Source organism: Ochotona princeps, chromosome 31 (genome assembly GCF_030435755.1).
Source record: "Ochotona princeps isolate mOchPri1 chromosome 31, mOchPri1.hap1, whole genome shotgun sequence".
In the NCBI taxonomy this organism is placed as follows: domain Eukaryota; kingdom Metazoa; phylum Chordata; class Mammalia; order Lagomorpha; family Ochotonidae; genus Ochotona; species Ochotona princeps.
In genome coordinates, this window is record NC_080862.1 from 9,791,035 (window position 1) to 9,934,788 (window position 143,754).

Genomic DNA, 143,754 nt, shown 5'->3' on the forward strand with positions numbered 1-143,754 from the left:
GTCCAGCCTGAAATCTGAGTAATTCCTTTGTTTAAGAAACAGAAAGGAGGCCTTTTCTCTCAGAAGTTAGCTTAGTGCTGAAGAAAAAGAAAGCTTTTTTACTGTGGCTGCTATGAAAGCACTGCTCGTTATGATCAAGCCATGGCCTTTAGATGCACGAATCAATGGCCGCCAAAACAAATCCAATCACACGCATTCAAAACACAGAAAATGTTAAAAGTTAAAGCAAAAAAAAAAAAGGTTAAAAAAATATATTATACGATCAAATTTCAAAGAATGGCTCTTCATTCATCCCTGTTGCAGAGAATGAACCTTTCAGGACTAGTTTACTGCGTGTGAGCCACTCTACCGACAGAGACGGCAGTACCTTGAAAGAAGGCAAATGGGATGTGGATGCTTATGGGCAAGGCCTGCGGAGCAGTGCAGCAGCAGGAGGCAAAGCAATGGCTCCAGGCCCGTCGCAGTACAGCTGGGGAGGTGGTAGGAGGAATGGGCTTGTTCCAGATAGGTAAAGGGGACTGGGGATTGGGAGTAGCAGGAAAGAGAACTTTCTATGATCAAGTAATAAGCAAAAATTGCAGGCTGAAGAACATTACTATATAAATTAGCCAAACATTTTATTACAGAGTATGTGTTTATATCAAAGCACAAAAAGATTTTTATGCTAAAAAACCAGGAAGACTGTGATGTTACAGAAGTATAATTCGATAATTCCAGTCCATTTGTATGGGTACCAAGTGCCCAATGGCTTCAGTTGGAACAACGTACAAATGAGGCCAAGGGCCCAGGTCTGATCATCGTCTGGGTCCTTCAGCATATTTGGTTTCTCAGATTGAGACACGTATTACCAATCCCAGCTGGCCATCCTTCAAATATTTACCATGACTCTGAACAGGTACCGAGCCAAAGATTACAATCAAAGCTCACATTTTTCTGAGTTGGAAGATAAATCCTCAAATGATAGGGACAGCACAATTAGCACTGTAATCTATTTTCTAAATAAAAGAAATCATCAGATATCCTGGCATATTTAAAGTCAATCGCGTAGGAAGTATTAAAGCTCAGAAGCATTCTATGGGAACTGAGCTAAAGAGAGGAATAACGAGTAGACTAAGAGCCACCATCACCAGTCATGATTACCAGAGTCTTAGCAACAAGCAGTTGGCAGCTCAAAGCAGTCAGCTCCACAAGACTTCCCTTGCCTTTGAGAAGAAGTCCTTTAGAAAAGGCTATAACAGAGTGAAACAAACAATAGCCATGATTTTAAAAATCAGGTATTTTTGTTGCTTGTTCTTACAGCCCCTTTTAAAACTTGTTCCCTGAGAGATCCCAGACCATGTTAAGCAAGGAAACTGAAGAGTGAGCTTAAAGCTGCTCTTACTAAAGACAAAACAAAATAACGCAGAACAAGAAGCCTATCATTAGTTTGTAATGTTTATATCCCTATAATCTTTAACACTGAAAAGTCAACAACGTAAAAATACAGTTCTGAGAATACTTTGAGGGTAAATGTAACGTAACATTATTCCAAATTATGTTATAGACAAGGATTCTATTGACGGTGCCGAAAACACGGATGTAGTATTATTTTTAAAGGACCCCATCTTCTTTAGTAGATTACCAACTACTGATTTATTGCTTTTAATGTGACGACACCCCAGATCTTTGACAGCTAAATTAGCAGAATACAAGTACGTTTTTCTCTTTAATCATTTTTATAGAGTAGGACATATACACATCCATATAAAAGAGACGGTAGCAGACGCCTCCTAGAATCAACCAGTTCTTGTAAACATTGCATCTGTGCACATTTTCATACTTTGATTCCAAAATAGAGAACAATTCAGATTAAAGGCAAATTTAGTAGCCAAAAGAAAAAAGTCCAGTTTGACTTCCTGCAACATATGGTATCACTCCTCTCTTCAGAAAACAAAACAAAAAAACCTAGCAGCACATTAAAAAAAGTTACAAAACGTTTCAGTACTTTTTTTTTTTCCGCTCCCATCAAAAACCAAACAAAAATAAAGTGCAGCACCCATAAAAGTGTCAAGAAAATAGCCAAGTTCTTCCTTTCTTGTAACAAAATAGCACTTGGCCTCAGCAGTCTTAACCAAATTATACAGTGTCCATCATTTTGGGTTCATCATCTTCTTTATGTACCACTGAGTTTAAACTGCAGAGAGCTGTACTGGGAGAATACTGAAGATAATCTGGATTCTGGGGAAAAACAGAGAAGGAGCATTAAGAAACCCAGCGGCGGGACAGCACCGGCAACCACAGCAAGCTTCCCTTTGCGCCCTTGCAGGGCATTGAAACCCAAGAACGAAGAGACAGCTGACGACGTTGTTAGTTAAGCCAAAGAGAAGTGATTAAAGACAACGATGGATGTGAAATACAACTTTAATCTTTTTCCTCTTGACAAAACTGTAACTCTAACTAATCAAATTAGGCTGTATCTTATGTCTTTATATGCACCCAGCTACTGACAATTTAAATGATAAAAACATGATTTTAAGGCAGCAATGTATTTTGAAGGTTACTATTTAATTACACAGCAAATACTAAAAATGCTAAAGGTTTAGAAAAAAGGGAACCATTTACTAAACCTGAGTGAGAAATTCTCAAACTCAAATTTCTGAAGTTGAGAATAAAAGACTAGGCTGCACTGATTTCTAAAACAGAAGTAGAACTTATAAATGCTCTGTGTGCTCACTTGCAGAACAAAGAACAGAAAATCCTAATAAATAAATGCAAAATTAAAACCATTATCTCTTTAAGCACCATGGGTAATGACACAGATCTGAAGATCAAGGAATTTAGGAAATTCTTTCCTAAGAATTCAATTTCATTGATTCAGTTGTTGTGACCATCTGCCAGTTACTTGAACTTCTACTGCTGGACCATCTAGGGTCATTTTTGTTGACTTAATGAAGGAAAACAGCCCAAATGGTTTTTTTTTTTAAGTTTTATTTTATTTTTATTGGAAAGTCAGATATACAGAGAGGAGGAGAAACAGAGAGGAAGATCTTCCATCCACTGATTCACTCCCCCAGTGGCCGCAACCGCTGGAGCTGCGCCTATCTGAAGCCAGGAGCCCAAAGCCTCTTCGGGATCTCCCACATGGTGCAGGATCCCAAGGCTTTGGGCTGTCCTCCAGGCCACAAGCAGGCAGCTGGATGGGAAGTGGGGCCACCGGGATTAGAACCTGCGCCCATATGGGATCCCGGCATGTGCAAGGCAAGGACTTAAGCCGCTAGGCCACTGCGCTGGGCCCAACAGCCCAAATGAGACAGACATCTTAAAACCCGTGAATCTGCAGGGGCTTAAGAGCCTGCTAATAAAGTGCAGCACATTGCAGCTGGAGTATTGCAAGAGCCAAAAAGCTAGCTAGAACTGCATTATTCCCAAACAGGTCTTCATGAACAAAGTGGCACAAATACCTGGTGCAAGTATGGGACAGGCACAAATTCCTGCCTCTAAAGCTACAATGCTCAAAGGGGAAAACATCATCCCAAGTTAATGAAACAGTTACATAAACAGGCTAAACCGTAAGTAACTATGACTCCTGCCTATATGCAACAGGCCCTGGGTTAGTCCTCTCAAAATTAAGGTTTATTTCACAAGACTACTGTCAATTACAAAAAGAGACTAAGTGCTAACTGCTACCCAGACGAAAGACTTTACATTGATAACTCTCCTTACATCATGCTATGTTCCATTGTAGTGTTAAGACCTTTTCTGACAATCTAGAGCTTACATGACTTGTTCAGGACTGGGCTGTTTGCAGAGACAGAATATTAAGTAGTACAGTTGGCTGAGCAGATTTTCCAGAATTCATGTACCCACCTCCTGTGAACGGAAGACATTATCAAGGAGAGATTTAGACAAACAAGTTGGGCCAGCCTAGTGATGGAGCAGGTAAACCACCACCTGTAACGCCAGCATCCTGTTCAAGCACCTGTTTGTGTCCTGACTGCTCTACTTCTGATCCAGCTTTCTGCCAATGAGCTGGAAAAGCAGTGGGAGATGGCCTAAGAGTCTGAGTCTGATACCCATATGGGAGACCCGGAAGAAGCTCTCCACCCTTGGCTTCAGCCTGGTCCAGCCCTGACCACTGCAGCCATCTGAGGATTGAACCAGCGCATGGAAGATCTCTGTCTGTTTTGCCCCTTTCAAGTAAACAAATAAATCTCCATTAAAAAGAAAAACAAACAAGTCAACATACCTAATCTAACTTCAATTCTACTGATTGCTTCAAATATATAATCATATATAACTATTATACATAATTATGTGGCTATATAAATATATTCCATTGTGATAATATTACAATAGATAGTAATATTTCCGACACATTTCTTATGCCACTGACACATCTTTCCCCCAGACAGAACAGTCGGAATTCTTCCAGAAAACGTAGCACAAGAGATCCTCAAAGAGTCCATGGAAAATGCATGTCACAGAAAAGGGATATAGGAATTTCAATTTTTTTCATGCATCTTAAAAACAACGAAACTTAAAAAAAAAGTTCAGGGACTATGTAACAATAAAACTGTAATTCTTGGATATAGTACAATGGCTCAATTGGCTAATCCTTCCCCTTCAAGCGCTGGGATTCCATTTGGGCACTGCTTCTTGTCTCGGCTGCTTCACTTCCCCTCCAGCTCCCTGCCTGTGGCCTGGGAAAGCAGACCAGGGCGGCCCAAGGCCTTGGGACCCTGCACCCACATGAATGACCCGGAAAAAGCTCCAGGCTTCAGACAGGCTCAGCTCCAACCGTTTCAGCCACTTGGGGAGTGAACCAGCAGATGGAAGATCTTCGTTCCCTTTCTCTCTGTAAATCTACCTCTCTAATACAAATAAATATTCTTAAAAAACACTGTAATTCTAAGTAGTATGAGGCAGACCCTGGATATGTACTCTTTTTGATGTGAATTCTTTCACATAGGTGACAGAGTGATTTTTAAAATTTTGGTCTAACAGCAGATAGCAAATTTACTCAGTTGATTAATCTTACAAATATTGTTTTCTGAATTACATTAACAGATTCAATTTCTTGGTAATATGTGCCACTTAGGATGTTTAACGTATGTGCAACATTGAATGAAATAGTAACAAATAAATTACCCAACAGAGCATGCTGGCTACCACTTTCATGTATGCTTCGAAGCTGCTTCACTTCATCCTGAAAAACTCCCAACGGTGCACGAGCCATCTTGAGGGGTTGCAGTAACTACCGATAGGTCGCCACTGCCTTTAAGAGTGTGTAGATGGGGTCAGTGCCACCAGACAGCAGGCGAAGCTAAGTCTGCAAAGCCGGGATGCCGTAAGGGTGCTGGTTTGAGTCTCTGCTGTTCCACTTCCAATCTGGCTCCCTGCTAACGGCCTAGCAAAGCGGCAGAGCTGGCTCTGCTACCACTGCAGGAGACCCGGAAGCAGCTCTCAGTGTTGGCCTGGTTTATTCCTGACTATGTGGGGAGAGAACCAAAGAGCGGAAGATCTCTGTCCTAAATACACAAATGTATCTTTAAAAAGAAGGTTTAGATGGAAGTCATTAAAAGGAGATGGTGTATCTTTACATACTTAAAAGGCCCAAGTGTTTCAATGCCAAAATATGGAACGTGTTTAGAACATGCATATGGCTTATACCCCAAAGCAAGAATATTTTCAATGGTCACACACATATTATATTTAAGAAGAAAGAGTAGTCCATAAGAATGAAAGTTAGTGAGCTGATTGGCTTGTAAAGGTAATTTTCCAACTTACCTGTGGTAAGGGTTCTAATAAACCAGAATGGGGAACACAATCCTGAACTGTCGCAGGTTGAACATTTGGGGATTGAGAATAAAGTCTGACTCTTGACTTGAAAGCTTCAAGTTCATTTTTGAATGCTTCAAAATATCCTTCTTCTTCTGCCTAGAAAACACACACACACACAAAATGTACCTTTCAGGATTTATAGACCACAGAGAAAATTCTACAAAGCACATGCCAATATGAAGGACACGAAGATAAAATGAACAGGTCAAATGTAGAAACCACCGTAAAACTACTTGTGTATAAAAACACTAATGGCTTGTTCAGACTCTTTTTACTTCAATAAAACAAATAACTCCTTCCCACAAATACACATACAACTGTAAACACAGGGGAAGTAGGCTTTATTTTATTCCCCTCAGCTCCTTCCTTAACAGGACCTAAAAAAAAAAAACCCCTCACTTATCCTCTATCCTTTGCCCACTGCCAAAGGAACGCTGCTAAAGCCTATCAACCCCTCATCAGTTAATGATGAGGCACTATTACCTGGATCTAGAAAAAAAGAAAACCTGTGTCCTCTATCTGTCAAAGTTAGGAGAAAACAAACAAAACTCAGCACTCGGCTTCTTGCTGGGAATATCCAAAGTGTTCAAGTTGTGCGGGTTCCTTCTTTTTGACACACAAAGCAAACAGTACAGTTACTAAGTTGAGGAAGGAGAATTCTCAGGCATCCAATGATGTAACGAACAGGCAACATTCTTGATACAAAATTCCCTACAGGCAGTGACATGTTTAGAAAGGCGTCAGCTCCACACCGAGAAATCAGAGCATATCCTAAGGCAACAGAACACGGCTTCCACTGTAAGTAGCAGCAGTCTTGTCACATGGAGCTCAAGTTGAGTAATCACACTAAAACCTACAGATCAGTTATTAACATCAACATCTATACAACTAAGGCAGGCAATGAGTAACTTCCTTAACTGCATTTTAACATCCCACTCCAGTCAATACACGGTACCTAGAATGAACACCGGGAATTTCAGCCTTTTGCCTCAACTCGTCTGTCTGAAAACCAAGCAGCACATCTGCTCATCCTGCTAAAAGCCTCAAGCATACAGATTTAGGTCTAGAGTGACTCAACCGACTTCATTTTAGAGAGGTCCTTCATCCACTGGTTCATGCCCCAGATGGTCAGCGCTGAGCTGATCCAAAGCTAGGAGCCAGGAGTCACCCATGTGGATGTGGACCCAAAGCCTTGGCCCTTCCTCCACTGCTTTCCCAGGCCACAAGCAGCTATTTGGGGAGTGAACCACCAAAAGTAAGATACTGTGTTCTTGTGTGTGTGTGTGTGTCTCTCTCTCCGTGTTTGTAAGTGTGTATTAGGTCTAAATAAATTAAACCAAGAGCTTCTGTTCGTTTGTTTACTCCAGGCTGAAACCAGGAGCTTTATCTACGTCTCCCACTAGGGTGGCAGAAGGCCCTATTCTTAGGCCACCCTCTGCTGCTTTTTCTAGTACATTAGCAGGGAGCTGGATTGGAATTGGAGCAGCCAGGACATGAACAGAAGGAGAAACAGAAAAAAAGAGAGATCTTCTAACTGCTGATGCACTCCCCAAATGCCTGCCACGGCAGGGCTGGGCCAGGTCATAACAGAGCCAGAAGCTCCACGCTGGACTCCTACATGGCCACCACCCACGCGCCTGGGGCACAGGAGCAGGCAGCCTGACCGGAAGCCGAGGCACAACTAATCTCAGGCACTCTAATGTGGCAGCCGTTGGATTTTTAAAAAAAACACTCCCCGATGGACTGTTTAGATTGTTTCCTCTTTCTCTCACTGCCAAGCTTTGATTTCTCATTAACTGTGTCTGTTATCAGTCTTGTTCAACACTGTATCCTCAGTATCAGAAAGAACTGTGCTTTGCATCAGCAGGCACTTGATGCAGACTGACTCAAACACGGAACCATCCCAAGGCTCACGCGCTCACTCCAGTTTTACACACATGCTCCACCATGAACTCTTATATTGCTCCTTGAAGTCTCAACTGGTACAAAACAAGCTTTATTACAAATAGACTCCTGAGCAGAAAAGCTATACAACTGGACCCATGGGCATCCTGGTGGTCATCTTTTCTAGATGTTTATTACAAAGGAGGTTTCAGCTAAGACCTGACTTTCCCATCTAGTATTATTAAATAACTACTTACTTTGGCTTTCTGGAAAAATAAACGAAAACACCCTCTTGGATCCACATTACAGTTTTTGGCCATTTCCATAATAAACTGCATTACAACAGCTTGATGTGCTATTTGTTCCATTAAAGCCCCTTTCTGAAAATAAACAGTTCACAGTTATATAAGAAATGTATCTAATTGCTAAACCGACTCAAACTTTAGATTTTTAGAGTAATTTGATTTTAATTTCTAATTCTAAGTCAAATTCTATGCAGACAAAGTCAAATTCTATGCAGACACATTAAGAGTCTTTCTTAGTTTAGATGTATTTTGATTATTTGTGAACCAGAGAAATTAAAGGAGAATCACACTTCTAGTTTAACATTGTAGTTACAGTTTGGATTTGTAAAGCACACCATTAACTAGTTAAAAAATAAAAGGTTACAGTATATGGGAATAAGGACACTGAGAAGTGGCAGAAAAATACACTGGAAAGTTTTCCATAAGCTAACTGAAGAACTAAAACTTGTCCTATCAAAATTAAAACTTACAATTTCATTCCCCGATCTTCCTACACTCACTTAGATAATAACAAAAAATAAACCCCCAAAACCAGTAACGTTAAGATCAGAATTCCACTCAAGTTCCCAGAACCTCAAGGTTCATACAATACCTGCTCAGCTTCCAGGTGAAAACACCATAAAATAAGATATTGAGCGGTTTCTTCACATACAAGGTATGGGTGGTCAGACAAAAATCTCTGACTATCATCCCAACGACTCAACATACCTGTAAAAAAAGAATTAAACTGTGGATACAAAGTACTATCTTTCTTCCTATAAGGAAAGAAATGTTATTTTAAAATGATTCTCTTTAAAAAAATAATTGGGTATTTCAAGGGCCATACATTATGGTAAAAGAGCAAATGAAGAGAAATAATATCCTAACAAGGAAAGCTTTGAAAATTCACAGGAAGTGTGATTTCACCCAGTAAGACCAGGTAAGAGTCTCACCAAAAGCCTGCCTGGGGAATGCCTGCAGTCAGGTCACCCTAGTTCTAAGCACACCAATCTCAAGAGACTCACTACACTAAGCAACATGTCTAAGGTAGTACAGTAAAATGCTGACAATGTGGAGAAGCAATTCAGTACTAGTTTTCCTATAACGTTAAATACACTTTCACATTTTAGTCATTCACTCAAGATGTCTCTTGAGATACACGAACAAGCCCTTTCAAAAATTAGCTCAGGAGGGTTGGGCATTTGGCTTTGTAGCTAAAACACCACACAGTGTGTCCACATGTCATACGGGAGTGCCGAGGTTCAAGGCCCAGCTCTGCTTTCCAATCCAGCTTCCTGTTCATGCGTACACTGGGAGGTAGCAGATGATGGCTCGAAACCTCGGGTCTTTGCCACCCACACGGAAGACTTGAACGCCTGTCCCTGGCTGCGGTCTGTCCCAGCTCCAGCTGTAGTGGGCATTTCAGACTGGGGAATAAGGAGCGTATGTTGAACTAGCACACAGAAGATTCCTCTCTGTTCCTCTTTCTCTTGAATAAATGAATGCTTCACTTCAGATTTACCCGCTTCTTCACCTAAATGTTCTCACGCATTTTTTTCTTTCTATAGCATTACACTTACATAATAACACATTTAACACTTAAAATGGCGCCGTTCACTTTCTATTTTTAAATTTTTAAAAAATTTTAATTGGACAGTCAGATATACAGAGAACAGCAAAGACAGAGAGAAGATCTTCCATCTACTGTACTGATTCACTCCCCAAGTGACCACAACAGCTGGAGCTGAGCCAATCCAAAGCCAGGAGCCAGGAGCCTTCTCCAGGTCTCTCACGCGGGTGCAGGGTCCCAAGGCTTTGGGCCGTCCTTAACTGCTTTCCCAGGCCACAAGCAGGGAGCTGGATGGGAAGCAGGGCCGCTGGGATACAAACCAGCACCCATATGGGATCTCGGGACGTGCAAGGCGAAGACTTTAGCCACTGACCCTTTAAAAATTTTTTTAAAATTATTTTTCTACTGGAAAGGCAGATTTACAGAGAGAAACAGACACCAGAGAGAAAGATGTTCCACCTGCTGGTTCACTTCCCAAGTGGCCACAATAGCCAGAGCTGAGTCGATCCAAAGCCAGGAGCCAGGAGCTTCTTCCAGGTCTCCCAAGCAGGTGCAAGTTCCTAAAGCTTTTAGCCATCCTCTGTTGCTTTTCCAGGCCAGAAGCAGGGAGCTGGATGGGAAGTGGAGCAGCCGGGACATGAACCAGTGCCCACATGGGATCCTGACACTTGCAAGGGGAAGATTAGTGCCAACTGAGCCACCACACTGGGTCCTATCCATTTTGACTCTTTATGCGGTAGGTTTTAAGTTCCTTGAGAAAAGACCTTTGGCCATCTTTCCTGTGTTTCCTGAGCAGCAGCTCTCCTGCACTCTTAACCATCTACCGCCAGGCAGCTATTCCTGCCGACATGTCTACACATCCTCTCTTCATTCTTCTTGCTCCTCTTCCCACAATACTTGGAAGACTCCCTGCTATTCTAGCAAGCACTCCAGAAATTCCCTTGACATTTTCATTTCTGTTGCATCAAACTAGTCATTAAGTCCTATGGTTACACTGCTACACAGTTATTACAGTGAAAATAATAAATTTTCTAACATGAAACAAACACTTTTGAATTCCTCGCGAATCCTTTAAAAATATTATCTCAGATTATAAACATACTGACTGCAAAGAATCTGAAAAGTCCAGAAAAAAATCATTTGTAAATCTAAGAGACACTTATTTTTACTACACCAATCTATTTCCTTCCATGTTTATTTTTAAATAATTTTTAAGGGAACAAAATTAAAAGTTTTATTGTACATATATAATTTTCTCCTCATTTCACTTCATATCCTATTCAAAAGTATTTTATATGAAATGTTTTTCAACAATATGATATTGATATGGCTTCAAAAAGCAATATAAGTAACTATGGAATGCAATTTCCTCCCCTTGTATTAGTAAAAAAGCAATATACTTGGTTACAAGGAACAGGTTGACACGGTCACCTTCAACATAAATGTAGAAAGTTTTATCACAATATTTGTACAGATGTTTGTAACTTTTGATGAAATTTTCAGTGATAATATCCGGCATAAATTAAAAATACTGAATCACAGCTAAAAAAAATTAGTTGAGAAGTAGCAAGAGACCAGGGAACAGAGGCTATCTGAGGTCAGTACCACACAACACATTCTGCTTCTCCTCCCAATTTGGCTGGCTCTCTTCATCCATTTTAACTAGTCCTCCCACCACCATCTCCCCCCACAAAAAGTCTAAAACAAGATCAGTATAACTTTACCAGACACAACTACACCAGTGGAGTTGACCGTGTATCTTCTTCCTTTCTGTACACATCTACAAGACACCAAACCATGATAAGGAAGGAAATTCAAGGAGCTCACTTACCAAAATGTCTGATTTTTTGCTCATATTTCTGCATAAATGATTTTGATTTATCTTCATCTTCTGTTTCTTTTCTTTTATCTTGATTAATAAAACTCTAAGAAAAAATTTACAATTAAAATCAGGTTTTATATTACAATTAAAACACTTTTCCCAGATACTGAATGCCTCTCCGTTCTTCCTGCAGACAATATAAAAACCTAGGGTACTATGACTCTAACCCTGTATTAAACGTGCTGAACTCTTCATTCAAAGAAATTGGTATTTTCTTGTTTGGAAGTTCCATTAGGTTTGCAAAATGATATTTGAATCTATGTGGAAAATCAGACATTTATCTTAGGAATTACACAAAAAACAAATGAATCTTTTTTTAAAATGAATTTTACTATTAAAGATCTTTTCATGTTTAATGACTTCTTTTATTAATATACAGGTTTCATGAATCTCAGATACAATTCTCCAAATGTAGCTAAACTTTGCGCTCTTTTTACCTCCTTTTCAATTCTTCTTTTATTATTTTTGCCATAGCATCCTCTCCATTCACTTTATAATCACAGACTCAATGCTCCTCTAAAGGGAACTCCACAAGTGAAAAACTGACCACTGTTCCACAGGAATACTAGAAACAGTAAAGAAATCACAAAAAACAAAGAAACTGACATGTCACTCATATACACTGTGAGTGATGTGTACTCTGTGTTAGCTACCACAAATCAGAGAAAACATGATATTTGTCTTTTTGGGTCTCATTAAGATTCCTTAAACACCTAATTTGTGGTTGTATTATTCATTTCCTACAAACATGTACAACTCTGACCTAATCATGGCATTCTAAAGCATACTTACTACAAAATTATTTAATAAAATGCAAATTAGAAATAGATTTTGACTTCATTTCTAATAAATTTGTCTCAGGGGAGGCCCTTTGATTCCTGAGACCAAGTACAAATTTCTATTGAAGAAATGCTTCTTTTCAATTAATCATAAAACAGATCAAAAATTAAGTTTTAATCTAGCCATGGAAATGAGAACAGCCCTCAGAATGTTCTGTGATTGCATCTGTATCCTGATATCATCACTGCCTACTGCCAAAATCACAAACTACCTCTGCGCCAACTTACAACCACGAGGCACACAAAAGCTCACATTTTCTGAGACAAAAGCATTTTTATCCCTTATATTCTGCCATCTAGACCAGCACTGTCCAACAGAAACATTCCAAATCACAGAGGTAATTTAAATTTTTTGTGAGCCACATTAATACAGAATCAAAGACTAATAACCTATGTTATTTAACACATGTAACGTATTATCACTTCAACATGTGAACAGCATGCCTGACTTCTTTTTGGCACCTGATTGGAACCTGACGTGCATTTTGTACTCACGGCACGTCTCAATCGGACTAGGCGCATGCCAAGCACCCAGAAGCACCTGCGGCTGTGGCTATGGAGATGGACAGCGCAGGTCTAGAGCAGTCCTCTCAAGTCTCAAGCCCCCAGGAAAAAGCAACGTACGATTTGAGCAAATTTCTGGAACATCAAAACAGTCCTGATTAATACGGGACAGAAGCAGGCTATGTTAGAAGCTAGGTTTAAAGAAACAACTGAAAACAAAGGCAAAATGAAAACTTTTTTTCCATGACTATGGAAGACAAAAGGAGACATTGATTTTAAAAAAACAAAGAAACACCACTTGGATCATTTCCTCTGAAAGAAAAAAAAATTACTTTTTCAGCGGAAAAAAATGAGCACCAAAATATCCATACTGTACATCATGTTCATGGATTTAATTGCTAATGTTTTTCCAAAGTCAGGCTTAATTCAATATAAAGAACTTTCTGCTTTCTCATGCATTTTTAAAATCCAATCTCCAATGGAGAAGAGCAGTACAAAACACTGAGCAGTTTGAGAAACATGGGATTGTAGAAACCCAACCAGACCAATGATTTCCATTAATGCAGACAATGGGGGAAAACTCATTTTGATCAGTATTGGACATCATTTTCATTCTTAAAACCATCTTTTTAATTAATTAATTTGAAAGAGACTACAATTTAGCTTATGAAAGATTTTAGGGCCCAGCGCTGTAGCCTAGTGGCTGATGTCCTCACCTTGCACGCCAGGGATCCCATATGGGCCCAGCTCGTATCCTGGTTGCTCCACTTTCCATCCAGCTCCCTGCTTGTGGCCTGGGAAGGCAGTAGAGGATGGCCCAAAGCCTTGGGACCCTGCACCCACAGGGTGGACCCAAAAGAAAATCCTGGCTCCTGGCTTCAGATCAGCTCAGCTCCAGCCATTGCAGCCACTTGGGGAGTGAACCAAAAGATGGAAGATCTTCCTCTCTGTCTCTCCTTTTCTCTGTAAATCTGACTTTCCAATAAAAGTAAATAAATCTTCAAAAAATAGCTTTTGTAATGTGTCCTAACAACTACATGTAGAGCCAAAACACGAGTTTTATGATACAATATTGATCCCAAGCAGGATGCATTCTGTTCTGTTCTACTCTACACAGTTGAATTTGCTTACTATCTAAGAAATGACTGATTCCATCTGAGAGCGACAGAAGATGACTGACTGATGTATCTGCTGGTTCACTCCCTACATGTTTGCAAAGGGGCAGATGTTGGAGCAGGAACTCCACCCAGGTCTGCTGCCGCGTGGGTAAGTAACTGAGCCAGCTGCCCTGCCTCCCAAGGATCATGTACAGGAAGCTGTAGCCAGGAGCCAAAGCCAGGACAAACCCAGGTAGAATGACATGCATTGTGGGCATCTTAATCACCGGGCTAGAAGCCTACCTCTCCTCTTGCTCTTTTTACAATTTTTTATTTCAAAGAGTTACAGACAGAATCTTTCATCTGCTGGTTCACTCCCCAGGGGCATAACAGCCAGCGAGGGGCCAGGCAGAGGCCAGGAGCTTCTGCCTGGTCTCCCCCTGGGTGCAGCAGCCCTAGTCCTTGAACCACCCCTCTCCGCTTTCCTGTGTGCGTTAGCAGGGAGCTGGCTGGAAGCAGAGCAGCTGGGACGTGGGTCTGTGCTCTAATTTGGCATCACAGTGCTGCAAGTGGAAACTTGACCCACTGTGCCACAATGCCACTCCCCGTCCTCCTCTTTTCATAATACTTGGAATATACCAGGTTATTTCACAACCTGCTTGCGTCGGTCATGGCCTCATAGTTTGAAGAACAGCACTCCTCGGTACTCTTCCAGCAACTCTCTTATGAGTTTACTCTAATTTAAATCCATTTCCTTCTTCAGATACATGAGTCAGAGAATAAGCTTATACTGGAATATTCTAACACAAAGTAGAATACTTCACTTAGGAAACCACTATCTTGGCAAGAGTGCTGTACTATTTAAGTGACAGACAAATCCGAATTACTTTGCTTTGTATTATAAAACAGAGAAGCTAACGGTAGAGCATCACAAACGTGCCCGTCGCTTCTGCTTTGCCATGCACCAGGCTCTAGGCTGCAATGTTTTTAAGATAGTACCTTTATTTAATCTCCACACCCACCTCACATAATTGAAGACACAACTGCTCAAGAGACTTAAACGACTTGCCCAAGACTGCAAAGCCAGCACGCGACAAGGCTGATGGTAGCCGTCTGATTCCAGAGCCGACCCTTGAGTCAGTAGACCACGCGGTGGTCACGTGGTTCAGTTAAGGCCTACCCAAATCAGACACTACCGGGGACTTTGCATGAGCTGTCCAAGGAGAACATTTCTGCTGTTGCTGCCTAACTACCAAATATGCACACCTGGTTAGTGCGAATACTTCAGGTCTCTTTTCACTCTTGCTTCCTTCCTTTCTTTACGGTCCCTTAAAGGGTCATACCTTATTAAAAACATCCTTGCTAATGGCATCCACGTTCCACAAACACATCCTTTCTCTCTGCACCAGGGCCTCCTCCTTCTGCCGCCACTCTTCCTCCCGCTGCCGCAGCTCGGAGGCGGCTGTCTGCGCCGTGGCCTGCTCCTGATCCAGGGACTCGGAGTTGTGAAGCGCGAGGCTGCCCAGTTTCTGCTGGGCTTCGGCGAGGTCCCATCTGCACGCCACAGAGCTCTTCACGCGCTCCGTCTGCCTCCGGCAAGCCAGCTCAATCCCATGGCCGTACAGCTGCACGCAAACACAACTGTGAGAAACGAGGGCGACGCTCACAGCTGTCCAACAACAGCTCAACTTGCATGTCTTTTCCTCAGTAGACTTATGTACAAGGTTTCTGACGTACCAAGTACTTTGTGTTCTGTACCTGCAGTTACTTTTTTGTATCACAGGCCTTGTTTCATCAACTAGACTCAGTTTCTTGCTTAATCTATGTCTCTCTCCAACCAAATAACAGCAACAACAACAAAATGGCAACTATGGCAATGTCCTGAATACATCTGCTGCTCAACAAACATCTCATTTCGTCTTCATAATCTTGAACCAGCAGAAAAATGGGAACAAGTTGAAACCTACTTCAAGACTTCAATATTCCACATGAGGAAAACTACACCTGTAGAGCCCTAGTCTTCAGGTTCTCCTTGAAATTAAAGGTAATCAGGGCTTGCTGTTTTTCTTTCTGTATTATTCCAACCCTCACTGATGTAAGAAACTGCTATCAGAAACAGTTTCTGGAGGCCAGTGCAGTGGCACAGTAGGCTAAGCCTTCATCCACATCATTAGTTTGTGTCCCGGCTGGCCCACTCTCGATCCAGCTCCCCTCTCTCCGCCTATGGCCTGGGAGGACAGTGGGGGACAGCCTGAGGCCTCAGGACCCTGCAACCCTGCACCAAGTGGGAGACCCAGACGAGCTCCTGGCTCCCGCATGACCTCAGCTCCGGCCACCCAGTGCAGCCACCTGGGGAGCGGACCAGCTGATGCAAAATCTTTCTCTCACTTCCCTCAGTCCATCTCTGTAACTCTGCCTTTCAAATAGAAATAAAAATTTTTTAAAAAAGTTTCTATCAGGTACCTCTAATTCCAAACAGAATAGGCAAAGTTGCTATTCGGTAAAATGGTAGCTGGTTCACGCTGGTGACTATTCTTCTCAGTTATTGGTGGAAACACTTAATCATTCTACATAAACCACTGTGACATTTAATTGCTCACATTCCTTAGCTCTATAAAACAAAAGCTGAAGGCACATTATGACATACTGGTCAAACAGTGACCAGTCTCAAATTACTTAGTTCGAGTTATTTCTGGGACTAGCGTGTTGGCACGTCAGGCTACTCTTCTACTTCCAACCACCTGTATCCCACAAAGGCACCAGCTTGCGTTCTAGTTGCTCCACTGTTGGTGCAGCTCCCTGCCTGTGGCCTGGGAGAGCAGTGTAGTATGGCCCAAATTCTTGGGACCCTGCACCCATGTGGGAGATCCGGAAGAAGCTCCTGGCTCCTGCCTTCGAATCAGCTCAGCTCTGACCATAGGAGCCATCTGGGGAGTGGTCCAGCAGATGGAAGACCTTTCTGTCTCTCCTTCTCTCTGTAAATCTGCCTTTCCAATACAATTGAAAATAAATGTTAAAAAAAGAGAGTTATTCCACTCTGATCTGTTTCCATATTTGCATATCTATTCAAGTCCTTATCACTTCACATCTGAACTACTCAGGTAGAAACACAGCCTGTCTTTATGCCAAGTCATTCTCCATCCTTCTAGGCTGCAGTGTGCTTCCTGAAAACCAAATCTCATTTTACTCATTCACTAAGTCTTTTGATAAAGTGAAACCTGAGGCAAGGCATGGTCCCTCCCAATGGCATTTCCCAGTCTCTCCTCACAGTTCCTGACACTCTTCTGTTTGTCCAGTCACCGCATTCCCTCCCCGCCCCAACAGCTGCAATGCAGCTCTCCTCCCCCAAGGTAACTCCCATCTCCACCCCAGACCCTGGCATCCCCAAAGCCTGTTCTAACCCAGTGTCTCCCACCCAGATGTGGAGCATGTATATTTCTACTGTGGTGTTTTTCTACACAACACTGTGCTTATCTGTCTATACAACTCTCAGTTTGCAGGGGGGAGCCAGAATCCAACAACTGTGAGATGAGTAGATGACTCAGGCTGGCAGTGGTAGAGTTTGGAGGTGAGGAACCAGCAAGGCCCCTCCTTCCCAGCCAGGTCTTCAGACAAACTCAGGTTTCGGCTGGAGCAAGCGTGCGCACAGTTAGCTATTCAGACGCTGTTTACTCTTGCAGTCAAGGTTCCACACATCATGTCCCTAACTAACTAGCTAAAACATTTATTTTACTTTTAGCCATCTTACAATAGGATCAGGTGTCACTGTGAATCAGCTATGCTTAAAACAGGGCTGGGAAAAAGAAAACCCAAGCCATAAAACTTATTTTGCAAGGAATATCAAGATGTATCAAGGAAGGCAGCATGAATAAGTGGAAGTATTCTGCATTTTCAAACTACATGGGGGGCAAATGTTTATTACTCAAGTTGAATGAATTCTAAAAGATTTATGCTTAAGTTCTCCCCCTCCAGACAACACATGGCCCTCTAAATTACCTAACATGTGCTCGGATTATTAAAAAGTTCAGGCACATTTTAATCTGCAAACACAGAAAACTCTAAGAGGAAAACTAAAATAGTTGTATTTTCATGAACATTAATTTTGCAAAAGTAACTGTTGGCACTAAGATCTGCTAATGTAACTTTGTGTCAAAAATCTCCAACAATATTTACATTCCGAATCCGTCTTTAGATCTAGTACATGATGATGCTGAAATTCTCTGTAATGGGCAAATGTCAAACCAGACCTTTGAAAGCTTTTAAAAAGTGTTTTCAAATGCCTGTACACTAGGCTAAATATTTTATTCTTTCCAAAAGTGTAAGTCTTAAAGTCAGAAAGTTGAGTAGCTGGGTAAGTAAAAAAGGCATACACATTTACAATTAGCAACTACCTCGAACAGTTTAACAACACTGAAAGGTAGTTTAGGTCAACAACGTTTTATGGTACTTCACAAGTTAAGATGTGCAGTTACATAGGAGAAAAAAAAATACAGAACTAGGAATCCTAAACTTTAGACTTAACTTTGCACTAACTAGCTGGAAGAGTCCCAGAGCAATCACTTTTTAAGGGAAGAGACAAGCTGACTCTCGTGTAAAAACCCCTTTCAGCTAAATAAGCTTGTAAGCACCCAAGCAAAAACAGTAACACTTTGAAAATCCACTTTTCCTTGGGTTACTTTTGTGATTCAGCCACTGAAATGACTAAGACCTTGTTACTTCCTCTTCAGCTTCTTCCCCCCAAAGTGACAACAGCAGGTGCCAGTCGCTCTGTGAACACTCTGAGCTTATCACACACTTGTCTATAAGGATGACATCCGTGATCCATAATTAGTGAGCGGCTGCTGATCCAGCAACCCCCTTTCCCAGCCACCAGCAGACCGAGGCACAGTGTACACTTCTCCCTGTGGGAAGCTGCGGAGCCCGGGGAAGCAGAGATTGGATGACCCTGCACTGACTGGCAACACGATTTCAATCCCTCCTCTTCACTAACTCTCAGCAAAGTGTGTTTGGAAGGCACACGTCTAGACTCCATTTCCTTGACCACGGTAATGCGTGTGTGTGTGTGTGTGTAGGGGGGGCGGGGGGGGAGCTGTGATCCCAAAACAGACTTTCACAAACACACTCGGGGCAGACTTTCACAAACAGCCAGGACTCAGAACGTGGAATTATTTGAATAAGTTTCAGGGGCAAGAAAACTGTGGGCTAAGGACAAAGTGCACCAGGGAACCTGAGGAATTAGACGGAAATAAAGGGCAAGTGCACCTTGCTATTTTGTTGTTGTTGACTGGTAGTATTTTTGTTCTGTTTTTTTTAACCGGAAAAAAGGACGTGGCGCCAGACAACAGAAACAGGCGAGCGCGAAGAGGTGTGTCGGGCATGAATAGGGAAATGTATAGGATCTGCTCTGCTGTGGGCCCACGTGGGGTGGAATCTGAGTGGGAAATCCTCCAGGACGCAGGAACTTCACAACCGGTGCCTCGTACCCAACTCAACCCGAGTGCGTGCAAGGGGAACCGCTCCAAGGGGTTTGTATGAAAGCGACGGGGCGAGAGGACAAAGGGTCATCCAGGTCCCCGACAAGAGTGGGGCGCCCCAAATCTAGGTGCCTTCAGGCAAGGCAAGGGGTGGGACGAGGAGGAAAAAAATAAATCTGCCACGGGGTTTGAAAGAAAAAAAAAAGGGGGGGTGGGTGCGCGTGGAGGCAGAGGTGGCCAATGAACCCCAGGGCCACCTCCTCTTGCCCGAGGATGCTACCATTAGCAGTGGGATGGCACCCCCCAAAAACCTCTCCAAACCCCCCGGAGGGCGCGCAGCAAGGCACCAACCACCAAGGCCGGGGGTGGGGGGCTCTCCAAAGGGCAGGACCACAGCACCTTCCCATCCCTCCAACCCCACAGCAGAACGCGAACCGCCTCTTCTCACCTGGGCGCCACCGCCCGGCAGCTGCGGGCAGCGAGGGGAAACGGGGGACACGTCCAAGTCACTCTCTTCCTCCGCCTCCCCCTCGACCCGAGGGAGGCTCCAGGGTCCCGGCGGTGGCCACGGTTGCTCCATGGCCCCCGCACGGCCACTGTAGGAGGTTTGTTGGGGAGTGAGGGGGGACGGGGACTGAAGGTGGTGCTGGCCCACAACCGCAACCCGCCAACGGACTCGAGCCACAGAGACCAGACCCTGCTGCGCGGAGCCAGCCGCCCCAGCCGGCCGGGGCCGTTACCCACAATCCCCGTGTGCTGGGCCGCCGGGTCGACGCACGCCCAGCGCCAGCCGGGGCCGAGCCGGGCGGCGGGGGGCGGAAGCTGCACGGTCCCGAGCGTCACTTCCGGCGGCGAGCTGCTGAGGAGGGAGCTGCGGGCCCTGGGGTGGGTCTGAAGGCGGGTCACCACTGGGGTTGGGGGAGAATTCCTTAGGTCGTGTGAGAAAACGCCTTCCTGGGCTCCAGGAAGTGTCCGTTGGCGCCTCTCTGCCGTGGACGTGGACACGGGAAGTCGTGGGGGTGTCGCGGTGCAGTTGGTGAGGGGTGGAGGGGGCATAGTCTCGAAGGTAGAGCCCGTTTTCCTCTAATTTTAGGATTTTCGGATTCTAGATGCCAGAAGGGTTCCGCAGGCACTTGGTTAGGAGAAGAGGACCCTGACTGGCTTGAAGAAGCCGTAGTCGTAGGGCTCTCAGTGATTTTAAAAAAATTTTGTTTTTGAAAGCTGATTTCTTTCTCTCTTCACCCACCACCAAGCCTTGCTGTCCTCAAAATTTAAAAGATCCACATCAAAAACCCACGGGACGCCATTTTTTTTCAGTCTGTTAGATTGGCAAAACTTTCGTAATTGCTTCATATCAAATGTCAGCCAAGATGTGCGGAAAAGAGGAGGTGGGGGGGAAAGACACTATGACAGGCTGACCTGCTCTCATTCAGCACTTTTAGTAACGGGAAATTATCCAGCTGTGATTTTTGCACCAATTTTCAAAAGGTTGATCTACAAAGGCGCTTCTGCAACTTTCCCCACCCCCCATGAGAAGAAAAAAAAAAAGAAACAATGTAATTAATTGAAAAAAAAGCCAAGTGTATCTGCAGGTGCTAATAACAGAAATGTCTCTAAATGTCTCTAAAATGTGTTGAGTTAAAAATAGACTGTAAAGATATATATTTATGGAGAGTGGTGGGGGGAATCCTAACTGTGTAAAAGGAAACATGTGGAAATTTTCTGGAGAAACAAACTAGGAATACAAGAAACTAGGAATGATTGGCTTTGGTGGATGAGATAAGGAAGGGGCGTTCCTGAGTAGCTTTCCACATTCTCCTTTCCTATATTGTGCTATTTTAATATTTCCCGGTAACTCTAGAACTTATTCATTGCAGATAAAAGTTGAGGAGCAGTGCATCTAAACCACTGAGGGCCTGGAGCACTCTAAGAAGGTGGAAGATTTCTCCCGACCTGTTATGGAATAACATAGGTTTTTTTTTTTTTTTTTTTTTTTTTTTTACGATTTATTCATTTTATTATAGCCAGATATACAGAGAGGAGGAGAGACAGAGAGGAAGATCTTCTGTCCGATGATTCACTCCCCAAGTGAGCCGCAACGGGCCAGTACGCACTGATCCGAAGCCGGGAACCTGGAACCTCCTCCGGGTCTCCCATGCGGGTGCAGTGTCCCAATGCATTGGGCCGTCTTCGACTGCTTTCCCAGGCCACAAGCAGGGAGCTGGATGGGAAGTGGAGCTGCCGGGATTAGAACCGGCGCCCATATGGGATCCCGGGGCTTTCAAGGCGAGGACTTTAGCTGCTAGGCCATGCCGCCGGGCCCATAACATAGGGTTTTAAAAGCATATCAGGCTTTTCAGTTCTTTGATAATTTCAGCTACTTGCATTGAAACAATGTAACATGGGAGGTCCAGAAGAAGCTCCTGGCTCCTAGCTTTGGATTAGCTCAGCTCTGGCCATTGTGGCCACTTGGGTAGTGAATTAGTGGATGGAAGATCTTCCTCTCTGTATCTCCTCCTTTCTGTATATCTGACTTTACAACAAAAATAAATTTTTTTAAAAAACATGATAGACCTGCTACTTTTTACATCAGATAATAAAATTCTTTGGAAATTTCTTTAAGTCATCATTTGTCATTGACACAGAGCTAGCCAGCTGGACCTTAAAGGATCATTACTATTTTTTTTTTTTTTATGACTAGAAATCACTTCTAGATGGAAGAATTTCATAGTCCAGATGTTCAGGGACACTCATCATGGCATTATTACAGAAGTACTGAGCCTGCAAAAGGCAGTGAACCAACGCACAACGAGCAACACAGGTACCTGACTCATGAATTTTTTTTTTTTAAGATTATTTATTTGAAAGGCGGAGTTAGGAGAAGACAGAGGAAGGGAAGGGAGGAAGATCTTTCATTCTGCCTCATGAATTCTTATTTTGAAAAGATTGATTTATTTTCATTGGAAAGGCAGAATTAAAGAGTTATGGAAACAGAGAAAGATCTTCCATCTACTGGAGTAGCCGCAATGGCCGGAACCGAGCTGATCCAAAGACACCAGCCAGGAATTTTTTTCCTGGTCTCCCACACAGGTGCAGATTCCCAAGGACTTCGGCCATCCTCTGCAGCTTTTTTAGGTTAAAAGCAGGGAGCTGGATGGGAAGTGGAGCAGCTGGGACATGAACCGGCACCCATATGGAATGCCAGTACTTGGAGGTGGAGAATTAGCCATTTGAGCCAATGCTCTGGCCCTTGACTCACGAAATTTAATGAAACTTTGTGAAATGGATCTCATGTGTGGGTCCAGATTCCAAATAATATCAAAATTGCTTGAAGATGTTCGATTGTCATTTGATTTGTTCCTTGAGAGTCTTCCTGGTTCTTGAGGAAAATTCCCAAGAAGGCTATGGACTTTAAAAGGTGTGCAAATTGCCTGCTGCTGATTTGCATACAAAACCCACAGTGCCTTCAGATGGGTTTTCCTCTGGATTACTTGTAAGATGTCAACAAATTATAGTAGCTTGCTATCTCCATTTGGGGTGCATAAAGTCACCTTATTTTCCCTCTAAATGCATGTAATACTTCTATTAAAGATAATTTCATAGTGATGACGCCAAAAAATCTTCTTGATGGGTTATTTTAAGACAGGAGATTCACAAAATGGATTTGATCTCTTTTTTAAAAAGTGTAATAAAACAAATAGTTTCCACAACACAGATTTAGAAGCATGAGTGTTCCAACCTCCATTCTCCACTCTCCCCTTCCTCCTTCCCAATCTCCTCTCCTTATTATTAAAGTTATTACAACAGCATATAACAGCATATTCATTCACTTCACAAGCCTAACTTTCCAATATTTACAGGTATCATGGCATAGCAAGTGGAGGAAGGAGAAAGAAGAAGATAGGAAGAGAGAGATTTTCCATCTGCTGGTTCACTCGCCAAATGGTTGCCACAGCCCAAGCTGGTCTGGACTAGGAGCTACAAGCTTTATCAAAATCTTCTACATGGGTGCAGGGTCCCAAGGCTTTGAACCATCCATTCTCCACTGCTTTCTTTGGTTACAAACAGGGAGCTGGAGAGGAAGTGGAGCAGCCAGGACAGAAATCAGTGCCCATATAGGATGCCGGTGCTTGCAAGGTGAGGATTTAGCCCTTGAGCCATTGTGCTGATGAGCCATTGAGCCATTGCTATGAAAATCTGGGTGCTTTTTCATAGTGAGGAGTGAGATACTGCCAGTAGTGATGCATGAATATAGTGATGCTGGGATGGATCAGTGAGCTCATCAGGTGATGGATAGCCTAATCCCACTAATGCATGTTCTCCAAAGAACATGAATTGTAACATTAACTCTTCGTAAATATATGTATGCGTCATCTTTATACAGTTGGCTAGAATGAAGGAGAATTCCACCTATTTCATTGAGCTGTGTCACACCTTCAGAGGCAAAATTTTCCTTGTATTTCAGACTAAAAAAAATAATGCTGTTAAAGAACATTCTGGAAAGATTTTGGAGAAGGTCCACTATGAAAGATAGTTATTTTGGAGTCTTGAGGTTGGGTCTATGCTTTAAAAAGGAAGCAGTTATCTGGAAATGCATGTCCTGCTGAAATAATCTAGATTGTTTCATGTAGTTAGGGTTTTTTCTTTATTTTCTTCCTTGCCTTTCACACAGATGCTAAAGAATAAGTCACTTTGGAAATTCAGTTTGCTGATATTATTCACAGTTGTTAATGAATAATTCACTGACTCAAAAGATCTTAAGGCCTAACAAATTTATGCTGTGTCCAGACATTAATGAACAACTTGGAACAGGCTTTTGAAGGTCATTAAAAAAAATCATTTTGATGCGTTATAGCTGCTCTTGGAGACACAGCTGGCTCTGTGCAGGAAGATGAACGTGCTGCAGAAATGATGACTTCCTTCCTTACCTGTCACTTTGTCAGAAAGTCCAGGTGACCTTTTTTTGGCTACAGAGAGAGAGGATTCTATCTACATGACATGACTGGCCTCACTGTTTTTAGGTTCTGCTGAAAGCGACAGGCTCACTTCCCAGGACGATGCACGCAGGCACGGGCTGGCATTCAAAGGTTTTAGGAACACTGAAACAGCATTGGTGAAGGGACCAGAAGCAGGCGTGGCAGACCCACCTGCTTGGATGTTTTCCTGGCATGCAGTTTATGCGAGATAGCCCAAAGAGCTCAAGAAGCCAGTCCCTATTCCTTCACTTGTTCCCAGAGGTTCCCTTTTCCTCAACTGGCAACAGCCTAACGCTCGAGCGACTTGGCCTCCTGCGAGGTGGCAGCCTCCATGCTGAATACTCTTCAAGGTGGGCCAGAGGCACCTCCGTGGCAACCAGTAACTTCTGGTGATCATGGGGGAAGAAATGAACAGAGCACATTGGCTACCAGCATGTTTAGGACAGAAGAAGGCAGAGAGGGAGAAGAGAGGCGTTGAGAAGGGTGAGTTCGAGCACATGTGTCCATGAGTCCCTATACAGGATGACACCCTAGGTACAGGGTATAGAGTAAGCAAAGGGTGTGATGCTTAACTGATAGCGCTGACGGCGTGGAAACAGAGGTTCCATGCCCAGTCCTTCCTGCCTCTCTCTCCATGCAAGTTAATTGTATGTGTGAAGCCTGCTTAGAGACTCCTTGCCTGTGCCCTGCCCCTCCTGCTCCTATGGTGCTACTCTGTGTTAATTAACTACAGGAAAACCTTGGGCTCTGGTAACTCCCTTCCTAACTCCTGCCACTTAGTTAATTGGAGATATGGAAACTTTGTCCTGTATGGCTCTCAATCTGTTTGGAGGATGAGAGCTTAAAAATTCCTGACCTCAGCCGCCCTGCAGAGTGTTGCTAGTGGCTTCTGTTGCCAAGCTTGGCCAATGAAGACGACTCCTAACATCCTACCTTAGGGTCCCGTATATTTCTCTTGGCACTCCGCAACAAGGGAAGGACCTAGAAACATTGTCTAGCCAGCACAGGAGGGTCAGTCAACAGACATGGGAGTAGAGTGACCCGAGTTGGAGGGAAAGCAACCAGGCTGAGCATCCAAGCTAGGAGAGGCCAGTTCTGTGGAGAGGAAAGGACCAGGAAGAGCATGGCTAGCCTGGCTGTGCAGCAGGGCACGTCTGTGTCCGCCTGTACCTTCCCTGGCCCCCTTGGTCCAAAGGCTGTCTGCATTGGAAAATAGGGATAATAGTGGAGATGAAATGAATTTGCCTGAACACTCTCCCTGGCACTGTATCACAGGCCCTCAATCCTGATTTCTATCTTCCACTTTACTTCTGGCTACTTCTTTATCAGTCTGTTGACTCTTGGTACCTTAGCTTCATCCTTCCCCCATTACTGCCTTTCCAGGAGAGCAACTCCAAGCACAGAAATAAGCACCTGACGTTGGCTTGGGACATCTTTCTGCGCTATTTCCAGCCGCCTAAATCTCTAATGCAAAATATTAGCAATAAATGACTCCACACCATTGTGTGAGTGTGGTTTTGTTTTGTTTCTTTAGGTTAACTAGAAGAAGCCACTCCTACTCGTTTATTTTTGTGGCAAGTCGAGTGAACAACAAAAATATGATTCTCTCTATTGTTAAGAATTGCAGCCCAACCTACTGTTTCTTTCCCTCTCTTTTTTAGTAACTGTGGTTTTGGGCAAATAAGGTTACCACCCATTGGGATATGAGCTAATTCAATGCTTCCCTTAGGTAAACAACCCCAGAAAAGGCTGAACAACGTGGCCAAGAGAAACTGACAAATATTTCTATTGTCACCAGCACAGGATTGTGGAATTTATAAACTTTTTGAAGAATTAGCCTTGCGTCTCTAATTAGCACACATTTTACTTTGTTTTCTCCACAATGACTGCACTTGCAGCGCCAAACAGGAGGCCATCACATTTGATGATGAAGAGAATACCTTCAAAGGCAGGAAAATCATATTCAGTTTCCAGGCAGAAATTGCAGGGCTTGGGGTGGGAGGGCGCGCACGTTAAGTTGTACTTAAATAATGACGGAGCTGTGTTCTCGTTCTGAATGGACATTTTAGCACAGGGACAGAGGCCCTAACAAAGGTAGAAAGAAAAGAAACTTAGGGCCCCTAGCGTGTCGCAGCGCCTGTAGCTAACACACATCCGGCAGAGGCTGTGCGGACTTCTGGAGCGCCTTCCCAGAGGAGCACCGGGTGCGTGTGCGCGTTCCAGATGGAAGGTGGCGCATTGGGGTGTCCATGGCAACGCGACGCTTTGGCCTTTTGGAATCTTGCACTTCCAGCTCCAGTTGTGAGACCTGTCCCGGTGGGAGGGACCCGGGCTGGCGGGGACAGATGGGGGTCTAGGGGAAGGGGGCTGGGGAAATTCCTGAGAACACATGCCCTAGGGGTTGAGCTAAGACAAGTTGAACCAGCACTGCACAGAAGGCTCTGTTCATCGGGTCGTTTCGCCCACGCAGGGAAGGATGCCTCTGGAGGTGGTGGTGGAACTGCAGATCCGGGCGGTAAGAGATCTCTGACCCTACACTCCTTCGCTCCAGGTCAGATTCCTAAATGATCCTGTGATGTTCACCGCTCCTCTCCCGTTTCCTTCACACCCATTCTTTGTCTTCCGCTGTCCCTAACACTCCCTACTACTTCGGCCTTCCTGAACTTCCTAATTCAGCTCAAGTGTCCTAACATTTGTTTTGTTCTAAAACAAACATTTCTTGGCTTTATCCTGAAAGCTTTAACATAATTCTGTGTTAAGTCTAAGGTGGATTTTCTTTGCCAGGATAAAGATTTCGTAAAAAGATTAAAAAAAGATTTTTTTTTTTAGTAACCAGAGACAGTTTTTTTTTTTTTTTCCTTTTTAAAGTTTATTTGAAACACGGAACAAGGAAAAGGAGATAACTTTCGTCTGCTGATTCAATCCCCAAGCGCCAGGAACACCCAGGACTGGGCCAGGCTGGAGCCAGGAGCCTGGAATGCTGGCTGTCCCTATGCACTTAAGGCATCCTCTGGGCTTCCAGGGTTAACAGGACACTGGATCAAGAACTGTAGTAGCTGCAAGTTGAACTCAGCCACTGTGAGGCTGGAGATGCTAGCCATGGCACACAGTAGCTCAACTCATCTCACCCAAGGTCCTCAGGCAGTGTTACAACATTATTCCTGTTTGGGAAGGCAGCAGTCTTGCCTTAATTTGAACTTGCATTCTCTAGCCCTTGATGTGTAGTTAGGACTGCCATATAGCTTTGCCTCCAAGCTACTAGGAGCTTCTCTACCATGGCCATCCATGATCACAGACACATTGCTAGCCGGACACTGGAAAGCGTCCAGATGATTGGGCAGCGTTGTGGTGTCGTCATGTATGCAACGATGAAATAAAAGTCACCAAAATCGCCTCGATTTGGCCCACTTTGCTGACAGCAAATACAGCCTGATTCTATCAAGCGTTCTGGTTCAGTTGAAGGTCTCAAGACCATACGGTAAGACGAAGGAGCCATTGAAAAGCTGCGTGACAAGTGAGACTCACTCCTCCCGAAGACGAAAAAAAAAAAAAAAAAACACAAGTTTTCGGGTCATTTCATTCAACAGTGTGGGTTAATTTTATTGTGAAAAGACATTCCTCAGTGGACAGTTATTTAACAATGAAATCCGTTTTCTGCACTACAATACTTAAGATGCCCCCAGAAAGTCAGTTTAATTCACCTGTGCTTTAAAAGGGATGCAAACGCAGGCCCTGGCAGCTAAAGCAGGGAATTCCGGAAGTAAACCACAGAAGGCAGTTACCCCAACAGTCAAGAGTTGTGAACACCGTAAGAAGAAATATCACTGCTTCCCCCCACGCGGTCTGCACATCCGGGCGGTAAGAGACCTCTGGCCCTACACCCCTTAACTCCAGCTCAGATTCCTGGAAGATAGCAGGAAAACCACTTAGAACTTTCACAGTTTGGCTGATTTTACAAGTGAAGAGGTAGTTGTGTGTTCAGGGGATGTTGGGAATGCAAACAATATCACTGTATTTGCGGGAGTGGCAGCTCCTATTCCAGGGTGGCTGTCACTCTGGGCAGCGTGTGTTTTCTTGCTTTCCTCCAATCAGGGCCCATCCGCATGCCTTGTCAGATCAAAGGTTTATGGGAATCCTATGTATACATGCTAAAATAATTGGTAATGCAGACTATTGAAGATTTCTTTCATATATAGATATACAGACAAGTTTTCCTTCTCTGCTCTAACAGAACAGCATTGGTATTTATTTAGACTGGCCATCAGCACGCTGGGTGTGGAGTCTACCCCCGGACTCCCAGTTCCTCCAACCTTCCCCACCCTGTGATTAGTGGTCACGAGAACTAATCATAGAGACATACTCTCCCATCCCTGCTGTTCCTGGGAGCGCCTTAGATAATGCACCCCTCTTCCATGTTTCTAAGAACCTCCTCCAGCTTGTTCTCTGACATGAATGGCGGGGAGCAAATATCCCAAGATCTTATGAGGTGTGGGGGACAAGACAAAAGTCAAGTCCTGTCATTGTTTCTCCCCCCACCCAGTCCACAAACATGCGAGAGATAAACAAAGGAATAAAAGCTTTCCAAGGAAACCAGAACCCAAGAAGTACTCTGCCCAGCCATGGCAACAGATCCTCAGGGAGTCACCTGGAAAAATCTATGCCTCCGATCTTTGAAATACTGTTTTAGACCTACCACACAGAAAGAACTGGGAGTAGGATGTGGCTTATCCACGAAGTCCAGAAACAAAAGGATTGCCAAAAACCAACCAACCAAACTTCCTGCTGTTCCTTTCAGAAAAACAACAGCCGCAGCAACAACAAGACAGTAATAGTATAACCATCCCAGCCTGGTTTCTTTGCAGTTGTCCTGGAGGCATAAACAGTTATTAAATGAATATACAGTGCAGGTTTTTCTTTTTCTTTTCTTTGTGTTTTCCCTAGCATGGTTGTGTTCAGAAACGGCTGGCACTTGCTATTGGCCTAGCAACACCTCAGGACCACAGGACACCTGCCTGGAATTCCAAGCCTGGAATGTTATCAGGGGCCAGTGGTATGCTGCTGCGTTGAATGGGGACAAGGAAACCTTCAGAGCGCCTGGTGCCACACGGTCCATGATGTCACTGCTGATTCCACAGTGCAAAGAGGAACGGAGCATTGTGGGGCGACAGCCAGCAGTAGTCCACAATGCTGTACTGCATGTAGCCCAGCGCAAAGCCAAAAGCCACGTCGGTGACATTGTGCCGCCCCAGCATGACCCTGGAGAGGCCCAGGATGAAGGCCCACGCGATCACCAGCACCCTCAGCGGAATGGCCAGCACCAGGTGCTTCAGGATGAAGCGTGACACCATGGCGGCCCTCGTGGCGTGGCCCGAAGGGAAGGAGTACCTGTCCACCGAGAGGGTCACAAACATGTCCATCTGGTTGTGGGCCGGGCGCCGCCTGCGGACCAGCCCTTTGATGAGGCCCACCAGCAGCAGGTCCAACAGCAGCGCGAACAGCAGGTTCATCAGCACCTCGCGCCCGGCCTGGCTGTCGCTCCTGGTCAGGCAATAGAGGGTGCCCAGCAGCCAGGGGATGCCGTGCCCGGAGATTTCCAGCAGTTTCATAAGAGGCCGCACACTGCCCCAGGTCGAGCTTTCTCCGGCGCACACCCCCAGCTTCTTGGACAGCCACAGATCGATGGCCAGCAGCGAGCGCAGGGCGATGCCCAGGAAGGAGGGGTTCAGGTCCATTCGGTCATCCTCGGGCAGCGCGTTCGGGGCCGCCTGCGAGGAGCCCGCCGCAGCCACGGGGAAGGAGCCACGGCGGTGCACGGGGCTCTCTGTGGAGGCGCGCAGCCTTGTAGAGGTGGGGTCCGCGGCCGCGGCGCGGCTGCTCAGCAGGGACTGGAACTCGAACCTGCCACCGCCTCCGAGCGCAGGGCTGCCGGGGCTGCTGTGGTTGCTGGGAGAGGAGGCGCCCAACGGCCGTCCCTCGACGCTCCTCCGGGGGCTCGACATGGCTCGATGGCTGGCGTGGGGAGTGGAAGACTGAGGGGGCGAGGGGGTGAAGGGGTGAAGGGGTGAGGGGATGGGGGCAGCAGGGCCCCAAGACCCGGCGGGCCCTTCGCCGGAGGCTTCCCGGCCCGTGCGCCTCTTCCGCTTCCGCACAGCCATCCTGGAGGGGCGGGGAGAGGAGGCGGCCAGAGCGCGCGATTGTGACACCTGCCGGAGACGTGGGGTTGTGGGGCCGGGACTGGGCTGTGGTCCTTTAACTGGGACGGTTAGGGGACTGACGAAGGAAGGATGCCAGCGGGATGGGGATGCAGTGTTTGTGGGAGACAAAGAACACAACTGAAAAAAGCGAAAAGGAAACCCTGCTCTCTCTTTTCTCCTGAAGGTTTCTTGCCCCGGAGTGTTCCTGCCGGAGAAGCATGCTGTATTCCTGGGGGTCTACCTCCTGAATCAGTACCTGGAGACGGACTGCTTCCCATCCGTGTTCCCGATCGTGATTCAGCGTTGCGTGAGATTCGAAAAGGTGCTGCTGTCAGTTCTCCCTGGCTGCTGGTCTCTGAAGATAATCCAGTGGCGCTTCCAGGGGTCACAGTTCTTACAATGTTATTTATCCATTTCCTTAAAAACAACAACAACAACAACAACAAACAAACAAACAAACCAAACCCAAGCTCCAAAGGCACTTGAATCTTGCCTAAAAGCCAAGCCGCAGCTGAAAGCATTGGCTTTTGCATGGCAGGGCTGAGCCAAGTGCACAGAGTCGGGGGTTTTCTAGTCTTGGAACCCGCATGTGCTAAGGGGAGCAGAGAGAATGTTGCTGAGAGTGTTAGAGGCAACCGGGTTAGACCGGTGAAGAGCTTACAGACCCACTGGGAACCTTCGGAGGTGGGGACTCATGACCATCAGGAAAAACTACTCTTAAGTAAATGAGATCATTCCTGTAAGGGAAATGCTTCCATCACACAAAACCTCTTCAGATCTACTGCCTTTCCTTAGGTCATCGGCCCCTGAGTTCTTTAGCCACCAGGGTAAAAACTGGCTCCCATTCCAATGAATTACAGCTGCTGGGGTAGATGGTTAAAACCGATTTACCAAGCCTCTTCCTATTTCAGGATTTAATACGATATCATTGTGTTACTGTGCAAGAAGTAACAAGGCCTTCAACTTTTGTTGTTTTGGAATTTGAGATAGAATAGATTATTTTTAACCTTTGTGGTTTAATGATTTTACCCCAGACAGGTTCACTGATGTGAATTGTGTGGGGACATCATAGAACAAGATGTGTGACCTGTGTGTTCTGACCCAAGGATGGACCAGGAGATGAAGAGTGACTTTCTTTTCTTTCTTTTTTAGATTTATTTATTTTTATTACAAAGTCAGATATACAGAGAGGTGGAGAGATAGAGAGGAAGATCTTCCGTCCGATGATTCACTCCCCAAGTGACCGCAACGGCTTGTGCTGTGCCGATCCAGAGCCAGGAGCCAGGAACTTCCTCCAGGTCTCCCACATGGGTGCAGGGTCCCAAAGCATTGGGCCGTCTTCGACTGCTTTCCCAGGCCACAAGCAGGGAGCTGGATGGGAAGAGGAGCTGCCGGGATTAGAACTGACACCCATATGGGGTCCTGGCACGTGCAAAGCGAGGACTTTAGCCACTAGGCTATGACGCCAGACCCAGTGTCTTAAGTTTCTACGTTAATAAACAGGAGCTCAATGTAAAGAGTAAGTTGGAAACTAGAGTTTATCAACTTGATTCATTATCTAACCTTCAATTCGAGACCTATCAGAAACTGCTTATTAAACTCTAACTAGAGTCTCTTCACTCTACTGATCAAATATATTTTTTTCTAATTTCCACATCCACTTACACAAACTGGCAGAAACAGTGCTTTTCTTTGAACCTCTTGAGTGCTGCCTGGCTCATGAGCTGTCTTTGTGTAGACTGAGTTTATTCTGTCTAGTTTTTCTTTTAATATATCCTACTTAAAATTTCCTGTTTGAAATCAGGGGCCCAGTTGGCTCCAGTATGACCTCATTCTAGCTTAAATACATCTGCAAATAAAGTTGTTTTCTCAGACACTGTGGTTAGAGCTCCCAGTTTTTGGAGTGGGCACATATGAACCTGTAACAGCAAGCGAAGCAAAAGGGTGCATTTATTGAAATAGTTTAGGCAGAGAAAAAGCTGTGCAGATTTGCTTAATAATTCTAGTCAGTAAAATAAAAAAAAATGGATCAAAGGGTACAGCCACTAGTTCTGACCTTAAAGCCAACTTGGTTGTGGACGCAAGCACAGTGTTAACATTTAAGTTTAAAGATCATTTAAATCAGAACTTTAAAAGCCTGCAGTCAAACACTGCTGAAAACCTATTTTTCACAGCGTTCTATAGTTCAGGGGAAAGGCAATAGCATGCCTTTCGGTTCACTCCTATCCCCAAACATTTTATCTTGGGAACAAAATATACAGATTTGGCAATCATAAAAATCGCTTCTCGGCCTTTTGGCTAAGATCAAGTTCAGATTTGGCAATCATATTGCAGCGTTTTTTCCCTGTGGGTCTGTGATACATACAAAGCTTGTTAAGACTGTTCTTTGGAATGTGTGAGAATGTAACTACTAGTATCTACTTTTGTGTTACCCGTAGGTTAGAATTTCTGTTTCTGTTACTTTTCAGCATAAGCTATTTCTTGGAAGACGACTCTTCATTCGGCTAATACTTATCTGCTGTATGCAGAATATTTTTTTCTAGGTAGTCAAGCCTCTTTGAGATTGATGCAAGATGTATTTTTTTTTTTAAATCTCAGCCCGATTTAAAAACCAGGAAGATTTTCCAACTGTTCATTTGCTTTCCATTTGCCTCACCTGTTAGCTAGTACAAGAAATTACCATTCTGAAAGATGTGCTTTTTTTGATTTAAAGATTTTTTTTTATTGGAAAGGGCAGATTTACAGAGAGAGGGGAAGGACAGAAGGAGAGAAAGATCTTCTGTGCACTGGTTCACTCCCAAGTGGCCACAGTGTCAAGAGCTGAGCTGATCGCCAGAAGTCAGGAGCTGCTTTTAGGTCTTCCACGTGGATATGGGGTCCAAGGCTTTGGGGCGTCATCCTCTGCTTCCCCAGGCCACAAACAGGGAGCTAGATGAGAATGAAGTAGCTGGGACACGAACAAGCTCCCATTTGGGATCCTGAGCTTGCAAGGTGAGGATTTGGGCACTGAGCCATCACCCCGGGCCCCAAAAGATGTGCTTTTAGCAACAAAGAGTTGTTCTAGGTGACATTGATGACATTTGAGACACATAGTAGATTTAGCAGGCTCAGTCATCCTTGTACTTGTTCCTGTTAGGTTAATTTTCATTCATGTAGTATGTACTTATGGTTGAATAAACAGGTGTGTGAAAACAGGTGTGTTGAATCCTAAACTATTCTGTGGGTGGATTTCTTTAACATACTAATTGTCCAGAAGAATGTAATCTACAATTTCTGTAAGTACTTAATAAAAAAAAGTATTGAAACTTTGTTTTGTTCGTTTTTTTTTTCTCTGCAGGTCTTTGAAAATGCAGTAGACCCTGGAGCTGTGGCCGACCTTTTAGAAAGTGAGTACATTCAGAGATCATTTGTGTCCTACATAGAAATAAAATTCTAATGTGTTAAAACTGCGAGGCTTCCTTATCTGAGCCCTATTTATATTCAAGAGAGTCTTTGTTTTTGTTTCTCTTTGATTTTATCACGAGTGCTTTTCTAAATATAGCTGTGAATCTCTGCGTGGTCCAATGATTTGACTATAAAAATAAAGCAGTGTTTTTATGTTCATGGAGTTCAGCACAGTTTGTGAGAAACGTATCCATTAGCAGTCACTCCCCATTCTTCATTACTCATTAACAATAATTCTCCCAATCATAGACATCCATTCATCTTTCTGCTTCTGTAGATTTGCTTGTTCTGGGGATTTCACATAAATGAGATTATACAAATATGTTTTCTTCATCATCATTATGTTTTCAAGGTTTCTCCATGTTTTTAAAGAGTCACCTGTTTACCCTGTGTGACAGCCTTTTTAGTACCTTCATCCTTAGAGAGCACTGGTAAATCTGTTTTTCTTTAATTTTTTAAAAATTGGAAATAAATGCAGTTTTTTTTTTCATTGTGAAGGCAGATTTACAGAATGTTCTTCTGTTTGCTGGTTCACTCCCCAAATGGTCACAACTGCCGGAGCTGAACTGATCTGAGGCCAGGAGCCAGGAGCTTCTTCTGGGTCCACCCATGTGGGTGCAGGATTCAAAGGCGTTGGCCCATCCTCGACTGCTTTCCCAGGCACAAGCAGGGAGCTGGATGGGAAGCAGGGCTGCTGGGATTAGAACCAGTGTCCATATTGGATCCCGGTGCATGTAAGGCAATGATTTTAGCCGCTAGGCTACCACACTGGGAGCCCCCAAGAATTTACTTTTTCTAAACTGTTTTCTAAATCTCAAAGAGAAATCTAACATTTCCAGGGATTGTACAAGAATTGGGATTTTTTCATGTCGGTTCTCAAACGGTAATCCTGGGTGGTGGCCTTAGCATTAAAAAACCTTGAGAAATGGCTTTGTCAGTCATTTCATAGTGATTTACTCTGTCCTTAATATTTAAAGTAAGTTTAAAGTAGGTTTTAATATTCTAGCAGGCAATTAAGAGCCCTAGGCATTTTATATAGCATTCTAATTTACTTATTTTTCAGGATTTTTCGAAGAAATAACTTCTACGAGCCCAGGCTCTGGGATCAGAATCCTTGAGTTCAAAGACACTGCTGTCACTGCTCCCATGTGACCTTACCCACAATTCTGTACTTTTTTTTCTTTAAGATATAATTCCCTTGTTCTTAAAAATCAGGGTCGCTGTTATCCTGGACTCATAGAGTTGTCATGACAGTTGGCACACTGGCTAGCAACCCTTGGGATACTTGAATCCCATGTGTATTGGAGTCCCAACTCTGCTTCCAATTCTAAATTTCTGCTGATACCCACAGGTAAAGACCTAGATGGAATCCCTGGCTCCTGGCTTTTGCTTGAACAGATCCTGGCTGGATATTGCGGATTCTGCGGGAAAGTGAACCAACAGATGGAAATCTCTGGCTGTCTTGCCGCCATTCAAACAAATAAAAAGATACAGGGGCCGGGGCAGTGGCTTACAAGCTAATCGCTCCTCTTGTGGTACCAACATCCCATAGGGATGCTGGTTCATGTCCTGGCTAGTCTGTTTCCCACCCAGATCCCTGCCAGGGGCCTGGAAAAGCAGCGGAGAATGGCCCACGTCTTTGGGCCCCTGTACGCATGTGGGAGACCTGGAAGAAGCTCCTGATTCTGCCTTTGGATCATTAAAGAATGTGGTGGCCATTTGGGGAGAAAATCAGTGGATGGGAGGTCTCTCTTATTTCTCTCTCTCTGATTCTTTCAAGTAAAAGTAAACAAAATTTTTAAAAAAGGTACAAATGGTCAAATTAAACAAAAAATGCTTGCCCCAGGTGATATTCTTGGCATTTAGAGTGTTATCTTCATGAATTCGTATATTTGTCAGAATACTAAAAAGTGAGAATTTAAGTATCTAAAGTGTTTTTATTTCCAGTAATTTTTTGGAGTTACATTTATTGACTTCTATTGTTATTTCATTTAAGTTAACCTTGGGACTTAGGTTTTATTTTTATCATTATAATCTGTTTCTAGTGTATTTTAAACTAAAAAAAAATTTTAAAAGTTACGTTCCAAATCTAATTTGTGATCACAAAGCACATTTTTAAAGTAAGATTGTTAATGGCTAAAAATTAGATTGTGAATTTTGAAGTTGAAAGGTTCCAGGTTACTTCAGTGTTCTGCAAAGGTACTTTTTTTGGTGAAAGTACTTGTAAGAGAAAATATTGCATTACTTACGTCAATACTTTTTCAGGTGGCAAATGTTACTTTTATTGTTTAGTTACTTCATTTCTATTTATTAAGTCTTATGTTACTGATCTCATTTAGGATTATTGTTATTGATGCAAATGGAGTGTTATGGCAATTTTAGACTCATTCATGTGAAATGGCAGTTTTCTGAAGTATTAAAATACAATTTTTTTTTCGCTTTTAGGCTTCCTAACCAGGTTTGAATTAATTCAACTAGTGCCTCCAGGTAAGGTGGCATTCAACGTACAAGGCACGAGTAGAATTTGTGGGTCTTATGGTTAACTGTTCTTACCTCTCTGAGGAACTGAAAAGATGATTTTAGTTTTTACCTTTTGAACAGGTTGTGAAGGTTTTTGAAAGAATTACGCACGGTGGGATACTTTATATATTTAACCATACTTTATAGCCTCTCCTTTTTAGGTATGCTTTATGATGACCTTGAGTTTAAAATTCACTTCTTCAAAACTTGGATTTTTCCCATATTGCGCTGTTTTCTTTTTTCTGTACCAGGTGACTGCCAGTGTCCTTTGATTACTTGTGGGATGGTGTTTGGGTGTAAATATTGCATGTTGTTATACATTCCTGATATTTTTACTGACGTGTTTATTCAGTCTCTCTCTCTCTCTCCACACATATGTGTGCGTGCATGCATGTGCGTGCGTGTGTGTGTGTTTTATTGCATTGTTCTGGTATTTTGTTGTATGAGCTTGTTCTCAGGAGAGCATGGTTAAGCAGTGTGACAGGTGAGGCCTTGGAAAGAGTTCCAGCCCTGCAGATGTGGGTCCCACTGGAACAGGTGCAGGGCTCCAACAACGTACAGTGTGTCTGGGCATCTGCCATTGTTTTTGTTGTTGGCTCTTCGGCACATCAACCCGTGGAGACAGACACAAATCCTGCTCCCTGTGAGTCTGCGGAGAGAAGCTCTTGGCGGATGCATTGCTTTCTTTGTAGATAGAACAGAGAAGGCGCCTTGTAAATGCTTTTCAGAAAGTCCCATAAGGTTTTGCAAACTAGCAGGCCATTGAGGCTTTTTTAAAATAATTTTTTTTGCTTTTGATTTGACCCAATTTTGTACTCTCCCCATTTTTCCCTCTTGCCATTTTTTGCCCATATTATCAAATAATATAGATCCCATATGGGCACCGGTTCTAATCCTGACAGCCCTGCTTCCCATCCAGCTGCTCGCTTGTGGCCTGGGAAAGCAGTTGAGGATGGCGAAAGTCTTGAGACCTTGCACCCGTGTGGGAGACCCAGAAGAGACTCCTGGCTCCTGGCTTTGGTTCGGCTGAGCTCAGGCTGTTGTGGCTGCTTGGGGAGTGAATCATCAGACAGAAGATTTTCCTCTCTGTCTTCCTTCTTTCTGTGTATCTAAGTTAAAGAAAAAGTGCAGTCCCTTAGCACAAGTTACAAGATGAACTTTCTGATATTTAAATGTATTATAACATGACAAGTACAGGCAAAGGTGGAAAATCTAATCTAATATATTAGAAATATATTTAAACATTTTATTGGGAGTCTTACTTTATTTGGAAGTAGTTGCACATACTGTATAGTATCTTTACTTTCCAGTGTGCTAGTCTCCCTTGTGTAGTTCATGTATATATGTATACATATATAGCTGTTATGTGTACATATATATTTTATACTTTGCTTATTGATTGCCTTGTATTAGAGATAACCTATGATATTTGGCACTGGCTTATTTCACTAAGCATAACGTTTTCCAGCTGGGACCATTTTATTACAAACAACACAATTCATTTCCCTTTATGGCTGAGTAGTGTTCCTTCTAGAAGATGTACTATTTCTTATCCATTTCTCTGTTGATGGGCATCTGGGTTGATTGCATGTGAATTGTACTGCTCTGAATGTAGGGTGGCAGGTTTCTCTTCGAGCACAGATTTCATTTCCTTTGGATATATTCTCAGGAGTGGTAGATGAATTCTCAGTTGTCTAAGCACTCCCCATTCTGACTTCCCAAGTTGTGGTAGTAGTTTACATTTCCACCAGCAGTAGATCAGTGTACCTTTTCCCCCCATCCTGGCCAACAACAGTTTGCTGCTTTCTGTATGTAGGCCATTCCCACTGGAGTTAGGTGACCCTTCATAATGGTCTTATTGCATCTCCCTAATAGCTGGAGAACCTGAGGATTTTTTCATGTGTCTATTAGCTTTTTGAATTTCATCTTTTGAGAGGTATCTGTTCATCTCCTTTGCCCATTTGCATCACTTTTAAATACACCAATTTCACGCAAAAGATTTGATGGCTATAAAGTTAATAGCACAGGTGACTTAATGCAAGCAAGAATATTCAAAGGTTTGCATGGCCTTTTACTTCTTTTTTCCTTTTCTTTTCTACTTCTACTTTTGCTTTCTTTTCCTCTTCTTCCTCTTCCTCTCCTCCATCTTCCTCTCCCTCTTCTTCTTTTCTCCTTCCTTCCTTCCTTCCTTCCTCCCTCCCTCCCTCCCTTTCCTCTCTCCCTTTCCTACAAAATCTAAGAATCTAAGGATTTTGCTTCCAAGAAATAAGGATCCCTTTGACTCTTCAGTTTATAGGGGTGGGGAAAAGCAGTGGACACAGGAGGGCAGTGTAGACCTGCTTTTAATGGTGCCCATTCACTTAAGCCACATGTACCAGGCATCTGCGTGAGAATTTCTGCCTTAGGTAACTTGGGTTTGAATGTCTGCTTTGCCATGTGGCATCATGACAGGTGTCTTAAATTTTCACATCCTTGGTCTCCTTATCTGCAGAGAGGGAATCAATTGAAATCCCATAGCTGGCAGCATGTTGGCAGTTTAGCTATGTTCTATAAATGTTAGCTATTTCTCTAGCCAGTGTGATTAAAATTAGTTCTGTTGAAATCTCATTTCTTTTTTTTAGGGAAAAACTGTTCATGGATGGCATTGATGATGTCACCACCTATGCCATTAGACCGTTCAGAATGCTGAGTTCTTTCACACTTCATTTACTGTTCAGATGGGAAGTGTAACTGGAAGGGTTTAAACAGGCAAAAACACAACTGGATTTTTTTTTTCATTTTACTTGAGAGGGTGAGAGCGAGCACGCATGTAAGTGAGAGAGCGCACCATCTTCTGGTTCATTTCCTAAAGGCCAGGAAGCTGGGCCTTCATCCCAGGTCTCCCGCCTGAGCAGCAGGCATCCCAGCAGGCATCCCAGTGCCTGAGCCCTCACCTGCCACCTCTGAAAGTCTGCATCAGCAGAAAGCTGGGGTTGAGAGCAGACCCAGGCCTCGGCCAGGATGTGGGTGTCCCTAACAGCATTTTCATTACTGCCCCCAAACACCTGCAAGAATGAAAGCAGAGAGATCATGACAGGACAGCAGTGGCTGCCCTGTGAAGGTGTGTGGAAAGTAGTGAGGATTGGATTGGGGCTATAGCCCTAAAGGTGCAGGGGAGAGGACAGATTTTAGATGCATTTGGGGAAGCAGAACTAACTGGATCTCCTCCTAGGTGACTCTCAGAGTGAGCCAGGAAAGACTGCAGTGTGTCAGAAGAAAGGAAAGGCTGGCATGAGCTGTGCACAGAATTTGCAAACGAGGGCGGTGCCAACCTCAGTCCATTGTGACTGGAGGATGCCTGGAAGGGGCTGGGGTTTGGCACAGCACCTAAGACCTGTTTTGGACATCTGTATCCTGAATTAGAGTTCCTGGGTTCAAGGCCCAGGACTGCTTCCACTCTAGCTTGCTCCTCATATGCATTTAGGAGGCAGCAGCTAACCGCTTCGTAGCAGGCTCCTAGCCACCCATGGGGGAGGTCTGGATTGAGCTGCTGGCTCCAGCCTTGGCTATTAGGGACTTTTGGGGAGTGAACTAGCAGAAGGGAGAGCTCCGTCTGTCTGCCATTCAGATCAGATGAAAATAGTTTTGGCAAAAAAATATTCTTGAACACAGAGAAAAATATAGAATCCCTTTTTAAAATTTTATATTTGAATATTTATTTTTATTGGAAAGTCAGATATACAAAGAGGAGGAGAGGCAGAGAGGAAGATCTTCTGTCCATGGGTTCACTCCCCAAGTGGCTACAATGGCCGGAGCTGGGACAATCTGGAGCCAGGAGCTTCTTCTGGGTATCCCATGTGGGTACAGGGTCCCAAGGCTTTGGGCTGTCCTCTACTGCTTTCCCAGGCCACAAACAGGGAGCTGAATGGGAAGCAGGGCTTCCGGGATTAGAACTGGTGCTCATATGGGATCCCAGCTTGTGCAACGTGAGGACTTCAGCCCCTGGACTACTTCATATTAAATGGAATAAATAGGAAGAAAAAATGAATCCATGATATTCTATGCTTTCAGTTGTTTTCTACAGCTGATAAAAAGCAAAGAATTTATCAGAATTCTCACAAACCATTTTTATTACAAGCCACTGTCTTTTGTCTTTTGTCTTTTCTTTTTTTCCTTTTTTTTTTTTTTTTTTACAGGTGGAGTATTATATTGATTCCTAGTACTGTTTGGTTCTATTCAACATGGAAAAGGAGGGAGCTCAGAAACACCCACCAGCAGAGGAGCTGGGATGGGACAGGGCTCACAGCTCTGAGTTCAGGACAGAGAAGCTGCCAGCGGACCCACCTCTACAGGGCCAGTACATGCTGCACCAGTGATCTGCTCTGACCATGTGCCCAGACACAGCCCCTCCAACCCCCAGCAAAGGAAATATTTCTCCCAAGAACTGCTTTTTTTTTATGAAGGATTTATTTTTATTGGAAAGCCAGATATACAGAGAGGAGAGACAGAGAGGAAAATCTTCTGTCCAATGGTTCACTCCCCAAGCGGCCACCATGGCTGGAGCTGAGCCCATCTGAGGCCAGGAGCCAGGAGCGTCTTCCGGGTCTCCCACATGGGTGCAGGGTCCCAAGGCTTTGGGACATCCTCTGCTGCTTTCCCAGACCAGAAACAGGGAGCTGGATGGGAAGTGGAGGTGCCAGGATATGAACTGGTGCCCATATGGGATCCCATGTTCACAAGGGGAGGATTTCTCCTTTGAGCCATTGCATAGGGGCCATGTAATATTCTCCATGAGGTAAAAAGTAGAAATTATTCTCTTCTGGAATGACATTTTGTTGGGATCAAAGCATCTGTTTTGTATCAAAGCATCTCTTACATTTATTCTCTTCCACTATCCCATCTCTTTTCATTGTGGTGGGAATTGTTGTATTAAATACACTTCAACTCTGTTCAAACTTGTGTTAGGACTAGGGATGTACAAATGTGCACTTACGCCTTTGCTGTTGCTTGCTTTCTAGCATGGGAAGAGTTGGCTTACTATGAAAAAAATACACGGGATTTTCTTTTCCCGGAGCCCACGCTGACAATGCCACACCCTGGGATGTATCGGGAGGTGCTCATGAAGACAGCCATCGGTTTTCCAGTAAGTCAAGCCTTGGCCATCCAGGCTTCCAGTGTGGGGGAAAGCTTCTCGGGACTTGAACGCGTTATTCCTTCTAGCATTCTCATGGACCAACGGCTGGAACCTGTGCGAGTTCTGCTTGGTGATCCTGCTGGGGTGTCCAACTCTAGATTGTGAATGAATCATGCTGATCTCACTGTTGAGCTGAGAGATGGAAGTCTCATTATCTTATCAGGTTAAATCATTGCCCGGCTTGTATTGTCATGCAGTTATAGAAGGCTTGTTCTTTCAACCTCTGATTGCAGCTTAACAGAAAGATTTGTCTAGTCATTGCCGTTGTGACTAAATAAAGTAGCCATAGTAGTGATGTTACTGTTCCTTTATTTTCTGCTTCCCATTTTTCCTTTTTTTTTACACATTTTATTTACTTTCCTATTAGCCAAGGCAGGTGTTCTAATGTCCACTAGAAAGAGGAAATTGACAGAGGCTTATTGTTAATTGCTGAAGGATGTTACAAGATTCAGCACTTGAATGAGGTTTTATAAGACTTAGGTTTAAATAGAAGGATAGTCATTATAAAATCCATATTTGTGTATATTATAAAGTGCATATTGACTATTCAACTTTTTCCCTGCCCCATGAATTGCTGCTGTTAGTATTGAAGGAAGTGGCATTATCTCAGCCTTGTTGGTAGCAGTATAGACACAAGATGTCTGTGTTCAGGATGCTTATGACGACGAAAGTTTCTGATTCTGCCACTTCAAATGGCGAACACTTTGTACAGTCTCCTAAGCAGAATCCCAGAAGGCGGAGCGTTAAGCCCGCTGTTATCACTGTTTTTTGTCTACAAATTTTTTGTGTCACATAACAGTCATCATGGCTGGGAGGTGCCTGCCTCTATTATTTCGAGTTACTGGGTTATTCCTCTTGATAAATGGAAAGGAAACAGAAGTGGATGAGGGTCAGGTAGGGGACACCCTATTGTCTTTGATTTGCTCATATTCTCCACTTAATAGAAGCCTTTTATGAATATTAGGCTCATATGCAGCTAAGTAGCAAGAGAAGAAGAAACATCGTTTTCTCAAGTGTTAACTTTCTGGGCATCAGTCATGAATATATCCTGTAGGAAATTGTGTGTAGAATTTTTTTTGTAAAAGTAGATTATCATGAGAGAAAGGCTTTAAGCATCTGTAGAAACTTTCTCATGTCCCAGAAATAAAGTATCGATGCTTATAATTAATCACATGATAGTTTGAAGTGATTTGTAATAAAATAGAAGGGCTACATCTTTCTCAAATGTGCTCTCAGACAAAATGAACCAGTTGGTAAGGATTTTTACGAAGAGCAGTTGCCCACTCTGTTTTCTGAATCGCAGGCCCTGAGCTGTGCTCACTCCACGGGCTATCACGGTTGGCTCTCCTTCATCTTGCCAGGTGGCTACTGTCATTTCGCCATGTTGTGGGTGGGGACGGTGGTGCAGGGAGTTGCAGGAATGTCCTCAGAGCCTGCAGATGGAGGAGCATGGAGTGTCATGCCGGCTCGTGGGTACCAGGTGAGCTCTGTGTGCCTCTCTGTGCTGCTCTCCTATTTATTCTAGTCCATTATCCCATTGCTTTCCCTTGTTGTGGGAATTGTTGTATTCTATACACTTCAAATAAATTTAAACATTAAGTAAATACATGTAACTATATATATATATATATATATATATATATATATATACACACACATATGTATATACATCCTCATATCTATACTGTTTTCAGTCATGCCTGCTGTGTAGTTAAGTACATAACAAACGTGAATGCTAGTATTTGTGTTTATTGTGAGAGTCAGTAGTACCTCCCTGTAATGCAATACAATGACTGCAACAAGGCTGTACCTCAAGAGGCTGGTCGTTTAGGCTGACTTCTGGCTCATGGGGCATCTGGGGCGTGGCACCCCTGTGAGGACCTTGTGATTCCTCCAGTAGCACCGCAGACCCTGGAACTCTCCACTCCCCTCTTGTTGGCATGGTCAGTCTTGATAAGAGATGAGGCTGCGTGAGTCACATTTTGGTATACTCACTATCCTTTGCTCCCCTGGGTTGTCTGACCCTGTCTACCAGCTGGGCCTCTGTGGTTATCAGCCCAGAGTTCCCAGACCAGACCTTGCACTCCTGTGGGAGTACTGTGCACCCTTGATCCAAGGAAGTAGGTTGTGCCTGGAAGGGTTGGTTACACACAGTGATGAAATGTGCACAAGGATGAGCGAATGTGTGGGAGGCAAGCTTGCTAGTTCATCCGCAACTTGGTCAGGCAGAGAAAGTGGGCTCTGGAGTAAGACTGAGTTTCTTCCTTTATTTTTATTTTATTTATTTTTAAAAGATTCATTTACTTTTATTGGAAAGTCAGATATACAAATAGGAGGAGAGGCAGAAAGGAAGATCTTCCATTCGCGGGTTCACTCCCCAAGTGGCCACAATGGCCGGAGCTGAGACAATTTGGAGTCAAGAGCTTCTTCCGGGTCTCTCATGCGGGTGCAGGGTTCCAAGGCTCTGGGCCGTCCTTCACTGCTTTCCCAGGCCACAAGCAGGAGCTGGGTGGGAAGAGGAGCTGTCAGGATTAGAACCAGCTCCCATATGGGAATCCAGCGTGTGCAAGGCGAGGACTTTAGCCACTAGGCTACCATGCTGGGCCTGTGACTGAGTTTCAAACACTGGTTCTACTGAGCCCCAGCTGGGTGACACTGGGCAAACTAGTCAACATTGTGGAGCCTTTTCCTCATGTATAAAATGGGGATCCAGTTGTCTCCACTCCACAGGTTGTACGAGGAACAGACAAGATCACCCATGTGAAAGCACCTGTATACACGTGACCTGTATAGGAAGGATGCAGTTCATGGTAGCCTTCCTCTCCTCTAGAGTTGCAGCAGGTGGCAACCCTTTCTAGAAATACCTGGAGTATAGATGCCTTCGATGAAAGTGAGATAGCAGAGACTTGAGGCACCATGGGTTTACCTGGTGAGGAACCTTCGAGAAATGGGTAGGATTTCAACAGGAAACAAGAAAGAAAAAGCATCCCTGAAACAAGAAATGCATGACCAAGTGGGATCCACTGAGGGATATGCCAGTGGAGGCACTGGACTCGTGGGGGGAGGTTCATGCTCAAAGGGGCTACAGGTGAGCTGATGATGGGGTCAACTGGAGACGGTGGGACACATCAGACTTGCATCTTGTTCCTGTTGCGCCATTTCTAAGCTTTGTGACCTTGGGAAAATTGCTTCGCGTCTTCCTAAGCCTCAAATCTCTGAGAGGCACAATAGTTAAAATCATCATATAGTAAATGGTGTTTTGGGGGTAGACTGTTTCATGAATTGTAACACATGTATGGATCTGTGAAACCCACCACAGTCAGGATATAGACATCATCTCCTAAATTCTCTCAGGTTCTCCCTTTATGGACACACTTACCCCGACCCTTTATCTCTCTGTTCTCCAAGACTGTACTTTTGTCCTTTTGAGGGTGCCATCTGCAGGTAATTTTTGAGACTGACTTCGGCCATTTAGAATAATCTTTGAGATTCATCTACGTGGTTGTGTGTCAGTAACCCATTCTTTGTCGTTGCTGAGTGGATTCCATTATAGAACATGAATTACTCAGGTGAAGAACGTTCAGATTACTTCTAGCTTTTGCACACGGCTCAATTTTTATTGTCTCCAAAATGAAATGTTGATAACTGTAGCTAACCTTACAGGATTGGACGAATTGAATAGAATAGACTATAGATGAAGGTAATTGGAAAGGTTATGAAAAACAGAATTGTAAGGGCTAAGTTTAAGGTGTCGGGTGCAGTGGAATGCCTGGGTTCAACACCCACTTCTGGCTCCTGGCCCCAGCATCACACTGATGCAGATCGTGAACACTGTGGCAAAGATTCCTGCCACTCGTGTGGGGCATCTGGACTGAGCTGCTGGCTCCCAGCTGGGGTGTGAACCACCCAGTGAGAGTGCTTCCTGTGACAGCTCCGTCTTCACTCTCTCCCTCTTCCCCTACCTCCATCAGACAAAAATACAAACTCAGAAGGACAAGTTCATTCTGGTATAAAGATTTCTTGAGATCCATGCATAGTTTTTTTCTTAAATATTTATATTAATTTTAACGGAAAGGTAGATTTACAGAGAGAAGGAGGGACAGAGAGAAAGATCTTCCATCTGGTTCACTCCCGCTAGTGGCCACAATGGCTAGAACCGAGCCAATCTGAAACCCTGAGCAAAGAGCTGCTTCTGGGTCTCCCCCAGAGATGCAGTGTCCCAAGGTTTTGGACTATTGTCCACTGCTTTCGCAGGCCACAAGCAGGGAGCTGAATGGAAAATGGAGCAACTGGGATATAAATCACTTCCATTTTTTTCCTGTGAACTTTTTGCAGTACTGAAATGGCAGGGTAAGGTAAAAATAGCAACAGCTTATGAAACAAAATGAGGCATTGGAAATACAGCTACTGAACAGAGGTTTGATATAAGTTTTTAAAAATTGGTGGTGGTGATGGGGAACCTGTATTCACTCTGCCCCCCCCCCAGGTAATATCATTTAATTTCATGGAATCATTTTTAAGGTTATCAATTTATTCATTTTCTTATTTGAAAAGTAGGGAGACAGAAATATAGAAAGACACTCTATTTGCTGGTTAATTTTCCAAATGGCTATAAGGCAAGCAAGGGGCCCAGTTGGAAGACAGAAGCCTAGAACTCAATCCAGCTCTCCAGCATCGACGGAGCATGGAGAGTACAAGGATCTGTCTCATCGGGGCTAAATGAGTAAGCAAATACCAACTCCTGAGGCCAGGGTCAGGTGCATCATACCATTTCATAAGTGTTCAGCTGTTCTTATCTCCCAGGCTTTTGAGATAATGTGTGTGAATTATGCCACCACACAAAGGAGCAGTTTTTGCAAGTCAGGGTGACACAGGCAAAAAGAAGTGTGTCCAGTAAATATTACTTGCATCTTTTGTGCTATTTTATTTTTAGGGTATTGCTCCCAAACTAGAGTTTGCTACAAGGACAGCCATCCGAGAGTGTGTGCCGCTGCATAGGAACAGGTTTCTGGTAAGTATAATAACAACAACAATACTGATGATGGTGATGACAAGGATACAAGCTCTGATAGAAAGAGTGGGAATTTTCTCTCCAAATTGAAAGAATCTTAACTCAAACTTGGCTTATTACAAAACGACACCCGCACAGCCTAGCACCTTGGAGCGAGCCTGTTTGATCCAGCTTTCCCTGGATGGCAGAAGTTGCCCTCCGAAGCAACACTGAAACTTGAACCCAGGCCATCTATGGTGGATCGTGTGTACGTCCCACACAGCATCTTAACTCCTGAACCCACTGCTCACCCCATGTTTCTGTTCTAAATGAATAACACCAAAAATATCACATGTTTTTACAGCATTAGAAAACAAAGTATAAAAGACAAAATAAGAAAAAAATTATCTGATTTTTAAAAATCATTTAGAAGTGTGACTTTTTAAAGTTATTTTGTACACGCATGTAATTTTATTGTAAAAGACTGGGTCATACTGTATTCCATTATTATCTTAGACACTTCTGTTTTTATTTGCTATTGTCATTGAGTATTTTCTCAAGTCCTCAAGTATTTGTACGCCCGAAAGATTTTCATGGTCTCATTGTATTCCACCGTGTACCGGGTCTTGTTTGTCCAGTCATCTTCTTTTTGTTGAGTATTTAACTGTTGTATCAGTCAGGATCCAATTAGGAAATCCAACTGCAATTGCTACTGTAACAGAATGATGTAGTGTTAAAAAAAAAGTGACTAAACAGGGGTTGGAGGACTGAAGGATAAAGGGGATGCTGAAGGGACCCACGGAGAAGACCTGCAGGAATTAGCTGGGGTCAAGAGTCTGGAAGCTTGAGGAACAGACCCTACAGACACGAAGGCACTGCCTTCCTGGGAATTCCAAAGCTGGACTCTGAGGAAGCTGGACTGCTGGGAATGGTTTTGGGAGCAAGCAGGTGGCTCTGGCCAGCTGGTATTGGTTATATCTGAAGGGGCGCAAAGAGGCTGCTCCTGTTGTTGGCGGGGAGACAGTTATAAACTAGAGCTATTTGCTGCTACTAAGGGAAAGAATGGGTGTTGAGGCGCTACTGAGCTGAATAGAATGGAAATTCAGCCGCCTTCCCATCTTTTCCGTCTGCCTTGACGTCTGCCTCTGGTGCCCTCTGGTGGCAGAGCGCAATAAAATAACGGACGGCAACAGATGACTTGCAGAATTCCAAGCCTTGTATCATAGAGGTGAGGTGGGTTTGCAGCCAAGGGGCAATTGCGTGCTCACCAATACTCTTGGTTCCTAATTCTTAAACTATGATAAACACTTTGGTAGTTATACAATCAGCCATCCTATTTCTCTGTAATAAATTTATTGAAGTTAAATTGCAGGACCCAAGTGCATGCCAAAATATCTATCTATCTATCTATCTATCTATCTATCTATCTATCTACAATACACACAGATCTACTTGTTAAACAATAAGTATACTTCAGTTCATGGAAAAATGGACTTGAAAGATATTTATTTTAATGCAAAAACTTTTGAAATAGATGCACAGCTCTCTCACATGTCTTTTTGAAAACTCCCTCATATGCAAGGATTTTTAAAATTTTTGCACCAAACTAAATTGACCTTTAATTCTAGTTTCCATGAACTGTTTGTCTTCCTTTTGGAACATTTATGTGAGATGGTCCTATTAAGTGTATTTGGGAACTACGTGAAAGCTGGGGTAAGCAAGGTCCTGGCTCGAGGGTGGGACAGAGGTGGGTCCCAGGCCAGAACATCTGTCACTCACAGCTGCCAGGCACTGGTCATCATGGCCATTTTTTCTTTTTTTGAAAGGTTTGTTTATTTTTGTTGAAAAGACAGAGAAAGAGAGAGAGAGGGAGAGACAGAGATCTTCCATCTGCTAGTTCACTCCTCAAATGGCTGCGATGGCCAGAGCTAAGCCGATTTAAAGCCAGGTGCCAGGAGCCTCTTCCAGGTCTCCCACGCAGGTGCAGGGTCCCAAGCACTTGGGCCATCCTTTGTTGCTTTCCCAGGCATAAGCAGGGAGCTGGATTGGAAGCAGAGCAGCTGAGACCAGAACCTGTGCCCATTTGGGATGCCGGCACTGTAGGTGGAGGTTCAGTCCACAGAGCCACTGTGCTGGCCCCTTCCATGAACTTTTTACATACAAGGTAATATGAGTGGTTATAAATACAGAAGATTTTAAAAAAGATTTGAAATACATACTTATTTATTTGAAAGGCAGGGAGAGGGATAAACAGAGAGAAAGCTTCTGTTTACTGATTCACAAGCCAGAAACTCCATTTGGGGCTCTCACATGAGTGTGGGGCCCAAGTGTTTGGACCATTTGACACTGTCCTCCCAGGACCCTTACCAAAGAGCTGGACTGGGACTGAGTAGTTGTATGGGATGCTGACATCTCCAGTAGCAGTTTGACTTGCTGTGGCATCATGCTGGCCCCCAACGGTGATTTTAAGCTCATACTACTAAAAACATGAAGTAGAGAAATGTTCTTTCTTAGGTTTATATTGTATACATCTGAAATGTTCCGTCTTCTACTTTGGTTTTAGAGATGTTGATTGGGGGGCCAACTTTGGGTGCAGCGGTTTAAGCCACCACCCTTAATGCCTGTACTTCCCAGGAGTGCTGATTTGAGTCCTGGCTGCTCCGTTCCCAGTCCAGCTCCCTGCCAGTGCACCTGGCAAAGCAGTGCAGGGGCACCTGTACCTTTGAAGGAGACCCAGATAGAGTTCCAGGCTTAGTCCAGCCATAGCCACTGTGACCATTTGGAGAGCGACTCAAAAGATGCAACACCTCTCTCTCTGTAATTTTGACTTTCAAAAAAAAAGTTAGCTTAGTAATTGTATCCTGATTGAGTTTGCTTTCTTATTTTTTTAAAAAAATATTTTTTTCTGTTTCAGGAACAAAAGTATAAGTCACAAAGACCTTTATCACTATCACGTAGACCAATATTCCCCTTAAATAATACCAATACCAAGATGGTAGCGAAGACAAATCGTCTGGACAAGTTGCCTGCAAGCGTGGACCCCCGGGTCCCTTCTCCGTACTGCATGCGACGCTGCTTCCTGCAGCAGCCAGCTCTGTTCACCCCTGGAAATGACTGCAAGATCTCTGCGGGAAGCAAACCTCCATTTGTGGTTAGACACGTGAGCCCAAAGTTCTTATTGATTTTTAATGTTGCTGCTGGAAATAGCTATGGTGAGTGGGAGAGAAAGGAAGAGAGGAGAGGAGAGGTGAGGAAAGAGAGAAGATAAAGAGGGAGAGAGAGAGAGAGAAAGCCAGGATCCTGGATTTCAACCTGGTTCTTCCACATGGGTGGCAGGGGCAAAATTCATGAGGAGTCGTCTGCTGCCTGCCTGCCTGCCAAGGTGTGTATTAACAGGAAGCTGTGCCAAAGAGCACTGAGACTTGAACCAGCATTCCGATGCAGGATGTGAGCATCCCAGGCCACAGGTCCCTCTCCCTAAGGGATTTTTTCAGAATACTTGGAAATGGTGAGAGGCTAGAATAAAGGAATCCTCGTTTATAAGTACAAATGAATGTCACTTAAGAACAGCATTCTAATAACGACTGTTGTTAAGTTGTACTTGTAAAAGGTATCTGATGCAGAAAACTTGTTCAGTCAGTGCCAGCTGTGCCAGGTTTTAATGTCTGGGACTCGTTAACAGAGTGTGATGGTGACACACGATAAGTCACCACTACCCGGAGCAGTCTGTGAAGTGACAGGAGTCGAAGACAGGTAGCCAAGGCTGGTGTGGACCCTGCATTGATTCAGACGAAAGAAAACAGAGATAGCTGTGTTCTTATTGAGACTGGCAGTCAGCGGCCATCCTGGGAAGCACAGGGAAGGTGTGTGGAGAGAAGCAATAAAATTTCTTAATGAAGGTCATCCTAGATTTTGCCAGTAGGGATTAGTGTAGGCAAAGATAATCATTCCAGAAAGTGGGTGTTTAACCTCGCAGCTGAAGTGCCCCTTAGGGACCCCCATGTCCCCTGTTGGTGTGCCAGGGTCCAATTCCTGACCCCAGCTTCCTGCCAGATCACTTGAATGACTGGCTTCCCACCACCCATGTGGGGGACTTGCATGGTGTTCCTGGCTCCCAGCTTTGGCCCTCACCCAGTCGCTGTGGGCATCTGGGCGGTGAGCCAGCAGGTGGAGGCTGTGTCTCCGCCTTTGTCTCTCTCCCTCTCAAATAAGTAAAAGTTTCAAAAATCAAATCAGACCCTTTTAGTTTTCTTAATTTGTTATAAAAGTAATGGGAAATATAGAAAAGCTCAAGGAAAAGTTATCTGTTGTCTCACCAGCAGAAAGTCATTAATTTGATCTATTTTGAATCGTTTTTTATTCATAGACTCTTTTTTCCCATCAAGTCAATGGATTTTTCAGTACATTTTAATTAACATTACATTCAAAGCATTTTTAAATTCAAAATATTTTCTCCTTGGTAGCCTGTGTAAAGCTATCTGACAAAAAATTTCACAACCAGTCTTTAAATGTGGTTCATGAAAATACTATTAATTGGCAAAACAACAACAACAAAAAACCATTACTAATTGGAGCTGACTGAACAGCGTGATTTATTTCACTTAGTATATACATTTTTATAAAGTAGAACTTTAGTTCAAACCTTATGAACTAATTGTTTTTAAAGTTTTGTTATTTTTAAAGGACATTTTATATTGTTGAAAAAATATATTTATTGGAAAGACAGACTTAGGGAGAGAGGGTGGAAGATAGATCTGTACTGTACTATAGCACTAGCTGCAATATTATTTTATTTACTATGCTCTATTTTTTAAACATTTATTTATTTTACTTGAAAGAATTACTGAGAGACCCAGAGAGAGCTCTTCCATCTGCTGGTTCACTACCAAATGGCCTCTGTGGCTAGAGCTGGAGCCAGGAGCTTCCTCAGGATCTCCCAAGTGGATGTGGAGGCCCAGGGACTGGGGCCATCCCCTGCTGCTCTCCCCAAGTGCATGAGCAGGGAGTTGGATCAGAGGTGGAGCGAATAGGACCTGAACGAGCACCCCCATGGGATGTTGGCAGTGCTGCCCCCCTTTAAATAATTCTTAATAGCTGTTGCATTGTGCCAAAATTCTTTTCTGAACTAATTTGTGTCCGGTTTAGCTGGTACACTTGTGTTTAGACTCAGTGAAGTCAGTGGCATGGGTTGTTCTGTGGGTCTAACCCATCATGTGCTCCAAGGTTGCATATTGGCTGTTTACTCATGTCTCCTAACTTATAGAACAGGCGATTGCAGTTGGGAAAGGAGCATAATGGGTACCAAGGAAAGTGTAATACAAGCTGTGATGGGTTAAACTGTTAACTCTTCCTTTGCAGGTGGACAGTGCAAAACCTTTTGGTGAGAATAATTCAGAGCACTGTTCCCGGAAGTCTAAAAGAAAATCCGAGTTTTCAAACTTCCCCTTTCCAATGAGAAGAGGTACTTGCGTTTTCTTGTTCTGCCCGTGTGGGTCCTGCTTTTGCTCTGTGTAATCATGAGTAAGTTTGGAAACTGTGGGCCTGCTTCCTAAATGCCCTTCAGCTGTGCAGTTTCCAAGGCCAGGTTCCTTTGGAGCAGTGTCCTCTGCGAAGGTGTTCATTTGAGAACTCATGTGGCTGGCGAATGTGCCAATAGAATTGCTAATCAGAGCCCGCACTTGCCCTGGGTGGCTTGACAGAATGGTCAGGTTATTACAGGTAGCTTTTGGTAAACTCCCTTGTACAGATACCAGAAAGTGAGAGTGCAAAAGTCCAATGAATGTCTTACTGAGATTTGTGTAACCCTCTCAGATCTCCGGAAAGATGTGGGCAAGTCCTCTGGGCCATATGCTAACTGTATAATGAGACTTCCTTGGGAAGGATGACTGACAGTGATGTGGGTGCTGTAGTGAAGGGTGTGGCAGTTCACCCATTCTCGAACTTCATTCGAACGCTTAGACCAGACAGCATTGGAGGTGACCTCAGTCCTTTGCCTGCTGGTAGGATGGTACTTGGGCCATCCCTTATATCAGAGTTCCCTAGAATAGGTTTAAAGCTTTGTCCTTTTAAAGGGCTGCAGGGTCTCTTGGGATGCCCCAAGCCAGTACTCTGTTACAGCAGCTGAGCAAGGACAGAGGACAGCAGAACCTGCTTCACCACTGCTGCCAATCCATTTAAGGTCTTTGAACTGAAAGTCACCCCCCAAAGCCCAGAGAGCAACACTGGCTTGACTGTTACAGGGAAGCAAAGCGACAATCAATGTTCTTTCCTGGGGAGGACAAGCTGGGCTTAATGCTGGCTTGGATATAAAGAGACTCATGCAGCATACTGGCCTCTGTCACCTCTTAATCCTGGCAGAGAGGTTATGATCTGCGCAGAGGTCACACACCATTTTTGGCCGGGGGGGAATACCTCTTTTTAGGAAGACAATCAGAGCTCTGGGCTCAGATCCTTGGAATCCCTGTAGCTTTCAAGCCAGATCTTGGCTGACATCACAGGTCAGCTCACTCCTCCAGGCCTAAGGTAGATGAAAGCGATGTTCTTCAGACTCGAACATGTTTCACTCAGGGATCTTGTTCAACTGCAGGTTCTGCTTCAGTAGTGCTGGGCTTGGGGTGGGATCCTTCTTGGAGTACAAACTTCTGCATGGTGCTGATGCTGCTGGTGAGTGGACCACACTAACCAGGGAGCCGAGGGAGGTCCCTGGGCAGGAGAGTGCTGCTGGCCAGTGACCAGGGTTTGCAGGGCCACAGGGCAGACTTGTGGCCATAGCTAAAAAGGACCTTGACATTGCTGCTTCTCTGCACAGCTTGGGGTGGGAGAGATGAAGGTTGCTTAGATAAAACAGACACCTACATGTGTATGGGTCCAGAGGATATGTTGGTGAGGGATCATTAGTGAAGAAAAAATCCATTGTGACTGTGTAAGCACCATCCACACTGGGGAGGATGCCTTACAAATGACACATTTAAAATTTTTTTAAATCTGGAAAGATCAAATTTAATCTTGTTTTTTCTCTGTGTGCATTTACTACTTCACTTCTTTGTCATTCTTGTCATTCTGCCTTAGGTCCACTTATGTATTTAGAGGGTCATCATAATGATTTCTGTTTTTGCCTTGTTAGATTTCTCCAAGCGCTTATGTATTCATTGTCTCAATTGAACATTTGTGTCCAGTCTTTGGCAAAGATAGAATTCACCCCTCCCCCCAAAAAAAACCCCACAGACAATGGCAGAGGAGACATGATGTAGGAATTCTATGAAGATTGAACATCCATAACCTAAATACCCAAAATGCTCCAAAAGCTGAAATTTTTGAGTATCACCATTCTGTCACAAGTGGAAAGGTCCATCTCTGACATGATGGTATGACTCAGTCAAAATGCAAGGGCACTAAAAATATGGTGTAAAATCATCTTCGAGCTATGTGAATAAGGCACATATGGCGTACAAACGAATTGTATGTTTACATTTGAGTCCCAGGCCCAAGAGATCATCCTATCTATGTGAATATTCTAAAATCCAACAAAACCCATTCTCTGAAACACTTAATGATCCCAAGAATTTTGGAGAAGTGGCTTCAACTTGTATCAGATCCACATTGCTATCGTTTGGACCCTGAGAATCTGGGTAAACAGGAGTTCTGCAGATTTACAAGTGCCTGTACTTCATAAGCGCTAAAGTTTGTAATGATTGAATGTGTAATGTGTTTGTACTGCTGTGGCCTCAGTGTAATAGCAGTTGTGGGATTAATTGGTATCCATGAGTCATTGAAACTCTTGTTCCTCTTTCTTCTAGCTTCTTCTCTTGACAGCCTTGCAGCTAACGTAAAGGTAATTTTAGAAGTAGCATTTGTAAAATGATCTGTTTCCAACTATCCTAAGTCACGTGTTGTGGCTTCTCCAATTGGAAGTGGGAGTACACAGGTATAGCTGTTTTAGTTTGATGAGGCACTCAGGCTCCACAGTAGACTTTGCTTGGGGTAGTTGATCTGTTGCTCTCCTATAAGGTCTTTTAATTTGTAGGTTAACTCACCAAGAAGGGCTTTTGTAGGCCCAGTGCCTGTTTAATCAGTAATGGTATTCATTGCTTTTTCTCTGATCAAATACCTGTGTACGTGAAGGTGATCAATTCCTTGTTCTCAAACTTTAATTTGTAGAAGTGGAGGGTTGTTCTGTGTTACACGATGAGAATAGATGTTGTGAAGAGAACTCAATGTATTGTGCTTCTTATGGCGTAGAATTTAAGTAGTTTGTTGAGAAATCGTGTCTGTTCCAGGCCCAAGAATCTCCAGTCCTCAGAAATCACAAGTTCAGAGCACAAGTTGCTTTTGGAAATGTAGGGACTTCCACTAATTTTTTTTCCTTTAATTTTGACTCCTGAACATTTTACCTCTGGTTGTCTGTATCCTCACCCCTCATCTATTTACAGCAGGTCTCTGGACCCGCAGTTTTATCATCCTTCCCCTTAGTCCTCTTTCTTGTCCCACCTCACCCCCAGCTTTACATTCCACAAATGTTTCAAAACAAAACCTCAAACAAACAAACAAAAAAACATATTGTATTGTTGCCACTCAGGTTATCAAAGAGCCAGATGAACGCATCATTTTAAGGAGAGGATCGCCGTCACCTTTAGACTCCAGGAAGTTGGGAAAGCTGTCACTCAGGAACCAAGGGGATACCGACTGCCACCGGGAAATGTCATTTGCTACCTCCCAGCACTCCAGAACTCCCAGCCCGCAGGATCAGCTCCTGTTCCGCGAAAGGTCATTGGCAAGCCCCTCTCTCTCTCCCCCTGCCAGTGCCTTGTGTTCTGTAGATAGTAAAACCTTTCCCAGGAGCACTCAAATGTTGACACCTGATTGTGAAAAAAAAATGGATATTCCTTGGGATGTTGGTTGTAAACTGAATAGAGAACTCATTGGAGTGTAGATACTATTTTTACTGACATTGAATAAAAGATTTATTGTTTTTCTTTGAAAGGCAGAGTTACACACACACATTTATATATAGAGAAAAAGAGACTATTTCATCCACTGATTCACTCCCCAGGTGGTTGCAACAGCTTAAGTTGGGCTAGGCTAAATTCAGTACCTTGATGTCCATGTGGGTCTCCAACATGGGTGTGGGGACTCAAGCATCTAGGCTATCTTCTACCACTTTCCCAGGGCCATTAGCAGGGAGCTGGGTTAGAAGTGGAGTAGACAGGACTAATACGGGTACCCGTATGGAAAGCCAGCATTGCAAGCTGAGCTGCAGCAGAGGCACCATTATATGAAACTTATTAGGAGAGGGACTGATGCCATGATATAGTACCCTAAGTTTCCACCTGTGGACGTGGCATCCCATGTAGGGTGTCAGTTTGAGTTGAGGCTGCTCCAGTTCCAATCCAGTTCCCTGCTTGTGGCCTGGGAAAGCAGCAGAGAATGATTCAGGTCCTTGGGCCCCTGCACCCATGTGGGAGAACTGGAAAAAGCTTCTGGCTCCTGGCTTCAGACCAGCTCAGCTCCAGCCATTGCAGCCATTTGGAGAGAGGATCAGTAGATAAAAGTTCTCTCTCTCTGTAACTTCGACTTTCCAATAAATAAAATCAATCTTAAAAAAGAGAAAAGGAAAAGTAGTTAGGGAACCTGGAAATAATGTGTGTGCATGTGTGATCTTAGACATGGCACTGCTTGGGGCTGTGTTTTCTTTGCCTGGGAGTCATTATCCTGCACTGCTTTGTGTAGATGCTTTGTCTGATGATTCACTCCTCAAGTGGCCACAACAGCTGGAGCTGCACTGATTTGAAGCTAGGAGCCCAGAGCTTCTTCCAGCTCTCCCATGCAGTTGCAGGGTCCCAAGGCTTTGGGTCGTCCTGGACTGCTTTCCAAGGCCACAAACAGGAAGCTGGATGGGAAGTGGGGATGCCGGGATTTGAACTGGCGCTCATATGGGATCTCAGCTTGTGAAAGGAGAGGACTTTAGCTGCTAGGCTGCTGCAACGGGTCCTGTATTGTTTTGTTTTTTAAAGACAGTGTCAGACCTGTGGTCATGTTGGGGGTCTGGGTGACCTAAAGTAAATGATACATGATGGCTCAAGAACCTGCATTCCCGCCACCCATGTGGGAGACCTGGGTTGAGTTTCTGGCTCTTGGTTCTGGCTCGGCCCAGTCCCAGCCATTGTGGACCACTAGGTGGCAGTTTTCCGCCTGTCACTCTGGTTGTGAGAAGCTGGGATTAAAACTTTTGAAAGATTTATTTATTTTTACTGGAAAGGAAGATTTACAGAAAGGAGGGTAGATCCAGAGATCTTCCATCTGCTGGTTCACTCCCCAAATGGCCGCAATGGCTGGGACTGGACCAATCCAAGGCAGGAGCCAGGAGTTCTTCCGGGTCTCCCACGCAGGTGCAGGGTCCCAAAGCTTTGGGCTGTCCTCCACTGCTTTCCCAGGCCACAGCAGGGAGCTGGATTGGAAGTGGGGCCGCCGGGATTAGAAATAGTGTGCACATGGGATCCTGGCACGTGCGAGGCGAGGACTTTAACCACTATGCTATCGCGCCGGGCTCCCTAATGCATGTTTTTAATACAGATATTGAAATGACACTTTGCAAACCATTTTGCATGTCTCTGCTCTGTTTCCTTATGGCTGAGTTTCAAATAGCAACCTATTTTATGTACTCCAGATAGGTGTGCATTTTGGTAACTGCATAATACTTCCCTCCACTGACTCTTTTGGGCAGGTTCCAGCCCTCTTCTCGGCCCACCTGGAAGAAGATCCATGAAAGAGTGTGCCGTCTTCTGACATCCCACAGAGCCCAGCAGCACCCCTACATGGTGAGGTTTTCTGATAAGACTCTATCTACATGGACAAAATGATATGGGAACTGGGGCCTGGGGTTAGGCGGATAGACATCAGTCAAGTAATAATGACATCAACGGTGCCTGAACTGAGAGCATATTCTAGAAGCTATTTGAATTGGTTGGGCTTCAGGGTAGGCTGCCAGAGGAAGAAGCAAGGAGCCCACATCTAAGCAACGTGTGTAGCAATGGCTTTGTGGATTGCATTCATTAGGCAGAGGCCCCGCACTAGTTGCTTTCGCAGCATAGAGACTCCGTAGTCTAAACAGGTCACAGCAACTTTCCCTCCTAGGCACACAGGACTGCAGGGGAGGGTCTGGGGCGGCCTGGGCAAAGCCACAATGCAGAAGGAAGTCTTTCTGCAACTTAGGAAGGAGGGTCCCCGTTTGAATATAGGACTGGTGGATGTGCTGTGTGGACGGACAGTAGACACAAGACAAGTTGAAGAATTCAAATAAAAGGTGTTAAAGGAGCCTCCAGCGATTGAGTTTTTTTTTTTTACTGTAATTCCCAGCCTTTTTAAAAAGAAGCCTTTGGAGATGAGAAGCTGGAGGGAGACAGTCTACATACACACATGTTCCGTGAATCCTGTACACACTGTGTGTGTGGGAGGCACAGAGCTCATCCATTGGTAATGTAATTAGACATTGATAGCCATGCAATACAATGGCTGGGTGTGTTTTGTTACAGGAAGATCCTGCCTCTGAAATAAATTATGTCCCTGAAAGACCAAGCAGTCCTTGGGAGAAATGCCCACAACGTGAACAAAGATATTTCTAAGCTGCTGTCTTGTGTAAGTAAGCACCTTAAGCATTGCCTCTTACCTTCGTCTTCCGTGAGGGACTCCTGCTGTCAGTATGGAGTTAACTAAGGAATGGGGTGAGCATGAGGCAGGGAGGCGAGCTCAGGGGGGTGCATTGTCCTTCTCTCAGTGTGATCATGAAAGCATCTGTGTCCGCCAACCCTCTTGCCTCTCTGTCTAGTAGACTCTGACTGCTCTGAGTTCCTTGAATACAGGATCTTGCTCGTCTTGAGGCCTTTGTACTTGTTTTTTTCTGAGTGAATCCTTCTTCCTGACTGCCTGGGGAACTGGGGAACTTCTATGTGTCTTTTCCATGACTCTCCTACTCTTTCATGAAAACGTCACAGAATGTATTCTTATAATTTTATCTGGGCTATTGTTTAAAATCGGTCTCCTAGAACGAGATCCAGAACTCCATCTTGATCGCTCACTAGTTTATACCCCGTGTTTTAGCCCAACGTACAGTCGCAGATTGAAGGTGTATGCCCTGTCTTCCCACCTGTGCCCTCCCTGTGTCCTTGTGTCACTAAGTCTCTTCTATAGTTACTACTTAGGAAATAAAAAAATGCATGTATAAGATTTTATTTATTTTTGTGGCTTTACTTAAAAGGCAGAGGTGTACACAGAGAGATAGGAAGAGAGAACGTCTATATATTGGTTCACTCCTCAAGTGTCCACAACACTTAGAGATGGGCCAGGCCGAAGTCAGGAGCCTGGAACTCAATACGGGTCTCCCACCTGGGTGGCCAGGACCCAACTACTTGAGGAATCACCTGTTTCCTCCCAGGAAGTGCATTGGCATAGCAAGAAAGCTACATCAGAAGTGAAGTTAGTTGGGACTTGAACCAGGCACTCTACAACAGGCTGCAACCAAATGCTTGCCTTGCTCAGTTAGTATGTTTTATTCGTAAATGTTTAATGCATCTCTGGAATTCAGGTAGGTGGCAAGTAACTGCTGTGAAATGTCATGTTTTCTTAGGTATCCTCATCTTTCCCCCTTCCTAACTGGGTCCAGAATATTACCAACTTTTATCTTTCAGGGTGCTACTGTCATCTGTGGAGAGCTCCAAGTTGGACTTCTATTAGGAGGGGGGAGGTGTAGTGAAAGCTGGGGAGCTCCTGTCCCACCCTTCTGGTGCTATCCCTCTCAACTTCTCCTCATTTTGTGCGTCCTAATATCTAGAGCCAGTCTAGATATTTTATAGCTAGTAAATGGTTTATAATGGTCACAGCAACATTATGAGCTAGGTGCACTTTACAGAGAGGGAAACTGGGGTACTGCGGGCTTAGGTGCTGTGCTCAAGGTGACATGACTAGTGAGTGGCAGAGCTGAGAATACGAACTTGGGTGGTATGGCTGTGAAGACCACACACTTGACCATTGCATTCTGTCGCTTTTCCAAAGCCGAAGTGTCTGATAGGAGAACACTGGGAAGAGAGAACAGGGGTTTGAAGGAGAGCCCTTTGGAACCCAGGAAGGGTTTGTAGACACTGCCCTTGAATGTCTTCCCCGCAGCATCTTTTGTGCAGTCTTCATTTCAGCAGATTAAGATAAGTGCCAGCTGTCTTACGTGATAGAGGAATGTGTGATGATCTGCTAGCTTTTCACTGTAGCCATGCACCCGAAAGTCCGCTTGGAGGGTTAAGCAGACAATGGGGCACAGACTGCCTTGCCCCATTGACTTTGGCATGGGGGCATGGTGGATAGCTCATTAACTGCTCGGTCTGTCGGCTTTAGCATTGGAACGTTCTGCTTGGTAGATTAAAGGATAGATTCTGGGCCATTTAATCTCTGGTTGCAAAAACAGTCATGTAGACATTTATTAGGAGGTTATTTGGGACATAGCCTGTGTAATTACCAATGGCAAGTTGCTCTGAATTTCAACATGAGTAACATCAGGCTACATAATAAAGCCTTGATATGTGGACGCTGATGTGAGGATACTGAGAGGAGGTAAGAAGGAAAAACGAACCTAGATTCTGTCCTGGAAAATGAATGTCCTACATAGTCCATTTTCAACCTGATGGAACATGCTGGTAGGTCTTCCCCGCAAGCTCTTCATACTGTCCCCTACCTTGAGTTTTGGATCCGTGCTGAAGCAGGGATCCTGAAATACTGGGCTCAAGTATGTTGTCCTGGTCGTGAAACCTTTGCATGACTCTTGGTAGTCTTAGGTTTTAGGAAAATACTGATAGCCCAGTAAACATGGGAAGGATCCCAACAGGCAAGGCCATGTGTCATGCCGCCTGTGTGTTGGGAAGATAGAGTCCAGAGAGAAACTCAGTGGTTCCCACTATGTGGCCCAGTTCCTTCTCTCCACGACTCCTCCTCGTTGTGGAACCAATTCTTATCTCTTTTCTTCTCCATGTCAGCTGTTACACAGTCCATCTGCTTACCTCTCCTTGCTTCCCAGTGAGCTCCACAAACAGTGAATCCAGCATTCCGACCAGAAAGAGGCAGGAACGGCTGTAAGGGTTTAGACTACATCTGTCTGCTTATTTGGGATGTTTTCCATCTTGCTACTCTTGCTATATAAGAGATTGTCCCTTGTATACTTCAAAACGGTACAGCAAGGAAGGTGTTTGATGTAACGATGATCATGCCTGAATACCAGAGTGTCTGGGCTCAAGTTCTGGCTCCATTTCCAATTTGGCTTCTAGCTAATGCACACCCTGAGAGACAGCAAGTGAGAATCAAATATCTGGGTCCCTGTGTGAGAGCACCAGGTTAAGTACCAGACTCCTGTCTTCACCCTGACCCAGGCCCAGCTACCATGGGCACTTAAGGAGTGAACTAGTAAATGAATGATTTCTCTTTCTCTGTCTGATTCTGTCTCTTTCTGCCTTTCAAAAAAGCTATTGTTAAGATGACAAACTTTGCTGCAACAAATACTCCCCGAATAGACAAAACGTCCCTCCCGGGGACCCCTCCACAACCCTCAGATTATGCCTAAGATTCCTCTGCAGGGATGGTTGCTGTTATCATGGCCTTTGCCAAGTTCATGAACTGATTGCCCATCTGGAATGTGCTGCTGAGAGGCCACTTTCAGGGACAGACTGACCAGGTCAATTCTGAGAAACCTCCCTGCCACTCAATTTGAGTCAAGCCCTTGGCCTCTCATATGTGGGGAGGAGCCTGGCTACACTGTACAGGCGCCTGACCACTCCACCCACCATCCCCATGAGCATCTGCCTGTGACCCCAGGTTCCGACACGTGACTGGCCATCAGCAAGATCTGGGTTCCTGTGATGTGGCCAACTACAGGCTTAGCTAGGAGCTCAGGCCAGGGTTTCCTCAGATAGACAAGCATTGTAGCCTAAGCCCCCCTTTTTAAAAGGATGTCAAGAAGGAAATAAACCCATTAATGAGAGAAATAAAGGACAGTGTTCATTAAGTGCTGGTTCCTGGTCCTGTCGGAGCTTGTTAGTCCTCCAGCTGCCAAGATGGTGGCTGAAAGGGCTTCTAATGTTCCCTGTGTCTGCTAGGCAAGATCTAATTTACTACTTCTCACAGGGACCCCTTCACCTCCATTGCAACTAGAGTTGAAAGCAAAACCAGCCTACACCTTCCAAACTCTATCAGCCAGGGCCTTCTCTCCCTGATGCAGCCACTGGCTTCTCAGGGATTTATCATTTGGCATCTTGTGGGGGCTGATACATGGACAATGACACACTTCTCATCACAGGAGCTCCTGTCCCGTCAGAGTCTGACACAGAACACTGGCAATGACCTTGCACCCAAGCCACAGGTAGATTCCTGGGTCAGTAGGAGAGCTCAGAAAACATTTGCTCATGTCCCACTCCAGATCAATTATATTGGAATCTGTATAATAGATGTCCAGCAGTGGTATTCTTAGCGAAGTCCAGAAGATTCGAATACACATTTGGGAATGGGAATCTTCATTAAGGTTTAGGATCCTAGAATAGACTGAGTTCGCCAAGCTGGGCAATTGGAAAAACACCCCAATCCCATCCTGAGCCCTGCTAGGTTCAGAAATAGCCCTTCTACAGAACACAATGTTTAACAGTTTAGCTTAGTGACTAGAAGTTTGGTGCTTGTGGACTCTATATCAAGAACTCTACTAATCCCTCAGGATAATGCTAGGAGGTGGGCACTCTGTCAAGTCACTTTGTGAAGTGACTTGTCCAAGGGTACAAGGTGCTCATTGTCTTACTCTGTATTGGAAACACAGGAAGCAGCTCAGAGCCCAACTTGACCCAAGGTAGACTAGCTCAATGTTAAGCTGATGGTAGTACACTTTTGTTTTTTTTACTCTCCTGTTGTATTGATGGTTCACTTGTTGAGGGCCACGTCTACACGTTGTTTCAATTTTCCCAGGAAAAGAGGAAGGCAAGCTGAAGGAAGATCACGAAGAGTGCGCTCATCAAGACAACAGATGCATCCTTCCAGAAATGAGCGATATTTGTTGTCTGTTGAGTTACTGGGGTCTAACCTATTAAGTCAAACTCTGTACTCGGCCTTTTGTGCCCAGGTAAGAATACTGATTAAAGTGTTTCCTCTTTGGGGCTCAGATTTTCTTGTCAAGCTAGAAAAATAAATATTTTAGTTTGTGAGTTTGAATATGAAATAGGAAATAACAATGGGTAGGTAGGTAGCAGATGCTTTTTTTTTTTCAATTGGGAAAGCAGTTCTTAGAATTCTAACAAAAACGTCAGGATGTTTGTTCATTCTTGGCAGTAGATGTGTTCTTGCAAAGTTCTATTTCCTGAACCTAAATTTCATAGGAAGTAGAGGATGTTGCTATGTAGAGGTATAACCTGACAAATCCTCTGAGTACACAGACTGCCAAACTGTTTTTCTCTTTTTGGCAAATCTCAAATTTTTCTTCTATAGCTGTGTGTTTATTTTCTAGTATTAGACTTGATATTTACATGAAGTTCACTAAAAACTTAGGAAATGAGAGCATTCTATCTGGACAATTCCAGTCTTGTTTTAGAAGTTGAATTTTCATGACAAATTTCTAAGAGGAGACTAGCTATAGCTTAAGCTATTCCTCTCTTCTCAGCAATTCTTAATTTGTATGAGGACAAAAAAAAATTTTATCATAACATTCCTCTGAGTTACTTAAAGTAGATAGGTCTGCAGATGTAGGACTGCCAAAATCAGATTTTAGAGTAGTTTGTAGGGAACCCTGATGAAGATGCATTCAGTTTGTGGGAGCAGGAGTGAGACAGAGGGGTAAGGTGATGGGGGACCAGGGGCACCTTTGCTTTTGTCAGCACGGAGACAAGGGGGCCTGAAGACCGAAGCTTTTATCCACCGTAGTAGTTTTCACCATAGCAGTTTTCTTTTACCATAGTAATTTTCTCTACTAGGCCTGCTACAGTCTCAAAGTTTGTGTTTCCTCAAAATCTGTATGTGGAAACCCTAGTTTCTAAGGTGGGAGTTTCTGGAGGTGGGTTGTTAGGAAGGTGATGAGGGCACGAGGGTGGGACCCGCATGAATGGGAATGGTGCTCCATGAGAAGAGTCCCAGGGAGCTCTTTGCCCCTTTGCCCATGTGAGGATGCTGACAGCAGGTGCCAGCTGTGAACCAGGACACAAGTCCTTGCCAGATTCTGAGTTTGTTGGCACCTTCACCTTGAACTCTAGGAAAGCAAGAAACAGACTTCTCTTTTGGTTTAAGCTATTCAGCTCAGGGTGTTTTGTCACTGCAGCCCTAATGAGCAATCTTCTAATAAAATGTGAAAACCACATTTCTTATGACTATAGTAGTGGGTTAAGCCACTACTTGGGATACTTCACCCCATATCAAAGTGACTGGTTCAAGTCTTGGCTCTTCCACTTCTCATTAAGCTCCTTGGTGATCTCACTGTAAGAGTCAGACCATGATGGTTCCCAGTACATGGCATCTTCTATCTACAGGGGAACGAGGGATAGAGTGCTAGTTTTTTTTTGGATTTAGCCTGGCCTAGCCCAACTGCTGTGGCCATTTGGGGTGGGAGGGGGTGAACTAACAGATGCTAAATCTGTCTTTTTCCTTTCTCTCAGGCACTCTGCCTTTCAGATAAATAATTAAAGAAAATAAATTTTAAAAATACCCCCGAGCTTATTTGTCTTCTAGAATTTTAGCCAAACATTACAATAAGTGTTCTATCTTTAAATGGCAGATGGTGGGCTTAAATTCCATGTACTTACAGGCTTCTCCAGTCTGTGAAACAACACGTGTTGATTTCTAAGTCATCATCAAAAATTATCTGTTTCCTTACGATTATGTTCCAATTCTCAGGAAAGGGTGATTCCTATTTGTAGCTGAAAGAAACCAGGCTGAATGAATTGACATCCCATCCTAGTCACTGCTCCTTTAAAAAAAAAATGGTTTGACCAAAACCTCTTAACGTAATGAGTTTTAAAATTTTCTCATTTTTGGGTTATTTTTCTTCTTGCTGTATGATCTGATAACTCTATTGGTTTGTTTTAATTTTAACTGTTTGTATTCAAAGAATTCTACTTTGAAACATCATGTTGGGACCTGGATTACAGTGGAGAATTCTTTTTTCTTTTCCGGTAAATATTAATGGTAATAATTTTGTGAGCTGTATTAACATTTGGACTATCATGGAAAGATGTGTTATTAAAATAGTAAGAAAAAAAAGGTCCAATTGGTTTTTCTTCAGTCCATAATCTCTCTCTTGACCTTCACAGCTGTGAGTCCTGGAAAACTTGGACCATATTTTAACATGTGTCCCAGGGTCTGCATTACAGAGGTTCCTGGGAAAATCGCCTCTGTGGAAGCAGGGTTCTTCCAGAAGAGGTCACTGCACAAAAGCACCATTTCTCTGAGGTCACCAGACCAAGCCCAACTTCACTGAAGCCTGTAGGCTCCAAATTTATCAGAGATTTTTTTTTTTTTTAAAAAAACAAGTGTTGCAAATGACGTGTTGGCCCTAAAAGAGGTGGTTAGTTTCAAGAGTGTAATCTGAGAACATTGATGGTTATGTTACTGTGTGAATTTGGCCAAGCCCCCAGTGCTGGGTCACCATCAGTACCAGGTATACTCAGTAACTCCTTAGTACAAGGTCACTCAGTCAGGTGTACTCCTTACCCCTTTGCAGACCTGAGCAGCAGGCCACGCTCTGTAGTTGTTGGTGCCAGGACCACCCTGCCGGATGCCACTGCTGCCCTTTGCAGTTTCGTGGGCCCATCATAGCAGTGCTTGGGAGGTGTTAGAAGGAAACCCTGTTCATTCTCTGTGTGTGTGTCCTGGGAGCTCTGTCACCAACCAGAGATGCAGTGACCCTCTGCCTCCTTGGTCTGGAATCCTCTCAACTTCCATGCTGTGTGATGGGCACCTCAGGATAGCTACAATGTCATTCAATTGCAGGTCACTGTATACAGGCACAACTGTTCATAATGGCGCTATATGCCAACTCGTCATGCCACCCAACCGTGTGAGGAATCAAATTACTTCTCCTCCACCCTGCTTTTCCATCCTTGGATGTGAAGTTTTGAAAACAATAATAATTTTGAGCCAACTGAACACAGCTTTTCCTTCTCACACATGTCCAAGAAAATACATTAAGACATAAAAAAAAAAAAAAAAAAAAAACCAGGAAGAAAAAGATGGGGGAGAAATTGTAGGGAGACAGAAATGGAGTGTTGTTCTCTGGGGACTTAAGGGCAATGTCAAGACCCCAAAACACCTCTGCCAACTGTTGTGCAACAAACTGGAGGGATCCAATAAGGAGGTAACAAATCATTGACTCGACTTCCTTTACATTTATTTTGTATAGACAATATCAGTAATTGCATTTTAAAATTCACATTCAACCATTGATTGCTATGATGATTACAGGACAGCTGGGCATCGGTGTTGTAGATTTCAGCGGGAGATGGTCAATACTGAGCGTTTTATTTACTTTCCTGCTGTCTTTGGCACAATTTCTGGCTCCTTCGACACACAAGCGCATGTTTGAGTTGGCTACGTAAGACTATACATCCATGTTGGAAGTCAGTGTGAGGACACTTTAAGCATTATTTACAAAATGAAAAGCGGAGCACAGCCTTTAATCAGTGATCTTCCTAAATTAGCAGGGGGATGACAAGCAGCGGGTTTTAATGAGCAAGGCTGAGATTGATAGTCCAGTCCTCCTTGGAGGGGACAGATGTCACAGAAGGGAAGATTTACCCCTTAGTTACTGATACCGATATCTTATGTCCTGTGGTTGACTCTGCAAGAATCCCAGCACTGGGACAACTCTTTCTCTGCAGTATGGCTCTTTCAGTCCCTGGGTTCCATGTTAAAATACAGCTTAGCTGGCCACTTGCCACGGTTGTTTGGGGGCTGTTGGACTCAAAAGTCCAAGGGTAGCCCAGTACTGGCCTCTTTACCTGGCCTGGGTGAACCTGGAAGAAGAAAGCCTTCTCGTTGGATAAGCATGCATCCATCTTTTTTTTTTTTTTTGACAGCTTTCTGTACAGTCTTGATGTAAAACAGATATGGATTCACTCCAGGCAGCCCAAATCTGGGAGATGTCACTACAACACATCTCTCCTTGAGGTTGAGACACAGGCAGGAAGTGACCAAACAAAAACATTTCTCATTCTAGTCTTGATAAAAAGGAAAGGAGTTCTGATGAACCCTGCAGCTATGAGAAGTTGTAATAATTCTTCAAGTACAAGGACAGTTCTTTATTTCATATTGACAATTCAATTTTGATCTCTGGAAAATTATATGAAAATAATAAATATATACATACATATATATATATATATATAGCTCTATACTGAACACTGGGTGAACAGTTTTTAGCATCCCATTACAGTACATTAATAGAAGAACTCTTCTGCCTTCCCCACAGAGTCTATACCCATCTCAAAACTGTCATTGATGAACCATGCTGGTCAGTTTTCTTTCAAAGCCAAGTTGTTTGAGATTGGTTAGAGAGGAGTTCAGGATGGACAATTTGGCCCATGAGTGGGGAAGGTTAGGTGCTTAATAATCTATTAAAAAAAAAAAAGATGAGGTCAAAGGAAATTGATGCCACTAGAAAGCCTGAGTAGAAATTTGTAGCCAATGACAGAATAATTTTTAAAAACACTGGTCTGTACACGAGAAAAACAATTTCTCTTCCATACCCATAATCTAATTAACAGTTATTTCATATACTTTCAAACTTTTCCCTATGGAATTAAAAAAATTCAGAGAATACAACTTTCTAATAAGTGGAAATTATTAGAAATGCTAGAAATGTTTCTTTTTTCATATCATCCCCTACCTCCCACCAAACCCCGAGAACCAAGGCTGTGAATTCAAATAGTGTAAATAATCTGGAAGTCCTAGATATAAAATTAAATGTACAATTGGCCATTTGCGTTTTCAATGAATTAACGTTTGAATCGGTGAAGAGATGACTCTTGTGCAACATCTGTGCAACGCCAGTCATCTGAAGCCAGCGGCGCTAGAACTGTGAGGTCTGCGTGAAGGAGATGGTGTCCGACTTGTCCACGGCAAACCCTCCGTTGACGTAGGACTTCTTGGTGTCCGAGTCTTCGCCGTCATTGGTCACGGATTCCAAAGCAAAAGGGTTCACGATGTTCACTTCGGAAGAGGCATCCATTTGCTCCAGCTCCTTCTTAGAGAGCTTTTCCACAATGCCTGTACCAAAAGCATCCCCAAGGACATTGACCATGGTCCTGAACCGGTCCCTGAGGAAAAGGAAGGAGGAGTCAGGCAGAGGACAAAACAAACAAACAAACAAACAAAGATCCCAGGGAATGCTGTCCTCCTGGCCAGGTGACCAGAGGCACCTCACAGGCCTGTGGCCTGAGCTCATTCATGAAGGTACAGAATGAACCAACAGGCTCCACAGGGGCTGCACCCCCCTGCCCCAGACAGCAGCAATGCCTTTCCTTACATCCCCCTAGATCGCCTCCCCTCCTCACAAGTATTTGGGGCAGTGGGACTGCAAGAGTAAAGTCTTTTGTCCTAAACTTTGTCTTGTGGGTTTTCCAACTTCAATATAATTGACATTGTACACTCTCCTTTGGCTAAGATGACAGAAATTGGGTATTCCAATTATCTGCAAAATTTACCATTTCCCTTTTTTCCATCTCAGTTGTTCCCTTTTGACTGTACAGCACTGGATTCTCCACTAAGCCAAAACCACTGAGCTGGTTTTCAGTGGAGGGTTCAATACAGAGCTACCGTTAGGTCAGGTGGCGAGGAAATGGAGTCAGACTCTGAGGCTGGCAGACCAAGGCCCAGAGTGGATGTTAGAATGCATGTGCTCAGCCAGATGTTCTGCTGTGTTCCTTATCTCTGTGCGTGTGTGTGAGAGAGACACAGACTATTGGCCAGTCTCTGAATGGCCCTATTCACTCTAATCACAGCAATAATGCTCACCATGTACTGAATGATATGCATGACCTAGGCATCTCAACACATGAGATCCCCGAATGTCTACAATAGCTTGTTGAGTCAGGCATCTTGCAGATAATGCAAGTGGCCTTCAAAGAGGTTAGAGCATCTGTCCAAGGTCAGAAAGTGAGCAAACCAGTCTTTCATGCTCATGCCACTAGTCCTGAGAATTCTGTAGGCAGCTGGGGAGTTGGGACTTCTCTGGAACCAGCTGGTTCTGAACCTATGATGCTGAGACAGAGTTGGAGATGTGCTAGAGTGGTTATGGGGTTTGCAATATCTGGGGCCTTGCCCAACTTCTTCCTCTTATTATTCTACATTTACCTTGTCCCACGCCCAACCCCTAACCTTGAACATTGTCAGGTACAGTGAGCTAATGGACTTCATCGGCTTTTAAAAACCTTTGCTCGAAGTTATGTGGGGTTAATTTTTAAGCATATTATCAGTTAGCCTGGTCAGAGGGAAATGGAAACAGCCCCAGATGGCTCATTAGGCAATCTGGGGACAGACTGCAGATGTCGGATGGGTGAGAAGCCTGGCTCACCCATCTGGCTAGGGCAGGGCATGTATTCCAACTCACAGGAGCCAGTCGACAGCAATGATCAGTGTGACGTCCTCCGCTGGCAGGCCCACAGCGCTCAGCACGATCACCATGGTCACCAGGCCAGCCTGGGGCACACCGGCCGCTCCAATGCTGGCAGCTGTGGCTGTGACGCTGTAGCCAAAACATACAAGCAGGAAAGTTGAGACACCCATGTCGCCCTCTTCAGTCCCGGGGAACTGCAACTGCTGTGTTCTTGAATCAGGCAGGTCTGAATCTACTCTCAGCTAAGAACCAGTTGTAGGATGAAAAATGAGAGGAGTACGAGGCCATGTTCTCATTGGGGAAGATATGGCACATCACTCAAAAGCAAGAAAATAAAGAACTTTCAGGGGAGGAGCCAAAAAATGAGCAAGAGAGATATCCACGAGCAAGGCAAAAGTTTTCCAACTGGGATGCTTATAGAAGACTTTACCCACTAATGCCTGTATCCATCTTAAATACGTACCAGGTACCTACACCTGCTTCCTCCTGCCTGCTCATCTAACCCACCATTAACTGAGCATCCACCAAGAGTTTACATTGCCTTGAAAGAAGGGTAGAGAGAGTGGTGGTAGGGAGTGGATAAGGATTTTCAGGGGAGGAAAAAGGGCTATTTTTTTCTTTTTAATTGACCTCTCTGGGAACTGCCCTAGAGGACACTGGGATGGAGAAAGCATTTGGAGTTGCATCCAAAATGTAAGCATTTACTTCTGACTGCACCTTCTAGCTAGCGATCTAGAATCTTCTAGAAGAGTGATTTAGAATCCAGGAGAGGCAGCCAGATGAACCTCATTTCCATGGTTATTATTTATTTATCTATTTATTGCTTCTTTTTTTTTTTTTAATGCTGTGTCTTGAGCTGCGAAGCAGTGGAAGTTTCTCACCAGCAACATTTCCCTCACTTTTGTTGCTTCCTTCTGGAGCAAACAAGGGCTCAGCACTCTGCCAAGTTCCTTTATTTAGATGGGCCTTGTGGCATGATATTTTCCAGGTTGAGGCTGAACTGTGGTCAGGATGTCAGTGGGTTGAAAGGTGAAGACAGGCCCAGCGCGATGGCTCAGTGGCTAAATCCTCACCTTGCACACACAGGGATCCCATATGCCACTCTCTCGTGTCCTAGCTGCTCCACTTCCCATCCAGCTCCCTGCTTCTGACATGGGAAAGAAGTAGAGGATGGCCCAAAGCCTCAGGATCCTGTACCTACTAGGATACCTGGAACAAACTCCTACCTTTGGCTGCTAGCCACTTGGGGAGTGAACCAGCAGATGAAAGATCTTCCTCTCTGTATCTCCTTCTCTCTGTAAATCTGCCTTTCAATCAATCAACCAATAAACCTCTTTAAAAAGGTGAGGATATGAAAACTGCCAATTTCAATAAGAAGCCTTGATGTGACCAACAAATCCATACAGCCTGAGGATGGGCTTCAAGCTCAGAATCCACTAGCCAAGGAAAGCTGTCTTTGAGCCTTGAGTTGGTTTGCTGAACCTTGGTATCTTGACTGGTTTTGCTGTGAATCTTAAAGCTATCAATCTGCAGAAAAGGAAAATGGTATAAAAACATCTTCTTGCTGATGTTGACTTAGAGGGTTTTTACAGAAGAAAACCTAACAACCATGGGTACAAAGTTCCTTCCTAACTATGAAGTCTAGTGTTCATTTAACTCAGCTCTCTGAAAGGGCCCATGAGCTGGAGGAGGACCCACGTTTTGCAATCAGACACTCCTGGGCTATACATCTGGTTCTGAGGTCTAACTGACAACGTTTCCTTAGGTTATTGCTTTCCCAGACCACAAGCAGGGAGCTGGATGGGAAACTGGATGGAAAGCGGGGCCACTGGGATATGAATTGGCACCCCATGGGATCCCAGCACATAAAAGGTGAGGACTTTAGCCGCCAGGCCACTGTGCCAGACTCTGGTTTAAAAAGTTTGAAATCCATGCATACAACGAGTGTTCAAGAAAGTTAATGGACATTCATATTACAGAAACAAATGTGCGGTCCTAAAAGAAAATACTCGAACTAAAACATAATCAAACATCCTGTGTCTGAAAACCTAAAAAGTTCTAAAATCAAAAACTTTCTAAGAGGTTTAACCTTTTTCCTCAACCTTCACATTCCTGTGAGATGAACAGAGGACACATTTAGTATAGTTCATACTTATAATTATAAGCATATACTGAGACTTTCTTTTTTTCTGTCTTAAAATCGGAAACATTTTGAGTGCCAAGCGTCAAAAGTTTGGAGAATTCTACAAGTGATTTCATGTGACAGCTCCGTCAAAAACACCGGCAAACTCAAAATTTGAAAGTAAATTATCCTCTAGCTATGTGTATGATGAGCACAAATGGAATCCATGTTTATCCCTGGGTCCCAACCCAAGATGTCTCATTATTGTTAGTGCAACTATTCCAAAATCTGGAAAAATCCACTACAATTCTGTTTCCAGGTATTTCAGGTAACACTCAACCTGTGCTATCAGAACCACAACACCTGCTACTGCCTATTCCTCCAGCTCTTTCTAGGCCCCAAACCCTGTAATTATCTTTCCCTGAAGACAGTTCTTCTTCACTCGTCAGCAAACATAACAATAAAACCACAACAGGGTGTGTTTCAAGTGAATATTTGGTGTGCATTCCACAGACAGAAATAGAGCAGTAGGGGTCGAGAAATTTCTTTAACCATTAGCCACAGGAACTATAACTGGAGCTGTGAAGTTAAAACTAACTTTTTTCAGGTTGAGCCAGAGAGGGTTTTTCTTATGTTAAGTCAATGATTACGAGCCATGTACGATGCTAGTGGGTACCACCTTTAACAGACCCAGTACTGACATGTCCACTGTTCCCTTGATCAGTTTTTGGAAGGCTTCATTTGACAAGAATTTTCTACCCTATCTGCTCAGTGAGCCGTTTCCTCCTCAATGTCCTCGCCTCTCTGGGTTTCCTGGCTCCCTTCCCGCCTTCCTGTTCCATCTCCCTGTCCCTCTTGGAGTCCCCTTTTTCTAGTGGTAGGATTTTTCAAGGCTCAGTTCCTTGCCTCCCTTCTCTCTGTACAGACACTGCCTACGCGAACGCCATCCGTTCCCATCATAACTGTGAGTACTCAGGTTGTAGGCACTGATCCAAGCATTTTATATGCATCATCTTCCTTAATCACCACGACTTGAGCCAATTATAGGGGCTATTATTACTCTCACTTTGCAGGTGAGAAAACCCAAGATTAGAGAACCCAAGTCACTTGCTAATCATGCTTTTGCCGAGATTCAAACAGACAACTGACTCCTGGCCCAGATGTGTGATGGTCATTAAGCTCATGACCTCACTTCCGTGTCTGCCAATCCAGACCTGCCTTTTCCCTGCATGCCTCCACTTGCAAGTCTTACAGGCATTCTAACTCAGTGGGGCAAAAGAATAAACACTTTATCTTTTTTTTTACATTAAAGATTTTTTTTTTTTTGTATCAGCCAGTCAGAAACAGAGAGAGAGGAAGAGAGACAGAAAGATCTTTCATTCATTGGTTCACTCCCCAAGTGGCCACAATGGCTGGAGCTGAGCCAATCTGAAGCCAGGAACTCAGAGCCTCTTCTGGGTCTCTCACACGGGTGCAGGCTTTGGGCCATCCTCGACTGCTTTCCCCGGCCACAAGCAGGGAGCTGGATGGGAAGTGGGATCACTGGGATACGAACTGGCACCCCTATGGGATCCCAGCACATAAAAGGCAAGGATTTCAGCCACTAGGCTATCACACCGAGCCTTAAACTCTTTATCTTTCCACCTATCATGGTTGCTAGTCTCTGTTATATACCCATCTACTAATCTAGGATCATCTGTCAATCCTGGGAGTCATGCTAGCCTTCCTCATCTTGCAACCTGAGTCTGACGTCTGACTCTTCACTTCACTAGCTTCTCCTTATTCCCAATGTCAGTGTGTTGCCATAGGCCTTTTCATTCCTTACCTGGCCCTCTGCAGGTCACTTACTGTGTCCTCTAGCCTGCGGCTATCCAAGTTATCCACTACATTGGCAATTATCTCCCTATAGAAAGCCTTTCATGATAGGACCCCTGTCTCTTCACTCTTTTATGTCCTCCACACTGGCCTCAATATTAACATGTATTCTGTAACCAGGCCATGACTAGAACACAAACCCTATACATGCTCTTTCTGTTGTCCAAAATTCCTCCAGCATCCTGCTGTGCCTGTGATGTTCCACCTCTCTTCTAGGATCCAGTGAAATGCTCCCTTCCTCTGGGAAGCCTTTATCACCTTCCCAGGTTGGCTCAGCCCTTTCTTCCTGAAGCCATCATGGAAGGTTCTGTTCTAACCCTCAGCAGCCACCCACCTCAGATGCCTTGCAATCATGGGCTGGCACTTATTCTGTCTTAAGTCTTTGATGCCTATTCTGTGCCCAGCACCCACTGGGTGTGCTACACTCTTGTCTTTGGCTATCTGGACTGTGTGGCCTCATGTTCGCAGCCACGAACCCTGAAGAGACCACAAAAAAATGATCCATCACAGGGCCGTTCTTGGTCTCCCTTCATAGACTGACGTTACTTGAGGCCACCACCCCAGGGACAGTCGGCAAATAGGTGTGACACCCTGCCTCACCTGATGGTGATGATCTGTCCGATGGTCAAATCTAAGTCATTCAGCTGTGCGATAAATATGGCTGCCACGGCCTCATACAATGCCGTCCCGTCCATGTTGATCGTGGCTCCCACGGGCAACACGAACCTAGTGATCCGCTTGTCTATTTGATTCTTTTCTTCTGCACAGCGGAAGGTGACGGGCAGTGTTGCTGAACTGCGTGGACCAAAGAAAGAAATGTGGGGTCTTAGAATGGTGCACCTCAATCCCCACCTGAAGACACTTCATTTCTCAAAACAGCAGGTTGGGAGCTGCAGGCATGTAGGTGCTGTTGACAGATTCAAGCATCAGAGGGTGTAGTCCCCAGTGCCCACCATGACTCTAGTTCCACAGGAACCCTCCTTGGGCTCAGCTCTGGCCAAGGGAGTGAGAACTCAACAGTATGAAGAGACAGACATGAAGGACATGGCCAGAGATCATGGGAGGGCAGGTCTACACGCAGGAGGGCAGCTCTCATCAACAAAGTGAGAGCTGATGGGGAAGGAGTGGCCTGGGATTTTCACAAAGACCCCCTATGGTGGTTACCTGGAAGAGATCATGAGTGCCGTCAGGAGAGCCTGTGCCATGCCCATAGCAAACCGGAAAGGGTTCTTGCGCACCACGATGAAATATATCAGTGGGAGGATTACAATGGAGTGGATGGCAAGCCTGCAAATGAGGGAGAAACCATTTCAAGGGTCATTCTAGCTCCTGGTGCTTCATTCTGCCAAACACTTGGAGGTCAGAGCCGCAGACAGAAAACTCCACGTTCTTCCATGGTTCTATTTGAGGACTGACCCTCTGTGATTCCTGCCTGCCCAAATTTTCCTGTTTCACATGGAAATATGCAGGTTACATAAAACCAGAGGCCTGCTTGTCAGATGGTATGACTACGTCAGCGGCAACTTAGGAGTTTACAGCCGAAATAATAAAAGAAATGCTCATTGAAAATACCCACCTTGGAGGTCCTGCCACAGAGCCTGTAGCTAGAAACTATGAGGAACTGACTACTGGTTTTTGATTGGAAAGCTAGGTAGGGAAAGACAGAAAACAGATCTTCAGATATGGGTTAGTACCATGAATCTTAGCATGTCCCTGCCCACGTGAGGCAGCTGGTCCTGCCTCTGTGAACAGCCACAAGCAGGGCTGGCCTCTGGCGAGGCACAGCTGGGGTTCTCTTACCACCAGAGTCTGACTCGAACCCTCACAACACAGAAACTCAAGCTGTTTTGTGTGTTGGAGGGCAGGGTTGTGTTTTGGTCCAGTTTGAGATCTGTATGTGCACTGGAAAACTCCTCAAGGGTGATCAAAAGTTTCAACAGGCACATTGATGGCTCAAGTTGGAAGCTTGAGAAAACTGATAAGTGGAAGGGAAGTCATTGATGACCATGCATTTTCTGTGTTAATACGTCTTCATCCAGGAGCACCGTTCATAACCCACCCCAACTGATCTTCTCAGGGAACCATGCCCGGGCTGTATCAGCATGAAAATGACCTATTCCTGCTGCCTTCCTGCTTTATGGTTTTTGAGAAGCTCCACACAGGCTTTATGGTTTTTGAGAAGCTCCACACGGTTCCTGTTAATACAAAGGCTTCCCCCATACCCTCTCTGATCATGGCAGTGTTACAGTCTACCATCAGCATGCCAACCAACACCGGGGGAAACTCTTACCTGTGCAGTTAGTTTGCTTTTTTGTTTGTTTGTTTCAGGAAATGAAGGTCAGGAGAAAAAAAAAAAAAACCAAAGGAGGCTAATGAGTAGATTTCTCTCTTGATTGAAAAACTGATTTCAACACAACCCATAAAGGCTCTGGCCAAGCCTGGTCCAGGCTGTTCTGCCAAGAGCCGGAATTAGCACGGCATGCTCTGCCTACTCGACAACTGTTCAAGGACAGCCTGGCTCCCCTCTACCCTGTTATCGCTGAAGCCCTTCTTCTCTGCATGTGGCAAAGATGTTGACTTCAACTGACTGGACCTGGACTTTTCTGCAACCATTCCCTGGGAATCTGGCAGTAACTTTCTGCTTCTTGAGAAAAGAAGAGACATACCCACTCAGGACAGTAGCCATGTAAAGGCCCAGCTTGCGGAAAATCTCCCAGTCTTCCACTTCTATGATCTTCCCCGCAATCAGGAACAAGATACCGAGCGGCATGTAACTAGAAAGTGAGCGTGACAAAGACACAATTCCATCAGCAGGGGCTTTCTTAATGCAAAAAACTAAAAATACGCACTCAACTAGGGAAGCATAGATACATCATGAAACCAAGGGTTCTGTTGCAAGTCTGAGGTGGACCATGTTGGTTCTAGCTTTTTGTACCTGCGTGCATTTTATATTCTACCGATCCAAACCTTCATGGTGCTTAGCCTGGGCCATGTTCTCAGTTCACATATATCCTATCGATTGTCATTTCTGCTTATCTCAGTTGAGCTTTATCCTTGCTGACAAGCACGGACGCATGCTTGTTTCCCAGGTAGCCACAAAGAAAAAGGCATCTGTGAAAGCTGCATAAGCGGTCATAATAGCTCCAGATGGAGACCACTCCTCCCCCCTTACATCCTGTGCTGGGGAGGGTGTTTTACATGCACCGTTTCTCTTAATGGACATCTCCTCATCCTGGGGGAAATTTTTATTATCTTTGCTTATGGATTATGAAGCTGAGGATCCTGCAGGATTAAATAATTCACTTCAGTGTCTTGTCTTCTACAACACGGTAAGTCACTGTCAGTGACTACAACCGAAGTAAATAATGTTCAACCAACTCAAGGAACAAATGGAGGCAGAGATCTCCCGGGATGGGGCAGGCTGCTATGCTTAACGCCTGCTGGTCTCACATGGCAGCTCTCTTTGCAGATGACATGGGACCCCACTCCCCTTCCATTTTTGCATTTCAGTTCTGAATGGGGCCTGGTAAAAGAATAAATTTTGTGTTCTGATGTGCAAGGAACTCCCTCAAATCATTCCTTTAGAAGTTACTTTGATCTCGCAGAGCTGGAGGGAAAAGACAGTGGCTGGAAACCAGACTGTGAACTATGTCCTGCAGAGTGCGTAGGGGTGATTTCATAGTCTGATGGTTTTCACAGCAAATATTCATCTTCCTCGCAATGAGTGCACTGGAGGAACAGACGCCTGAAGGCAGAGCCATCAGGGGAAGCAAGATGGCATGAAACTATGTCTGCTCACCACATAATGATCTGGACAATCTTCATGGTTGCGTCACTCAGGGCGTTGAAGAAATCCACCAGGATCTGTCCCTTTTCACCCATTTTCCCAATGACGAGTCCAAAGACCAGGCAGAAGACAATCAGGCCCAGGACGTTGATGCCGTCTGAATACTGGCCCACGACGGTGTATTCCTTTGTCCTGTTCTGTGGGTCCAAACCAAGAAAACAGATTGGTACATGATTATAAAATGTGCACAAAGCTGGGATGAGAAAAAAAAAAGAAAGTCAAACATAATAAATTAGGGATCTACCCAGGCACGGTCAACAATATTTCTGAAAATGGTAATAATAATAAACCTAGGGGTTTTTTTTGTTGTTTTTAATGCTATTTTTTCCATTCATGTATTTATTCCATAACCAAAATAAATGATGACACAATTCACTAAAAGAGCAAGATGAGGCAAACGACACTTTGAAACAAACTGAACAATGAGCAGAAGCAGGTTCTTGAGGTTCTTCGATTTACTTGATAATTTACAGGTAAGCCTATTGAGTGGGCCAAACCTATCCTGAACTGACAGTCTATTTCTCTCAATTGGCAGAATATCTGCGAGTCAGCTGCAGAGGGATTGAGGTACTTGATTCTTGGAGTGCTCCTGTCCCTGGCACAATGAAAGCTGTAGAACATGTAGGGCATAAGCACACACCATACAAACGTCTCTCAATCTCAGGACCAGGAGTCCTGACTAGCAGAGCGAGTCAGACCAGCAGCCATGTTAATGCATTCTGTTTCCACGGCTCCGCCAATCCATGGTGCTTCCCAACAGAATCCAACTCTCCTGTAAGCAGCGGCAGAGCTATCCTGTCGAGGCCCTAACATCCATTCCCTTCTCTGTGTGGTTCCACTGATTCTCTTGTTTCCTGGGAGTCCTATTCTAGAAAGTTCCCATGAACACCAAATTAACCGGTACTAATCCAGTGTTTACAGGGTTAAGTTTTCTGGGAACCTTGATGACATCATTCTCAATGATCAATATGTGTGTGCCTTATGTGTTTAAAAATACTGAAATTATTGGGACTACTGTGATGGGTTAACTGGGTAATCCTCCACCTAAAAGTGTGGGGATCCCATATGGTGCCAGTTCATGTCCCGACTGCTCAACTTCCCATCCAGCTTCCTGCTTGTGGCCTAGGAAAGCAATTGAGGATGGCCCTTAGGACCATGCACCCATCTGGGAGACCTGGAGGAAGCTCCTGGCTCCTGACTTTGGATCATCTCAGCTCTGGTCTTTGCAGCCATTTGGGGAGTGAATCATCAAATGGAAGATCTTTCTCTGTCTCTAGTTCTCTGTAAAATATGCCTTTCCAATAAAAATAAATAATTCTTTAAAAATTACTGCAATTAGTAGAAAGTTGAATCACTAACATTGACGTCATCACCAACACTTCTAATAGCAGCTCTTCTAGTACAAGTTTTCTCCACATCCTTCTTGGTCTTTGGAACACTTCAATATTGTCTCAGTCCTTTTTTTCTTTTTAAGACTTATTTTCATTGAAAAACAGATTTTACAGAGAGAAGAGACAAAGATAAATATCTTTCACCCGCTGGGTCACTCCGGACATGACCACAATGGCTGGAGTTGAGCTGATCCAAAGCCAGGAACCGGTTGAGCCAAAGTGCCAGTCCCGTTTTAAGCAGTGGAATCACTCACTGCTCACTCATGATCAATGCCAGAGGCAAGCTGGCCAGATGGCCAGCAGGGCATACCTCAGGAACGGCTGTGGTCGTCATGATGGCTGTGACGGGCTCTTCAGTGGCATTCGTCCCTGTGCTGTTGGAAGCTGTCACTTCTTGACGCGAGGTTTTGTACTGTACATTGGACAAACACAAAGACGATCACATAACAACAAAAGAGTTGCTTAGGCAAACACGGGAGAGCCCGGTTCAAGTCCTGACTCCTCTGTTTTCAATTCAGCTTCCTGAGTTCCTTTCACCTGTGTGGAGACTGGATTAAATTTTGGCCTGCTAGTTTTGAACTATCCCAATTGTGGCTGCTGCTAACCTTTGAAGGTGAATTAGTGGCTAGAAAATCTCTTTTCTGTCTCTCTGTCCTTCAAATAGGATTAAAAAAGAAAAAAGAATGCTGATTCACCTTTCATATAAAGGGACAGAGTAAGTATACCATAATGTGAAAGTATAGGTTTTACCTGTCGATACTTTCTCAGACAGACTCTATAAGGATTCCCATCAATCATTTTTATTTCGGTCAATAGTTTCAAAGCTGGAGAAAGCACCTCATCGCTTCAATAAATGACAGAAAGATTTAACTATGCAGTTGATCCCAAATCAGTAAACCTGTAGGACTATGCTGTGAGCATTCAGTTCTCTTCCTTTATCTCTGTTGGGTTCTATATAGTGTTAACACTGCAGGGGAAGAAAGAGCTACTATACTGTAACACCAGGCACCAATGTGCCTTCTTCAAGGCTCTGCCAGCCAGCACCACACATTTAACAAGTGAGCACTGTGGCTGAGTTGCAAAGGCACCCTGGCATAGGCGTGCCTCTGTGCCTCATGAAGTTGGCCACGAATACCACGTCTGCCATTTCTCTTGGTGCACACAGAGATCTCTATTCATGTAATTTATGCAAATGAACACCAAGACTTGGGATACTGAGCTGTCTTCAAGCATACAGATCATTAAAATAAAAGGGCTTGCAGTCAATGGAATGGAGAGAAGGGGAAAATTCGCCTGCAGGAGGAAAAAAAATCTCAGCTGGGTTGCCTCAAAGAGTGCTAGCCATGCGCACACAACAGCTAAGAAAACCCTGGCCACACCATGTGGGTCAGCTGGGCAGAGCCAGCCTGAAAGGACAGGGAAAAGAGAGGAAGGAGTGCTCTGTGCTTATTGGGCTGTTTCCTTAAAAAAAAATCCATGATGGTGCTCTCCCAACAGGTAGTGAGCCCACATTTAAAAGTCCCCATTGTTCGACAGATTCTGACTTCCTTCCTTTGAGTCCCTTTCGGAGGACAAAAGTATGAAGGAAAACGGAGTGGGGTTAGTTACCACATGCATTTCACAGTGGCTTGGGACAGCGGCCAGCAGGTGCACTTCCTGCCACCCTGTGCTCCTGGATCAAAGCTGGAAAATAAATCACCCTAATTGGGTCATGGGAAGAGGGGAGTGATGGGAGGGCAAAAGCCATTCATATTACCTGCTGAAAGCAGGCCTGCACAAGGTTCTCAGGGAACATGTTCCTGGTGGAGAAAAAAGAAGCAGCGTTATGTCAGGGTGATTTGGTCATCCTCAACACACTGGTGGAAATGAATCTGATACGAACGAGTCCTCGGGTTCTCATCTGGCCTCTGCTTTGTAGAACCTTTCCAAGACGGACTTGCTATCCACGATGAACTGCTGCCCTGGTGCCTAGGTGGTAAAGGGACTGTGGAGCTTTTTACATTTCCTGTGCATTGCCTCTTTGCGTCTATGAGGATAGATGCTGGCCAAGACTCTGTGCCCCATATTACTTATGTCAATGGCAACGAGGATCATAGTTAGACAATGAAATATTATGTAAGTCAGTGAAAGGTGGGTGTGAAAAAGGAGATGTGATTTCTAAAACTAAGCTCAATGCCTGGAAACTCAATAAAGCCAAATGAGTAAAATGCCTGTTTTTAGATTAGGTATGGAAATGACAAGAAATCGGTGCCCAGTTTTCTTTGTTATTGCTAAGGGTTCTGTTACCCCATTTCTCAGAAACGGGATCAGGAAATGCAGATGATGTGTATATAAGGAAGAGTAGGGCATGGAAACAGGAATGATATGAAATGACAGTGAATGGACACACTCGAAAGACCTTGGTAAGCACATGTGGCTAAATTTTAAGCAAAGACAAAATATGCAATGCATCTCCTATATCCATTTTGTCTGAGCCTCTGCTTTAATGACTACTTTTGATTAACTGACCGAATTCTGATACTGAATGCTGCAGGTAAAATTCAGATAACATGGGCTGGCGCAACGGCACGGTTGGTTAAATTTCTGCCCATGACACAGGCACCCCCCCTATGGGTGCCGGTTCGTGTCCCAGCTTTCCACTTCTGATGTATCTCCCTGCTTAGAGGTTGACCCAAGTCCTTCCTTGGGACTCTGGAAGAAACTCCTGGCTTTGGATTAGCTCAACTGCAGCCCATTGTGGCTATCTGGGGAGTGAACCTGTAAGTGGAAGATTTCTCTATGTCTTTCCTTTTTCTCTGTAACACTCCCTTCCAAATAAAAAACAAATCTTAAAAAAAAAAAAAAGTTCCCCCGTGCAGTTAAAATGTGGGTTCTTCATTGTGTGCTTCAGAAGCGACCATTTAATCCAGACCAACATGAATGCAACAGGTGTAACTTCTGCGTCGATTCCTGTCTGCCTCCCTAGAGAGGGGCCTGGTCTTTGCAGACCGCGCAGAACCATGGCTTAACAGCAGGACTGGTGGAAAGCAGGACCTACCAGAGCACCGTGACATTGACAAAGGCCACATGCACCTCAACAGATCATATACCACTGAGCCACTGGTGGTATACTCACCTGACCAGGTCTAACATGGCATCCACCGTGCTGACTTCAGGGGTGCTGCCCGTCCTGTCGATCTCACCCACCTGCTGGGAGACGCCCGGCTTGATGCTCACCACCAGCACGATACCTGCAGCCAAGCACACCACCCACAGGACATGGAGAACATAATGCAGGCACCTGACACTGCGTCTTCACAATAGGAGGCAGAGTACTTCCTGTGACCAGGGGGAGCTGGCGGTCCAGCCAGAGCAGCCCGCTTAGTGGCACTTACATTCCAACAAACAAGCAGAAGGAAGAGTTCCTTTTTCTGTGTGCGTGTGCGTGTGCATAAGTGTGCATGGAATGAAAGGCCTGCATCCCAGAACTGCTTCTGGAAACACATTTTGACAAGGATTTCTTCTTCTCTTGAGATTGTGAGGTTGCACACGCAGGTGATGGGGTGAAGGTGACTGCATCCCAGCCCATAGGATCCATTCAACATCATTCTGTGACTTTTAACCACGATGCTGGCTGATTCTCCCGTGGGGCTGCCCAGAACAAGTCTGATATCTCAAGCCCTTTGGAGGTCTGGAACTATGTCATGTGTCCTTTGAAGGGAATGGCAGGGGGGCACAGGGATGGGAGGGACAGGGAAGGACAGTTTAAGTCACAGGAATAAGTGACCATAGGGCAGAGCGTCTGAAAGCATCTAGTGGCTTTTGGAAGAAGTAACAGCTTTCTGTTTTGCCACAGGTCCACATGGGAGATGACAGAAGAGACAGTCATTAGAGGCTGTTCCACTGGAGGTGAAAAAACAGAAAAAAGTCCAGGCCGTTTTGTATTCTTTCCCCAGGAGGAGGAAATGCCAATCAGAAGCCAGGACTTAGAGATGTGAAATGCTGGAGGAAGGGAGGGGGAGAGACGGGGAGGAGGTTGCTGGGTGACAAAAGGGCCTTGAAACTGGGCATGGTCTACTTTCTTCCCTGACTCAGGGCTGAAGTAAGGATGCATGTCCAGTCCTAAATAAACAGTATTCTACTTCCTTGGATGTCCTTCCTTTGTATCTGTCTCACTCAGGAGCCCCATGAGGGCCCTCAGAGGTCCCCTGCCTAGTAGCACTACAACCTTAACCACATCATCCACTTAAAAAGGCCTCCAGGCTGGAGCTGGCTGCAAGTCTGAGATCACTTCCTGCCCTCTCTTCCGGTCCTGGGCATCCTAATGAATATTCCATCCTGTGTCACCAAGGAGAGACCATGTTCTCTTCACCTAAGCAGAGTGGTACAAGAGTAGCTATATTCCCTGATTAAAAATTCCCCCTCTACACACGGGGCTCGCACTTGGCAAAGCCAGGCTCTGTTGGCTGTTAGCTTATGTGAAATGCAATCTTTCTGGAAATGTTTTCTAATTAGACTCAATGCCACTATGACAGACCAACATCCAGATGAAGGATTACGTAAATTCTTGGCTTAGAGTCTTCCTACTCTGTGATTTGACAAGGCAGGGAGCTGACACCTTTTTTCATTCCTCACTTGAGACTAATAAGTACTGTTAAAGCTAAAACACATTTTCCTCACATGAAAGTTGCTATTTAGACTGCAATGCAGGAAGCGTCACGGTTGTTTGACAAAACTGCTTTCTGATTAGAAAACAATAACAAAAAGCAACCCAGAAGTCCATATATTTTGTGAATGAAGTCACAATTACAGAGAAGCGTTTCAGGGAGGTTACCTAAAATGACAGCAATGATGGTGGTACACAAATAATACACGACAGCACGTAGCCCAATTTTCCCGGATACATTGGAATCCAGCGCGGCAACACCTGGCAGGGGGCAAGGGAGAGAAAAGAGGTGAAATTATACGAATTTGTATTAAAGACATTTCTGGGGATCATGAATAATGAGCCGAGAGCTATTCTCTGCATTTTACAACGCCCTTGTCAGCAGCCTGCATAGAATACCAGGGGCAGAAGAGGGGCTGGTACGATGGCTCAGTTGGCTAATTCTCTGCTGAGAAAGGTCGGGATCCCATATGGGCACTGGTTGATGTCCTGGCTGTTCTACTTCCCACCCAGCTCCTTGCTTGTGGCCTGAGAAAGCAGTAGAGGATGGCCTATAGCCTTGAGCCCCTGTGTCTGTGTGGGAGACTTAGAGGAAGTTCCTGGCTTAGCTTTGACCATCACAGCCATTTGGGCAGTGAACCACAGGATTCATCTTTCCTTCTCTGTGTAAAATCTCCTTTCCAATAAAAATAAACATAAATCTTAAAAAAAAAAAATACAATACAAAGGACAGAAGAAACACTTCAGAATTCCAGGCAGAGAGGAGCATGTTTGACGCAGTAGTTCAGACACAACTTCAAATGCCCCCAGTGTAGCCTTGTAAAAGTGCCTGGGCTGGAGTCTGGCTCCACCTCTCTTTCCAGCTTCCTGCTGATGCCGACCCTGGGAGGCAGCAAGTAACAAGTAGTTGGGTCCCTGCCACCAAGGTGAGAAAAACTCCAACAAGTTTCTTGGCTTTTGGCTTTGGTCTGGTCCACCGCCGTCCCTTGGTGCGGTGGTGGGGTGGGGAACATCTGGAGAATAAACCATTGGATGAGATCTCTGTGTGCATTCAAAATAAAAATTCTACTGCAGGCTAATTCCCACAGGTCTTGACCTCTGCCCTTCCTGGGTGGGTTCCAAAATGCTGTCACCAGAATCCTCCATCTGCATCTGCTGCAAGACTTTTACCAAAATGTGTGCACCCTGTAACTTCATATTCTTTATGATAAACCTCCTGGAATTCACCTTAACCTTGAGGAACTGAGCTAGCTCTCTCATCACGCACAGATGAGAGGTACTCAGCCAACCAAAAAGTTAACTTTTATGTGTGATGAGATGGATAATTGATATAAAAGAGAAAAACACAGAAATGAAAACCACATTAACTATGTTTATCATTCCAGTGGCTTTTCAACCCTTACTTTTTCTTGATACTTTTGTAAACAAGCTGAGACAATTGTACCATTTTAACTCTCTCTTTCTCCTAAATACTCTAGTACAAGCCTTCTCCCTTATCATCACCAATTTGCTCTGATATTAATTTTAATGGGTACACAGACTTTTGTCACGCATCTGAAACACACACCATGTTTTAAATCATCCACTTATGGCTGGGTCTTTAGATTGTCTCAGGGTCAAAGCCAATAATAAATCACAATAGCTTCATTACCCAGCCCGGTCGGCCTATTTCCTTCCTCTTCTCATGATTTTCAACTGGGTTCTATGGGAACAACCCAGTGGTGGACTGCATCTGCTGGGAGACAACTTAAAGTGTCTGCTTGAAAGAGGAAGGATATAAAGGCACAATTTCTGACAGTTTAAGAGATCTCAGGCCACTCTGTGAACTCTGTTTCCACAGGGTCTTAAACTACTGATCAAACGACTGCACATCGCCTCCACTTAGTAGAATCATCTGGAATGACAAGGAGAATGGTCTGAGCGGTAGAAGGCATGCACCCTTCCTTTTAAGAAACCCTTCCCTCTAATACTGAATTCTGACAATGCTGCTAATGGCACTCCTACAGGGCAGGGAGAGAAGGAAGGCAAGGGACGGAGCCAGCCCTTCCTTGGTTTCAAACTCAACCCTGCCTGATTCTGAAAGACAATGAATTTGTGTCTGTAATTTGATGAGTTGTCCAGTAACCAATTGTAAAGCTGAGATTAGCAAGGAAAAAGGGCGTTGCAAGGCAACCCACAGGGAAAGGCAGTAAACCTGTGTGGCTATCAAGGTGCATGGAATGTTTACATTCACTTCTCATGCTGGAAAAGACCCATCCATTCAGTTAAATGAGAGGGGATTAGGCTTCTCACATGATCTCATACGGATATGATGTACAGGAAAGATCTGCAAGGAAGTTATCACCACTATGATGACGCAACAACTAATTTCTCATACTAAACACACTGTTTCCCCTGCTGGTGATTGCTCCCTTGGAAGTTAATATTTGGAGAGAAGGTGATTTAGTCTGTTTAGTAGCCATACCAGGATGTTGTTAAAATGCCCATTCATCAACCCCTGGGACAAGACTGTAAACCACCCGTGCTGGGCACACTGCAACAGGCACATCCAAGAGTAACTCTGACACTTGCTTCTATTCTTTTTCTTGGGGAAAACGCACTTGGGAGAGGGCTAGTTTATTTTCCTGATGGCGAGACAAAGAAAAATAATAACCATATGAAGAATAGCACAAATCAAGAGGGACAAGGGTTGTAATTCAGAAATAATGACATGGATGGAGTCCCAGCTCCTGCCTGCAGTCTAGCCCCTCCTGGGTCATGGCAACCACTTGGGGAGTGAACAAGATGACAGATTTCTTTCTTTCTGTGCCTCTCTTTCAGTCACTCTGTCTTTCAAATACACAAAATCCTCAGTAAGGACAAATATTCCACGGGAGGTGATCATTAACTAAAAAGACAAGAAAATCACCCCTTGAGCAGATGTCCAAATAACCTGTAGAGGCACTTTGATCTCTCATCCACCTGAAGTGGTTCCTAGAACCTCAGCAAGAGCAGACAAGTGGCAGGTTCACAGGGTTGCTACAGAAATGTCTAGGGCAGGTGTTCGATGCCCTCTCGGGATTTTCTTCCAACAGGGAAAACAAATTAGATCTATGTGGGTAATTGTTTCCAGCATATGTTAATATGTCTTAATTTGTCTTAATAGCCCGTCCATGGGCTGGTGCCTCTGCTTGCTTGTCCTCTAAGATCCAGCTGGTAATAAAAGGCTTCATAATAATGAGCCTGTTGGAAATATCCTAAACAAAACCATCTGTAGGCAGTCAGCCAGCTCCTCTCTGTTGGAGCTCAGCAACTATTTTGTAGCCACTTTGAGGGACAAGCTGATATCCCATTCCTCTCATCATTTTCAGTTCTAGCATGCTCCTGGAGAGATCAGAGCATTTTTCAAACCAACCACCATCTTTCCCCATGCTCTGCAATTCCCCTTCTCTTTCTCAAGCCATCAAGGATCAGGGGTGGTCCCCAAATCCAGGATCTTCAGTGATTTATAAGATGGTGTTGGGCACCAAGGTGGAGATCACCAGAGAGGAATGGGACACGCAAAGAACCACAGCTTAAGTTTGAAAATCTCTATGATGGGACATATTAATGACTATGAAATATCTAGATTGTCTAACACTCCACCAGCCAATAACAATAATACTGATGACAATGGATACTATATTGAGCTGCCTGTTTGTTAATGTATTATTTCCTTTAATTGCTATTATAACCCTATAGAGCAGGCAGTATTTTTTTAAAGATATTTTTTTCATTTATATTGGAAAGGCAGATATTCCATTCACTGTTTCACTTCCCAAATGGCTGCAATGGCCAGAGCTGAGCCAATTCAAAGCCAGGAGTCAGGAGGTTCTTCCAGGTCTCCCAAAGGGTGCATGGGCCCAAGACCTTGACCCATTTCCCACTACTTTCTCAGGCCAGTCAGGGAGTTGGATGGGATGTGGAGCAGCTCGGACATTCGGGATGCTGGCGCTTACACAGGGAGGATTAGCCAATTGAACCACTGTGCTGACTCCAAGGCAGCCAGTATTAACCTCATTGTACGGAAAGCCTAAGCAGCAGTCTGCAATCGCTCGGGTCTGGTTTGGTCACTGAGCTCATGTAGATGTTTAAATTCTAACGTCAGTACTTAATGTTCCTAGTATTTAGGAAGTAGGCCTTGTGGGAGATCCTTAGGACACTGGGTGCATGCTCTCAGAAAGCAATTCTTGCAAGCTGACTGTCTTATATATGTTGCTGCACTAATGCATAGCTGAATAACACATGGTCATAAGGCTGGCAAGGTGAGTGGTGGGGTTGAATCTCAACCTAGGTTGGACCCCAAAAGACCCAGTTTTAACCACCATGCCATGTTGGCATCATTCATGTGCTGCAAGTCTAAACAGCACTGTCCAAAAGAACGCCAGTGGTGACAGAAGCCCCTATGTCTTTGTAGCAGTCAAAAAGCTCTGCATCGCAAGTGAGCAGGTGCTACTGCGATGGAAGAAGAACTTTGAATGTGTGCTTGAAGCCATCCAAGTGACCAAAATGCACTTCATACAGACAAGCTTCGCTCACATACTCAGCCCATTTAAGAGTTTCACTGCCTGCAGAAATTTGGGCCTAAGCAGGTGGCCTCCTTAGAAACTACTTAGACACAGTGGTGTCTTGTGGCTTGGTTTCCAGGGCAGGCAACAAAAATGCTCATCACCCATAAAAGAACTCCATGTGAGAGCATGCACCTCAGTGTCTCCCAACATTTCTTTTCTCATTATTGGGTGTCCCCTCCCTCAGATATTTGGTCATTTTCCTCCTGAATAAAAACCATCCCTATAAACTTTAATACCAGGAACTACCTATGTATATACTAAATGGATGCATGTGCCTTACAGATGAATAGGATAGCAAAATGTAACCCAGCAAACCACAACAGATTTTACTATAGTGAAGTGGAGGAGATTTTGTTCCCATTCAGCCCTTATGGTGTAGCTCAATGATGTCTGCCTCTTCAGGACAGGCATTGAAGCCTGAAGACAGAACCTCTTCATCACCTGCTAGGCAGAGGTAAGAAGGCATGCTCCCTTAGATTCAAAACAGGTGAAATACCCCACGCTTTATTCCACAGCATCTCTCAACAGCCACTTGGCTTTCTTGCTGCTAGGGCATTCCTGGAGCCCTCTGAAGTCTTGAGGAACACTTCCGTTTACAGTCGACTCCCAGGACTCACTTCTGGAAGCTCATGGTTGCCCTGCCCGGGATGAAGGGGGCTGGGCGCTCATTTATCACAAAGCAAGTACAAAGGACCTACACAGAAGTCAACCAAAAATGCTCAAAACTGTTCACAGAAAGTGGACAGTAATTTGCTCCCTGTCGAATTCATTTTTTTCCTATCATTTCTCCAGCACTTTACTTTGATTACAGTTTACAAAGGTTATCAATTCCTGATATGTTTGATATTTTAAAAACAAGAATTTCTCCATACGATTGGAAAACTGGTTGCTTTGTCAGGTTCTTTGAAGACCAAGGATGGTTTGGAGGCTGAGCTATGCCCTAGAAACCAGGATAAAATCCCAGACTGTCCTTGGAAATGAGGTGCGCCCGCTGGCTCTTTATTGTAGAGGAAAAAAAATCATTTGGTTTCTCCACCTCTGAAGAAGGTTCTGATGAGCTGGGGCATTGGCTCCTGCCCAAGGCAGTAATCATTTGGACTTGGTATAAAGCTCTGTTGCCTGAGCTAAACAATAGAAGCCTTTAAAAATAAACATCTGAGGGTTAAAGACTCTGCAAGAGAGCTTGCTGATTAAACCTCCACCCACTGGAGAACAGAGCTGCTGTGCGGTTCGCGACACTCACTCTCCATTTGGCTGTCATGGTGTCAGAAATAACTCTGCGACTGGAAGCTTTGGAGTCTGGTGCTTCCTGACTGTAAATGGACAGCACATTCTAGAAATTCCGTGTCACACAGGATTTAGAGCCCACCCATGTGCACAGAGATCTCATCTGTACCATTAAGGCCACTTGCAGGGGGGGATCAGAAATTGGTTCTGGTGGGAGAGGGTGGGCTCAAAGCCCAGCCTTCTATTCCAGCACATAGGTTTCCTCAGAATACAGACTTATTATTTTTTTTTAAAGTATGTATTTACTTTCAGCTTTGTTTGAAAAGCAGAGAGGCAGTGACAGGGCAACGGATGGAGAGAGATGCTTCAGCCAATGGCTCACTTCCCCAAATGTCCACAACAGCTAAAGCCAGGGACAAGAAACTCAACCCGGATCTGCACATGCAGGTGGCAGGGACCCAGGGACTTGAGGTGTCTTCTACTAGCTTCCCAGGACTCAGAGCAGCAGGAAGCTGAGCAGCCAGGACTGGAACCAGACACTCTAACCACTGTGCCAAATTGCCTATCCCAGCCTAGGGGGGTTTATACATCTCATCCTCTTTAATAAGAGAAACTGAGAGGAGCAAATTGAGCAACCTCACATTGCACAGTGTGGTGAGGATGAGACTAAGATCTGGAGCTTATCTACCACAAAGCCTGACACTTCATCTGTACCCAATAAGCTGTCCTCATTGGCATGGGACCGGGTGATGTGTGTCACTAGGTAAACAGCAGGCTCTCAGTATGCATCAATGCGTGTGCCTGGTCACTCACTCATTCCTTCATTGCGCAGTCACTAAAGAGATATTTTAAAATACAAACACTCCGTTTTATATGGTGGTATAGCCCATCAGCAGCATAGAGGGAAATCCTTATTCCAGTAAACTCGGCGAGAGGGGCAGCCAGCTGCCTCTCCAGGCCGTCTTGTGCCACCTCTGTTGTACCTAGTTGCCTCCTGCAGTCCTTTTCTTAGCAGACCGAGCTTCTTCCGCTGGTGGCTCTGTGCACAGGCTCTTCCCTTCACCTGACCTTCTCTCTACTCTTGACTTGGCTGTCCTGTCAAGTGGGACCAGTGTGGCGACACTACGGGGGTTAAGCAACCATCTAGGTATTTGCTTATCCACTAAGACACACATCGTGACCAGCATATAGGAGAAGTTCAGTAAACAAGGTGATAGGATGAATGTTTGGTTGCTGGCCCCAGGACCCTCCTTCCAGACTCTGACCCGTGGTGGCAGAAGGTTTCAGAGAAGAACTCTATCAAAGTCCCAGGTACTGCCCTTTTGATTTAGTGACTGGCCCCAGGACCCTCCTTCCAGACTCTGACCCGTGGTGGCAGAAGGTTCCAGGTACTGCCCTTTTGATCCGCGTGGTCTTAGAAAAGTGACTTAATCTCTCTTTAACCTCCTACTTCCTTATCTCCAAAGATGGAGATAAGGTCCCACCTACTTTACTACTTTCGTAAGATTGCCATGGGGATTAAACAAACAAGTTTGTGAGTTTTACATTGAGAAGCGCTACTTTCATCCCTTGGACAGTGCTGCAACTTGGTTGACCCGCAGGGCACAGGGATATACCTGCAGCCTGTGTGACTACTCCTTGGACGTGAATGGAGCCGACCAAAGGCAGGGAGGAATGTGTGAGACACATTTCTGTGTCTGCTTCACCTAGGGCATCTATTTTTTAAAAAGATTTATTTTTATTGGAAAGCCAGATATACAGAGAGGAGGAGAGATGGAGAGGAAGATCTTCCGTCCGATGATTCACTCCCCAAGTGACCGCAACGGTCAGAGATGAGCCCATCCAAAGCCAGGAGCCTGGAGCGTCTTCCAGGTCTCCCACATGGGTGCAGGGTCCCAAGGTTTTGAGCCATCCTCGACTGTTATCCCAGGCCACAAGCAGGGAACTGATGGGAAGTGGGTTTGCCAGGATTAGAACTGGCGCCCATATGGGATCTCAGAGTGTGCAAGGTGAGGACTTTATCCACTAGGCTACCGCACAGGGCCTGGGTTTCTATTTTTGTCAGAGACATGAATACAAAGAATATCCTTTCCATATGTTTTCTTGACACCCTAGACTATTCTATGTACTAAACAAAATAAACTCAATGGGCAGAAACAACTAAAGATCACCAGTTGAAGCCCATCAACTGGTCCCTAACTGATGTTCAAAACATGTCACATGGAGTTGGCTGGCCTCCTGGCTCTTCCATGGCTTGGGAGTTGCTGCAACACTTTTGTTTGTTTATTAATACCATGGAGTACATGGTGTTTGGAGTTGGGATTGATTTTTCCAAAGATCCTATGAATTATTTTTGTAAGAAGGTTTATTTTTCAATGAAAGCATCAAACATACCTCAAAAGGTTCTGAGGAACTCAACCATTCTTTCTTCAAGGTCTTATGAATGTTTTGACATGAGTGGTTTGCTTAAAGCCTAATGACACTTTTTTGGGTTTCTTGGTAATTACCATCAAGCTCTCTGCTTCTCTTCCCCTTTATAGAACCAGTAGCTTATGCTTCTAGTAGAAGCGTCTTGTAAGTTGGTGAACTTTACAAGCTAATGAAATGATCTTTCTTCATAGTTTTCAAGTTCCAGAATGAATGTATTTGGTGCATTTGCATGTGTGCAGCTCAGGTTCTGGTCCAATTCAGAGACTTTCTAGAAACTCTGAGCAATATTAAGCCAAAAAAGAGTAAAGAATAAATCTGTATAGCACTCTAAAGGCACAATGACACAGTGCCACTTCCCCTACTTTATAAAGCCCAAGGCACCAAAAGCTAGTAAGAACACAACTGGGATTCAAACCCAGGCAGTGTGGCCCCTCTCTGTGCTCCTAACCAGTAATGGACACTGTAGATACACTTCTGCCTAATGCTTGCAGAAAATGGCACAAGTAGGAGTTAACGCTAAGACTTGCTTCTCAGAGCTTACAGGCTCAAGGTCAGGCTCTAGGGCAAGGCACTTGAAGCCAACAAAATCACATGCTCCTCCTCCCATCTGACTCCCCTCCCCATGTTTCCAGCATTCCAGTTAAAGCCTCACAGCCCGCCCAGGATGCTATGCTTTCTGCTCTTTTCTTCTGAGTGAGCTATCCCTCCTCTGCCTTTCTTTAATTCCTATCCTCCCTTCAGAATCTTACTCGCAACATCTCCTCCAGCTTCCTCAAGCCCACAAAGCACTACCCCATAGCCTTGCAGTGAATTCTTTTGGGGACAGCGTTAAACTTTAGATTTTGTGGGCCTAACCCAAGCCTGGTTCACTGAAGACTGAATGAGTAAATAAGTGGTCTCTCACGTTCATGCATTCAACATAAAAAGACTGTCAAAGTCCCTGCAAAAGTTCCCCTCTTTTCAAGAAACAAAATCAGATGGTCACAGTGTAACCAAGCCATGAGCCAGGCAGAAGGCGCATTCCTGGCTGACTCTGTAGGCTGCACTGTCCCAGGGAGGGACTGAAACAAGGCATATTTACCTCTGGCACTTTTACTGCACAAGAGCCATGTTCATTATGGGAACTCCATTCTTGACACACTACATGCTCCTTTAGTTTTCCAAGGAAGCACATTATGGAAATCAAATGAATAAAATCAGTCCTCTGGCTCATAGCTGGGTGTGAACTCAACACGCATTTCTTGATGATCTTAGGGAAATATTTCAGGCACGAGAGCAAAACTGCTTAATCGGCCTTATTTTCCTAGTTCTCAGAGCAGGCTCGAGCAATGGAAACGAGCACGTGGCATGTAGGAAGAACCCCTTGGTTCCATATGATACAACAAAGAGGCCAAGTTCATTCTCAGACTGTAGTCTTGCCTATAATCTTGCCTTCCCTCACGATCTGGTTGCCTCCCAGCTTTGGATCTGGGAAAGCAGTGGAGAATGGCCCATTGCCTTGGGAGACTTGGAAGAAGCCCCTGGCTTTGGATTGGACCAGATCAGGCCACTGTGTCCATTTGGGAGTGAGCCAGAAAATGAAAGATCTCTCTGTAACTCTCCTACTCTCTTTGTAGCTCTGCCTCTCATAAAAAAAAAAAAAAAATTAATACCCACTCACCCACAACATTTTCAATGGAAGATGTGAAATCATTTTTATGTAAAAGCTATCTATGAGAAAATTAATAGAAAGCTTGGATACAGCACCATGGCTCAGTGGTTAAATCTTTGCCTCGCAAGTACCAGGATCCCATGTGGGCACTGGTTTGTGTCCTGGCTGCTCCACTTCCCATGCAGCTCCCTGTTTCTGGCCTGGGAATTCAGTGGCAGAGCGTCCAAAGGCTTCAGACCCTGCACTGTGTGGGAGACCCAATGGAAGTTCCTGCATCCTCGCTTCGGACTGGCTCTGCTCTGGCCATTGTGGCCACTTGGACCATGAAGCAGTGGTTAGCAGATCTTTTTGTTTTATCTTCTCTCTATAAATCCGCCTTTCCAATAACAATAAATAAATCTTAAAACTAAAACCTTAAACAAAAACAAACAAATCCTTCCACAGCCCAGATAAACGAAGGATATCATCTCCTACAAAGCCTGAATTAAAAAAAATGAACATCTCCCAACCCTTGGCTGACTTCATGCTGCTCCACTCTACACATTTACGCTCATTGCTCGGTGCGGTGATTGGTTTTGTTACATGGATCCCATCTCAACTAGACTGCATCTTGAGATTCTTTAATCTGTGACATGATCAGTTTTGACCTGGTCTCCTGTTTTGATAAATAAGCATTTTTATTGGCAAAAATCCACGTCCCAATTGTTGACTTATCATCTGTAGCTGCTTATCCTAATGGCAACCAGAGTTCGGTAGCTGGATAGGAACTGTACGGGTCACAACGCTTAAATTATTTACTATCTGGACCTTCATGGAAAAAATCTTGCTGACCCCTGCTTGGAAGCTAACTCCCAAATACATTCTACATCGGGCTATCGTTAAACCTCATATTTGCTCATATTTAAGCTATCGCAAGGCTCCAAATTTACTTTCGGTCGGTTAAAAAAAATAGTGTAAAATCTCTATTATGGTTGAAGTCAAACCCTAAACATTTTGAAATCCCACGTGGATGCTGAAATAACAATCGTTGCCAAGTCTGCAGCAATATTAAAAAGAGATTTCTAAGAATAAAGCATTGCATCTTTGGGGAATCATCCCATTCCCCTAGCCGGTGCTCTTGAAAAATTTGAAGTCACTGATAAATATTACTGGTGTCTAGTGTTTGGTGTTTAGCTTGCCTGGGAGGCACTGCTATTGCCAGGACTCACCCCAAGTGGCTTGGGGTGGAGGGAAAGGGGAATACTTGGCACGCACTTGGAAGCAGGTGTTGCTGCCGGAGGGCTTGCATGTGCCTTTGTGAGGAGGTGTTTGCAGGAAACCCAGGGCTTAGACGTCACAGGGAAGGGGAGGAACGCACCTGTCTTTGCTCTGCTGGCAGAAATGAGCACAGGGACCCGCATGAACTTGGCTCAGCCCAACCTGGACAGACTCCAAATCCAGCACGCTGAATGAGTTTGTAGTAGTCCAGCAGCTACTGGGACACCTGGTCTACCTGAATGCTGGGATGAGGTCCACAAGGCAAAGCCTCTGCTTGTGGCTGCCTGTGGGTTCCTCGACAGTGGGTATGTCATCAAAGCAAGGGTCCCAGGAAGAGGGTGTCACCAGGATCAGCACAAGAGGGCCTGTGGGAGAATGAAACTTGCCCCCAAGGCCCCGATGTCAGCTGCCAAGTCTAGGAAACAGACACTATGAGTGCAGCTGGCCTGTTGCAGGGAGACTAGGAGGGCTGTGAGAGCCTGGGAGGGAATCTTTTAGGAGCCTGGTTAAGAGCACAACATTTCAGAAAGATGCTTGAGGGGAGCACGGGAGTGGATGGAGGGCGCTATTCTGTTCCGAAACTGGTCTGCTGCACAGACACAATTTTCAGGCCAGTCCAGAAGCTGTTACCCCTGCCATTTCTCTGGTGCTCTGATAGCAACATGGTTCACAAAGGGAAATGCTAGCTGGCCCCAAGCCCAAACATTGCCCGACATGGCAATGTGTGGTTGAGAGTGGGAACAGCAGGTGGTGTTCTGTTAGTGCCCACACAGCCTGCCCCTGCAAATGCCTACACGTTGCATCTACTGTGCTATCCCCCCGCTCTTCCTGTTTCAAAGGAAATTGAAGACACCATGGCATATTTTAACTATGGAATTTCATACGCATCTAAAGGAGGACACTTTCTTGCACAATGACATGCCATTGTCACCGGTAACAAAATGACCGCTTCATTTCTGCTAGCTAGTCCATATTCCAATTCCCCTGATGAGGAATCCTTCCTGTTTTTTTTTTTTTTTTTTAAGATTTATTTTATTTTCATTACAAAGTCAGATATACTGAGAGGAGGAGAGATAGAGAGGAAGTGGAGCTGCCGGGATTAGAACCAGCGGCCATATGGGATCAAGGCGAGGACCTTAGCCGCTAGGCCACGCCGCCAAGCCCGAATCCTTCCTGTTTTAAAACAAAAACAGCTGTAACCTGTTTTTGTGTCACTGGACACTTTAATGGGAGATTCCCTCTGCAGTCCCACCCCGCCCCCACCTGCTAATGTGGCAAGAGAGACCAAGAGAGACTCCTTGATACATATTCCCTCCTACCCCTGGCCATCCTGCCCCCCACCTGCTAATGTGGCAAGAGAGACCCCTTGATACAGAAGCACAGATCATTGGCCTTGGGTCTTTGTTGTACCTGCCCTTTTATCTACAATGCATGCAATCCTAGAAGACTCATATATAGTCAACCCCCTGCCTCTGAGGTTTCCATATGCGTCCTTCTCTGGTCCAAGAAATGTATTCCAGTAAGCTACTGACATTCACCTTGCCAATACTAGCACCCTCAGTTTCCCCTTTTTTTCCCAACAAGCTGAAATTTGATTGTAGCATCATTGTCCTTGCTCTGCTTATGTTCATGTCCCCTTACTCTTTGACCAGTCCGTCAAAACACAGGTCGTTAATATTGGGCAGTAGGGACAGTTGAGGTCTCTGGCCTTGTCAAATGCATTTGGTCTAACCCCTAGGGGTAGCTGTTTGTTGGCTTCCGTTGGAGACACGGGGCCAGTGTTTGCACAACTTAAATCTTTTAGAGAAAGCTAGAAACTGGGATACTTGCATGAAATATTAAAAATTTCAAGCGCTTATTGTAACAAACAATGGACACAATAAATGCTACATCGTTGAGGCTGCTGGGCTTGACAGGAACAAGGTATTATAATTAGACATAAATAAAAAACTAAATGTTCTCTTTAGGTTTCTAATCGTGATAGAATACCGAGAGCATTGAAGAACAAAGAGACTGCAGTCTGTCCAGAGTCTGGCACTTGGGAAGTTCAATGGCCAAATGTGACAGTTCTTCAAGCAACTAGTTGCTGAATGGGATAGTTTGTGACACCACACTCGCCCTTCTCCCCGCCTCCTCCAATGTCCAGCTCCCAACAAATACCAGTGGCAGCAAGAAAAGCACTCCAGAAAATGTCCAGATTCCTGCTTGCAGAGCGACATAAAATACTGATTTTGAAGCTGAAAGCACCAGTATGTTATGCCCCATTCTACCAATTGTATCAGAAATAGTGGAATGCAACAAATGACATTTTTTTGGGGGGTAAATGGAATCATATTTATCTACACGAGGCAGTGTGCTCCTGGCAGGAACCCTGCAACAAAATGATCAATATGGGAAAAGTCCATTTCCAAATTGAGGTGTGACCCAAGTTCAGGTTTTAAAATGCTGGCCTTTCAAAAAAAAAATGATAAAAATGATGCAATCCATAATCACCCTTTCCCCAACACACTTGGCTGCTGGTTCCCAGGGCAAATTTCCAGGGCAGGTGAGTGGCAGCTGTGAGCTCTGTGGAGGAGCGGAGGTGGGTGGAGGTGGGTGGGTGGGGAGGAGAAGCAGAGGGAAGTGAAGACAGCTGCTGAGGGGTTAGCAGTACAGGTCCTGTTGGGAAACAAGTAGGCAAATGACTGCAAACATCACTAACACTGACAACCACACTTTTTCTCAAGACACGAGCTGACCTTTCAGTGATCAATTCTGCCTTTTTTCCTCTTTCTGTGTCATAGATGGAGCTTTATTTATAACAGGTCTGAAAATAGCATCTTCCTCAAAAGACAGCAGATGCTGATAAGGGAGGATTGAACTCTGGTGGAGGGTACTACGGGCACAAAGGACAGAGTGACACCACCTGGGGACTAACAAAATATTCCAGCAAGCAAACATACACACTGACCTGGTGCGATGGCTCAGTGGCTAAATCCCCACCCTGCATATGCGCCAGGATCCCATATGAGTGCCAGTTTGTGTCATGGCTGCTCTGCTTCCCATCCAGCTCCCTGCTTGTGTCCTGGGAAAGCAGTCAAGGACGCCCATGCACCCAGGTGGGAGACTTGGAAGAAGCTCCAGGCTCAACTCCTGGTGTTGTGGCCACTTGGAAAGTAAATCAGCGAATGAAGATTGTTCTCTCTGTCTCTCCTTCTCTGTATGTGTGTGATACTTCCAAGGCATTAATTTTTTTTTTAATCAAATGAGAAAAGACCAACTCAAGAAAAGTCTAAACAATCAAAGGAAACATGAGCTTTCTTAAAGTACCTGTGATCATGCTGGAGATAATCAATGGCAAAATGACAAGCTTCAGCATCCTCATCAGAATTTCTCCAGGAAAAGAAAAGTAGAATTTATCCAAAGTCGAGAGATTGCTGTATTCTCGAACCAAAACTCCGATGACAATACCTAGGAAACAAGAGTAGGTTAGAGGGAAACACGGTTGAGTTCTCTCGCATACATTTGCACAAATATGAATGGCAAGAAAAGTTGCTCCCGAATCTACCAAATTTAGCTTAAAACAAAAGAAGATCCCACATGTTGAAAAGTAGTGAATAGAAAGTACACAGTAGTTAAGTTTGTAAAACTTATTCTTCATGTTTAAAACTTGTTTTCTTCAGTTACCCAACCCAGTTAGCTTAGTCAATCCAAGTATGACTATTTTGTTTTTACATAACACCTTTATTCTTCAACACACAGTTAAATAAAAACCACAATGGCAATGCACAGATGTGAAATACAACAAATAATAGAATTCACATTTTAGTATGTATCTAGAAACTCCATCTCAGGTATATTTCCTATACCCATTAGTGGACAAAACAGTCGAACCTCATGAAGATGCAATCAGTAATAATCTTATATTTAGCTTAACCTTATTTCCCCACATATTCCATTTTGTCATTGATTTCTTACTTTAGTGTAGACATGACTTAATGCATTTCTCCATTCTGACTGCACAATTTTATACTTGATCTTAGTCAAAAGGCCATGGAGTGATATAAATGCACAGTTTTAAGTCATTCTTGAAACAGCCATAGGCAGATGAAAGTAAAACAACTCCCTTTATCAGTCCTGCTGAGTTCATGACTTTAAAACCTAGGAATAGAGACTCACAAATGCTTAAAAACATCAAGGACAAATCTATCTGAAGAGACATGATGCACTCTCTCTGTTCTTTACCAATCAGCCCATTTAATGGTTCTATAACAATCATGCCTAATGATGCTCCAAGGATCCTCTGTAATGCTCAGGGTTTCAAATACCAAGCAAACATTCCTTCTCATACGATTAGGCTGTTTCCAGAAAACCAGCTAGTATGCCAAAGTAAATGTGAAAATGAAAATGTGTCTATTCCCAAGCCAGCTCAGGACTCTGTTAAGTGGCAAACAAAACAAAACGTAACACCTTCTTGAGTCCCCCATCCAGGGGCTTCTATTACACAATGATTGACTCTACATCTAGTCATCACCACCCCAAATGAATGCAAGGATATTAGAAAGAAATATTCTAGTTTCCAGCCTTCAGCCGGATCTTCTTATGGGAAAAGTAAGGGTATTCATGCAGAGCAGTGTCAAAGCTATCCAGGATGACACACACAGTAAGAGGCCACTGTATTCAGCAATTAAAAGTTTCTGTCAAGCTTGTTCTAAATGCTGAGCGCCATAAACTGTACTCCAATCTCTCTCTTTCTTTCTTCCTTCCTCTTACTTCCTTTCTCTCTCTCTTCCTTCCTTCCTTTCGTTCTCTCATCCTTACACTCTCTTTCTCCTTTTCTTTCCTTCCTTCATTTTTTCTTTCTTCTTTAATGGATAAGAATAGAAATACTGGAACACCAACCAAGTGCTGGAAAAGCAGTTACGAGATGTGGAGATGGAAGCCTGGGATCCTCCAGTGACCGTCCTCACCCACGGGTTGAGAAGGACTTCCTATACATAGCCTTGTAAAGGAGCCTGTGTTATCTTTCTCAATCAAGCTTGGACACTGGGAACTCAGGACAAGGAGCTTTTCAGGTTCCCAAGATGCATCTCAATGATACTATCCTTCTCCACTCACTGAGAGTCAAGACCTTTGATGAAATTGTGATGCACAGAGAAGTCTCCAAAGCTAAGGGTGCTGGGAAGAACTCCCCGCATTAGGGAATGTGCAGGTCCACCCATCAGGCCACTGGGTGGATGGGGGAAGATGAAGATCAACAACCTCAGGTTAATCCTCCACCCGCAGTGCCAACATCCCACATAGTGCCACTTTGTATCACAGCTGCTCCGCTTCCGATGCAGCTCTTGTTTGTGACCTGAAAGCAGTAAAGGATGGCCCAAAGCCTTGGAACCCTGCATCCAGCTGGGAGACTCAAAAGAGATTCCGGGGTTTGGATCAGCTCAACTCCGGCCATTGTAGTCATTTACGGAGTAAAACAGCAGATGGAAGGTTTTTTAAAATCTATATTTTTAAAATCAACCTCCTTGAATGGTGCATTTCTACAGAGGACTGCAGAAGGTCTACTGGGAAGTCCTCAGAGATAAGGAATCCCAAGATGCTGTGTGCCCCCTCCCGGAGCCCTGGTTTCCTCCAGTTCAGAATGACCCCACAGCATCTCAACTCCAAAACAGCAATTTCTGTGCTTTCCCCAACTTTTATGTTAACTATAAATCTGGTAGTCAAGCAAGGAAGAAGCTGTGAGAGGAAAACTCTGCCAAGACCAAGGAGGTATAGTTCAAATGAAGCCTAAGTGAGGGGAAATGAGACTTGAACCATTCATTTTCAAACTTCCGACCCAACTACCTCCAAAGGGCAAAGGAACATGCTGTAATTTACTTTTCTGGATGACTGCAAAAACTCATTGGGTGGAGCCTTTTGTTTTTTGTTTTGTTTTGTTGTTCTTGAAGAGGAATTCTGAGGCACAAACAATGTCTATCCCATAGTGGGGAGCAATGCGGTTAAGCCCACAGGCTTCCTTGACAACAAGCACCGTCAGCTTCCACCACAGGAGACAGTCACCTTGACTCTTTCACTTAAGGTGGCAGGGAGCATTCATACACGACCTTGACAGTGAAACCTTCTCATCCCAGTTTGCAGCATAAATTCCTGCAGCCTTTCCAATGCTACTGGATAATTGTGAGGGAGAACCTGCTAGAGACCACCAAGCTCCCCAAATAGCAGAAAACCCTATGTTTTGTTGAAAATTGCTGTTCTTCCACTGACTCAAGAGAGGCAGACATGCACGTTGCGTCAGACCTGATAAAGATATGAACGCATAAAGACCTCTCTCAAATCAACAATAAAAAGAAAACTCAATGTTGAAAAATGGGCAAAGGTTTGGAATACTCATTTCTCCAAAGAAGAGCTATGAGAGGCTATAAAGCAACACAGAAATAGAAAAGAATATATGTCCATGAGGACACACAGAAAATAGAGTTCTTTTATATTGTTGGCAGAGAGATATAAGATACTGCCGACCCTGTGGAAACCTATTTGATAGCTCCTCAAAAAGTTAAGCACAAAGTTACCTAATGTTCTGTCTTCCATCCAGCTCCCTGTTAATGTGTCTTGGACAATAGCAGAAGACAGCCCAAGTGCCTGGGCCTGTGCATCCACACGGGAGACCTGGCTGGAACTCCAGGCTCTTGGCTTCTGCCTGGCACACATTCATCTACTGTGACTATTTGGAGAATGAATCAGCGACTGGAAGATTGCCTTCTCTGTCTCGCCCTCTCTGTTAAATCTGCCTTTCAAATACAGAAAACAAATATTTATCTAAAAAAAATAGCATATATTTGTAAATGAACTTAGGTGGGGGAAAAATGAAACACAGATAGTAATAATAAATGTGCTTCATTTCCATCCTCCCTGGTTGACAACTGGGTGGCTTTGTCATGGGGTGGGAGAAATTATAACACGGGAGCACTTTTGTTGTCTTCTGTCATTGTCCTGGGAACACAGACACAGTCAAAGAGGTGGCATTTGACTCGAACATCCACCTGGTAGACAGTGCACAAGCTTATCAGATAACAACTTGAAAACCTAAACGAAGGCAGACGTGTTCATTAACAGCTCCAAAGAAAATGATCAATTTAAAGAAGAGCTGTGATTACAGATAGCGGTTTGTAGCCCACAGGAGACGCATGAGAGCTTAATTCTCAATCATGGAGTACAAAAGCGAATCAAAACAGAGATTCTGGATTTTTCTGAGAACATTCAGTATCTGAAAAGCCTCAATAGTCTCATCGGTTGAAGAGGAGTAGGAAGAACTCCTATGGTATAAGGCTGGTCTGAGGGTTAAGTAAGGAAGGCAGAGGATTTAGCCTGGCCCCTAACTCTCAGGCAGGCTAAGTGTTAGCCATGACTGAGTCACAGGAGCAAAAGACGAAAGAACGCGGCTTTCAGAATTAACCTATAATCTGAGTACGCAAAAACAAACAGGATAATGGCAGGAGCCAAGAAGCTAGATTCTAGTTCCATTTCTGCTACATCCTTAGCCATGTCATGAAACTGCTTCGATTTTTAGTTGCTTTATCTGAAAGCTTCTACACGAGAATGATTCAAGAAATAAATGAGAAGCTGTATGTAAGAACACTGCGTGATTTAAACCAGGGTTGATTACAAGCAAACAGAAGCTTCTCTCTGTTGTTATTTCTCTCACCCCATGAAACAGCCACCAAGTCATCAGACTTTAAGAGTCTGGATCTTTTAGTGAAACAACCCAATTTTGAAATGCTAACACAAGCTTGCTGATGATGGCTGAATTTTAGAAGTTAACGCTAAGTAGCTCTGCGAGCCAATTTCCTCTGTGGCTGTCACCTTTTATTTTCTGGTTTTCCCACTGAAGACAGGGTAGGAACAGAAAAGTGACCAGCGTTGTATTGAAAGCAAGCATTATAGCAATCAGGAAACTAAGTCAACAAACACACGGAGTCTCTTGGGATCTCAGAGGCCATCAGATCCATGCAAACTCAGCACCTTCCCATTAGCGCTCCACTGGGAGTGCATTGGGGTGAAGCCAAAAAGAGGGGTTCCCCATTCTACCACTGAGAGCATCCATCCCAGCAGACAAACTAAGCCAATCATGAGCAACCATAGGAGGTGCTAGTCTACAGCAAGGCCAGCCCACAGTTGCTGGAGCACAGGACTGCCCTTGAAATGTCTACTAGGAGAGACTAAGAAGAACAGACTTTGAGAAGCCCCCTCCCTGTGACGATAGGAATTCAACAGGCAAGGACAATGGGGGAAGACTAGAAACATAGCTAGAGGCCTGCCATTACAGTCCCTGAATGCCAGGGAGGAGAATGGCATGGGCTAGGTCGCTGAGAGGATTCAGTGAGATCAAGGGTCTGTTAAACTATGAAGTAATGTACAAAGGTTAGGTATTTGTAGAGATCATAAGTAGCCACCGAACACGTTTGCCTAAGAGCAGGTCTAGACTGGAGATAAGTCCGGCTGAGGATTAGAATGAGAAAAAGCAGACAGGGGACTGCTGAGAGTCAGGGAGGTATAAAGGCCATGGATGCTTTGTGATGAGTGGAGAGCTGAAGGCAACAGAACAAGGAGAATCCCAGATCCACAGCTCGTATGCTTGAGAAAATAGGAGAACATGACCAAGTGCCCCCATGTGGCAAGCCCTCCTGCTTGAGGTTAGTGCCCCCATGAAATACATCTCAAAGAGCTGCCGGTCCCTTCCACCATGTGCCACCCACTAACCAGAAGGTAGGGCCCCTCCAGACCCTGGTGGCACCGTGATGTTGGAATCCTCTAAAACTGTGACAAATACATTTCTCTTGTGCAGTGGCCACTTAGTCTGTGGCATTTTGAGATAGCATACCCCAATGGACTGGAAACACATTCTTGGTTGATGCTTTTGCCTAAATTCCAATCAATCTTTTAAACCGTATTGTGATACGACCTCCCCACTGAAACTCCTGTTGGAGTTCACTCTCCATTGTGAGATGGTGACAGTGGGGCCAAGTGGAACCTTTAAGAGATGACTGGATCATGAGGACTCTGCCCTTGGGAGTGGATTAGTCCAGTCATAGATTAATAGACTGTCTATCAAGAGCGGGTCTGTTACGAAAGACAGTTGGGCTGTGTCTCTGCTGTGCATCTGCTGTGACATGCCTGCACCCTCCACGCTAGGACTCAGCTCTCCAGACACAAGAACTCCTTCTCCCATCGCGGCTCCTTGACCTTGTACTTCCCAGCTTCCAGGACCATGAACTGAACAATCCTTTCTTTTTTACAAATTACAGTCCAGTAGACTATGAAAAAAAACAGATTACATTTTTCAGTTAATAACTAAACGGCATACCTGTTTTTTTTTTTTTTAACACTACACATTCAACAACACTTAACTGAGGAGGGTGCACTGGTTATCCTCAGGAATGGCTCAGAAACACAGCAGGTGAAGTCGGGCTGTTTGTGGCTGTTGCTGCTGAATGTGCACACTGTTGCTGCTGTTCACACACACCTCTCAACTGTTTCAGGTGCGGCTGGGTCTGGAACCAGCTCAGGAGTTTGGAGGGACAGGGTAAGACACCTGAGTGACTTCGGTGTGGCCAATCAAACCATCACATTCTTTTGGTCCCAAAGTTCCATTGAGGAACTTATGTTCTGCCCTTTGTCCTGCAAGGCTGACCCTGAGTTTCCTGCCCTCCAGTTTTTTAGCTGGGTTTAGCCAAGGAGAGGCAACCTTGGGGTGTAAAGACAGAATATGGAGTAAGCGAGAGTTCAACCCTTCCACTTTATCTGTGCGTTTGCAGTGTTCCTCTGTGGTCACATATGTCCTGTCGTGTGGCCCCCTCTGCACTGTGTTCCCTCACCTTACCTGGGAAGTCTAGGGAAGTTAAAGACTTCCCAATTATTAGTCCTTGACTACCTCAATAACTCTTGCAGGGTCCTGTAATTCGGGCTGACTCTATAATAGTCCCTTGATGGATCTATTTGGTGAAATTCTTTTAGCTAACCCCTGCCTTATGGTCAAAAAGGCCTGGTCCCTACGTAAGAGGACTCCTCCCAGGCTTCCAGAATCTGAACTTGAACCTGTAGATTCAAGTGAAAATGAAGTTTACTTGGAAAAGCAGGAACCAGTTTACAGGAAATCTCACCTCTAAAGCAGGTATGAGGAACATCTTTTGGGTCAAGGGCCATACAAAATTACCAACTTCAAAACTCACCTGCTGTGGATTTACTGTTTTTCTAGACTTGCCTCCAATTGCTTACCTAGGGTCAGACCAAATGACTTCATGGCCCTTATACGCCTGTGGGCTGGATGTTCTGCCACCCACACTAGGGCAAGCATCCCACTTACTGGCTTGGAGATCCAGCCGGTGAGTGCATCTTTTAGTCTAGGAACAGTCAGTCTCTCGCTGCCCCCACAGGAGTCATGTGTATCAGTTCCATTAAGGATGGTCAGATTGTTTGCTGAGATAACTCAGCTATGACCTGGCTTGTAAGCTCTAAGAGTTCCAATTTCAACCCTCTTTATTCTACTTGACTCCTCTTAAAAGGGTTCATGTCTGGGGCTGGTGCAATAGTTCAACTTACTAATCCCCTATCTGCAAGTGCCAGCATCCCATATGGGCACCTGTTCAAGTCCTGCCTGCTCTACTTCCAATCTGGCTCCTTGGTAGCGGCCTGGGCGATAGGAGATGGATGGCCCAAAATCTTAGGCCCTACTCCTGCATGGAAAATCTGGTCAAGAAGCTCCTGGCTCCTGGCTTTGGATCAGCTCAGCTCTGGCCATAGTGGCCACTTGAGAAGTGAACCAGTGGATGGAAGATCTTTCTGTTTCTCCTTCTCTCTGGAAGTCTGCCTTTCCAATAAAAACAAATATATTTATACATTTTGAGGGGTTCATGTCTGACAAGCTAGTGGCTCGTTTTCTGCAAAAGTTTCATCTACCTATGATCCCATTCCACACACTCTCCCCGCCTTGGTTACCTGGAAAACCACATTTCACCTCCCTGAGGCACTGATGGAGTTACCACACTGGACATGGAGACTGGTAGGGTTTGGAGACGTCCTTGAAATCTCAGAATAGAGGCGAGTTTAACTCAACCAGATGTCTTGGGTCAACACCTCTTTACTCAGGTTCACAACTTCTATAAGACGCCTTCTTGATTCATGACACCCCAAATCAGCCCAACCATCCCGCAGGATATAGCTGCCACTGACTGAGCATAGGTGGACCTTCGGGAGAAAGATGTGGCCTTACCCCTTGGATTTCTGAGAGCTGGTACCACCCTGTCACTCCAGGATTGATGACCTCTGGACCCAGAATGCCAAGTCTAAGTAACTGGGACGTCGCTGCCCATGGGTCTGAACTCCGTTCTCTGGGAGTCCTATTCATGAGAAAGGCCCACCAATGGCTGACATTATCTCCTAGTGGGGAGCTATGATTCCCTCCTCTTTCCCTATACCCACAAGGACTGCTCTGGAAGGTTTATTTCCGTCCACAATTGGCATATTTTTAAAATCCCATGATATTTCTTACATGAAGATAAAGGTAGTCCCCATTGTAAACTTCTCTGAACCTTTGCTGAACAGAAAGGCAAACATGGCCAGCTTGTTTGGGCTGTCAATCATGAAAGGAAAAAACACTCCAGTAAAAATAACCCCAGAGCCATCAGTGAGGGCCAGGCACCTTTCACTCAAGATGAGCAGAGGGGTTCAAAATACACACAAACATAATAAAGAAAAATCATACTTGGGGTCCAATTTTTGCTATTTTTTCCCTCTCCCCTTTGTTTTGGAGAAACAGTAACACAATATTATAATGTTACCAAATGTTATAATTCCATAAGCTTTCTCCAGGTCTGCGCCATGAGCTTCATCGCTAACAAGTGAACTGGTTTGAAGGTCCACTTCAACAGCCACAGCTAAGCTGACACTCTGAAACCAGGAAATCACATACAGCCTTTCGTTGTTAACTCTGGAGGATTACTGTTGACACCTGGAACCCAGCTCTGCCTGTGGATTTTCAGTTCCTTTTCTTAAGATTGCCCTTATGAGCAATAAATGAGAAGATGGACAAAGAGGGAGAACAAGAGACAGAATCCAAGCTGAGCGCCATCCCTGTACACCCCACCCACAACAATTTACCAAGCCTCTAGTGGATGCAGGGCCCCGAGCAAGATTCCAACAACCTCCAGGGCTTCAGCCATGAGCACGGCTTCCACCAACTTCTTGGTTGCAGCCAGTTTAGGCTTCTGTGGGCAAAACACCCACCTCCCACATCCCAGCAACCTGAGTTTTGAATATCAGCTCTATTTCCCGTTCCAGTTTTCTGTTCATGTTCACCTTGGAACTCAGTTGGTGATGACTCAATTGTCTGGGTCCCTGTAAATGTCTGTGAAATAACTAAGTAAAATTAAAGAAAAAAGAGAAAGCCAGCTAAAATGTATCAGAAAGGATGACTAAGGCCCAGCATGGTTGCCTAGTGGTTAAGGTCCAGGCCTTGCATGCACCGGGATCCCATATGGGTGTCGGTTCTAATCCTGTCAGCCCCGTTTCCCATCCAGCTCCCTGCTTATGACCTGGGAAAGCAGTCGAGGATGGCCCAAAGCCTAGGGATCCTGCACCCGTGTGGGAGACCCAGAAAAGGCTCCAGGCTCCTGGCTTTGTATCAGCTCAGCTCTGACCCTGGTGGCTACTTGGGGAATGAATCATTGAATAGAAAATCTTCCTCTCTGTCTCTCCTCTCTGTATATATGCTTTTCCAATAAAAATAAATAAAATCTTTTTTAAAAAGAATGACGAAATATTTTTTAATTGAGAGACTCAGTCTTTCTCAATCATTTCTGGTTAAATAAGCAAGGGTCCAGGCTGTTGTTTTGTTGTAGTTGCTTTTCTGAAAGCAGTTATCTTGGAGATTACTGGAAAATACCAATATTGAATGTAGGCGTAACACTGGTTACAGAGAAGACCTGGGCATGCTTCTCAGGGCCAGTGGCTTCTATGCCGGTGACAAATCCCGATCTTCATCACTCTGGGATTCAGAATGCCCTTGATTTAGTGAGACCTCAGGGAATTCTGCAGGTGCCAGGAAGCAATCCATGAAGAGGAAGTAAAAGTGAAGCAAGCTCATTACACCCAGTGGAATGAATTTCCGCTAACAAAAAGGCAGAACAACCAACAACAACAACAACAACAACAACAAACCATCATTGGTCTCATTCATGACAAGATTAGTACTCACCCAAGCAGTTATTTGAGGCCGTCTGGAACAACTAGACACAGGCAAATTTCTCATCACAGAAATAATCTCCAGACAGAGGGGGAAATGAGGTAAGAATTTGGACAAGGATGTGAAAGAGTACTTAGAGAAAACCCGGAAATAAAAACACTAAGACATTGATGTGGGGCCAGCCCTGTGGCACACTAGGCTAAGCTTCCGTCTTTGATGCCAACATCCCATAGGACTGGTTCGAGTCCTGGCTGCTCCATTTCCTATCCAGCTCCCTGCTAAAGTCCTGGGAAAGCAGAGGAGGATGGCCCCAGTCCTTGCGCCCCTGCTTCCAGATTTCAGGCTACCCAGACACCAGCAATTGGGAACCTGAGATTTTTTTTTTTCCTAATTAGCCCAAAGAATTCAAAGAATTCTCTGATCAGGCTGACTCTGCTGTTCAATCTGATCTTCCTGACAGACAGAATGCCCTCAAGGGTCACTCTGAGTCCACAGTAAAATGGCTTCAGAATTTCCACTAAGCAGGCTTGTTCCTTTTCTAGGATCCCAAACAAGCAGGACAAGCAGGATCCCAAAGTACAGCTTGAGGTGACTTGGGCTTGACTGGGAACTCTGCACAGGTTATCTCTCAAAAACCCTTATAACTAGTGGGTAACTGGGATACCAGGGGTACGGTGGAGAGGTTGGGAGGCTGCAGGTGACGCCTCGGTAGCTGGGTTTCTGCTGTCCTCCCAAGCAACTCAGTTTGAGACTTCAGCTCTCAGCACATTTCAGCCTAGCCCTTAGTTGCTGGAAGCTTCTGAGGGGAGAGAACCAATGCTTGCTTTCAATCTCCACCTCTCAAATAACTAAATAAATAGATTTAACATGAAGGTACCTTAGAAAGCAAGTGCTAGATGAGTCTAACAGGCTCAAAGAAGAGAGAAAAATGAGGTGGGAGACAGACATGTGATCACAGTCCTACGCCCTACTTGGGAAATTTGATGCCATCATGGAAATGTTGGACCGTAGGGTGTCTGGGAGGTGATTAGGTCATGAAGAGGGATTCACACCTTCTTCCTGGAGCGGATTCTGGCTCACAGAGCAGTGGGGTGGTTGTTAAAGAGAGCAGTTACAAACTTGAGGCAGCATGGGCCCTTGCTGGAACAAAGCCTTTGTTTCTCAACCTTCAGAACCACAAGCTAAAATAAGCCTCTTTTCTTCCACACCGTCTTTCCTGATATTTTGTTACATCCACAGAAAACAAGCTAAGACACATTTGCCAAATAAACTTTCATAAAATATGAAAATGAGACATAAGAGGATGGACTCCCATCACTGCCTCCACATGGACTTTTTCCAATCTTCAAGCACAGAAGTCCTATCACACCTGAGCGAGGACTTTCCGACCAGGGTCTCCTGTGGATGCTTTTTTCCGATTCTACCTCTTTTCTCTAATGCAGCCACGATTCGGCTCTCCTGGAGTATTTACTGCACTTATGCTCCTGTGGGTGATATCTGTGCCTATGCTGCTGCAGACAGAGAAGATAAAACAGACTTCTATCTGCATCTCTTGCCGGCAACATCCATTCCTATTCAATCTAAATGATGCTCCTAATTGATTGCTAAGTGAATCGATTTTTCCAACACGAGACTTTTTCATCCTATATGTCAATGTGGTTTGATTCACAGTGGCTGCCTGGAGCATAGTTGCAAGGATTCTGAGGCCTCTGCTGAGCTCCGGAGTAAGGAGAACTGTAATCCATTAGTGATCATTTGTGAATAAAAACTGAGAACTGTCACAATGAGAAGGGAGACCATCACCAACTGAACACTTGTGGAAGCCTATACAACAGACAACGGGTAATGAGGCCCATCTTCAGGCCTGTGCAAGAAAAAGCTGGCAGCAGATGAAACACCCCAGCAACAGCATTCATGCCCTGAAACAGTTACACGTGCAACCAGAATGCAAACTCCAACTCAAAGTGTACACAGCAGGGGAAGGACTGGCCACTGTGGAACATCCCACAGTAAGACATAATACAGAGAATAGCCAAGAGGGTGGCAGCAGGAAGGATTAAGAGCTGCCTTAGCTACTCTGCAAGAATGACTTGGACTGGCAGCAAGGGCTCTCAAAGCTTTGCACGGGGGTAACAATCTAAGTTTTGAATTCAGGCAAACCCCAGCTGGTGCAACTCCAGCTCGGCGTGCTCAACTCTGTGATGAAGACTCGTGACCTCCGTTTTCCCTATCTGTAAAGCAGGAAGCTAACTTGCCAACTGGGAAAGAATGGGCTTAAGACTCATTGTAAACCCCCCCAGTAAGTATCAGTGATAGGTTCGGCTAGCTACAAGATAAAGAACTCCTCAAAGGAGAAAAAAAAACCACATCTGAGTATATAGCAACTGGGGGAATCTTACAGGAAGCTTTTCAAGTGGCCACATGGGTCAGACCATAAGGATGTGGGACACTCTCAAAAACTTAGCAAAATTTGTTTCCCATACAAGAGGGGAGGCTCAAAGACGACATGTTCTTTTCTGGAGACAGTACATTTTTTTTTCTGCTTGTGGTTTACTTGCTTACTGAATCGTAAGTGTCAAGATAGGCAATAGAACAGTGGCAGATAAACTCTCTCCCCTTAAGGCTCCTCCTTTCTCCCTTGGTTGGGTGAGCACTGTGGCTTGAACCATTTGAACACTGGTTGCGGTTTTAGCCATGGAGAATGAGGTCACAGCGTATCTCCTGGCTAAGAACTGCTGTCCAGAGCTCACGTATTTGTAGCTCATGTATTTGCAGTAGAGAAACAGCCTGGATCGTGCAGTGAGATGCAGCTAGGAGCTGGGACCAGCTGAGTCCATCCCACACTGGGCAGGAGGATTGGCTGGGAAGGGACTAGTTTAGCATACCTGTGGAAACAGAATAGGTAATGTACATCTCCAGTGGAGGCAGTAACGTTTGGGTAAGAAATGAGCCACGGATACACTTCCTTGCCATTCTCAGAGGTGCTACTGTGGGATGCGCTGACGACAACAAAGCTGTCGTTCAGGCTGTTGCCCAGAGCCAGCACTCTTCAGAAACTCCTTGCAGCTTCCAACTCTGGGCTTCACTGGATCTGGACATTCCAAGTGGGATTGGCCCTTTAAAGGACTCACTAATGCAGCAGCCATGGCTGCGGGAAGTGTTTGGTGGGCCCCCGGTGGCATCTGAGATGGGTGCATTATCTTTCGAGAGCGCTTTGCCCCTGTGGTGGTGGTGCGCAGGTGACCCCCACATCTCCAGCCATCCAGGGAACTTGGCAGTTCCTCAGGCGAATACAGCTTCCTTGGCACCAAGCCAGCGTGCGGCGAACTCCCTGGCACGGTTATTTTCAGCCTCAGCTCTGTTAAAGGTAATCACAATTTCTTGCAAGTAATTAACGTGGTGAGCTTTCCGTCTGTGTACGCATCTGTGTGCGCGTGCTCTGTGATAGCTTTTTCCCAGCCTTGCCTGACTGAACCCATGGTTTTGACCTCTGAGCTCCAACATGAGGTCCACTTCCTCTGAAGGAGCAGGCAAACCCTGTACATAACATAGCTTCCTCTGAAGCTTCCCAACTACCTTAGGTCACTGCTCAAATTTCTGGAAGGGGAGTAGCTTCTGGACAAGCAGGATATGATACTCTGTTTATGAAGTCATATCTAGGAAGATATTATAAAGCCTGTCAACCTTAATCAGTTTGCAAAGTCCTCCTAACAGGGGGCATTACGTTCGCATACAGATAACAACCCAGACAGACAGAGTCTAAGGTGCGAAATCCATCTTTTAGAGATGCATTTCATCATTTTCTTGGGTAATTGTGTTTAGGGACCTGATTTCCTAGACCAGTGGCATGCACTCTGCTAAGAACAAGGAAAAATGAAAGTCTTTTTACTGATGCCCTTAATCTGGTAAGTTTAGGTTTTGTTTCAGAAATGAAAGCACTGAATCAGGCATTCCAAGCCCAATTCTCTTTTCATGATTCTTTGGTATATAAACTTGGCCCAGACTTCTCTAGTTGAGCAGGTGTGTGTGTATGTGTGTGTGTATGAGAAAGACAGGAAGAGAGACACACACACACACACACAAACATACACATTATATATAAATATATGCGCAATTATATATATATAAATAATATATATATGCATGTAACTATTTATTACCTTAGCAAAGATATAAGCCAATTCCCATAGACACATGTCTAAGTGCCTATATATATTTAGTCACACACAGTTAACTTAGACAAATCTAACACAGCTGTAACTCCCACATTTCCAGAAAATATAATAGACACCAATTAGCAATGACCATGTCGCTAGTAATGTCATCATGGGACAGCACACTATGGAATTAATAACACACACAAAACACCTATCACTCAACTTGCAACCTGTCTGGGACGCTCAAGTTATCTTCTACATGGAAAGCAAAGCAGCCAGTACATACTATACCTTTTTTCTACCTCTATCAAAATTATTACTTATTATAGAGGATGTGTTCAAAAAGTTCATGGAAATTTTACATTAGCTTTAAAGCCAATTCCATTTTTTCCCCTTAGACCCTTTGTATATTGTGGCAATGATTGATTTTTGAAGATACAGAAACTAGGCTATTCTTAACATTGTAAAGATTTCTCTTCTTACAAAGGATCATTTCAAAGGCAGAGCAGAAGAGACAAGCACAAAGAAAGGAACGAGTGAGAGAGAGAAAGATGAAGTTACTGGTTCACTCCCCAAAATGCTGCAATAGCCAGGCTTGGACCAGGCTAAAGCCAGGAGCCACGAACTCCATCCTTGCCTCTTAAAGCTGGCAGATGCCCAAGTATTGGGGCCAGTATACACTGCCTCCTTTCCCAGGCACATTAGTAGGGAGCTGGTTTGGAAGAACGGCAGCCAGAACTGAAACTTATATTTTGACATGCGATGCCACAGTACCAAGCTGTGCCACCACACCGGCCCCTAAAACAGTCCAATTTATTTTGTGTTTTTGGAATATTCAGTGCTTCATAAACATTTAAATTGTGTTTATATATATGTATGTATATGTATGTATATATATTATATATCTAAATCAAGTTTTATGGTAATGAATAATCCATTAGACATAGGACATTGCCCTGATAACAGTCCCATACATAACTTACATGATTATCCCAAAGTCATCCACTAATCAGCAGTTGAAGCAGAGTAGCTGACTTCAGGGTCATTTTATCCTCTGGGAACGCCCTTTACTCCTCCCTCAGCTCCAAATGGGAGCATTCCTAGCAATCTCTTTCTTCTAGTAGTGAACTAAGAAATGACTATAATATATGCTCATAGAGTTAAACGTTCTTCAAACTGGAGGAAACCATGGAGATTTTATAACAAGTTTCCAGCATGCAGCATCTATATCCCTGCTTCCCATCCCAAACCCTCAGCAGACATCCATTCAGAACTTTTGTTTCCACATCTTCATCAACACACTAGAAAATCCACTGCCTTGGCCCTGGTGCCATAGCCTAGCGACTGAAGTCCTCGCCTTGCACGCCCCGGGATCCCATATGGGCACTGGTTCATGACTCAGCGGGCCTGCTTCCCATCCAGCTCCCTGCATGTGGCCTGGGAAAGCAGTCAAGGATGGCCCAGAGCCTTGGGACCCTGCACCCACGTGGGAGACCCGGAAGAAGCTTCAGACTTCTGGCTTCAGGTTGGCTCAGCTCCAGCTGTTGCCAAAGAAAATCCATTGCCTAGACAGGGATTTGGTATCTGCATAGAATCCTCTTTCTGATAAAAAACAAAAACAAAAACACACAAAGCCTCAGAGAGTGTAAATATCAGATATACTTTTCATCAAAGAGTTAGTCTTATCTTCTAGTCTCATTACCCAGGGCCCCGCCAGGAGAGCTCTCCAGGGCATTGATAATCTGATTGAGGAAGAAACGCCTGTGCTGTGGCATAGAGAGTTAAACCTCTACATCCCATATGGGTGCTGGCTCATGTCCCAGCTGCTCTACTTCCCATCCAGCTTCCTGGAAAAGCAGTGGAGAGTGGCTCAGCTGCTTGAGCCCCAATACCCTACAAGGGAGACCAGGATTAACGCATACGCAGCAAGGAGCACAGTATTTGGCAAAAGCATTCCTTAAGTTGTGGATCTTCCCACGGGAGGTGTTTTGTACCACCTGGGAGAGCAGTGCTGTGAGGCAGATGGTACAGGGCTTTGGACACCATGTTAGAGAGATGCCTCCTGCACCCGGCGAGAGTAGGGAATCACGGGGGTGGTTTTGAGGCCCCCGTAATTCCACCCACATCTCAGAGCAGGCATTTGAAGAGCAGTCTAAGTTCTTCACTCTTAAGACCTCAAAGAGGGTTGACTGTGGCCTCCACACAGGTGTGTCCACGTGCCCAACCTCTGCAACCTGTGGGCATTACCCCGGGTGGCCAAAGAGTGAATATCATCTCATACAGCAAGACAGGATGTAGTTAATCATCGGCTAGCTGGACTCAGAATGTGTTTGCTGAAAGATAGGGCTGGCATTTAGTCTCGTGTTTAACATACCCACGTCTGACTCCTGACTGCAGGCAGCTCCTTACTCATCCTGGCCCTGGGAGGCAGCAGGGATGGCTCAAAAATCGAGTTCCTGTTACCCTTGGGGCAGACCTGGGCAGTGCTCTTGACATTGGCTCCAGCCCAGCCCTGTCTGCTGCAGGCACTTAGGGAGCAAACCAGTGACAGCTTTCTCTCTCTTTCAAACAATAATAATGGCTTAAAAAATGCTAGAGATCATGTGTGTACACACACACACACAGAAACAGAACTGCAAGCAAAGATTAGAGGGATTAGCCCCACCCACCCCAATTCCAGGAATACTAGGGCATCCACTCCAGGAGAAACCACCGTTGTGGCTCCCCCAGACAGGCCCTGCTGGACTCGCAACTTCCAGAACTGGGTGAGGATAAACACCTGCTGTCCTGGTCCTAGTAGCGAGCCAGGCTGTGGAAAGTAGTTACAGCAGTGACAAGCTTTGAGATCTGGGGCAGGGAGTGGGGCACGAAGCAGACAGAGGAAACACAGGAATTCAGAAGGCAGCCAAAGGTGGCCAGAGGTGAGTCCTCAGCCCCTCCCCTCCTATCTCAGCCTGGGCAGCCCACCCTTGCCCAGAGCCTCAGAAGTGCCCCACCTCTTGGGTACGCCTCTCCTCTGCCCCAAGGCTCTTTCTACCCCTTATCATGCTCCCTTCTGCTTTCATGGTCTTTATTTCCATAATCGCTTCTCTCAAGGTTCTCTGGTTCTTTTGACTATTTTCTCCCAATTCCTTCACAATTGGGTCTTCAAAGAAAGGCCTAGAGGATCACTGCTTGTCCCTCTCTCCACGGGGTTTATACATCTTTCCCCCACAGTTTCTGGCTGTTACCCACTTTGTGAGCTTGTTGAAGAGCCCTGGTAGGTGCTGAATGAGTGAAAGACATGGGTGTTGGATGCTACGGATATATTTCTAAGCACTGTTGAGTTAAGGTCTGTGCAGGTGATGGGGCAGACTGGCACCTGTCCTTGGGGCCTACAGAGTTAGGTAAAAAGAAACAGAACAGGCCAATGTACGATGGCTCAACTGACTAATCTTTCACCTGCAAGTGCTGGCAGCTTGTATGGGTGCCAGTTCATGTCTCAGATGCTCCACTTTTCACACAACTGCTTGTGGCCTAGGAGATCAGCCAAGGATGGCTTAAGTCATGGGACGTCTGCATCCACATGGGAGACCCAGAAGAAGCTCCTGTCTCCTGGCTTCGGATCAGCTCAGCTCCAGCTATTGTGGTCATCTGGAGAGTAAACCAGTGAATGGAAGATTTCTCTATCTTTCCTTTTCTCTGTGACTGTCTTTCAAAAAATAAAATAAATCTTAGACGGGGAAAAAAAAAAAATGGAAAGGAGATGTCTCAGGCATCAGACAGGAGATTTAGATTCTACCAATGATGGCTTCCTTATTGCTCCAAGGAAAGGAAGCCCCTGGAATTGGCTGGTTAGCTCCATGGTGCAAACAGCCATGGCCTTTCTGTGATGAGACCCCCTCATCATGAGATCACAGATTTCCCACACAATTGGGAGAACTAGTCTAGAGAGAAAACTCAGGTTTACACGATAAGCTTGGAGGATTCCACGAGGGCCTTACCCACACTACTCCACCACCATCATGGCTGGGTGGCTTGAATCAGGACACTGGACAGATCTCTCACACACAGAGATCGTGCTAGGGCAGAGCACAGAAACACTTCGAATTTCCACCTGTTCAAACTGTTGGGAATTAGGTTGTGAGTCCTCAAAGCACAATGATGATAGCTCTTTTCCATCCCTCTCTTTCCTAATAAATAAATGTAATGGAGGCTGTCATCGGTTTAGACACAGCATGTTACGCAGAAGTGGGCGTTTTGGCATTATCATAGTCGACCCCACTAACAAGTGAGACAATGACTAACGCCCCATTTTCCAGGCAAGGATCCCAGAAAACAAGCCATGCATTTAAACGGGAGAACTTCTGCAGCACCGGAATTCAACCCAGCATTCCTGACTCCAGGCTCTGCCCAGCCTACTGCCCTACAACAGCAGGGACACTCCTCTAAAAACGGTAGTGAAAGCAATGAACATGTCCACAGTCGTATTCTCGGAAGAGGCCTCCAGCTCCCTCTTTGATGAAAAGCACTGCTTCTCCTTTCAACAAGAGAAAGAATTGCACATGTCAGGGCTGCCGCCTTCTAGCAGGGAACAAGCATTTCACAGTGGCTATGATCAGAATGCCACATTGCTGTAGGGGGAGCAGGGTAGTTCATATGTTTAGCAATGAGTTCCTCTTGAAGGTCCACACTCTGAAATATCGAGATGGGAGAGAGAGTGCTCCAGAATTTTTTTCTGGACCCATTCAGGCTGTTACAAAACAAACCCTTGCTCCAACTCCCTGCCACAGTTGGAGTGGCAGAAATGTCACTGCTTGCTAAACTATGGAACCAGCGCAAGCTACAAAGAGGCATAAAGTTCTCCTCCCACCCCCACCCCAAGGCCAGCGGGATCTGAAGAAAGAAGGAAAGAGGTGTGGAGGGACCTGGAAAATGCTTCTGGTCAACACACTTGGCTAGTCTAGTCTTGGAACTTCTCAGCCAGAAATGGAAACACAAGGCCCATTGGAGGAGCCAGTGACCAACCTGGCTTAGGCATTTCCATGGTGAATTTTTTCCCCTCCTTTTTTTTTTTTTTTGAGTAAATAACCCAAAACACACTCCTGGGGCTCCACGAAATGCATAAAACTGGAGGAAACCATCTACCTGGGATCAAAGTCACATCTGTAAAATAGGTAGGGAAGTCCTCTCCGTTCGCTGAAGATGCATTTATGCAAATGGTTCCAAAGGCCAGGAACCAACTGCTCCAAACTCCTTCCAACCCTCCAGTGACTGGGTTGCTGACCAGTGCTGCACAATGTGGCCATGGTGGAGGAGATCTCTGCAAAGCTCCCCACCCAGCCCCGAGGCAGAACCACTCTGCTGCCACAGGGCACCAAGACTACACCATCCTCAGGTCATTCCATTTAAAGGGAATTTTAAAAGTGAATCCTGGATTCCCATGATTAAGAGTATAATTTCTTCCCTGTGGCTCGAAGGAAGGCCAGTCACTCTTGGTAGAGTGGGCCATGTAAAATGTGTTGGGGGGTGGGCAACAGGGAACAGTGTAAGCTTTCCCTAAAGCTAGCCCAGAGCCACTTAGCACCTCGTGGGAAAAAGCCAACACTGGCTTCTCCTTTCCTGCTGCAAATATTCTCAGCTAAAGTAATACCAGGATGTTATTTATTTACTAGGAACCAGACTTTCCCTTGCACAGAGTTCTGGAGGCGCCCATCTGACCCCGGGACTCCATTCACTAGCTTTCAAAGATTTTTTTTTTTTTTTTTTTGAGGTCGGGGCACTAGGAGGGGCTGTAGACAAATACACCAAGCAACTAGGAGAGACTAGGGTGGGGAACAAGTCGACAACTTTCCCTTTTTAGCCAGCCCAGCTTCAGTTTCCAAGCAGGTGAAGCCTGTCAAGTAATTCACACATTCTGCAGAAGGTTCCTCAACTCTCACCTGCTGGGAGTCCCCAGGTTGCTAGCCCTTGGGCAAAGGAGGCTCTAACCCTAAAGAAGTGCCTCCCAGGGCTAGATAAGCATTAAGTGGTGGCAATCCCAAAGCTAAATACGAATAACTCCAAGCTCCGAGCACCGAGTCCCGCCACTCCAGTCACTTAAATACACCTTTGCTGAGAAACCAGACAAGACGGCTGGTAGATGTACTTCTCACGGAGGGAAGGCGGCTCAGGAAGAGGTGTCCTCCTAGTTCTGTTCCCCAGTGGCTGACCGCCGGTGGGCCACAATTGCACGCTCCGGAGTTCAGGCAAGAAGCTGTCAGCGTTTCCCAGCTTAGCTGCGGGCAGTCGCCACTCGCTGCGCTCCCCGTACTAAAGGTGAGAGGAGGCAGCGTCCCCAGCCGGCTTCCCCCAGGCTCCCGCCCTGCCACCCCAGAAGCCCAGGTGGCTGGCTCCTCCAGTCTGTCTAGCAGGTGTCGTTCACATCTGTCTCCGTCAGCGTAGTGCGGTTCAAAAGAGGGGGGAGGGTTGGGGAGGGAGGCGGGAGGGGCGGTGGGTCTCAGGATGAGCCAAAAAGAAGCCTGCTTCTATAGAAATACACAAAACCTTTCCTCCTTCCAAGCCACCCCCTGGCCATTCCGACCAAGGCAGGAACCGGCCGGCGGTTCCTCGCTGGGGAATCCAGATGGAATCCCCAAGGAGCATTGTCCTTCGCCTGCAGAAACGCAGGGCATTCAGGGGAGATCCCGCGCGTGGCATCCGAGGCCAAGGCCGTGGAGACACCCAGGAAGCCAGGCACCGGGTGTGCCAGCGCCATGCGCACCCTCGCACCCGCACTCCCCGCACGCGGCCTGGGCGCAGGGCGCGCGTGAGGCTGCGCCGCCTCGCCCACCCGCCGCGCCAGCGTCCGTGCTCACCTAGTACCACCGCGACCACGGTGGACAGCAGCAGCCAGTTATTCTTCAGGAAGCGCTTGGGGTCGCATCCTTTCTTCGCCGGCTTCCCCATGGCAGTCGTCCGGGTTCCGAGCGGCCCCTTGGGTCGCCGCTATTGTGCTCGGAGCTGGGCCGTACGCGCCTGGAGACAGGGACACCCGGAGATGACTGTCGAGTTGAGAGGCGCGGAGGAAGCCAGACGCCGGTGCGTCCGGGAGAAAGAGCGCGTTGGCCCTGCCGCTGTCACTGATTGCCGGGGCTCCCCGCGCTGCGCTTCTGTCGCCTGCCAGCCCGGTGGTGGCTTTGCGTGGCGGACGCGCCCAGCTCCTCCTGCCGCCGTCGCGCTCTGCGGCGCCCGGGCCAACCAGCGAGGAAGGAGGGAGGAGCGGGCGGCCCAGGGAGGTGGGTGGGTGCGCGCGCCGTGCGCCCGGGGTCCAGGCGGAGCAGGTGTGGATGATATCCTGGAGCTGCGGGGCCACTTATCGGAGAGCCCGGAGTCCTGCCCCGCAGCCTTCATCTGGAATCAGCCCGCCCCGCCCCGGATTATCCCCGCCCTTTCTGTCTCTGATCCAAAGGGGACGCAGCCGTGAGGCACCTTTGATTTAGACTTGACCGTGCCCGCCTGCCTCTGCGGCTACCGCTCCAGCCATTCCCAGGGCCGGTGCGGAAGAACGCAGCGCCCTTTGAAGTTGCGGGGAGTGTGGTGGGGGGACACCGCTCTGCTTTGGAGACTCTTCCAGCGCTCTCCACAGGCTGGGGTTCGCCATGAACCTGCGAGCTTGCGGCAGAGGGGTGTGCGTGGGGTGGGGAGGGTTGTGGGGATGGGGGAGGTCCAGCAGGGCTTGAAGGGCGTCCCTACGGGGTCTTTTAACCGCACTCAGGGCTTGTGAACTGTCTGTCGCAGGAGGGAAGGCTCCCACCAGATTTGTCTGGGGACTCAGGCCTTGGCAGAGCCCCCTACAAGGGATGGAAAGGATTTGTGCCCCTGGAGACACTTGCTGCAAGGCCGGTGACCGACTGGGGCCCCAAAGGTCTCAGAGTTGAGTCATAAGGGCAGAGAAGCCGGTCATGTGGTTCTGAGAAGGTGAGCGGACCCATTCCCCAGAGAGAGTTGGAGAAACTGGGTTAGTAGTGTCACATGAACTCAAGGCTGCGTGAATTTTATGAGTCGCTTCTGTTCTTCTACCCAGTTTTTTTTTTTCTCACCCTCCTTTGCCATGTCACGGCTTTCGAAGCCCTAAGAGGTCTCCCCGTGAGTTTGCCCCGTTCTATGAGCCAGTGACATGCTGCTGTTGTAGTATCTATAGGCTTGTTAGCAATGAGGAGGGCCTTCCTCCTACATGCTTTTCTGATGTATCAAAAGCAAGCAAACAAAAAGCCCCTCACAATTAAAACTGCATTCCTTTAGTTGTACACAGCCTAAAAGGTAACAAAATGCAGCTTTTAAAACCAATCCTGTACACATTAGCACGATGGGGTTTATCAGTTTCTTTCCAGAAAGTAAACTCGGACAAGGAAACATAGAGGAATAACAAGACCGATAGGTGCCCAAGGCAGATCTGAAGAAAAACCGATGGAGCGGGAGTTGGGTGGCCGGCGCGATGGCTCAATTGGCTAATCTTCCATTTGCAAGTGCTAACATCCCATATAGCTGGTTCAAGTCCTGGCTGCTCCGCTTCCCATCCAGTTCCCTGTGTCCTGGAAAATCAAGAGAGGATGGCCTAAAGCCTTGAGATCCTGCATTGATTGGCGTGGGAGACCCAGAAGAGGACCCTGGCTATAGTTAAGTTCGGCTCTGAGCACTGGGACCGTTTGGGGAGTGAACCAGCAGATAGAAGATCTTTCTGTCCTTCTCTCTGAAAGATCTGCCTTTCCAGTAAAAGTAAATAAATCTAAAAAAAAAAACTATCATGAGAGGGGAAATTACTTAAGAGCCCAAATTCATCCCACAGGGAAAAATTTGGAAAAACTCAAGAGTCCAAAATGAGAACAGTAAATATATAATGAATGTGTTATACACTACTGTGCAGTATGCATGAGACAGCCTACATAAAAGAAGTCCATTATGTTTTTAGCAACGTAAGATAGCACATGTTATATAAAAAGAAAAAAGAAGGGTTGAAATGATATATATCGTTTAATTATATGTACTTTAACTTACAAAACAAAACCTCATACTTAGAAAAATACTAGAGGGCCCAGTGCCATAACCTAGTGGCTGAATTCTTGCCTTGCATGTGCTGGGATCCCATATGGGTGCCAGTTTGTATTTCAGCTGCTCTGCTTCCCAGCCAGCTCTCTGCTTGTGGCCTGGAAAAGCAATAGAGGACGGCCCAAAGCCTTGGGACCCTGCACTTATGTGGGAGACCCAGAGGAAGTTCCTGGTTCATTCAAGTTCCCGGTGAAAGACAGCACAGGCCCTACAGAGAGAGAAAACTGAAAGAACCTCAGAATTTGGTAGACAGCACAACTTTCTTAGTAGTAGTGAGATGATTAAGTCTGGGTTCTGGGGTTAAAACTTAATTTATTTAAATTTAAATCCCAGTACTACCGGTCACCAACTGGGTGACCAGGGGCCAAGCTGTTTATGTTCTATGTCTCAGGGTTTTTTCATCTGTAAAGTGGGACCTTTGATCATCTAAATCTCCTGGGGCTAGGATGATAACAATTGAATATGACTGTGTATGGAAGATACAGAACAGTGTTTGGTACACAGTATTATCAATTATGTTTGCAGTCAACATCTTTTTTTTTAAGATTTATTTATTTTTATTGGAAAGGCAGATATACAGAGAGGAGGAGAGACAGAGAGGAAGAGCTTCTGTCTGATGATTCACTCCCCAAGCAGCAGTAATGGCCGGAGCTGAGCCAATCCAAAGCCAGGAGCCAGAAGCCCCTTCCGGGTCTCCCACACAGGTACAGGGTCCCAAAGAGTTGGACCGTCCTCATCTGCTTTCCCAGGCCACAGGCAGGTTGCTGGATGGGAAGCAGGGATGCTGGGATTAGAACCGATACCCATGTGGGATCCCAGAGCATTCAAGGTGAGGGCTTTATGCTAGCCATTATGCTATCGTGCCAGGCCCAAATATTTTTTTAAAAAAAGGATTTATTTATGTATTTGAAAGGCGAAGTTAAGAGACAGGGAGATTTTATCTGCTGGTTCATTCCCTAAATAACAGCTAAGGGTAGGCCGGGTCAAAGACAGACCAGGAGCTTCTTCTGGGTCTCCCACTTGGAGCCCAAGCACTCCTGGTGTCTTTCCTGGTTTTCCCGGCCCTTTAGCAGAGAGCAGCCAGGATTCCAACTGCACACATACGGCAGGCCGTTGCACCAGCTGCTTTACCCGTTCTCCCATAATGCTGCCCCCACCCGAATAAACATGTTTTAACTCCTTGTTGTCACAGCCTGCTACATGGGACTGCCAAGTCAGACCCCAAAGCACCCCAGAACACTGAGCTATAGTAATTGCCTCTCAAAGTACAATTGACCTGTGTCACTTGGTTGTCTTTTCACACTGGAAGCCCAGAAAGCATGCACTTCTTTTAAGCTGATTTCAATTTTGAAGGTTTAAAATACTGAAAAATTCAAGATTCATGATAATATATATGTTCATTTTCTTCCCTCACTACATATACAGTTCAAACTAATACAAGTCTCTCAGATTAAAAAAAAAAGGGGGGTTGATAATCTCAGAGGTTCAATTTGGTGGGTCAGTGATGCTGTTTGCTACCTGGGGAGCTCCGCTTCAGCTGGTACCATAGAAAGAAGAATCAAACACTTTGAAATGATTGCATGGTTGGCACTGTCTAAGCACTTCACGCATATTAATGCCCTTGGTTATCTCAACAGCTCATTGAAGTAAGGTCTGCTGTATCCTCAAGGGGCTTTTGAAAGACTCAAGTGGAGAAATTGTGTCTCGTCACCTTTCTCTTACAGCCAGGGAAACTGAGACACAAAGATGTTCAACAATTTAAGTGTCCTCTTTAGAAAGAGAGGCATCAGGGATTCAATGAAGTGGTCTGACTCTGGGAGTTTGTGCATTGTAAAAATATATTTATTTTTATTGGAAAGGCAGAGTTACAGAGAGAAGGAGAGACAGAAAGATCTTCCATCCTCTGGTTCACCGCCCCCCGCAAATGGCCACAACAAATGATCCACAGCCAGCAGCCAGGAGCCTCTTCTGTCTCCTATGCAGGTGCAGGGTCCCAAGGCCTTGGGCCATCTTCAGCTACTTTCCCAGGCCATAAGCAGGGGGCTGGAAGGGAAGTGGAGGAGCTGGGACATGAACCAGCACCCACATAGGATGCCGGTGCTTACAGAAGGAGGATTAACCAATTGAGCCATTGCACTGTCTCGAGTTTGTGCATTTAATCAATGTCTCTCATGTGAGGAACAAACACACTTTAGTTCCAGGAGTACTCAAGAGTTGAGTGTTCTGCTTCATATAGGTTTTTCGGAGCCTGTGCTTGTACATGCAGGAGACCCCGTGGCTTCCTAAGGGTCTACGTTCAAGTAGACATTGACTCCGTGAGTGGATGAACTCCCAAACACTGTGGCTGCCACCTATTTCTATGGAATTCTCTGTGTAAGATAACAGTGGGGTATGAAGCTGGATCTGGGGGGGACAATTGAATTGACGACTTCCAGCGTTTTCGTGTTCTGTTTGTATTCATTTTCTTGGCCCGCAGTAGTCATGGCTACAAAGGATCTCAGATTGGACAAGTTAAAAAAAATGCATTTCCTTTCTAAGTTCCACCAAAGGGAAACTTGACCAGTTAGATCAAAGAGAAAGTTCTGTTTCCTGGAGTAAGATCTGAAAGTTCAGGAGGAAAAATCCGTGAGAATATCCACCCTCCCACCACTAAACCCACTCCACTAAATCTTGACTTGTGCCTCTTGGCCTCAAGTCTTTCAGATTCTTTCATCCAAATAAACCTTTGGCTAACATTTGATAAATTACATTGTGTTGCCTCCTCCCCCTAGCTTCCCCCTCATTTTCCCTACTATCTGCTTCTTCTGACGTTAAGAAACTCTGCCCCTTCCTTCCTTCCTTCCTTCCTTCCTTCCTTCCTTCCTTCCTTCCTTCCTTCCTTCCCTTCTCTTACTTCCTGTCTTTGCTTTTTCTGTTGTCTCATGAATTCTCTTGTGAGTTACTGAAGAAAGGGGACTTTGACTTTGCCAAACAAGGTTAAACCAACAGGTGGCAACCTGGCCTTATGTGTTCCTGGGGAGAAAAGTGGAAATGGTGTTCAGAAGTGAACAGTAGAGCATCAGTAAATGTTGTATTCTCCTGCAATGAAGCAGATGCGGTTGGTTGCTCTGTTCTCATGCTGGGGCAAGGGACAAGGTCATGGGGACCACAGTGTCCTGCAGCATCTCAGCGGTACTGCATCCTTCCGGGCCCCACGGGAGCAAGAAGGATGTCCTTGGCACTTCCACTTGTTCCAATGATCTCTTTTCTACTTCCCAGTCTTGACCTGAATCCCTTGAAATGATAAAAAAAAAAAAAAAAAAAGACACCAGTAATTCATTCATTATCCAAGGAACCAATTATAGAGATGACTTGGCCAGAAGATACCTGTTCATTGGATACCCTTGAATTCTTAGCTTCAACAGAATTTTGCACCACAGCCTTTATTGCTTGTTCTGACAAAGTGAAGAGCAATTCCATTTTGTTTTAGAATTAAAAAGATAAAGTACCGTTTCTGTTACACACACGTTGTATGTTTTTTAGCATGTCATGAAGAGACCATTTGCAGCAGTAAGTACAAATAGCATGTATTTGACACACATGGAAGAGATACAAGTTTCAACCAATTTTTCTTTACCGCTAGGCTAAGATGTTCTTTTTAAAGATATATTTATTTATTTGAAAGGCAGAGTTACAGAGGGAGAGACAAAGGGTGCAGCTATCCACTGCTTTACTCCTCAAATGGCATCAATAATTGGAGCTGGGTAGACCAAAGCCAGCAGCCAGGAGCTTTTCCTGGGTCTCCCATGTGGGTGCAGGGGCCAAAGACTTGGGTCATGTTCTGTGGCCTTCCCAGGTACACTAGTAGGGAGCTGGATTGAAAGTGGAGCAACCAAAACTCAAACTGGTGCCCATGTGGGATGCTGGCCCTACAGGCAGTGGCCTTACCGGCTATGCCACATTGCTGTCCCTGGGCAAAGGTGTTTTACCATAAAATGTTTTAAGACACAACTAGAAAATGTGTAGTTTTAATATCATAAACTTAGGTTTGGAGAAGTGAGTAGTGTCACACCCTGCTGCTGGATTTAAAAAGCACTATGACTTCTGAGGACAAGTAAGCACTTTCTGATGCCTTTAATCAAAAGTGCCGGTACTTTTCAACTCAACCATCCCACTCTAGAGATGAACATTAAAAAAAGAATCAAAGATGTGAACAAAATCTCCTCATTCAGCACAGTTAGAAAAACCGTCTATTAAGGTGGATTGGTTAAAACTTGATTAAGACTCCACAAGTGGGTGATGGAATACTGAGGAACGAAAAGCGTATTTTAGCAGAATGTCAAATTACATGGAAATTACAATAGGAAATTAAATTCCACCAGCGAAAAAAATGGAAATACAGATACGAAACTATATTTTTGAAGTGGAAACAATACCTTACAAAATGGTCAGTAGGTTTTTAGTTTTTACAGTGAGGATATTGTCACTTATTACTTGCATGCTTGAAAACATAAACTATGTGCCCTGTAATTCTATTGAAATGTGTGCATAAGAATAGCAATGTGAAAGTTATAAATGTGTCTTTCGCTCTGTCTGAACACCTGCTATTTTGCCCTGTTGGAACAACTTGTTCATAGGCTTGGGAGATTAGGATTTGTTACCAAAGGAATTTTAGAAATGTGGTGACATTCCACTTCTGGGTGGTGTATCTCTCTATTAGCCTATCAAACTCCCAGCCTGGTAGATCCTTGGCTTTTGGTCGCCTCAGGGCAGGTCATTCAGACTAAGAGGCCTGAGAAGGAAAATTCACCACCAAGGGAAAGTGAGACGGGAGAAGAGGTGATGGTTTCCCTTCTAGGATGTATTCAAGAACTGGGTCAATGTGAGGGAAGGGAGGGTGACATCCCTGTCCCCAGTGCCCCATACAGGAGGCTGTCTCACAGACCACCTCTTCACAGATGGTTGTCAGGTCAGTCTCAGTCTGGTAGGGCACTGTGTCACACCAAGAGCCGCTCTGAGAGTTCACTTCTGGTTCCTGGTGGCTGGGATGCTGAGTTAAGAGCCACAGGATGATCACGGAGTGGGAAAAGATGGTCTTAGGGCCTAGGGGGAGATGTTGCAAAGACTTCTTCGCAAATGTGTTACTAGTATTATTAGGGGACAGATGGAATGCATTCAGGGAAAAATGTGAATGCCACAGGGCAAATTATATAAAAGTAGGACAACCAAATGGATGCCAGGGTCTCCATAAATCCATTTCATACATTTAGTGTTTAAGTCTGAAAAGTCTCTCTTATTATACAATAGGTCGCCCTTGTCTTATTAGTTTGTTAAACAGACCGAGTCAAAAATTCCTCACATCCTGGATTTGGTTGATTGCCTTTAGGTGGAGGTAACTGATTTGTTTTTCTAAGCCCAATGTTTTCCATTAGCTGGCACCTAGGTCTTTAAAGATCTGATCTTTGACGATGCTAAGATAGAATCCTTGCTTCTGAAGTCCCAGGCCTGAGGAACATGTGATCCAGTTACCATTGACCTTTCACATATGCTCTTAGCATCTGTTGGTGATAGTCAAGACCATTTAATTAGCTTATTCTATCATTCTTTCTGAATACTTTTGCTGGAACCAATTCTTGTATCCCAGACCTGGGGCCATGGCTCAATGGCTAAATACTTGCCTTGCAAGGGTGGAGATCACATAGGGCTGCCAGTTTGTGTTTCAGCTGCTGCTCCACTTCCCATCCAGCTCCCTGCTTGTGGCCTGGGAAAGCAGCAGAGGATAGCCCAAAGCCTTGGGACCCTGTACCTGTGTGGGAGACCCAGAAGACGCTTCTGACTCCTGGCTTCAGATTGGCTCAGGTTTGCAGCCATTTGGGGAGTGAACCAGTAGATGGAAGATCACTCTCTCTCCTTCTCTCTGTAAATCTGATCTACCTTTCTAACAAATAAACACATCTTAAGAGAAAAAAAAAGCTATCTTGTATCCCGGATGTTTCCTGAAACGATAAACTTCAGAAAAGGCAGGATAAATGATTAGTTCTTGCCTCTATGGTATGCACTCTTGGCTTCCAATAGTGATCAGTGAGTTTTCATTTTGTTTTTATAAATACTATGAACACACAGACCTATGAATTCCAATCAGTTACAATCATGTTTCTTTTCCATCATTTCATTTTTCTGCATTTGGCCAACTGGAAAACCCTTTCATTTTAGCTCCTATATCCCTCTGACAGCATAATTCTTTTTTCAAAGGTTTACAGAGGGAAAGAGAGACAGACATCTTTCATCCACTGGTTCACTCCCCAAATAGCCACAGTGGCCAGAGCTGGGAGCCAGGAGTCTCTTCCGGGTTTTCCACATTGGTGCTGGGGCTCAAGGACTTCAGCCATCTTCTGCTGCTTTCCCGTGCCATAAGCAGAGCTCTGGACGGGAAGTGGAACAGCTGGGGCCCAAACCAATGCCCATATGACAATGTTGGTGCCAAAGGGTGAAGGATTAGCTTGTGAGTCATGGCATAGCTTCAGCCTAATTTTTCCTAGATGGCGTAGGTTTTTTTTTTTTTTTTTTCTGGGTTCAGCAGGTTGTCTCAAAGCCAACTTAAGCATTTCCTGCCTTGAACCTGGAATCGGTCATTTCTTCATAGATTCCATGCGTGCTTTTGTGGGTAAAGGTATTTAGAAACGATATAGTTCTATATATTCTATGTATTCTTCTATATATACACACACCTATAATACAGTTTAACTCATAAATTAGACACAATAAGAGATAAACCACAACTATTAATATAATAGTGCTATGAGGCCATTATCAAGATACATAAAGTTTTCCACTTGGGCAGAACCCTGGAAATGTAGGGCACAGCAGGACCCTGGTTGATACTGGGTGGCCATTCCCCATCCCCAGGATACTGGGGCAGTTGACAGACTGGGTGTGGTTTGTCCCCTCCTCCGAGGTATAGGAAGAAGAAATACAAAATTTGGAAACAGTGATCACACCCACTTTTCCCCAACCCTCAATAATTCTTCCCATCCTGGTTACCCATGTAAATATCATCTAACAACAACAACAAAAAAATGGGTAAGGTTTTCTTGAATCCACTGCGGTACTGCCACAATTTGATAACCTAGGTTGTATTGTGTGATCAATGGGTGAGTAGCAATTATGACATGGACCAAAGAATGATACACTTTCCAGGCATGATAGAACAAGACAAGAAGAGATTTTGTCATACTGTTAACAGGGAACATAGCAATGAAAGACGATTTCAGTTCTTGTCTCTGTAGAAGAATTTCCACGCAACAGATGAGGCAGTGAGCATAACAAGATTTGTTTAGTCTTGGGCAGTGCTTTGCTGCTTTCCCAGGCCACAAGCATAGAGCTGGATCAGAAGTGGGGCATCTGGGACATGGACCAACACCCATATGGGATGCCGCTGCACATAAGATCAGAGATTAGTTTATTGAGCCATAGTGCTGAACCCAGAAGCATCTTTTTTTTTTTTTAAAGATTTATTTTATTTTTATTACAAAGTCAAATACACTGAGAGGAGGAGAGACAGAGAGGAAGTGGAGCTGCCGGGATTAGAACCAGCAGCCATATGGGATCAAGGCGAGGACCTTAGCCACTAGGCCACGCTGCCGAGCCCGAAGCATCTTTTTTTTTTTTTAAAAAAAGGATTTATTTGTGCTTATTAGAAAGGCATATTTACAGAAAGTACACAGAGAAAAATCTTCCATCTGCTGGTTCACTCCCCAAATGGCTACAATGGTCTGAGCTGAGCTGATCCAAAGTCAGGAGCCCATAGCCTCTTCTGGGTCTCCCACATGGGTGCAGGGTCCAAGGCTTTGGGCCATCCTCCACTGCTTTCCCAGGCCACAAGCAGGGAGTTGGATGGGAAGTGGAGCAGCAGCTGGAACACAACCTGGTACCCATAAAGGATCCTGGCAGTGGCAAGGGGAGGATTTGCCAATGAAGCCATTGTGCCAAGCCCTGTAGATACAAGTTTAAGAGCAAAATGATATTCCCTTCCTTCTTCTTCTTTTCTTCCCTCTTCTTCCTTCCTCCCACCCTTCTTCCTTCTGCCTGTCTTTTTCTAAGATTTTGAGACAAAGTACATGAGGGCCAAATGTCTGATGGTCAGGGTTGGATTTGGCCACAGCATCGATTGGTTTATGTAGGAGATAGGGGCTGGAAACAGAATTGACCCAACAATTGCAACTACCAGCAATTGCCGGACCCTGTACTGGCAAGCACACACAGAATCAGGTGTGGGATCACTGCAGAAGAGGTTTCTTTAGGGATACCCCCAACTGAACCACTGCGCACAGAACTCCAACCATGGGGAGAATCATAGGACCTGTGGTCAGACACAGAATGCATGTGTCAGAACGGGGCCTCCTCAGTGGCTTAGACAGAGCAGTGGATGGCATACCTAGATGCACATGGAGGATTTGGCAGTCCATTGGAGCCTGCAGGGAACATCTGGTACCATAGCAGAGGAAAGAGAGCAGAACAAATCAATCAACTACCCCAGCCAAGCTTGACAGCCAGTTTCTGGGTGGATGGAGACTCTAAGGTGGACTAAGTCAGCCAATGGACTCTAGAAGAATTTCCTCATCCTTGGATCAGTGAAATCAACAGCATTTCAGAACTATCGAAATCACTTGAGCAGAACCCGCAGAACATGCTCCACATCGGGGACCCCAGGATGATATTGGGTGGCTGTCCTCCATCCTCGGGTACTGATACAATCAGGATGATGGATTTGGCTCCTCTCCTTCTCTCTCCTCTTTCCCCAGATACATGAGGAAGAAAAAGAAAATGTGGAAGCCGGGCCCAGTCCAGTAGCCTAGTAGCTAAAGTCCTCAGCTTAAACACGCCAGGATCCCATATGGGCCACGGTTCCCATCCTGGCCATTCTGCTTGCCATCCAGCTCCCTGCTTGTGGTCTAGGAAGGCAGTCGAGGATGGCCCAAAGCCTTGGGACCCTGCACCCACATGGGAGACCTGGAGGAGTCTCAAGTCCAGCCATTGTGGCTGCTTGGGGAGTGAATCAACAGACGGAAAGATCTTCGCTCTGTCTCTCCTCCTCTCTTTATATCTGACTTTGTAATAAAAAAATAAATACATCTTTTAAAAATTAATTAATAATTTTGATAATCTTACATAGTTACTTACGGTACAAAGGGTCATGGGCTACAGGAAAGCAGGTAAGACCATTGTTTCCACACTAATATCATCATTTCTTTTCTCTGTATCTGGGGTCAGGGGAGAAACAAAGGGAGAAGCCCCACCCAGCCTCCCACCCATCCCTCGTCCCCGATGTGGGTCATGCTCCAAGGATACTGCTCAAGCAGTTTTGATAGTTGAACAGTTCTGAATTGCTGCCAGCCTCGCAATCTTAAATGCCTGACTCTGGAATTCTTGGTCGGCGGAGGCAGTCAAATCTCCAAACCATCTCCTAGGCAAACAGGACATGGCCCTGAGGGGTTCTTTTTGACAATCCTTGGTGAAGCCTCTGTTTGAGGGGTGAGTGTGTGTGTGTGTGTGTGTGTTGGGTGTGTTGGGTGAGGAAGAGGTGTCTTGCAGGAGCCAAGGTATCATCAAGAGCACACTCTTTATCCTTTGGCTGTTGGAGTTCTCCCCATCTCTGTTGTAAAGACAGTGGTGGGTGGTTTAGGGTATTCTCAGGTCCCACTAAAAGTCTCTGGAGCTTTCTCTTTCTGTCCAAGGCAGACTTAAGAGTTAGTCTTTTAAAGTTGCCTGTCCTGGACCTGGTACAACGGCTCAATGGTTACGTCCTTACCTTGCAAATAACAAGGCTCTCATAAGCGACACTGGTTTGTGTCCTGGCTGTTCCACTTCCCATTAAGCTCCCTCCTTATGACTTGGGAAATCATTAGAAAATGACCCAAAGCCTTGGCACCTTGTGCTTATGTGGGAAACCTGGAAAAGGTTCCTGGGTTTAGATCTGCTTAGCTCTGGCCATTGTAGCCATTTGGGGAATGAACCAGCAGCTGGAAGATTTTTCTCTCTGTTTCTCCTTCTTTCTGTGAATCTGATCTGTCTTTCCAATAAAAACAAATAAATAAAAAAATTGCTCTTCTACAGAGTTAGGATGTAATGGAGTACATTTCTTTAAAGTCTCCCTTACGTGTCCTAAGAATGTAGGGGGATTTTCCTGGGCCTGAATCTAGCAGGGAAAGTTTAGCAGTAAGAGAGCTTGGACACAGAAGACCTCAACCCATTCAGGCTAACTTTCTCCTCCACTAGTTTGTAATCAGAACCGATTGTGGCACAGAAAAAAGATCAGGCATCTTTTACTTTAAGTTTTGGATGGTCAAAGGGATCCCAATGTTTGGAGATGCAGCTTAAGGAAGTGTCTGTGGTTGCTGGTTTGTGGCCCATCAAGAAGGAGAGGATTAAGAACAGAAGCATCCATCAGTTCTTACCTCTCCCCAATCTGAGACATCTTTCAAAGCTGCCATTGCCTGTGGTGCCCAGATGTGCCCTGGGGCCCACAGGGCAGGGTGGAAGGCGCAGGTGACACTGGCACATACTAGTGAGCCTCCCACACCCATCACCTGGGGTGCGTGTTTGTCAGAACAACATGCGCAGGGAGCAATCCGTTCCCTTTTCCAGCTGGAACTGGGCCTGTGCCTGGTCAAGCGTACACCATCCCTATGTTCCCTTACATGAACAGAAAGGGTTACATACCTTTCAGTGCTGTCTTATGGACCTGACTTCCGTAAGGGTCCTTTACAAGAAGAGCCTTAATGAGACAGTTAGGAGCTAGAGTTTGGAGGGAAGATGCTAGTGCCGGCTACCACTTGGGTTGGTGACTAAGCACGAGAGAGGAGCAGGGTGCGGGAACACAATTTCTCCCCAGTGTGCTGCTTCAGAGGTGTGTGCTCCACAGAAAGTGGCCTGACCCTGGCAGCTCCTGAGAAGGCAGAGGGGGCATGCTGGAGAACATGCTGGAAGACCTACATGTCTCCATAGGTTCAGGTCATAAGGGAACCTGCACCTAATGGGGCGTATGGATGGATAAACCACCGTTGCGCACAAGGGATATCTAACCTCTGACCCAGAACTAACCAGATTGGTCTGATTATTGAGTCTTAAGACCCGTAGCAGCACTAACCAATCCCTTGATAGGGACCCAGTATTCTTGAAAGAGTAAGACAGTTACCGTGGGGGATCACAAAGTTCTTTGACAACATGCGCAGGAGCAGCCTGCCAGCTCACCCATCTGGTGGGGGTGATTCAAGGATTGGATGGAGTTGAATTTGAACTGGACCCAAATCAAAGTGCCAAGCTATTCCTGGAAAAGTGGCGACAAAGGAAGACAACCTCGGTTCTTACTTCATGAGAAGGAAGAAATCCCTCACAGATAAGGCTGTGAGCAAAGAATTTTTGTTTTAAAGGTAGAGTAATGGTGAGGAGGACACAGAGAAGGAAAGTTCAGTCCCCAAGGTCATTGGTTCCCTGCCACTGGAGCGGGTCAGCTGAAACCAGGAGCCAGGAGCTCCGTCTGGGTCTCCTGCATGGCTGGTGGGGATCTGAGTGTTTGAGTTACAGGCACAGCAGGAGGAACCCAGATTGGAAGTGGAAGTGGACTCAGTCCCAGTGTCTGCCATTGGGATATGTGTATCTTGTGCACTTTTTAAAAAAGATTTCTGGGCTCTGTGCCATAGCATAGCAGTTAAAGTCCTTGCCTTGAATGTGCCGGGATCCCATAAGGGCACCGGTTCAAATCCTGGCAGCCCCCTGTATATGGCCTGGAAAAACAATGGAGGCTGGCCCAACGCCTAGGGCCTCTGTGCCAATGTGGGAGACCTGGAAGAAGCTCCAGGCTCCTGGCTTCAGTTTGGCCCAGCTCCAGCTGTTGCGACAATTTGGGAAGTAAACCAGTGAACGCTCCATCTTTCCTCTCTGTAACACTGCCTTTCAAATAAAAAGGATTCTTTCTGTTGGATATTTACATCCTCAGCTTGACATGTAGTTGAGATCACATTATTTCATTTGCTTTAACTCCAGGAAATTATTTTGAAAAACCTGTAGTAATTTAACATGATGCAAAGCACAGACAGTTCTGTCAAAACAAGAAAGCAGCACAGTCGAAGAATTCTCACTTCAATCTTCTTGTCTTTTACCTGTTTTTCTCTCCCTGTGGTTTAACAATCAAGTATCTATTAGCATTTGATTTACTCTTCTGTTGCTTCATTTTGGAAGAAACAAACATCTTTATACTTGTATTCCCTCGCTTTTATTGCACAAAGGTGGCATTTAACAAGCCCTGTTCAGGTCCTCCCTCCTGGTGCTTATGCGGTATCATAATACGAGAGCCTTCCTCATTCTCTTTTCTACTTAATACCCTTCTGTGTCACTGTTACCATCAGGAAGTCTTCCTTGTACCTTCTCACTGCTATAGAATGCTAACATTGTGTGAATGCACCTGTAGGCTCTTCCATAAACTCCCTGGTGATGAAGGTGTGTTTCTAGAATTTTGCTATTACGAGTAATATTACGAGAAAAAGCATTAGCCTTACTCAGTCGTGCTCTGGCAGCTGATTACTAAGCAACTCTCTGGGAAAAAACAAACAAAGAAAAAAAACAACAGAGAAGAAAAACAATAATATGTAACCCTTGCCAAACTACATGGTGAAGTACTCTTAGGGTGACTAATGGAAGATTACCACTGTGGCTGTTGCCGTGGTGTAGTTAGTCCAAGTAGGCTCTGGTTCAAGTCCTGGCTGCTCCACTTTTGATCCAGCTCCCTGTTTATGGCCTGGGAAAGCAGTAGAGGAGGGCTTTGGACTGCTGCATCCACCTGGGAAACTGAAAAGGAGTCCCTGGCTCCTGGCTTTGGATCATTGTAGCCATCTGGGGACTAAACCAGCAGGTGGAGGATCTCTCTCTCTCTCTCTCTCTCTGTCTCTCCTTCTATCTCTGTAAATCTGCCTTCCAACTTTGAATAAACAAGTCTTAGAAGAGAGAGAGAGAAAGTTACCTTTGTGAAGTCACTGAAGATTGAGTGAGACAAACAGTATCAAAGGCATTGAAATCGTTTCTAAAAATAACCAGAAAATCATGAATATTGAATATTTAATTTTGGTTTAATATCTTCTTTAGTTTTCATGTTTTCAGAATTCTACACTTTTAAACAGAAGTATTTAATAGCCAGCTCATTGAAATTTTTGAAAATGTAACCATGGACTCTGTTGAACTGATTCAAACCAAAGCACCTCTGAATTTTCGCTTTGTTTGAATGCCTGCATGGGAAGTTCTTCTGTCTGCCAAAGGAAGCTAGCACAGAAATGATCTGCCCAGGGTGGGAGACCTCAGAGTCTTAGAAAAGAAGCACCAAAGCAGATAGCCAAAGGCCTGTGTGGAAAAGCCACAATTCTCTATGCCGCAGACTGCTTGCTCCAAAGTGCTGACAGGGCCCCAGGCCTCCTGTCCGCCAGCCAGAGAGCCTAGAGGGAAGCAAGAGGGGAAAGCGGTGGGGAGAGGCAAACCAGTTGCACTGCTCAGGTGAGTCAGCTACCTCACGTTTCCTGGAGGGCCTTACAGACTTCTGCTTGGAACTTGCCAAACCGCACACAATGGCCATGCTTAGCTGTGAGGGACCCTGGGGAATGAAGCCGTTTCTGCACATGGCTGTCCCAACCCAATCAGGGCTTTGGCTTCGAGGTTGTTTCCTTCCTATCATCTATCTATCTATCTATCTATCTATCTATCTATCTATCTATCTATCTATCTATCTATCTAACTATCTATCTCAATGTTCCAAGCTCCTACCCTCCAAATATCCACAGCCTTTCCAGGGATTTAGAGCATCTGTAGCCCAGGAATCATCCGGCACCCAAGAGCACCTGCTTTTTAACATCAGTATTTTTGAATTTTGTGTATAAATCAGACTCCGTTTTCCTAATTCACTTGCATCCAACTATAAATTCACATGGGTAAAGTCGGTGTTTCACACTCTTACATACATACATATGTATGTATACATATATTTAATTTAAAGATGTATTTACTTTTACTTGAAAATTAGAATTACAGAGAGAGGACAGCAAGAGAGTCTGCTTTTTTTTTTTTTTTTTTTTTTTTTTTTTTTTACCACACTCGCTATCTTCATTTTATTTCTTTTTAGATATTTATTTGTTTTTATTGGAAAGTTAGATCTACAGAGAGAAAGAGACACAGTTTGTGCTTGACTAATAAGCCACCCAAACGCCTCAAGTTTGGAGACCTTAGCATCATCTTCAAGGTCTTTTTCAGTTGCAACACGTATGAGGTTCCAAAGAATTCCCCTTCCTAGTATCTTTGTATTTCCTCCTTCCGTTTTCGCTCATGCAGGTGTCTCACTGCGTGACAAGTGACTGTTGTTTACCAATGACCATCTCATTGTCAGTGCCCAGTGGCTCTATGAAAAACACCCGGGGACATAAGGTAAGAAATAAAAAGGGAGGGACAGGGGCTGGGAAAATAGGAGGTGGTCAGAGGCAAGGACTCAGATAAAAGTTGAGCTATCTCCTTGACCTAGAATAGCTTGGCAAGCATTGTCTTTTCATTTCCTTGCACTTTCCATTTGAGTTAGTTGGATCAAAAGTAAAGCATACCTTCCAGAAAAGACCCCAAAACAGGGCATCCCTTTGGTTCTTGAGGGAGAACTGATGATAACCTCTTCTCAAAGAACAGACACCAGAATGGGACGGCTGTTTTAGGAGGTCATTGAGGCAATAGGAAAAGTTTGAATAAGTCTGTAGGTTACATAGTATTGGCTATGTTGTTTCTCGATATTGAACGTTTCTTCATGGTTATGAGAGAAGAGAATGTTAGGGGTTTTTTTTTTTTAAGTACATACAAACAGAGGATAGAAGACCTTTCTGTCTCTCCTTCTCTCTCTGAATCTGCCTTTTCAATAAAAATGAATCTTTTTTTTAAAGATTTATTCATTTTATTACAGCCAGATATACACAGAGGAGGAGAGACAGAGAGGAAGATCTTCTGTCCGATGATTCACTCCGCAAGTGAGCCGCAACGGGCCGATGCACGCCGATCCGATGCCGGGAACCTGGAACCTCTTCCGGGTCTCCCACGCGGGTGCAGTGTCCCAATGCATTGGGCCATCCTCAACTGCTTTCCCAGGCCACAAGCAGGGAGCTGGATGGGAAGTGGAGCTGCTGGGATTAGAACCGGCGTCCATATGGGATCCCAGGGCGTTCAAGGCGAGGACTCTAGCCACTGGGCCATGCCACCGGGCCCCCAAAAGCAATCTTGACTATCCACTGTCACTCAACAGTCACATCCCCAAAGCAGTTGGTGCTGTGTGTGAGTGTGTGCTTCCTAGGTCACAGACTGGAATCCTCAGCAGTGTGGAGAAATAGGCACTTCAACTGATGATGAGGCCATGAGGGTTCCTCATTCTGGAAGGAATCAAGGCCTGTAATGTGCAAGTGCACCACCGGTTTTCCTGGGAGTGGAGTCCTGCTCAAAAGAGGAATTCAACAACTTCCCTCCTCCACCTGCTTTCTGTCACCATCTTCTGCTATGTTCTGAGGACAAAGAAGGCCTTTGCCAAACCTCAGTGCATTATCATGGATGTCTCAGACTGAGGGACTGTGAGATATAAATATTTTTTTCTTTATAAATCACCCACTCTAGGATCTTTTTTTCCTTTTACATTTACTTATATTTGTTGGAGAAAACAGATTTACAGAGACAAGGAGACACACACAGAGAGAAAGATCTTCATCTGCTGCTTTACTCCCCAAATGGCCATAGAAGCCAGAGCTGAGCTGATCCAAATCTGGAAGCCAGGAGCTTCTTTTGGGTTTCCCAAGCAGCTGTGGTAGCTTTAGACCTTCAACCATCCTCTTGCTTTTACAGGCTATCCACAAGTGGATGGATGGGAAATGGAGCAGCTAGGGTATGAACAGGTGCCTGTATGGATTGCTGGCACTTGCAGGTGCAGGATTGGCCAGTTGAGTCATAACACTGGCTCCCTGGATATTTTCTTATAACAAAAGAGAACAACAGCCTGTTTTACTAAGATTACCCAAATTGGAAAATAAATAATTCCTCAGAGAACAAGCAGGACATTGTGCCAAATGAAGGAACACCTTGAGCAAGACATTGGAAGATCACACGTGTCTGACAAGCAGGCTTTGTAATCTCACGTCCTTGGCTCTGCTGAACCATAGGATGGACCAGAATTCTAGGACTCAAATTATATCTCATTGATACCTGAACTTTCACGCCCAAGGGTAACTGTAAGTTTTTGTCAATGGAACACATCCAGAGGCTACCTCTGGGACTGGAGAACTTCGGAGAAATCACATTGATTTAACCAAGAGCTGAAGAATTTCAGAATGGCTTTGTTTATTCTTTTATTTTCCAAGTGAACAAGGGGACATTCAGGGAAGATACATCACCCAGGGAGGACAGAATAAGGCCCTTATTTTAGATGCATATTATCAGGACTGCGTTAGTTGTCCTTGACCACATTGTTTTCTCTCTCATGAGACTTCTCCCATCTCCCCCAAGCAGGTGCATGAAAATATTCTACTAGTTCACCATCCTCAGCTGAAATCCAGTTTATGAAAGAATTCCAGCATAATCCCAGGGCTGACTCTCAGGAACTCAAGTTGTCCCAGTTTTGAATCTTGCACGTAGCTACACTCCTTCTCTGTCATAATAAGGAGTCAGAGGGGTTGGAGATGACTGGAGAAGTCCTACCTGTGTCACACAGGCCAATGAGGACAATGGAAGAAAAGTCATGCTACCATACACTGGAAAGGGTAAGTGAATACCAGGCTGGCAAAAACCCAGATGAGCATTTCTCCAAATTTCTTAATTCCTGGTCTAAGCTTTCTTGTGCATTTTCTGTCAGCCTGATATGAATGGATTCTTGAGTTCTTGTCTTCTGAATCTTGCTATTTAACTAGGATAAACTCTGAAGTCCTTGGAATACTCTAGACCATGGTAGAACCATGGACAGCACCTCAATATGCGTGAGAAGTTCACCTATGAAGCAGAGGCAAATCTTTGCAGAAACCTATGAAAGCCCTGTAATGTTATAGATGAGCAAAATCAATCCCAGAAAAGTTACATATGGCTTGTCTGAGGTTGTAGAGAGCAGAAGTTCAAATCCAAGTCTTTAAACCCAAGTCCAGATCCCTCTGATGGCTTGGGAGAGAAGATAAAGAGGAAAATCTGGAGGATGGCAGGAGACACGTCTCATTTTGTTTTAAAAAGAAACACCTCTCATTTTTGTTTTTGGGAATCCATCTTTCCACTGCTACTCTCTTCTGGTGATGATGTGTTCCACGTTGGATCAATGAATTCCACTATCATGAATTTCAAAAAGAGTGGGGTTGGGGTTACTCAAGAAAGGATGTAAACTCACTGATTTACTCCCTGAAGCAGTGAGTCAGATACATTTGAGCAAGTTGATTTCACAGCATCTGGAATTGAGTATGAGCACACACACACACACACACACACACACACACATATACACGTCATTTATGTATACAAAGTGCTTTGTGAATTCCAAGTTTTCCTGATTTTATTTTCCATGGTTTTTGTTATAATCTTTCCTTATTCTTACATCATTCACTTCCCCCGAAGTTTCAAAAATGAAGGCATACTCAACTGTTTTTCACTAAGTAATTTCTATCTTTTTTCAGAGTCCTGGGTAGATAGTACAGAATCGAATTTAGCTCCAAGAGGATAATACATTTCTGTTTCTTTTTTAAAATTTTTATTTAAAATTTTGAATTTTATCATACAATTCTGTATAGTCTGGGATTCCCCTCTTCCTAATTCCCACTCCTCCCGACTGATTTTCCCCATATTGTCACAACAGTAAATTTCTGTTTCGAAAATAGAAATACATAAAAAGTTTTTACTCTTGATGAGCCTTAAACTTGCCTTTGTGGCATTTCTATAGTTATTATTCTTTCACGCAGATGAGCTCCTAAATTGCAGTTTAGAATGATTAATGTTTAAATCACAGCTAATGTGAGATTGTCTTGTATCTTGTGGTCTTTAAGTTATCCCAACTCCATCTAAAATGTGTCACCACACTCTTTGTAGGCAGCTAAATAACATTATCCACAATTTATTGATGGAGATATTATTAGTACAAGTTAGATGGCTGTATCCTCCGAGGACAGAGGTGGAAATGACGGGGCAAGGATAAAAGGAGAAATTAGATGTCTTGTGTAGTAAATTAAAGGGCCTGATTTGAAGGTCAAAGAGACTGTCTAGTATTAGTGCTGTCACTAACCAAGTTATTCTGGGTGAATCATGATAGATGAAGTTGCCTCTCACATCCATTCCAGGCCCAACATTGTAGGTTATCTCTAGTCATGCAATTCATTTCTAAAAGGTGATTGGTCTAGCAGCTGAGACAGCTACATCCTGCATTGGAGCACCTGGGTTCAAGCCTCTGCTTGAGGCACTATACCATCTAAGTTCCCTGGCTGCAGTATACATCATGGAGAAGCTACAGGTGTACAGGAAAACAAATGTGCCTGGATCTTCTGGCTACTCCAAAAACCACATAATTTCCTATTGAGAGATGTTAGAAAAACATGCTGCTGGGAACCAGGACGATTGCTCAATTGGTTAATCCCCCGCCTGAAAGTGCTGGGATCCCATATGAGTATGGGTTTGTGTCCCGGATGCTCTACTTCTCATCCACTTCTCTGCTTATGGCCTGGGAAAGCAGCAAAGGATGGCTGAGATCCTTGAGACGCTACACCAATGTGGGAGACCTGGAGTAGACGCCTGGCTCCTGGCTTCAGATGGGTTCAGCTCCGCTTTTGTGGCCATTTGGGGAGTGAACCAGCAGATGGAAGATCTTTCTCTCTGTCTCTCCTCTCTTGTAGAGGGACATGGTGACTCTAGAAGTTCAGCGAGCGCAGGATCACAATTGATAGGATAACGTTTGTATGAGAACTGAATAGACACCTTTTGTATAACTGACTGGAAATCATTGTATGTGAACAACTGAGTGGATAGCATGTGACTGAGAACACTTGGGATATACAAAACCAAAGAATTCCAAACAAGGGTATAGATAAGCTCAATACCTCCTCCCTGATCCTACATGACTCTCGGTCTATAAAAGGTTGATGCCATTAATAAACTGTGGCTATTGACCATCAGTTAGTAGTCCACGAGTGTTATTATCGCGTTAATCTCGGGCTTCCTGCCTGAGAAAGGAAAGAGACAAATAAGGACGTTTCCTTTGCCTCTTCTTGCTCATCTGCATGCTCTGGGGATTACTCTACCCCATTCTGAGAAAATATTTCACAGCTGAAGAGCTTTTAAAATAAAAAGTGGCCTTGAAGAGCTCTGAAGCCAAAGAGCCCTCTGATTTCTCAGCTGCAGGTTAGGCACTTAAAGAGGCTTCTTATACCTTTGATACTGAAATGAGCTCTGTTTGAAGAGCAGTATAGGAAATTGTGATCCTATCTCTAGAGAAGTAAGAGCTTTTAAGGACCACCAAGACTACCCGCATAAGGTGTCTTGTCTTATTTTATTAAATGAGGAGTTCTCCAACTTAATGGCACACGGATGGGATAGCCTCTCTCTGGGACACCTTCATCTTCTATATCCGCTGTGCAAAACAAGATAAAACACGTTTAAGTTTTGAAAACTCAGTTTCAAACACAGTTGGATATCAGATTACATTTCATTTGTGCTAATTACTCTTTTAAAAAACGATTTATTTTTATTGGATAGGTGGATCTAGAGAGAGAGAGATGTAAAGATCTTCCGTCTGCTGGTTCACTCCCCAAGTGGCTGCATCAGTCAGAGCTGAGCTGATCCAAAGCCAGGAGCCAGGAGCTTCTGGTCTCCCTCACAGGTGCAGAGTCCCATGGCCTTGGTCCTTCCTCTAGCGCCCACCCAGGGCATAATCAGAGCTGGATGGAAAGTGGAGCAGCCAGGTCACAAATCCACACGCGTATGGGATCCTGGCGCTTACAAGGAGAGAATCAGCTCATTGAACCAATTACGGGGGCCCCATTTGTGTTACTTTCTATGCCTGCCTTTTCCCCTTTTCCTGTTGGCCTTATTTATTCCAGAGTTATGGATAAATTCACATAGAGCTTTTCTTTTTAATACAAATCATCATTGCTTACATAGGGGTTCAATGAAAATTCTCCCTTTGATCAAAGTAGTATTTTAACAGCAAGTTAGAGGGGCAGATATTGTGACGCAATGGGTTACGCTGACACTAGGAAACCTATATATTCCATATTGCAGTGCCAGTTAGAGTCTTGGCTACTCTGATTAGACTTCTTGTCAATTTTCCTCTTATGCGGTAGCAGGTGATGGCTCAAGTGCTTGGGCCACTTCCACCCACTTGGGAGACCCGGATACACCCCTGACTTTTGGTGTCTGTTGCAAGAATCTGAGGAGAAAAAAGACAGCAGAAGAAGCTGGCTTCCAACTGGATGAAAAATAAATAAACCTTTTTTTCTTTTTGATGAAAGTAGAATGCATATGCTGTGAATTGTGAGCTACTTGACATTTCTTGATAAATGTGCTTTCCTTGAGGACACTAGTGATAACAGAATAGATATGTCATGAAAAATATGTATGGTCATCTGATTCTGACCTTATACATATTAGGACAAAAAAAACCCAACATTTTAAATTTGAATACAAAGTTCCGGCACAGTAACCTAGTGGCTAAAGTCCTTGCCTTACATGCACCGGGGATCCAATATGGGTGCCAGTTCATGTCCCAGCCACTATGCTTCCCATCCAGCTCCTTGATTGTGGCCTAGGAAAGCAGTCAAGGATGGCCCAATGCTTTGGAACCTTGCACCCGAATGGGAGACTTGGAAAAAGTCCCTGCTCCTGGCGTTGGATCAGCTCAGCTGTGGTTGTTGCAGCCACTTGGGGAGTGAATCATCAGACAGAAGATATTCCTCTCTGTCATTCCTCCTCTCTGTATATATCTGACTTTGCAATAAAAATAAATAAATCTTTTAAAAAACTGTTTTCATTGGAAAGTCAAATTTTATGGAGAGAAGGAGAAACACAGAGAAAGATCTTCTATCTGCTAGTTCATTCCCCAGATGGCTATAACTGCCGGAGCTGGACTATCTGGAGCCAGGAGCCAAAAGCTTCTTCCATGTCTGCCATATGGGTTCAGTGTTTCAAGGCTTTGGGCCATCCTTTTCTTCTTTCCCAGGCCATAGCAGGGAGCTAGATGGGAAGTGAAGCAGCTAGGACATGAACAGGCACCCATATGGGATCCTAGCCCTTTCAGGTAGAGGATTACTTAATGGAGCCATTGAACTAGCCCCAAGAATGAGTTTAATTTCAGTTCAATGTTAGATGAGGTTAAGCCACTGTACATAGAACACATGTTTGTATGACTGTAAATAAAATGGAATAATATGCCCAAGATACTATGAGATATAATGTGTGAACATGTGGATGATGGTGGCTGGTCAGGGACTACTTCCTGTTGGATGTAAGATCCAAAGCATCTGAAAAAGAGGCATGAGTATGGATGTTCAGTTCAGGCATGAGTATGGATGTTCACTGCATGAGTATGGATGAGTATGGGTATATCACAGGCAAGGGAAGAGCCAGTGAGCAAGCCTGTGGGCTCACTTGCAGGAACAGGTGGGTGTGTTTGTTGAAGCCCAGCCACTCAGTGCAGCCAGAATCTAAGCGAGAGGCAAGAGAAGCGAGTGGGAGAAAAAAAAAAAAATCAAGGAGCAGATTATGAAATACCTTCAACATCATGAGAAAGACTTGGAAAGCTGTTCTGCAGTAATAGACTATTTGGGTCACCTTCAGAAATTGCTCCAAATTGGATCATTGATAAATAATAGACATTTATTTCTGGTAGTCTCGGAGGGTGGGAAGTTCCAGGTCAAGGGTCCAGGTGACTTAGTGCTTGATGAAGGTTTGCTTTCTGCTTCAGTAACGTTGCCTTTTTACTGTGTCGGGGGTAGCCAGGGTCAAGGACACTGCGTGCAAGCTCTTTTAAAATGATGCTAATCCAATGAATGAAGGCAGAGTCTGTATGGCTTAGTTCCACCCCCGAAGTCCTTGCCTCTCTGGGTCACCAAAATGGGGATTACAATTCAACAGCAATTTTGGAAGGAACACATGAAGTCCCTGCAGATCTGAGCTCACAGACCGTTAAGCCATGGGCTGATGCTTGGAGGTTGTGTTTGTCCAGCACACATTATCTTAGAAATTAAAAGATCAGAATGTCTGGGACGAGATATATGGCATAGGAGTTTCTGTAATAGAATGGTAGCTCAGCTCTAGATTCTAACTTTCTGATTATGCTCTCCTTGGGGGGATAGCACATAATGGCTCAGGTTCTGGGGTTCCTGCTATCCTTTGTAGGAGACCCAAACTGAATTTTAGGCTCTTGGCTTTGGCTTAACTCAGTGCCAGCATTGGAGGACATTATGGAAGTGAACAAGCTCATAAGTGATCTCTCTCTCTCCCTTTCAAATAAGATAAAGTAAATAAATAAAAACTTTATTGGGCCAGGTGTGGTGACTCAGCAGGCCACATAGTGCCAGTATTCAATAGGGAGCCAGTTCATGTCCCTGCTGCTTCACGTCTCATCCAGCTCCCTGCCTGTGGCCTGGGAAAGCAGTCGAGGACGGCCCAAAGCCTTGGGACCCTGCACCTGCACGAGAGACCCAGAAGAAGCTCCTGGCTCCTGGCTTTGGTTCAACTGAGCTCTGACAGTTGCGGCCACTTGGGGAGTGAAGCATCGGACAGAAGATCTTTCTCTCTGTCTCTCTTCCTCTCTGTTTATCTGTCTTTTCAGTAAAAAGAAATAAATCTTTTAAAAAATACATTCAAAGGCAAAAACAAAAGCATATGATTCATAAGAAGTATGGAATTATGAAAGTAATAGAAATGAGCTAAAAGAAAAAGGATGGATTTGAAAGTCTGCAACCCAGAAAACATGATAGAGGTCATGTCACGCTTGCAAGGGGAATTAATAAATTGGAAAGAAGTATTCAGGA

The 143,754-nt window shown here is 44.8% G+C and overlaps 3 protein-coding genes across 8 annotated transcripts; 1 reads left to right on the top strand and 2 right to left on the bottom strand.

The window, feature by feature from the left end:
- Nucleotides 1-1,605: 1,605 nt before the first annotated feature.
- Nucleotides 1,606-19,964, bottom strand: CDC37L1 (cell division cycle 37 like 1, HSP90 cochaperone). Its single transcript, XM_004591823.2, has 7 exons — nt 19,803-19,964; nt 15,224-15,505; nt 11,390-11,483; nt 8,602-8,717; nt 7,962-8,084; nt 5,767-5,916; nt 1,606-2,217 (listed from the first exon to the last, which is right to left on the bottom strand). Exons 1-7 carry the CDS (start codon nt 19,932-19,934, stop codon nt 2,116-2,118), a joined length of 999 nt encoding a protein of 332 aa, XP_004591880.1. The 5' UTR covers nt 19,935-19,964; the 3' UTR covers nt 1,606-2,115.
- Nucleotides 19,965-26,687: 6,723 nt separating this feature from the next.
- Nucleotides 26,688-62,824, top strand: SPATA6L (spermatogenesis associated 6 like). 6 transcript variants are annotated; one of them, XM_058657408.1, is made up of 13 exons: nt 26,688-26,845; nt 30,709-30,846; nt 33,862-33,910; nt 36,414-36,455; nt 41,486-41,610; nt 46,595-46,672; nt 49,566-49,811; nt 52,010-52,112; nt 54,448-54,482; nt 55,227-55,414; nt 57,372-57,465; nt 58,180-58,282; nt 62,630-62,824. In XM_058657408.1, exons 1-12 carry the CDS (start codon nt 26,807-26,809, stop codon nt 58,267-58,269), a joined length of 1,227 nt encoding a protein of 408 aa, XP_058513391.1. In that variant the 5' UTR covers nt 26,688-26,806; the 3' UTR covers nt 58,270-58,282; nt 62,630-62,824. The 6 variants fall into 6 exon arrangements, 5 of the variants coding, with proteins under 5 accessions (XP_058513391.1, XP_058513392.1, XP_058513390.1 ...); XM_058657407.1 differs by lacking the exon at nt 26,688-26,845 and adding an exon at nt 29,853-29,958; XR_009244448.1 differs by lacking the exon at nt 26,688-26,845 and adding an exon at nt 29,989-30,177 and having other exon boundaries at nt 58,184-58,282.
- Nucleotides 62,825-67,698: 4,874 nt separating this feature from the next.
- Nucleotides 67,699-118,625, bottom strand: SLC1A1 (solute carrier family 1 member 1). Its single transcript, XM_004591826.2, has 12 exons — nt 118,501-118,625; nt 97,601-97,741; nt 83,306-83,398; nt 81,608-81,722; nt 80,249-80,291; nt 78,803-78,904; nt 77,054-77,238; nt 75,921-76,028; nt 74,419-74,541; nt 73,855-74,049; nt 69,252-69,386; nt 67,699-67,959 (listed from the first exon to the last, which is right to left on the bottom strand). Exons 1-12 carry the CDS (start codon nt 118,589-118,591, stop codon nt 67,713-67,715), a joined length of 1,578 nt encoding a protein of 525 aa, XP_004591883.1. The 5' UTR covers nt 118,592-118,625; the 3' UTR covers nt 67,699-67,712.
- Nucleotides 118,626-143,754: the final 25,129 nt, after the last annotated feature.

What these genes read in the sequence shown, in the direction of transcription:
- CDC37L1 (XM_004591823.2), bottom strand. Translation starts at nt 19,934, where the DNA reads ATGGAGCAACCGTGGCCACCGCCGGGACCCTGGAGCCTCCCTCGGGTC. An exon ending in GCAAAAAATCAGACATTTTG is followed by an intron (nt 8,718 to 11,389) that starts GTAAGTGAGCTC and finishes CTTTTTTTACAG; the next exon opens with GTATGTTGAGTCGTTGGGAT. An exon ending in TATTAGAACCCTTACCACAG is followed by an intron (nt 2,218 to 5,766) that starts GTAAGTTGGAAA and finishes GTTTTTCCCCAG; the next exon opens with AATCCAGATTATCTTCAGTA.
- SPATA6L (XM_058657405.1), top strand. Translation starts at nt 30,010, where the DNA reads ATGGCCAGCAGCGAGCGCAGGGCGATGCCCAGGAAGGAGGGGTTCAGG. An exon ending in CCCCTTTCCAATGAGAAGAG is followed by an intron (nt 52,113 to 54,447) that starts GTACTTGCGTTT and finishes TCTTTCTTCTAG; the next exon opens with CTTCTTCTCTTGACAGCCTT. An exon ending in GCCTTGCAGCTAACGTAAAG is followed by an intron (nt 54,483 to 55,226) that starts GTAATTTTAGAA and finishes GTTGCCACTCAG; the next exon opens with GTTATCAAAGAGCCAGATGA.
- SLC1A1 (XM_004591826.2), bottom strand. Translation starts at nt 118,591, where the DNA reads ATGGGGAAGCCGGCGAAGAAAGGATGCGACCCCAAGCGCTTCCTGAAG. An exon ending in CGACCACAGCCGTTCCTGAG is followed by an intron (nt 77,239 to 78,802) that starts GTATGCCCTGCT and finishes TTGGACCCACAG; the next exon opens with AACAGGACAAAGGAATACAC. An exon ending in ATGGCTACTGTCCTGAGTGG is followed by an intron (nt 74,542 to 75,920) that starts GTATGTCTCTTC and finishes CCTCATTTGCAG; the next exon opens with GCTTGCCATCCACTCCATTG.